Consider the following 144,179-nt stretch of genomic DNA (forward strand, 5'->3'; position numbering starts at 1 on the left):
AACAATTATTCAAATGTTTGATTAATTATTCATCGGAGACGCCGTCAATTATTCATTTCAGTGAGCGATAAGGCGCCTTTTTTCATCTTGGAGTAAAAAGTTTTCTTGAGGGATCTATCAGCATCCCAATCAGAACCATTTTATTTGTGGAGTACAGTAAATGTGCTGGATTTGTTTTGGTGGCCCTTATGCAGAAACTGTGACGGGATCAGACAGTTAGACGGCGCGCATTATGTATTCTGTATGTGCAAACGCCTCTTTGTGTCTGCTTCCAACATGATTGGATCTTTCCTGTGATTGTTTAGCCAAAGAACCAGCCACTTACTTTGATTCAAGCTCAGCCAAGGCAGATGATGTTCAGTCTTATTAGTTATTGTTTTTATTGCTTTTAAATCACAGAGTAACAGAGCAGCAACCTCCAGTGCTTTGGTCATCTTCTGCGACAAAAACTAAAACTTTAACTTCAGTTTTTAACAAGTAGACCTTTTGTCTACTCCAACGGATCTGAATGAACTCATTTTTTGGAAACCCAATCCACAAATGAGTTCTTTTGTAATATATTTATTGTGTTTTATATATATAAAACATAGAGGATAAAAGTTCAGTCAGCCCCACAAACAATCAACACTCAAGGTATAAAGTAAAGTTAAATTAAATAAAATTCAGCTAAAAAGACATTTTAAAAAAACAATAAAATATCAAATAAGAAATCAATTAAAAAAGAGGGAAAAAGATAAATACATGTGTAAATATAAAAGTTACATCTTTTAGTTATAGTCAACTGTTAAACAGGTAAAAATACATTACTACTAATGATAAAAATACTAATTATAATAATAATGTTAAATTTACGTCCATCTATTTGCAGATTCAACTGGATTTTGTTGTGGAACATAAATCCAAAATATTTTTGGAAAACCTGCTTTTTCTCTGATTTTTTAAAATTATTTTTATGTAAAACATTTGAAAGGAAAAGCAATTTGGAGATGAAATACTTTTTTCCTCTGTCGTGTTAATGCATTTTAAAGTATACTTTGTGTTTAACGATTAAAATAACCAGTTATTGTCACTTCTGGATGTCAAATACTCATAAATTGTAGCTTTTTGCAGGCAGCTCATTTTTACTGCTGGTTTCCGTCTTCGCTGAACTTTTTATTCTTATTGTATTTTAACCAAACAGTAATTTTGACAAATATTGATATTCATTATGTTATATTTTCCAGATTGCTTAATACCTAAAACATTCTTATCTTCTTACTAATTTGACAAAACTTCATATTTTTAATAGTTGTCATTGATTTAGTATCTGTTGCAAACAGAGAATCCAGCTCACTCCCGCTTCATTCCTACTTGCTAACTCTGCTGCCTCTCATGACACGTCAGCCATTTATCAGAACGCTTTTTGTTAAGTTCTGTAATATTTCATTTCCTGATGTCTTTTCAACAGTGTTGCTAATGATTCATGTTCATCTTTTCGAGTCTAAAGCGACTAACGGACCAAATTGCAAAAAGATTAAAGGGAAACAATTATGCAAAATTCATTCGTTTTGCACTTTTCTGCTTTTCCATCTGGGTTTCTACTGCTAATTAAAAAAAGATCAAGCGTTAAAAAATAAGTTAGTGTTTTGGTTTTTTTGGTGTCTGGAAAAGTCGTCCGGAAAGAATTGACAAAAATCAGCAGACGCAACCCGTTGTCTAGCAACCCCAGAAGCAAGAGTTCCACACGTTACCTAGCAACCCCGGTAGAGTTCCGCCCGTTACTTAGCAACCCAAGCTGGGCTCCAACACATTTGATGAGCTGGTTTTACCGCTGTACAATGGCTGCTGGAAAAAGTGTAAAAGTGTTTTGTCGTTGACTTAGAATCCAGAAACCACTTGCTGAATTCTTGTCGGTTGTGCAGGAGGCTCCACTTCTGCTTTTCAAAGATGTACTGCTGTATAATTGTGCATCTGTTTTCAGCCATATTCCCGTCCGAGTGTAAACGTTGCAGCAGATTACTTGGATTTGAAGTGACAAGACGCCCTAAAACAGCTCAAAATAGGCTGGAATCTCATTATCTAAGAATGATTTTGTGCAAAACATTTAATAAACATGTTTTGTTTATTAAAACATGTTTTAATAAACATGTTATTCAAGGAAGCATAATGTCACCTTTACGTAATTGTGAAATACAAGCCAGAGAATGATGAACAATTGCAACAGGAATCATTTATTTTGGGATATTAGCTACGACCTCCACGTAACTAAACAAGCGTTTGAATTTGATGGTTATTTTCTGAATGTTGATTGATCGTACTACAAGAGATGACAAGAATAACTCAAACATCTGGATCTGAGGTACTCACAATGAAAGAAGTATTATAAAAGTGAGTTTTATTCCGTCGAGTTTCCTACCCTGATGCTTTTAGAAACCACAAACCATCTTACAGGAAAGAAACAACATCGTATGTTTGTCTGTTTTACAAGAGCCTCGGTTGGATAAGTGGTCATTTGTAGAAGCCTCAGCTCAGTTTTCAGCTAACAAGAACAACATGAAAATCAATATTATTTTGCAGTGATCATTTGTTTCTGCAGCGTTCTTGTTCTCCTGGCGAGCTTTCTTCCCCAACTGAGTGAGATCAAACCTGCTCAGAGGAGAGAGCCTCCCTCTGCCTCTCTCTCTCGCTGGTGGCGAATGTAAACCAGATTCATTTTGCATGTTTTCACAGAGTCCAGCCTTCGCCTCTCGTTCTTTAATTGTCCGTCATTCTCTGGTGTTTTTGTGGCGTGGCCATCACAGAGCCGAGCCCCGCCGAGAGACGCCGAGTTTTGATGTCGAGGAGTTCCAAACAAGAGCGAGGAGGAGATGCGATCCGTCTGAACAACAACCGTTACTTTAATTAAAAAAAAAAAAAAAAAAAGTTGCTTTCAGGGCTGAAACACACAAACTGTTTGCTGAGGGTTTAACGCTCGAGAGGCTGAGCTGCAGCCGCTTGACAGCTGCTTTGAATCGTAGGAGTAGATTTTCAAACTGTCCCTCCCTGCCGGTTTTATCTGCGGTCAGATCGGCAGCGTTTGGCTTCTACATCACAAAAAGTCGTGATAATTGGTATTTACTCCGTGAAAACTTTCAGTCCTTATAACTTCTCCTATTCCCAGAACCAAACGATAAAGTGTAGAAACTGAAAAGTCTGCTGTTCTACATGTGAACTGAATACATGTGATTGGAATAGGCCGACGTTTAATCTCCCTTAGAGCTTTTTTAATTTGAATTTGATTTGCAAATTAAATCATAATTTGACTTTTTGCAAATATCTTCAAATAACTGATTTGATTTTTGTTTTTAGATGTTTTATATTGTTAATTATGGGCTTGGGTATTTACCGTTTATCATTTATTACGATACATTTCTTTTCATGATAGAAATTTTGATTTATCATTGTGATAAATTGAAATTATTGACTTTTAAGCTATCTGTGTTAACAGTTTTACTGTCTCCTCCACAATTGGTTCCATGGTTTATATTATTAATTATAGGGGTGATTATTTATCGTTTATCATTTATCGCGATAAAGTTTTGTCATGACAGAAATTTGGATTTATCATAGTCACAATAAATTTAAATTAATGACGCTTAAACTATCTGTTAGTCGTTCAATGTTTTATAAAAATTATAGGAATGGTCATTTATCGTATCGTTTATCATTTATCGTGATAAATTCCTTGTCATTGGATGAATTCTAATTAATGATGTTTAAATTGTTCATATTGTCTGGATTATTTACTGTTTTCTCCACAGTTTGTTTATTGAGAATATCTATAAATATTAATAAAATAGAAAAAATGATTAAAATAAGTTACGTTGTGTAGCTTAGTGACATAAATCACATTTTTAATGTGACTTGTGACCTAAAGAAGCACATTACAACTGGGAATGTTTCTATTTGTGTTTATTGGCAATAACATCCACACACTTATCCAAATAAATCAGTAATAAATAGTTTTTTATGATAATTTTTACAGTGTTCACAATACTACTGCAAAATATGATAATAAAACATCAAGTTCATATCACCCACCACTAGTTAATTAATATATTTGTTTTAATAAGTTATCTTTAAATAGTTTATGGTTAATTTTGTTGCTGATTTATTGATCTTGTACCTTTTAAAGTTCTTGATGTAGCATTAAAAGTTCCTATAGAAATGAGCTTTGACTTTATCTTTGCTTAAAAACTACAATTTTTATTTGTATTATCAACTTTTAAACAAATCTGAGCAGTGTTCAGGAGAACCGGCGCGTCAAAACAACAAATCAAACTAAATATTTAGTTTTTACTCAGTTTAGTGCTAAATAAATGTGAATTAGTCGTGAAACCTGGTGGTATTGATTGATTTATTGACATTGACTTGATTACTTTAACTTTGTTCATGTTGAATTCAACATCTTTTAGTATTAGTTAAAAAACTGAGTGTACACAAATGATTCTGAAAATCTATTATTTTGTTTTTTAATCGATTTTAAAAGATTAAACAAGAACTGAACTGTAAAAAGAAAGTGAAGTTCATGCAGTTTTCAGTTTTCTTTTGAAACTGTTCAATAATTTCCTGTAATGTTTTATAAAATTTGTCAATAATTATTCTGACTTCTTGTAGATTAAACCACAAATTCACTCACCTTTAAGTGGTTTTCAGTAAATTATACAACTTCCTGTATAATTTGAGCGTAAAGCTGCAGGAATGTTTTCAATTTTTACGTTTCCATTTTGGCTCCATAATTTAGATTCACGTAAAAGTCGGTTAGTTTAATTCACTTCATGTAAAGTGATAAAACGTACTGCTTTCTCTGACTTTATATTCTGGAATATAATCAAAATTTATTGACTGTAGAATTAAAATGAGGAATTTGCAGCATTCGGTTGAGATAATTTCCTGTAATATTCGATTTTTATTGTTTTTATAGTTCACTGTTTGTTGCTTAAGCTCAATTTTACTAACTTTATGGTGACATTAATATGTTAGGAAAAGGTTTGCAGCAAATGAAGGAATTCAAAGTTGTTGTTTGGTAAATGACGATAAAATTATCCTCTGTATTTACTTATAAAGTCGCTTAAAATGAATAATTATACATAAGTAAGAGGTTTACATTTATCTGCAGAGTTACTGAAAATGTGTAATCAATTAAAAGGTTTTAATTATGCATCATAAAAACTAAATCCAGGATTTACAAACTGAAAATTGAGGAAATAATTTATTACTTCAGTTTTATTCTTTGTAATTGTGCAAATCAAAAACTATTCACTTTTTGTAGAGTTGTTTATTTTAAGGTTTTGTTCTAAATAAACAGAAATGTACCTGAAATATGTTCATATTGTTGACCTTAATTACTGTAAAGTCTCTTTAGGAAGAGAAAAAGGTGAATCAAACGTAACTTTTGACACATTTTTTCTTGATGTCATGACCCAGAAGGTCCTGACCTCAGCTGACCTACTGATCAGATCCCATCTGGGCTGAAGCACAGACTCCGCTCTGTGAATTTGGAGAAGCTGAATCATTGTTTTGCTTGGAATCGGATCAGATTGGAGAGCGAAGCATTGGCTCATGTGTGTTTAAACGAATCTGGAAGCCAGAAACATTTTCCCGTCTAAATCCTGATCCAGGATTAAAATGTATCTGGACAAAACGTTGATGCTCAGCCTCAGGTGAGTGGAAATATTTTACATTTCTGAGGATTTTTTTTATTCAAAATCCTTTTCTCCGTCTCGCAACAGGTTTGGAAAAAGCGTCTGATTTCTCCTGACAGGACGGAGCCTGAATTCATGGCTGGATGCTCTGCGTCGTCACGTGACTCTCAGATCTAAATTAGGCCAATAATCAGGGACGCCTGGCGGCTGAGCTGCTGGATGCACAACGTGTAGAACCCAGCTCAGACCCCGAGGCTCGCTCTGCATCAGCATCTTCTCTCTGGGTCCGAATCCAGAGCGGTTCCAGGTCAAACCGGGGCAAGAAATGGGTGAAATTTGAGGAATCCAAGCTGTTTGCAGCAGGTGCTGCGACGCGGCTCGTCATTTAAATCCTGAAGCTGCGTCTCGTTCTGAGTTGCCGACTCGCTCCGTGGCGGAGCAGCAGCTGTGTAACACGAGCTCGCAAACAGAAGCTGCAACTCCACCGAAAAGACAGCGAAGCATCCCTGCTGCCTCTCTGCAGCGCCGCCTGTAAGGTTCAACGCTGCGGAGGAAAAAAACACAAAACACGAGAGGCAGAAACACGCAGAGGAAATTTACAGGATCCAAGTAAAAAAAGCCATTTTTAAGGTTTCAGGTTTTATTCAGAGGAAAAAGACAAGAAATCATCTTTCTTTTTTTGCAGATATAAAACAAAATGTGAATGTTTTATTAAAATGAACAAAGTCAACAAATCCCCTGATTTACAGCCATATATTCATTAAGCACAAGGTGCCCTATAGGTCACACAGCCACTGTAATCCGTTTTCACGGTGAATATGTGGCCCCACAGAGGAGGCCACTCCAGCCTCTGTGTGTGGGTGTGTGTGGGTGTGTGTGTGTGTGTGCTTGGTTTACATGCGCGCTCCGTGGCAGTAAATTACGCATGACGATAATTCAGCCAGGACAGACGCTCCTCCTCTTCATCCTCTTTGTTTTGGATGAAAACATTTAAAAAGGAAAAAGAAGAAAATTTCAAATAAAATCCAAACTTACCCAAAACACTGAGGATGCAAATCCTTCTGAGTCTCCTGCTGTAGAGGAAATATTCAAATGATGCATTCAGGGTATTTTTAGTTTGGTGAAATCAAACCCCAGCAGGAAAAAAAAATACATCCAAGTAAATAAATAAATGTTGCAGCTTGCAAATTGCTCTGAATGACAAAAAAAGCATAAATTATAATTACTAATACATAAATAAATGTCACATCTCATCTTTGCTTTTTTTTTAAAATAAATAAAAAAGAAGTCAATTTCAGTGACACCACTCCTCTAAAAGATCAAATAAATACATAAAAGTCGCTGAATTGATTTTCTTTTTTTAAATCCAAATATTATTTATTTCTGGTTGGGGGGCAGAAGGTGGCCTCTGCTGCCCCGTCGCCCCTCCCCTTATTTGAGCCTCTGCTCACACCTACAGACAAAGAAAAAAAGGCAGAAACACATTAAACTAATTCATTAATTCATTTAATAAATCAATAAAATAAACTAAATGAAGATTCCCTCCTTTTGGAGACACACTTCCTCTTAATTGTAAAATATTTTAAAAAGTTAAATCAGAATAAATTCTCCCTTTTTTTTCGTTTTCAGGGTCGATCTGCTTGGTTCCTCCTTTTGATTGATGATTTAATTAGCCATACAGTGGCGAGCTGCAGGAGGACAGGACACAATAACGCTTTATTTACAGAACCAATCAGGACGCCGCAAAGGTGGAGCCTGCGCCGCGCTCTGCGCCGCGCTCTGCGCCGCTCCGCTCTGCGCCTTATTCACTCACACCAGCACCAACACGCTCCATTTCCACATTTCACCCACTTTTTACACAGTTTCTCAAATTCCTCCGCATTAATTGCGTCAAGAAATCAATAAAGTTTGCACAGGTTCTGGTTGAATTTCTGCATGAGGTAAAATACCTGGAGGCACCTGGACGCACCTGGCATCCAGGTGACGCAACGCAGGTGCGCTGATACGTAAATAAACATTTTAAATAAATTAAAATACACAGAATGCATATTTGTAATAATAATAAAAAAAGATCCTTACGCGAGTCGAGCCGCTTCCCGTCTGATTCTGCAAAAATAAAGAGCCGCATTTCTTCTGCCGAAGCCGAGAAAACAAGAAAGAACGGAGAGGAGGAGGAGAGAGGGAGAGAGAAAGGAGAGCAAGAAGGAAAAAAAAAACAACAACTTCAACCCAGAAGATGCTCACGTTTGACTCTCCTCAATTATCCCCTCCCGTGAAGATAGGTGGCGTGCGTTTCAGGGGGCTTCTCCTTCTTCCTCCTCTGTGTTCCGCACGGCAGAGAAAAGGAGGTGGAAGGAGAGGAGAGAGAAAAAAATGTCATTAGAAGAGGCGTAACACGTCAGTCCCTACCCAGGTTTGTTTCCTGGAGTGGGTGTAAGACATCAGTTGTAAACCTGCCCTAGCAGGAATAGCGGTCCCTCCCTCCTCCCAACTATTTCTGAGGCTTTTATTTCTAAGGCTTTATTATTATCACCGGTGGAAAAGGATCCGCTCGCCATCATCCCTCCTCGGCTGCTCCCATCTGAGAGCCGCGTCTTTACCGCCTCCATTTAATAAAAACAAGCAGGTAGGTGCGACTTTCTTTCTTGTTTTTTTTTTATTTATTATTATTTAATTGATTTTTTTTATTTTTATGCCAGTTTTTTTTTTCTCCGGATTTTCTTTGGATTTGAACTTTGCGCGCGTCCGCGTAAAACTTGGAGCTGAACTTCGGCTTACCTGCGCAGGTGGAAGGAAGGAAAGGTGCGCTGCTGGTTCACCTTTCCTTATTTATTCCAACAAAGGAAGAGGATGAAGAGGAGGATGAAGAGGAGGCGTCCCGGCTTGGATCTGACAGTCCGGGGAAGCGAGCTCTCTCTCCGGACACGGAGCCGCTCTCGATCCCGGTTCTTCCAGCTCCGCGTTCTCATCGGAACCAACATCATGTGTGAATATCCGGGCGAACCGAGCCGACAGAAATCCCGCTCAGCTTTAATTTCTGTTTTATTTCTTTGATTGGAACAAACGTCGAAAATGTCTAAAGACGCCCAGCGCGAAATCTAGAAGCCAGCGGCTCAGATTTGGTGTTAAAAAGAAAGTTTGGATCAGAACGAAAATGAGTTTATTTTAGCTTTAATGTGTTCCGATCCGGGTTCGAGGTTCGGGACATTTGGAGCTGAATAAAGCGCGTTTCTCCTCAGTTTGCTCTCATTTCTGCTGTTTTCGCGTTAATTGTTCGGCGCTGAGGCTCAGATCCGGGTTTTTAGGTCAAAATCGCGTCTTTATTTCACTATTTTTGTCTCGTTTGAACATTTATTCCCGGTGTTTTAATTATCAGCAGGAGTTTGGATTCACTTTATTTTGTATTTTACCAGGTTGGTGTTACTTTTTAAAAATAAAATACTTTTTTTTTTAAATCCAAGAATGAAGAGGATTGTAGTTTTTAAAAATGATTTGATTAAATTTCCTGGTGATAAAAAAGTAAAGTTGGATGAAAGTGAAGATTTCCGTTTTTCAATTTTCCCCAAAAATGTCCCTTCTGACGCTCCGTGTCTGTTGTTTCCCTGCAGATATCACGCAGAAAAATCAAGGGATCGAGTCCATGCGAGCTGCCATCTGATCCCCCCTACCTCCTCCACCACTTTCCACACACACACACACACACACACACCCCTACACGCCCACGCACACACACACACACACACACCTATCAATGAAGCAGGAGATCATGGCGGATGGCCCCAGGTGTAAGAGGCGAAAACAAGCCAATCCGAGGCGGAAAAACGGTAAGGAGATCCCGGGGAGAGCGTGTGTTGTCCGTGGGGTGTGGGGTTGAGGGGAGCCGGAGCTGTGGATGTTGTGTCCGGGGTTGGAGGCGTCCGCGGCGGCTCCGGGTGGAGCGGGAGTCCGCTGCGGGCTGCTGGAGGTTCCCATGAAGGGCTCCGTTATCCGGGCTGCTGTCCCGCTTCTGTCTGCAGCTGAAAAAATCAACAAGAATTAGAAAAGTGACATTTTATGACGTTTTTTCGAAATCGTGTCAGAGCTGAAATAATCCACAAAGCGTCACTTTATTTTAATTAATATTATTGTTTTTATTATCCACATTTTGAAGCGTTTTTCCGTTTGAAATGTGCAGGAATAAACGCTGACATTCCCAGTCCCGTTCCTCCTCAGCGTCCCACGATTTATTATTATTATTATTGTTATTATTAGTACTATTATTATTTCATTGAATTAAATTCCTGCCCGCACTGGTTATTTATCCAGATCAGATTTCATCTATTGATTTCCAACAATCAATAGCAGAAACATTTTGCTCCACAGCTGATTTATTGGATTTATTCATATATTTTTGTGCTGAATTTAAACCTGCTTTCTTTCTTTTTTACTTATTATAATTATTATTGAAATGCAAATTTTAAAATGTCCAAACTGAAGAAGCTGTAGAGATGCGGCTCAGAGTGTCAGGAGTTTTTAATCCAACGATTTCTTTAAAAAAAAATTTTAAAAAAGCAGTTTTGTTCTCCTCCTTCTTCCCCCCTTTTGGGAATGCAGCGGCTCACTGAGGCTTGGCCCCTCTCTCCTCGTCCTCCCTCTCTTCCCCTCTTCCTGCCTGGATGGAGGGACGGCTGAGACCCTCACTGCTTCATTTCTAATCTGAAATCCACAAACCAAATCGCCTCATTTCACCAAACGCCTCTCAGATCATTTGAGTCCAATAAATCATCCCAGATTATTTGATTTCTCCAAACTTTGCTTGTTTTGTTGCTCGAAAAGAAAAAGAAGAACAGAAGAGGCTCTTCGCCTTTTCCTGGTGCGAAACTTGATCCGAGCAGCGTGAAGTTGTTTGAGAGTTTGGCCCCCGCCAGGTGTTGCCTGTCACATCCAGCTGTGAGCGGCCAACGGGAACACACACACACACACACACGTACACACACACCTGGGATTGTTTTTTTCTCGCTCAAGCAGCACGAGCATCAAACAGCAACATGTAAGGAGGAAAATGACAGAATATGTGCGTTGGTGTGTTTCTCCCGTGACTCCGGAGCGTTGGGAACGCTCACCGATTACATAACCTGAAGCAGCAGGAATCTGCAGGAATATTTAAAAACCCGTCGCTTTTTAAAAGTTTACACCTTTCCTTTAAACTCCTGCCTCCATCACGCAGGGAGAAAAAGAGGAGAAAATAGGAGGGGAAGGAGGAGGAGGGCTGCGTTTCGCAGGGCGCTCGCGGACAATTGATTGTCAGCGGTAATGTGTTTCATTTACATGTTTATACCGTCAATAGTGGCGGGGGGTTGTCCGGGCTGCCATTCCCACACGGGGCTGCACCCCAGCAGGAAGCTGCTGGATTCCTGTGGAAGGAAATCTGGGATTATTTACTCTGAGGAAGACATGAAAGTTGTTGTACTGAAGTCACATTTAGGGAGATTTTATCCTGTGATGGATAAAAATGTGAGAGTTTCAGAATCACTTTGTGCTTTTAAAAGCGGAGCAGACTGTGGGGCCGATTGTTGGCCATTCGGACCTGGTTTCTCTCCTTTCTTGACACATTTTTCTGGTTACCATCGGTGCGTTGTGACGGTTGCCCGTCCTCCTGCCTGTGTGCAGATATTTGTGTGCCTGCCGGCCTCTGAATACACACTCGCAGGAGGCACCGGCGGCCCCGGACCCCCTGACACCGCGGCTCTCTTTGGAATGCCTTAGGTACGATTTCACTTTCGCTCACATCAATGCTGACCTGAATGCCTTTCATATCTGATCCGCCGTGTCTCTCCTGGTAAACATCCCCCCGGGGGGAGAACAAAGAAGAAGAGAGAAAAAAAGGAGCCTCCTCTTCTTCTTCTTCCTTCTTCTTCTTCTCCTTAATCACAATTCAGCCCCTCTCGCCGCCAGCAGCAGGGCTACACATTTGCATTCAGCATCAGAAAAGGGCCCGAGATGAAAAGAGGAGGGGGAGGAGGGAAGAAGAAGAGGAAGAGAAAAATGGAGGCAGAAAGTGGTGGGTGGGTGCTGGAGAGGAATAACCAGGGTGTTTGTGGTTGTTTGTTGCTCGTCCCCTGGTTACAAGCCTTTTATAGCCTCCGTACTCCAGCAGGGACCCCCGGCCCCTCCTGACACGCAGATAGTGTTACGAGATGGCATGCCCACACTATTCACGGACGCTCAGGAAAAAAAAGAAATCAAAAGAAATCCTGGTTTGAGCAGATAAGGAGAGCAGGTGTCTTGTCTGGACGAACATTGAGACGTTCCCAGCCGTCATGTGACACCGTTTCTCACCCACAACTTTCTTTTTAGGGATTATAGGAACACCTTCCCTCCCCTCCTGGCAGGATTTAGGCAGATTTACTTCAGCAAACACCTTTGGACACTGTGGGATGAAAAAAAAAAAAAGTAGGAGTCTGTTTGCAAAAGGGGCCTTTTGTTCGGAGCGGTTCGGAATAAAGCCTTACCAGGCAGCCGTGATGTTAACCCCTGCTGTGGTTGTGTGGAGGCAGAGAGGGGGGAGCGAGCGCAGCGGCGGCGTTTTCCTCCTGAACTTGTGTGAGACTCCAGACTCTGCAGGATGAGTCGGAGAAAAGGCCCACATCTCTTCATGCCTTCTCGCTTCTCTTGTTTTTCCCCAGAAAAACAAGCAAACACAGAAATTGAAACTTCACTGGTCTGGCAAATAACTGCATGCATTCAGACTTTTTTTCCACTCCTTACCCCTAAGCCAGCATGTTTTATGCATTGCGTAGGAGGAGGATGCATCTTCTAAAAAATATATATATATATTTCTAAAAAAATGCCTCATTTGAGTCGTTCTGGAGTGAAAATGTAAAGTCTTTATTTGGCCTCGTCCTGCTGTTTGCACTTATTCCGCCGCGTCTCGCCTGTTTTTTTTCTTCTCCGACATTTTCCTCGACTTTCCTCGAGTCTGGGCGCGACAGGCGACAGGTTGCTGAGCAGGTGTAAACTAGCGTTCAGATTTCATAATTAAATGTTGATGACGGTGAAAAACAACTTTACAAACACCTTCTTGTTCCCAACAATGCTACATGTGCGCTCGCTCGGATAGCAGCTGTTCCGCCAAAACCAAGCGGTTGTATTTGTGTTTCATTTGGAGAACGGCTCTGATTTATCTCCGAAGCATCGATCCCAACCTGTCAGGTCCAGCTTTTTAACAAGCCGGATTATGGAGCAACAAAAGCCTAAATGTAGATTAAATGAAAAGAACAAACACATCACAGCTGGTCCGTGCTTGTGTGAACGCTTTTTGTGTGTAAAAGTGTGTGTGTGTCGTGTTGGCCATTAAAATAATTTTCCCATTTTTCTCCGTTTCTGCGCGGCAGCTGCTTTCGGAGATGACACCTTTGTGCAAACAAGTGTTGAAAGCAGCCTCCAGTTTTTCCTCGCTCTGATGTTCTCTCTCTCTCTCTCTCTCTCTCTCTTACTCACACATGCACACGCATTTAGGGAAATTCACACACTCCTTGATGTACGCCGGATTGTCAGAAGAGCTCTCCTGGCAAGGTCAGGGCCGCGTGGAGGAATCAATAGCAGATCGGCAGATTAAGGCTGGGTGACATGTGGAAATCTGGGCCGACTCGCCCACCTTTAATTCCACATAATAGAACATGCTATTTGATCAGCGCTCACTTTCCAACTGCACTTCATTATTCAGGAGGTTTCCTGCTTCCTGTACCACCTAAGTGACTCCTTTTTGCTCCTTTTCCCGTCTTTAACGAGGCTTCGTCTGGCTCTCCCCGGTGCTCCCAAATTCTTATCTCGATTTAATTGCAGCCGATCGCCAGGCGAGATTAGGCCCCAAAATTAGGTCGTTTTGCGGTTGCACGGATTTCGCTCGCTTCCCGCTTTCATCTCGCCGCTGATCAAGCACCTTGGTAAGCGGAGGCTGCAGCCGAGCGAGGGGAGCGGTCAGCGGCCTGCTTGTTATTCCGACGTTCTGTTTAACCTTTTGGCAAGAGTGAGTCAAGGAGAGCTGAGACATCTTCCCCTTTAAATGTCATCCTGCTGCAGTCGGTGGACATGTGTAGCCCAAGTCGAGCCCCTGTTAATGGGTTCTGACTGCAGAGGGGACCCCCCCTCCTCTCCAGAACGCTTCATGTCCCGCCGCTTGTCAGACGGGAATGTCAAACAAACACCTCTTCAGGTAGCGGGGGATAATCACACCGACAGCGCTGTCCTCTGCCTTTCCGACACGCACAAGGTTGGAGTCTGACAGAGTTTGGGTTTGTGTTTGTGTGGCCGGCGGAAAACCAACGCCGCCGCCATCGAGGCCGCGCTTGTTCTTCGCCGGGTATTTCCTGACCTAGAAACGGTTTCAGGAAACAGAAGACATGAGTTGAAGCTTGTGACTCAGCCCTGACACGCAGCTTTGTCTCCAGTTAGGTCATGGCTTTATGACTTTGTATCACTTTCCTCTCCTTTTTGCTAAAACTGCAGCGGCTGAAGCCTTTCTGCTGCCGTCCTGCCAGCCAGGCCAGTCATCTAACAAGTCAGCCCAGCCTAATTACTTCTCCCCCACCCAGGGGAAGCTACTTCCTTATCGCTCGGCTGTCTTGCTCCAGCATTCCTGAGATAAATTCCCCTCCACTTTGTTATTCTTACTACTTAGGGGTATTGGAATTAGCATGGCCATCAAAGCAGACCTTGTACTCTGCCGTTTTTTTCTCACGGCCTTATCGGCGGTCATACATTACAGCCGGGCGTGGAGACGCAGAGGTGAACGACGACATGAGAAGGCTGCGGCGTGATGAAGCGGCGTAGCGGATTGGTCAAAGCGTTCAGGTAGCAGCTGCTTGCATCACCGCTGGAGCAACAAACCAGCCACTTCCTTCCTTCCAGAATGTTACCAACACAGTTTATACCTCAGCGCCGAGCTTATAAACTGGCAATCACGGTATCCCTAATGTTATTACGCTTCATAATTAGTTACAGCAACACTCATTCGGCGACTGGTGGAAAGGAGTATTCCTTAGTAATTAAGGTAATGAAATATTCATTTGTGCTACCTTTTCAGCAGTCTCACAAATGAGCCAGTCGTGCTTAATGTCCGCCCTGCCTCTGATTTTATTATGATGGCAGAATGGCACATCTGCAATTAGCAGGCGCTGACAGTCAGGCGGCGAGCTTTCCCTCCTCTTTGCCCCGTTTATTGTTACCTTTATCTCGCCATCTTCTCCTTTACCTTTCGCAAAATCAACCTGACGCCGCCGACCGGCGCGCCGCCCTCCTGGTGGTTTGCATCAAATCAGAGCTTCAGTCGAGCTTCAAGTGGAAATTAGCAGGAAGAGGAGAGAGGAGGGAGGGGAAGTGAACCACAGATGCAAAAACAACAAATCTTCACAAGTATTTTCCTCCTGGTTCCTCCTGCAACACCTGAAATAAGACAAAACTAACTTACAAGAAAGATATAGGAGCTTGTTTTAAGTCAATAATTCCTTAATGTTGATTAAAACAACATTATTTCACTCATATCATCAAAATGAAGGATTTATTGACTCAAACCAAGCTCCTATATCTTTCAATTAAAGTTACTTGTAAGTTAGATTTTTTATTTCAAGGCCACGAAGATATTTGCACCAGAAATTAGACTAAATATTTGTGGTAATGTTCTTGATATTCACCTTAAAAGTGTTTGTTTGGATTTTATCTCCTCCATATGAGGATGAGGTCACCTGACAGCTGAGGTTTTCTGTTCATACTTGTCATAATCTTGAAAAAATAAGTTGTTTCTAAGTGCTGGTGCTTTAGATTGTTCCGTCCATCCAGGAAACAAATCTCAGCATAAGCAGCTCCCTCTCAGCCCAGGATCATCTGAGGTCAACCTGTTTGGGTTAAGTGGTGATAAATCCCCTTTAATTAACTCAACATGTTATTTTTTCACCAGGTAATTGAAACACGTTAGAGGAGATAGTTTAGATTTGATCACCTCCCACCAACCTTCCCTCAAGGACAAGAAACTTGACCTTTTTTAAAGAAAATATTATTATGAACTAGTTATTTTGATGCTCTGGATGGTGGAGATTAATTGATTAATATTCTGCAGGTTTTGTTGTTGGATTATTGAGATTTTTTTGAATGGTTGATGATGATTCGGTCCAGATTAGTGCTGCTAATCTGCTCTTTTTGTGATGAAACTTTCAGTGGCTGCTCCAGTTCTGCTGTTTTACGTCATGAAGCCCCTTCCTCACCGCCACTCTGCGTTTTAGAAACAACACCAGTGTTTTTATGATGCTTCCATCCATTTCTTGTCACTTTTACATCTCTTTTGTGTCTCAGTCTTCCCTCCCCACCTTTATGGTCTCTCCTGGTTTGAGGTAAAAACGGTGACGGCGGCGTTTTCGTTAAGCCGAGAACAAAGGCTCGGAGACGCCGGGGCCAAATTCATTGTCCCTCGCCCGTTTTGGCCCCCGCCGCAGGATTTACTGCTCTGTTTTCCTCCAGCTAATGTCCAAAAGAGGAGCTTTTTCCTCTTAGATGCACCTCAGGTTGAGGTAGAAGAACATGACTGAGCTGCAGAAGTGAGTGTCCATGTGACGAAACGGAGCAAACAGGGAGTGTGTGTGAGTGTGTGTGAGTGTGGGCCGTTGGAGTCGTCCTGCATGGTCTCTGGGCAAACTGAAAGCAGCGCTCAGTGGGATTAGGGGCTGAGTGCTGCTGGGGGTGGTGAAGGGCGGAGGGACGTGAACACAAGGGGATTCTGGGAGCTGTTTTTGTGTCTTGCAGCAAGCTTTTTCTCAGTAGCACTTGTACAACCTCAACTTTTTGCAGCAGAGTCGAAGGAAATCCCGCCTCTGCTGACGACGAACGCTGCGACTCACGTTTAAGTAAAAGCAAAGTTTCAGAGAACGAGGAGCAATAAACGCAGTCGAAGCGCCTTCATTGAACGCAATGATATTTTCACGAGCGCATAAAGATTATGAGTCCATCCCGGTAGCACCCATCTGTGCTTTCACTCACAACTATACGCTCTGTAGTTAAAATGGAGGCTGAGTAAAGACACTAGATGACTTTCATTTGGTTTAATAGTTTGTTAAGGTCAAACAATCGACGCCTCCAGGCTTTTGTGTGAAAATCTGCGCCTGCGTCTTTGGCGATTAACTGGTTAACTAAATGAAACAATTTGTCAGAAAGCAAACTCTGTTAAAAAACCTTTCTGCTGCTTTCTCTCTCTTTTTTTCGTGCAAAACAATTACAAAAAATTACAGTAGATAAAAAGTGAACGGCGCCAGTATTTATGCAATCAACATAACGAAGAAACAAAACAATTTAATGTGGAAAAATCATCATTCATCTGCATTATAATTGCTTCTCTTTCACATCTACGGGGACGGTTAATTAAAATTGTGATTAAATGCGCCTGCACTGCCTAAGATGTCTTCCCCCTAAACAGGTGCTACAGAATTTAAAAGTAAAGAGAGAAAGCTAATTAGCATTGGAAATTGAGAAATTGCCTGCAAGAATCGGTGTTAATTTCACTCACTGATGAGGTAATTTATAAAAGGAGGGGTTGGGGGGAGACGGTGCAACGCGAGAGATTGCAACCCCCCGTCTCCACCTCCGCAGCTCTGCTGTGCCAGCATGCAGGTGAAGATGTTGGCGAAACATTGAGGCTGCTTTGTATTCTGCAGGAGTTAGCATCGCTTTTGGATGCTAAATAATGACACGAATTTACTCGTTTTAATCAAGAGGCGAAAACGGAGAGCGCGGCTTCAAACTTCACAGAAAGAGTTTGCCATTATGGTTGCAGTCTCGTTGTTTGTGTTTTACACTCAAAAGGGTGAAACGCCTCCCCAGCAATTTTATTCAGGTCTTCCAATAGCAGCTGGATTTGTCTTGACTTATGTCCGAAGGACATATTGTCCAGTTGGCGACCAACGTTGCAACATTTGTTGTTACATTTTCATCTGCTGTGGTGAAAACCTGTTCCCCTCCTCGCCTGTGGGGGCGCTGCACCAAGAATCACTGAAGGAAACGACACAAAAACATCTGAAGAAGACACTTCCCTCTTCACAAAATGAAACCAAAAATGTAGTAGCATCAGATTTTAGTAAAAGACTCCCAACTATTTCTCCTGCTAACGTTAGACTCACGTGTTTGTTTTGGTTCTATTTACCCAGAATGCCCTGCTTTTATGAGCAGCCTCTGGTCTGTTCTGTTCAACCAAACAGAGACTTTAGCGTATCGGTGGACCAGAGTCCGGTTGGTCGTTCACATCTCCCCAAATGAACCAGTTGTAGGCAAACGAACTGGAGTTTGATTAAAGTGGACTGGCGTGAATTCAGCCTTTGTTGGTCTGGAGACCAAACGTTTCCCCAGAAAGTGGATCCAAGAGGAGGTGGGCCGGGTGAGGAGAGAGAGAGAGAGAGAGAGAGAGAGAGAAAACGGGCTGGAGGTCATTAGGTTCTGCTGCAGTGGAGCTGAAGCATCAGTCGGCATGAAAAAGGCAGAAAGAAAAGCCAATTTGCTGAGACATACTCTGTCGACCTTTCATCATAACTGGGGCCTTTTTCTCCCAGTTTAAGTCCAGTGAGCACAAACCTCCTCTTCACTTTTTAACAATCACCTCAAAGCTCAGGGACGTTTCCTCAGCTGCTGTGTGACACATGCTGCTCCTCTGAACCCAGATCCTAACTGCAAACTCCAAACATTCATGTCAGGAAAAACCTGCATTTTATTATTTTATCAGGTTTTCAGTGGAAGCCTTGTTGTAACCGAGCTGCTTGTTGCTCAGCGAAGTGTAAAGAATAAGATGTAGGATTGATTCTTTGCTTTTTCATCTCTTCATGGCTCCTTGTTGGTTACAACCCAGCAGAACTGAAACAGAGACATCCAGCCAGGAATCGTTCACCAACATTCCTGTTTGACCCACTTATAGACGCATCTGTTCTGATTCTGAGACGACAATTAGGGCTTCTGTAATGTCAAAATGTCAAAATTCTCTCAAAGTTTTGACATTAGTTGCAGAATTTTTCCCTTTTTTCCTTCAAATTTTGACTTTAATCTCATGCATTCGAGCTTAATCTCAGAATTTTGATTATAATTGCAGAATTTTGACTCTTTCTGTAGAATTTTGACTTTAATCTCAGAATTATGAGTTTTTTTCAGAGAATCAGAATTGTTTAAATTGTTTACTTGGATTTTAATAGGCAGAATTTGAATTCTCAGATTAAAGAGATTTTTTTTCAGTGGCTCTAATCTTCTGTAGATTATTTAATCAACTTCAGATGGTGACCAGCTTTGAAAGTTTGTTTAAATATGAAACTATTTGCATTGACACAAACTCCCTGAGGCTCAGAAGGTGTGTTTATCACAAGAACAAAAAAACCGTCCTCTTTTCTTGTTCCTTCTTGTGTGTTTTAAAGAAAGAGTTGACTTTTTTCTCCTGATGGAAATGAAATCTGTGTTTATCCGCCTTTCAGAGAGGGTTGTTTACGGTGATGTCAAGGTGGCAGGGGTAGAGGGGATTTCTACGACTTCAAAAACAAGAAACAAGAAGGGAAAAAAGCTTCCCTAAAGCCTTTCGGGAGAGACTCACACGACAAGCCCGAGGGAGGGGGGAGAAAACAATTGCTAATATTAGGAAAGGAGAGAGGGGGTGGAGAACACACACACTTTGACACACACAAACAAACAAAAACCTTGAGTTTGTTTATGTGCTCATAATGCGAGTCTGTGCGCCCCGGTGAAGCGGCGCAAATGGGAGAAGTATGCGTGGGTTCCTCAGGTAACAGGATTACGTGGGCACATAATTGATCCATTTGGGGGAAAAATGACAGGGCTCTAAAGAGGCCCCGGCTTTGGAAATGGGAGTTTATGAAACAGGCATTCGTAAATTCAAAGGAATCAATATGTCAATTTTATTACATCTCCGGGGCCAGATGGGCATTAAAGGCACGGCTCATCCCTCTGCCTCCACCTCGCTCTCCCTGCTCTGTCATCCCGTCCTTCCTCTTTTTCTTCTTCTGCTGCTATTTCTCTTCCTCTATCTGCAAATATGGAGCAAAGGTTTATTGCCCCTTTCTCTTCCTCTGTTTTATTGTCTCGCTTGTCGACGAGCGGCACAAACAACTCCTCCCTGGGTCAAACAGAACTTTATTTCCACCCAAAATCTTTTCAACTGGACTCCATATTGGATTTACTGACCCGACCCTCAACTGCATTTAGATACACCAAGTTAAATCTGCTTGTGTCGATCAGGATCTCACCAATATTTAGTGAGTTTTTTGCTACCTTAGACGTATTTGCAGCATTTTTTCCTTCTAAAATCGAAGGGAAAGTTGTGGAAAAGGAATTGGCAACACTGGAACTTAAGCAGCTCCATTTTATTACCCACCATATCAATCAACTTGTCATCAGGTAAAACTGAGGCTGCAGTCGCTTAAACACAACGTTTCAACATTTTATCTGCAAAGAATTTGCGAAAAATTATGTGGAAATGTGTTGATTTTGCGTCTATTGATTCCAGGGACTGACTAGTGCATGAAATAGTAAGTTTAAAAGTTTAAAAAGTAAACAAGCCAAACTTTGAAATATTCAAAGCAGAAGTCAGATATGATTTGGAGCTAGCTAACTGGTTAGCTTCCTTCAACCAGAAATGGAAACTTAAAGCTGATAAAACCATAAAAACCAGCGACTCAAACAACAAAAATAGTTCTGTAACCATTTCTGTTGGTCACATATGTAAGAAATGATCTTTCAGTTACAATTTCTAAAGATAATTGGAGTCAATGAGTTTAGTTTTTGGGGTTGATTTGAAAAAACAAACTAAACATTTTGAGTTTTGGAAGAAACAGAGGAAAGACGACGAAAACATTTTCATTTACAGGTATTGATGGTAAAACTGAACTATTATTATTATTAATAACTATTAATAATATTAAAATGTAATATTTCATAATGAGTTAGTGTATTAATATTTTATTTGAGATTTACCAACAAAATAATCAAATTTTTACTTTTATTATTTAACTAAAACTCAAAGAAAGTGTGGATTTTGATTGTCGAAAACATTCATTATGAGTTATTGTATTGATATTTAATGTGAGCTTTAGAAAAGGAATAGTGGATGTTTTACCTGCTTGGTTAAAAATCAAACTTTTTAGATGATAGCTTCTGCATAATTTCTGTGTTTTTAACTGAAACCTACAGAATAATGTTGATTTTGACGATTATTATGAGCAGATGAAGGTTAAAACTCTTTTCACAGTGAGTTGGAGATTCAAACACAAAATAGTATTCATAAATTTGAGCTTTTTCGTCGATAGCTTTTTCATAATTACTACCAAACTGGCAGAAAATGTTGATTTTGATGATTAAAATATACAGATAATTGTGTTTTATCAGAAAACTTTCATTACATGTCACAGTTTCAGTATTTAATTTCAGTTTTCGTTCGCTGTGGTTGTGTTTAGGAACATGTTTTATCAGTTTTACTCTCTTCTTGTCTCAGTCTTACAATCTCACAGCTGAGTTTGTCATCAAGGTCTCCTCTGTCGGCCAAAGGTCCTTGGTGGCCATTTTGTTGGCGAGATTTTGTATCTGTTTGCGTCTCCACGTGGGTGTGTGCAGAAAAAGAAGCGGTGTGTGTGTGTGTGTGTGTGTGTGTGTGGCGCTTTGAGGTATCAAATATCCCTGCCCGGGCGAAGGCATCAGCTGAAATACGTTCGTCAATGCAGTTGTTGACTCAACAGTATTATTCTTTAAGAAAAAGCCGTTTAGAAAGCGGCGGCTCAATAAACAATCAGAAAACAGAGAGTGGGTGTGTTTGTGGGGGGGCAGATTAGGCATTCTGCGTTTCCCCCCCCCTGCTAAAATATTCACTTTCCATTTAAATACAACAGCATCCCAGGCAAGATTTAATTACCACCCCGCACTATAATGCAAATGAATAATGCAGCAAAGACTGATGCAAACGGATAGAAATATGAAAAAGCTCGGTACGTTGAGAGGGAAAAGGTTAAAAAAAATAAAAACGGCAGCTTGATGCTCAGTAGTTAGCTGGATTTAAGGGAGAAGAAGAAGAAAAAAGGAGGGAGGCACAATTATGAGGCCCAGCTTCCAGCCGCTCGCCAGGATTTTCCTTCTCCCATTCCACTAGTTCATTTCAGAGTAAGTAAATAATAAGAAGTTGGTGATGCTTGCATTTTTAATTCCACCCCCTCCTCCCTCTCGCTGCACTTTCTCTATTTTTCCTCCTTGTTCAGTTCACTGACTGACATCTGCTATCAATGCTAAGCAGGTGTTCCCGTGCAAACAGACGTGCCCCTGTTTGTGTTTCGCCGTCCCCGCCACCGCGCGCCCAAATGAGCAACGTGATTAAGAATCCTGTAAATTTTTGAAAGGAAACGGATGGCTGCCCGGCTAGAACGTAATTACACCGCCGCCGACATCCGCAGCTCACCGCTGCAGCAGCCAGAGCCAAGGCAACAGCAGAGAATTAATAATATATTATGGCATCTTCCCTTGTAATTCATAAATGAAATAAAACCAAGGAGCTGCTGATAAGTTTTTATTCTTCCTCTAGACGATCAAACTCCACAAATCTGCAGCTTTTTCAGCTCATTTCAGAAATCTGAAATGTTTTTACTCATTATCTGATTTCACTCACATTTGCAATGGACTATTAGCTCTCAAGTGGCTGCAAACTTCCTCCCTTTGAACTTCAAAGGCGCTTTAAGTTTTGGGTTTATTTTATCTGGAGAGGTGAATCCTAGAGGTGCTCGCGGTTTTATTATTTTTAAGGGAAATATGTGAATGCTGTGGAGGGAAGTGTGTGTGCAGATGGAAACCTCTGGGGATCTGAAACGAGGTGAAGGGAGCGTAGCGTGACACGGAGGCCAACTAAAAACGCTCTGACCAGAACCACTCTGACAGGATCTTCTCCGTTTTTTCCTCATGTGAGGGATCAGAGCAGCAGGTACAACCCAATCTGGACCTGATAGAGCCATCCGCACACGGAAACATTTTCAGAGTTAAGCCACTTCTCACCCAATTTATACCCAGTCCAAGCACCTTGGCGCGGTTTTCCTCCCACAGCAGCTATTGATAGCGGCTGACAGACATTGTTTGGCCAGTGAAAGGTGCGCCTCCCCTAAATGCTGGCTTGCAGAAGGGAGGCAACACTCCTCTCCTGTCCCCTTTAATCAGAGCCAGAGTTGGTTGCATCCTCCCATTCGGGATACACGATAATTACCCTTCTCCGTGAACGCCGGGACTTCACTTTGAGCCGGGGGAGGGATGAACGCTGACAATTATATTAGGCATGTGTGTGTTTGCTTCCTCCTGCCTCGTAGCTACCTTTCCCCCCTCCTCTCTCTCCTCCGTGGACTTTTGCAGCTCATGATGATGCGAAATAATAAGGTGCAGTTATGAGCGCGGCTCCCGGCTGCAGCAGGACAAACATTGGTTCTGTCTGTTTGCCGTTGCTGTGAAGAAGCGCTCAGGCCCGACATCACTGGGCTACTTTATTTTATTTTTTCTCCTGCGTGCGGCGCTCAGTGGGAAGAACAAGGCTCTGACACAGCCGGGGTGACGGAGTTCAGGTTTGTTTGGGAGAACAATGTGAACATTTTTACATAAATGCTCCGACCCTGACTGTAAGTGGTTGTGTCAAACAGCCAAGCACAAGGTCATAAATGAGCTTTTATCATCAAATAGTCTGGTCTACATGGAGCGAACACAGTGGAGCAGGAAACATGACCTGATCTTGATTGATTTCTGATACATTTCAGGTGATAATTGGCAAAAAATCTGAGGAAAAGAAAATCTTAGCATGTATTATTGGTCTAATTTCTAGTGTGGATATCTTGAAATAAGACAAAACTAACTTTTCAGTAAGATATAAGAGTTTGATTTAAGTCAGTATTTCTTTAATATTGATTTTAGGAAAAGTACAAGTTCCACCAACAGCTTTTTCACTTACAACCATGTTCTCTACCACATGGCAGTATATATATTTTTTATCAATATCCAATAATTATTGGCTTAAAACAAGCTCCTATATCTTACTTGTAAGTTATTTTTGTCTCATTTCAAGTGTACTAAGATATTTGCAATTTTTGTATTTAGTTTTTGCAGTGAATCTCCTATTTTCCTCGTCATTTTCATCTGAAATGCTTTATGAAGTCTGGAAAACCTTTTATCGTTAAAAGGTTAACACATCCAGGCTCCTTGGATTAAAGTTTCTATGAAATTGTAGCTGGTCTGAAACTTTTGCACATAAAGAATCAACAGGTTTCAGTTTTACAATCAGGTTTACAACTGCAGACCAGTTGTAAACCATTAGCAAAAGCTAATGCTAACACGCTAACCAACACGCACCAAATTAGTTTTGATATTATAATTTACATGTTCCATAATTCGCTTAGATTATTGTAGGTAAATAAACCTACTGGGGAAGAAAAGAGAATGTGTGGACAGGAAACAGAACTGCTGTCTTCACACACTTCAAAATAAAAGCAAAACTTCAACAAGGATGTAAAACTTTAAACAGCAAAGTAAATTAGAGATTTAGAATTGATCCAGAAAAATAATTTTAGGAGAAGCTAAGTGCGCTAAACGTTTTCAAAGTTAGCAAAAGCGCTAAGTGGCTAAAGAAAAAATTAGCTCCACTAATAATCAACAATGTTTCAGATGACCATCAAGTTTTTCGCAAGTAAAATTTGAAGACTTGGATCTGGTCTAAAAGCATAAACAGCAAACCAGAAAGACAAAACTGGACCAGTTTTCCAAATAAAATGACAATAATTAAAACATTTTCTGGAAAATGTCCACTTTGAAGCTAAATTTCTCATCTCCACATATATTTTATTCTGAATTTCTGGTCCTAAAACGTTAAATTTTCCAGTATCAGACTTCGGAGAAAACCTGCACTGCAAAAAACCAAAACCTTACCAAGTATTTTTGGCCTACTTTTGATTTAAGACAAAACTAACTTACAAGTAACTTTTCAGCGAGATACTGGAGCTTGTTTTAAGTCAATAATCCTTAATATCGATTTTAAAAAGTTCTAGTTCAACTGGCTGATAGAAGACATTTTTCCCATGATATAGGTGAAATAATCTGCCAATAGAAATAGAACTTTTTCATCAATATTAATGAATTATTGACTTAAAACAAGCTGCTGTATCTCGCTGAAAGGTTATCTTCTAGTTAGTTTTTGTCTTTGAATTTCAGGTTACATTTTAAGCAGAAACCCTGAATAAAACAGGGGAAAGCAGCAGATTAAATCACGTCTTGGTGAAGGTGAGAGACAGAACATTAAGGTTTTACGGCGTAGTTTGGTATCATGGATGTTTTCCTTTGTATCGTGTGATAAATGTGCCGTAGAATAGTGCCTGCTTCCTGCTGTAGAAGCCATTAGTGCACTTTATGGCTGTGTTGTAGCCTGTAGTGCTCACGCTGTTGACTGTTGAGTCTGGTTAACGTGTGCGACAGCTGTGTTAATGAATGAATAGGACACGCTGCTGCCTCTCGCCGCGCCGGGACTCATACAGTAGCGCACAGAGAGCTGTTGTAGCCTATAGAAACGGCGGTATAATAGTCTGAGCTGTGTTCCAGGAGGAGGAAGACAGCGCAACTCTGTAGCGGTCGTCATCGCGCGCAGACGTGGCCGTCCTCCTCCAGCTGCTGCTGGGAGATGATTCGGGTCAGCGCGGGCCGCTCGGAGGGGAGGGTGGCGAATCAAGGGGGCGATTGTGTCTGGTGCCAGTCAGTCGTAATTAAGAGCAGGATCAGGGGGTGGACATGCACACGCACACACCAGGACTGGCGAATAAAAATCACGTAAACACACACATTCACGTAGACATAAACAGGGACGACCACGCTTAAGCCTCCATAGAGAGCAGCTCACCTGAACATAATGGCTGCGAGGGGCAGCAGGGGATGCAAATGAGGCCGGAGGTTAGCGTGGGAAAAATGGAGCGGGGTAGCCTGGGACTAGGTGATCCTGCGGGCAGGGGGCCGGCCTCAGGAGGGCCCTTTGTTTCCAGCCTCCGTTTAAAAATACCCAACGTACACCTCCTCCTCCTCCTCCTCCTCCTTCATCCCCCTCTCCTCTATCACCTCCCCTGCCCTCCCAGCCCAGGCCAAGCCGCAGAGAAAAGCAGAGATATATGGTTTGTTTAACAAAGAGAGAGGTGTGTGTGTTTTGGTGTGTGTGTTCGCTTTGTTTTTGGGTTTTTTTACCATCTGAAGAGACAAATCTGGTTTAAGAGATCTACATCTCAGTCTTTGCTAATTCTTAGCAGGTGTTAAATTGGCAAAGAAATGTAATAATTTAGCTTTGAATTTCGACAAAGTACAGATTGAGTTCAGTATGTACATACTGGGAACCATCCGGATCCTAAACTGGGTGAAAATATTTCTTACATTGAGTTTATTTTTACAGAAACGTCTTTATGATCAGTGTCAGGGTCCAGCCTTGAGGATCTCCTTGTGGTCAATAATGCAAAATGTTCTATATCAAAGCAGATGTTTTGATTTGAAACCTTTTTGGAGCTGAACGATTTTGAAAAACAAGATTTTTTATGACTCACATAGTTAATATATAACCTGATATCCTCATATTATATATTAAATGTGGTGTTTAGATAGATGTTCTATATGTTAGGTGTTCTAATAGAAAGGATTAGAAAATGAGTGTTAATAATCTGTTGATGATGTGGATCTACAAGAAGCTCTAACATCTAATGAATCAGTAATAATCATAACGATCGATAGTGATAATTGTTTTGTTCTGATTTCCAGTTCCAAAGCTTTAACAGAAATATCTAAAGCTGTAGCAATTTCTCAAATGATTAGATTATTAAAATTCCTCGAGGTAAATTAAATTGAATTAATGTTTTATTATTTAGTGCACCGTGTTCCAGCCGGAAGATTGTTGATGTCGCGCAGCGCTCCCACTTCCGGTTTTGAGTTCGACGAATGCTAACAGCTAGCAGCATATCGTCAGTTTTTAAGTTCTGTCCTGGTTGATTTAATTGATTATTGATAATGGTTGGGGTTTTATCGTTTTTCGGGGGATCAATAATCATTCTTTAAATCGCGGCGGGTGTTTGGACTCAGGTGGAGCCGATAGTCTGAACTATCAGACCAGCTGCTTAGCTTAAGGTTAGCTTTACAGGAAAAACACATTTTATACCTGCGGTAACGTTTCTGCGTTATTACAGAAACCATTCTGGGTCTTATTAGTTAGAATTAGCAGCATTTCACTGGATAATTCATAGGTTTTATAAATATAAATTCATAAAAGACGTTACATTTCTCTTTTCGGTTAAAGCAGATGTGTTTGTGTGTGACGAAGGTATGAAAAACTAAATGACTGGGAAAGGTCAGAGTTCAACTATTAAATTAGTTCATTAGTAGATGAAAACATAAACTCAAAAGTGAAGTAAAGACATTTTTTAGAAGTGTCTAAGTTAGCCTACTTTATTATTAAATAATTAATATATTTTCATATTTTTGTACAGTTTTTGTCCAGGTTAACTTAAAAATTTAGCTGTTAATATTAAGGCTGTATTTACCAATATTTTACTTTATCAGTTCTTTACTCAATTTCTCATTTAATCATCAGAATAATCCATAAGTTACTTGATTACTAAAGTAATAGTTTACTGTTTCCCTTCTTCTTTTCAGAACTTGTATATTCCTGTAATTAATTACTAAATATGTAGATAATATTATTATATTTTATGTTTACCGTCTAAACTTCTTCTACTAATCTGGTTTTACCAGGAGAAAATCACAGCAATAAAAATGAGTTTATTTTAATTATTATTATTATTTTTCACTCCAATTCAAAGGTTTTAGTACTTTTTTTACCAAACAATAGGCAGAAGTCTCTTCTTGTTTTCATGAGTTGTGTTTTTATTCAAACTATCCAAATGGGCTGTTATTCAATATGCTGATGATGTTATGATATTTCATGTTAAATTAAGAGTATTTGTTGAAAGTGTATCCTTCAAACTCGTGTGGATAATTTGTTGGTCAGCTGTTTAAACACCTTTCCAACCTAAAAGTCTTAAATCAAGCTCTTCATGTTCTAACTGGGTTCTTTTCTTCTTTTTCCCGGTTCCTCTCCTCCGGCTGCCGGCGCCTCTTCACTCCAAAGCAGGTAAGCACTTAACCTCCGCCTCTTCCTGCACGCTGTAGTGTGTAAACATCACCTGCGTTGCCTCCTTACATGCACAACTCATCATCAGCAGGGTGGCGTACATTCAAACCTGATGAAAGCTACAAACGTTGCTTTGTGAACAACACATTCTCATAAATATTCAGGGAGTTGGAGCTGTAAAAGTGTGTGTGAGGGGGAGAAACCCGCCGATCGAGATGTTGAGAGGCGGTGTAAGTGTTGCAACCTGTTTCTGATTCCCCACCACTGCAATACCTCTTTCTTAATTATTATTTATCAGCATTACCTCCAGTCTGCCTCGCCTCCTCAGATGGGCGGTTTTCCTCAGCTTTCACTCATCAAAGTTTAATCCAAGCCCATGTTTAAAGCTTTTTCAAATAAAGCACACTTAAAAAATTTAGATGCAAATTATTCTGCATTATTCATGCCTCCTCCCAGTCCTTGTAGATTTAAACATTTCCGAGGCCACCTTGATTCGAGTAATTACCTAGGCTACAGCCAGCTCCGTCATGAATAAGGTATTTCCTACAAGCAAGAGTACGCGCCTGATGAGCTTTTAAAGTGGCTGTACACCGGACTTGTGTATTGCTTCTTACGCATGAGTGACTGGAACATGCACCGCAATCGCTCTCAGGTGGAGCGGAGCGGAGGCAGTGGGAGTGACAGGCAGCACTCTGCAGGTCTCTGCTGTCTGCTCAGTCGGCTGCCCTCAGGCTGCAGGAGGTGAGCTCACTGGATGAAAAGAAGTAAATCAAGACGTTTAGGTTACATTAAGATTTTCCGTTTGGATTTGTTGTGTCGCCAAAACTGGCTAGCGCACAAACTTTATCAAATCAAAAATGCAAAAACCTTAATGGAATCTTTATCGATGAAAAACCGGACGTTTGTTGTTTTCTGTTTTGTTGGTCAAATTTTCTACTATTCTTGACTTGTGGACCGGGGCCGATCAGAATCTTTTCAAGGGCCACGAATGGGCCCCGAGCCACACTTTGGACACCCCTGCTTTAATTTAAATTCTGTTAAAAACTATGCGACCTTTCAGGCTTAAACAAATTAATGTTCTTTTAGAGAAAATACTGACAATTCTTTTGATCTTCCTGACTTGATATTGCAGAAATTTGGTTAAATGTTACCTTATTATTTTTTATCTTGAGAAATGTTTCATCTTGAACATTTCTCTATGTTTTACATTTATTTATTTGCAAAATCAGCCCCACATTTAGTGTTTTATACCGTAAAGCTTTATCTATTATCTAATTAATTTTAAAAAAGGAACTTCAAACATTTAAATGGTTCAAAAATCTAAATATTTTGTATCAAACTAATCTAATTCAAGTGAAATCTTTATTTATTGTACAATAACGTCAATGTGAATTCCTTTCTAAGGTCAAAATAGTCGCACTGATTTGCTAAACTACCTGAATCTCACCGTCTTGTTTCTCCTCCTTCAGCGTTTTGAGTCTTTATCCTCTTCACTTTTCTAAAGCGTTTCAGATTTGAGCATCTTAATGCTCACCTTTAAGCCGGCGGCTTTGAAATCTTTCTCTTTTCATCCACACTTTACCTTGAAAATCCTTGTGAATCACACCTGGCTTTGTTGGGCAAACAGCCGCTCTGCCTCGTTCCTCCAGTCGGCTCTGAGCGTTTTTATTCAGCCGCGTTTCACTAAACGACTTCTGCATGAAGCAGGGAAATGAGCATCAGGTGATAATTAGATTCTCAAATTTATTCATAGCATTTTAGGAGTGAAACTTCCTCCTGTCCACTCTGCTACCTTCATAGAAAAACCTCGTTTTTGCGTCGTGTTGTACCTCTAAGTGCCGACTCCATAGAGGGCTTGAAATGCAACCTCACCTTCAGTCAGGACAAAACCGAGGAGTATTGATTCCCAGATCAAAGCTGCCACATCTTACCCTCCACGTCCTTCCAGTTATATCACATGTTTTGTTTAAACATCAGAAATTATCTGGAGAGCGACCCTGAGTGCAAGAAGGGGAGTGTGTTTCTGCAGGAACGGGGAACAAAGCGAGGCTCAGATGAGAGAGAAATAATGCAGCTGTGGCCTACAAGCAGGGGGAGGAAAAACAAAGTAGTTGACTCGGCGACTCCATCATCTTTACTACCCAGCAGAAGAATTAATATTTAAACATTCTAATAATGTAGCTCGCCTTGCATGCACTTTTAAGCAAAGCAACAATATTTTTCACCTGGGGTAACACAATGATTTTTCTTCCTGCTGTGCACAATTTCCCTTTCTGATGATCTCCTCCAAGCCTCCCACCTCCACGCTGCAGCCCGGCGCCGTGCGTTCCCCCCCAAACCCGTTTTGTGATTTCCACCTTATTTTTCACCCCACAAGAAAAGAAAAGAAGAAGCAAGAACAAAATATTCATAGAGATAAATATTGAAATGAATTATCCCTGTATATGAGCAGAGGCCATGGCTGTAGGAATGCACAATGTGTTCCCTCGAGGGGCAAGCAGTGATTCATAAAATCGAACCTGTTTGAAGGAGGTGTGAGGGGAGGGGAGGGAGGCAGCAGAGGACAAACTTCAGATTTTTCAGATGCTTTGTTTATTTTACCGCATCTGCTGCGGAGATACTGCAACCTTTTCCCATTTTCATTCTATAAACTTGTTTTATTTTGTCGCTACATGGTAATTTAACAGGAAAACGACTCCCATTGTTTATTTTCCTTCCCCTGCCATACCTTTACATGTCAGTTTAGATGGAACGAAATATTTTTGACAGGTTTATATTCTTACTAATCCTTCTTTTATAAAAGCAAAGCAATAAATAGTTGATTTCATCAGTCAGGATGTAAATTAATAATAAAAATATTGTTTCTTTTACTCATTCTGATGCATTTCAGCACTTTTAAGCAGTTTTAGCTCAGATATTTCACTTTTGGTAGATATTTATCTCGATTAGCTTGAGTATAATCCTCAAAAGAATAAATCAAACAGCATTTTTGTTATATTCTTAAAAGCTTATATTATATATTAAACTGTAACATAACCAAGCTTTTGATCTAAAATGGGTTTGACTCAATTCTATTAAATTTTACACATTGTTTTCTCATTTATGTGGTAAAGTTTGCACAAACAAAATGCTTTGGGTATTTGGAAGCTAGTTAGCTTAGCTAATTTTTTGGATTGGTGTGTTTTAGCCAAATACTCCAACTCAAGTTTTTACCTCAATTTTTTGGTTTTACTTTTAATTATGTAGGAATTAAAATATATTTTTAACATTCTTGATCATTTTTAGCTTAGCTTTGACTCAAGTTAGCTTAGCATGCTAGCTATGTTAGTTTAGCTAGTTTTAGCTGGATTAGCTAGACTGACTTGAGTCAAATATTTTAAGTAAATCTCACTAATATTAAAAAAACCTCTTTTTTATTAAATAGTTTTATTATTTAGCTTAAATGTACTAGAATATTTTGTTGTTCTAAATGTAGAAAGTAGAAAATCAATATTTTAAAACTGACTAAATGATTATTGTATTGTAAATGATTATTATAATTACTGTTCTGTTAAATCTGAGAAGAGTTTTTTAGATCAAATAATAGATTAAAATAGTCTAATTTAGCCAATAAGCTTTGTCAAAAGGTAATTTTAGCTGTAATTTATGATCAAATGATTTTTAAAAATGGTTTTGTGTGTACTTTGATTCATTAATGATCTTAGTGTAAAAAATAAAACGCTCTTCTCTGCTCACATTACATTTTTGCATCCTGTTAATCATCTGCAGATGTGCGAGAAAACAACAATAAAAGGAAAAGAAAACAAACAACGCTTGCTATTAGCCTGAAAGGTGGAGGTAACTGCTGGCTCCCAGGGGAAAAATCCCCACAAATATGCTATGAAAAGCAGGAGAATTATCCAACCTGTTCTTCCAGGCGCTCGGGTTAGTTTACAGTGTGTGTGTTTGTTCAGCAGGCGTCTGTGAATTCACCCTGTCAAAGCAAATGCATTACAGATGCCTAAAGGTTTTGTAATTGATCATGAAAATGAATTGCCAAGTGAGCAGGGCTAAATTGAATGACATAAACAAGAGTTATGCATCAGGCCTCGCTGCCTGGTTTTGTTTATGTGTATCTGAGCGCTGAAGGCTGCGATACGGAGGTGATGTGGATGCTCATCTTTTAGCAGATCACAATGCCACTCAGTTATAAACCTGCACACAAGAGCGGGCTTTCTTAAAAGATCATGTCGTAAGCTGATTTCGACATCTTATGCAAGGTGCCTTGCTGGGGAAAGAATAGTTTGTCTGGTGCCTTGGGGCAGAGATTAAAGTCGACGCTAAGGTGTAGAGGCACCTTTGTGTGTGTTAAGACTCCTTTCCTTTGATACATGCTGTAACTGAGTGAAATCCTACAAGCTCACCGCTAAACGTTGCAGAACGAGGATAAAGCCCTTCCCAGCCTTTCTCACAGGTTTCAGGGTTTTGGTGGCGGATGATAGCGCGGTATCAGATGTGAGTTTTAATGAACAAGCGGACCGAACCAGAGGGTGAGAACAGCTAAAAGCAAAGTGAAACAAAGTTCATCAGGAATTAGAGGAGAAGTGAATAGGAGATTTGAATTATCTCTGGTTTCAGAATGAGTTTGTCTCGTCTCCTGGAGCCACTGTGTCTTTAAAAAAACGTAGGGACCATTTAATAAAACCCAAATCAGCTCCAGACAGATGGAGAGATGAGTTTGGGAATGATTCTTTCAACATGTTCTAAGAGTGAATCAGCTATAAAACAACCGTGTAAACTTTTAAATCAGGTAATTTGCTCTTATGCGGTTTCTCAGGACAATGGTACCATTGAGGTGTGGGATTATATGAGTGTGGGTGTTTTTTATGTAAACCCCATGGGACCACCCCTTGCTTCTTTTCCCCTCTCTCCCTGGAATAACGGCGGCCAGGAATCACCTTTTTAAACCGTAATTGATTTCCCCAAACAGAGGCCTGCGCTGCCATCCGGCATTAAAACCCCGGAGACAGGCCTGGTGTCGGATTGGCCTGCCGCTCTGAATTTGTCTCCCTTTTGCCGTCGTCCCGGGACATCAGCGCAGGACTGTCAAGAATTCAGTCTAGACTGGGGTCAGGGGATTTAGCATGTTGAAGGTTGGAGCAGATGACTTTCACCAATTAGCTTAAATCCCCGGCTAATTTAAGGTACCGCTCTGGTCATATCAGCTCCTGCAGTGTTAAGTAATTTGTTATTTTGATGCACATGCTCAGTAGAGACCCCGACCACATGGGCTTTGATTGTTTTGGCATTCATGCCCCTCTTTCAGTATAATCTTTACCTTTCAGCTTCACATAGCACTGATAATTTAACATTAATAACTATTGAGCTGATTAAAAATGATTGGAAATATGTTTTCTAAGTTAGTGGATTTGGGTCTTTGGAAGCAAACATTCAGGCTAATTCAGTTTTTGGGACATTGTTGAGTTAAAATTTATGATTTTACTCGTAAATTTGGACAAAATTTAGGACTTCATTTAGTTTGTAAAAACGTATTGGGTCTTATTGGGTTAATTGGTTCAGTTGTGTTGGTAAAAATCGGGGAAAATCTCTTGTTTTAGCATTTGAATTTGGCTAATGTTTTGGCTAACTGGAATAATGGGTTAATGTTGGTCTAAAATTTGTGAATTTAGTTTTAAATTTGGACAAAATACAAAACTTTATTTACTTTTTAAAAACGTATCACTTACTGGGCTAAGACAAATTGCGTTTGTAAGAATCAGAAGAAGTATCTTGTCTTAGCATTTGCACTTGGCTAATGTTTTGCTAAGGTTTTGGCTAACTAGGATGACGGGTAAATGTTGACCCATAATTTGTGGATTTAGTCTTAAATTTGGACATTTGACTTACTGGGCTAATTGGACGCTTTGTGTGGGTAAAAATCAGAGGAAATATCTCGTTTTAGCACTTCAATTTGGCTAATGTTTTAGCTAATGACCCAAATTTAGCCTAAAATTGGTGAATTTATCAAAACCTTTACATTTAGTAAAAAAATTAAGTTTGGTTTGATAACTTTGTGAACTATTTTGCAAATCTTAACCAATCCTTTTGCAAAAAGAAGAGTGAAAACAGCTATAAATTGCTTCATTTGCTGTATTGCAAACATGAACATTTTAGCTAGCTGGGCTCACTGATTAAACAAATTTAAACAAAATAAGCGTTATAGTTTGGTCAACCAAATGGACTGGTCTTCAAAAGTTCTTTTGCAAAAATGAAGCTAGAATTATCTGGCCTTAAATGTTACATTTTACCAATAGCAATGGAGTTCCTTTGTGGTTTTGAACTGATGTATAATCTAATGTGCTAGAGCTGCAGTTAGCATACTGTGAGCATGTTTCATGGCATCAAGTTGCATTTTGATTCCTTTAAGTCAAAGTAGTTTAAGAGCGTGCACAATGTTCCCGAGGAATGCAGCGAGACGGCGTGCAGCTATTTTCAGTCGCCCTGCTGCAAACGTGTCCGGACGCCCATCTGGTCCGAATCAATCAGATCCCGTCCCCATGCCAGAGGTCTCCACAGGTCCCCAGCTGTAATAATACGTCCCGGCTTCGTAAAGAGCTCACCTCGGACTTCGGGTCACTCTCGACATAGATGACCCCACACCTGGGGGAAAAGCGGACCCAGACGAGAACTTACGTTAAAGAACAAATCCTCTCCTAACCAGTTGAACAAGCAAACCCCGACAGTTTGGTCTCGCTCAGTTTGCCAGGAAGCTAAAAATAAAACCTGTTTGATGTTGAAACTAGATCAATGCATCAGCTGGCCTCAAGAAACTGCAATCTCCTCCTCAGTCTGGCTCCCAGTCTTGAGCCATGATAGTGAGGCTGTGGCTCTTTTTCTTAGAATAACACAAACCAGAATCTTCGGATTTATTTTGGCTCCGAAACTGGCCGCATTTTATGCACAAAAATATCGACCCAAACTACCACCTTTGCAGACTTGGCTTTGAAAGTCCAAATTCTGCTTCCAGGGTTGTTTCGAAGCTGGCTTTACCTCTTGTGACCAGAAGGTTGGCTTGCTCTTTTGGCCGTCAGCGGTCTCAACCACAGGGCAGCGACCCGGTTGCTCTTTTTTAGAGGTGTTGGAGGCGCAAGCGCAGGTTATTGGGTCTTTTTATTTTCCTTCCTCCTCTGTGAGTGCAGAAGGAGAAGAAGAAGAAGAAGAAGGAGGAGGAGGGAGGGAGGGAACATTCTGCATGACAATACCTACATCTGTCTGCCGTTTTGTTCTTTGTCATATTGGGGGCTGTCTTTGTGGCAGAGCGCTGTCGTGGTAACAGGAGGTTAGAGGTACGGGGTGGTGGAGGAGGGAGACTTGTGACTCAAACGCCCCTGTGACACGGCTTTTGTTGTGCTTCAATATTTGATCCTCTTAGCAGTTTGCCATGCCTCCGCCCCTTTAGTGCCCTCCACCACCACTCTTACTACTATTAGCACACTTTCACTCACTGTTTGTCCACCTTTGGGCCTTCATTCTGTCTCAACCAGGAGCATTCCTTCAACTTTCACCTTCAATGCCTTCAAACTGGGTAAGACGCAGGGAAAGTTTTGCCTTTTCCCTCATTCCTGCCCTCTTCTCACACTTTCAGGAGAAACAAAGTTGAGGCAGCCGGCCTCTGGAGAGACCATTACAGGCACTTTATTGTTTCAAAGCTGAGGTCATCCTTCTGCTCGGTGTAGTCGAAACAAAGGCCAAGGGTTTATTGCGGGCTCAACTGTGTGAAAGGAAACACACTTCAACATTGTTTGATTATACGGAGATAGTGGTACAGTCCACAGGACCGTTTACCACAAGATATTGTGGTTTTGTTTTCATTTCAGGGAAAGGTATAAAATTTGACTCTAGATATTCCAAGGTTTCACTCCCAAATTCTCCTTAAAATTGCTCCAAAAAGATCTGAAAGTAAGTAGGGACCCTGTCATTTTGTGCACAATGCCCGCAAGTGCCTCATCCGAGGTGTCGAGCGTGACAGTTTGCTCGTACAGGGATGTCATTCCCTGTTTTTCCCGACATGTTGATGGGCGTCGGAGGCAGCGAGGAGGAAAAAAGGAGGGTGAAGGGCAGCGGTTGTCAAAAAATCAGGCAGGAGTACTCGTCAAGGTTTCAATCTCTGTTTATTTGTAGTTTCTGACGTGAAAATTCGTGACCTCCATCGAACCCTTTATCTGCTCCCACCACCGTAAAACGTAACGGCATCAGAATCGGTAGTAAAGGCTCGTCAGACTCCATTGCAGTGGTCACAATGTCAGCCCCTTTTGTTTTTGATGCGGTGACCTTGATAATTGTGACGGTAATTACAATAAGTGGCCATTATATTTCAAGGTGCAGCGACCTTCATTATCCAAATCAATTTGAGTCACTATCAATTTGATAATACTCTAAATGCGTGGCTGCATGGAAGATGCACACTCGGCACGGCTGTCGTCTGCCGTATAATGGAATGCTATTATTGAGATTGAGCCGCCCTCCTCCCTCAGCCGCGGCAGCAATCAATATTAACAGCTTGTAAAAAGTACGGCAAAAGATTGCCCCCCTCCCCTCTATAAATGGAAAGAAATGCTTAAACAGAGTGCAGCAGGCAGGACTACAAGCTCCAGGTGGATATTTCAAGTTGTACTCTTTGCTTTGAGTTGTTTACGGTGGCTAATAGTGCATACAGTCTAAAATGTTTAAATTGGCACTTGTTTTAAAATAATTAGCAGCAGAGAACTCTCTTGGCGTCTTCTGGAGGCTAAAGCTAACGGCTAGTCCAAGAGCGGTGAAGGCCAAAGCAGGTTTGGATGTCGTGCGTCACTAATAATCTTCCTGTGTGAAACTTTTCTGCTTTCATTTCTATGCTAATATTTGTCAGCCTCTTGAGAACGACAGCCCAAAGCTAAGACGATGACGGTTAATGAGAGAGCGTTCGCATAAACTGGTGCAATATTTTAGAAATTTGAAGTTGTTTGACGACGGTGGAAGTTCAGTTTGGTGGTGACTGCAGAGAAATGTGGTTCTCAATTTGGTTCCAGTGAACTCTGGTGCCTTTGGCAACACCAAAAGCAAGAAGTGGACTACATCACAGAGCATTCTGGGTAAAAACATCCAAAACAAACGCAAGAGTCTAGTGCTAGCGGGAGAAATGGCTCATGAGGTTTAGTCAATGACTAACCACTAAAATGTGACGCTACTCCATTTTCGTTTGCGTTTCCTGAAGAAGGAAGTTGTGCTTTTGTGTTGCTTCCTTCAGTGGTTGTTGGTGCAACTTTGGTCCCCAATCGTAAGAAGCCTAAACACCCTCAGATGGATTCCTGCTCCAACACAACTGAATCAAATGACTGGATTACATCTTCAGGATGGCAAAAGTCATTGACATTAGATCTTGAGGACAAGGGTTGTAGATGCAGTGGTAGTCTGACTGAAGCATGTTTAGATCCTTCAATCAGCTACCAGACTTTGAAATGGTGACGTTGCATCCTGCAGTGACCTGTAAAAACACAAACTGTCAGTCAACTGAGAAACTTTTGCTTTACTTTATGAATATGTGTAGCTGCTTTTCCTACACTTGCACATTTGTTCACCTTTTCACAGACAAGAGGCGACTCCCAGGAGTAAATGTTAGGGAGAAGTGAGTTGCTGAGATGGGAAATGCTCACTTCAGCTTCACTCTGGAGGTTTGCCAGGCCTTGCAGGGCTTGGGGAGATCTGTATTCATGGGTTTAACTGCGTCGGGGGAATAAAAGCAGCTGGGGGGAAGGAGGGGAACTTGGCTCGTGTTGGTGATCCACCTGGATTTTTGTGACCTCGGCTTGAAAAGGAGCAGGCTCCCTGGCGAAGGCGTATCTCCTGTCTGTGTAGAGCCAAGCCATGGCGCAGCCCTGACAGATTAGGGTGCTTTACAAGCCTCTTTATGCTGCAGGAAAACACACACCGAGTGAGGGGCTGTTAAATCGTGCACCTGTATTGCACTGCAGGGAAAAGAAAAAAAAAATAGTGCAAACCCGGCACTTCTCCTGGCCTTGTCCGGCAGCAACGTTCGGAGCTTCTTAATAAAAACCAGACAATTGTTTGGCAGGTCTTTTGATGTATGTGCCTATTCATTGTGTATCCTCCCTCCTATCTGACAATACATGGGAGAGATTGTTTTCTTGGAACAGACCTCCCTGTTCCCTACATCTTCCAGCTGAAGGATGATTCTTGAGGCCTGATTTACCGTCCGGGTATTGAGTGAGCTGCAGATATAATTAATGGCAACCCTGATTGTCCGTTTAAAGGATCTGGTTGCAAAGCAGGTTAGCAGGTGAAGCATTTAGCATGCAGCGAGTTTGTTTTGGTGTGCATTATTTAGGATTACAAGCAGCAGAGCAGCTCATAAAAAACAACAATTATTTCTGTGACCTCATTGTCATCCGCTGGAAAAAAAAAAGTGTAATTAGCGCATGTTTACAAGCCTGGCACACCTGCAGCTCATCTTTCGCTGTAATGTTTGCCTTGAAGAAGCCAGGCGGCTGCCAGCCACTGTCACCGGCTGCCACTGAGACGGCAGACAAGAGAAAAAGGGAAAACAGAGCGAGGGGTGAAGTAGAAGAAGAACTGTGTGTGCCATTCTTCCAGAAATCTGACTGGCTTAATGTGCATGTGAAGAAATGGGCTTTTACATGGGTGTACAATAGAGACTACATTACTGACACAGTAGCCTCATTATATCCCCGACGCCTACCTTCTGCCCCGCACTGGTTTACTCACTCCTAGCTCTTATTGTTGGGGTATAATGGCGCTCGGGCATTTCTGAAATTCCCTCATTATTCAGCTTATTAAGGCTGCACCAACTCGATAATCGCGCCGCGTTACGTGTCAAAGGGGGTGGCGGGTGCGGGGGGCCGGCGAGGGTGCTGATTTGCCGCATTTTGTAAGGCAAAGACGAGGCGGCGAGCTCCATCCTCCACGCGTGCGGCGCAGGCGGGGAGGAAACTGTAAACACAGGCGAGACGGAGCACACCTGAGAGGACACACACACTTTGCAGGAATGTTTGATTTTACCGTTTATGACCTGAAAACATGCAGAAAGTTTCTCACTGCACAACCTTCAGGTGGTCAAAGCTTGTTGCTCAACATTTGTTTTACAAATTATACTGTAAAACAACAAATTTTACCACATATTGCTGGTCTAGTGCATGCTTTAAATGAGACATATGAGCTTTTTCTAAGTCAATAATTCCCTAATATTGATTAGAAAAACTGCTAGGCAGATTGTTTCACTTATAATGTCACATTTTTACTGTTTCCTTCAATATTAATGAATTATTGTCCTTTGTCTTGCAGAAAAGTTACTTGTAATTTTGTTTTGTCTTATTTCAAGTGTGCTAATTTATTTGCACTAGAAATTGGACCTTGGTAAGATTTTGTGTTTTTGGAGTGATCAGAGCTTTTCAATACATTTTCAAGTGAAATAATCAGCCAGTAGAACTAATAATAACGATTAAAGAGGACAAGTTTACCCTGAAACGTCAACAAATTTAGAGTAAACACAAAATCTAACCAACTGTTTTTGGTTTAATATCTGATTAAAACTGAAATAAGACAAAAGTAACTTTTCAGCAACTATAGGAACTTTTTGAAGGAAATACTCCTTGAAAATAGATAAAAGTCATTGTTCATTGGCAGATTGCTTCACTTAGAACAAGCTCCTAATTCTTGCTGAAAAGTTTTTCTCTTGTACTAAAATAATTACACGAGAAAATATACAAAAATACTTGGTCAGATTTAAAGGTTTTAACCACTTTTTGTTTGTCTATCAGCAAACTTTATGCTCCAAAAAGCCCTGCTAGATGTATCGAGAGCCACTAGTCGTATAAAAAAATACTTGTTTACATCTTAAAATCTAAAACTGTAGGTGCACTGATTGCAGTTTTCCAATTTTGGTCAATTTGATTGTGTAAACGTTGTTAAATACAAAGTCACTGCAGACGCCTGTCAGTCAGTTTCTCCCTCACAGCTGATTTTCAGATCTTTGTGTTTGTGGATAAGATCAATTTTTCATCCAACTTTCAGCCAAAATGAAAGGAATCAGAGCCGATTTATAGGAATAAAAAGAGCCACAGGTTACGCAGCAGTAAAATCTTATCAAACGTATTAAAGTTGTTGGTTTCTGCTGTGAATAGTTGCACCAGGCTCAGCGAATGTCTCTGTAAGATAGAGCAGACACCCACCAGAACTGTTTACCCAGAAGCTTTTCCAGCTTTTGAGGCCTCCGAATCAGAAAATGGGTCACAAAGAAACAATTGCAAACAGTCACACAAAGAATATTTCCTCCCTCTCTTCCTCGCTCTCTCTTTCTGTCTTTAATTATTGCACATAAGCTCTCTCTCTTTTTTTGAAGAATATTCAGGGATGCCAAGAAAACGTGGCCGCCCAGGGCTGGTCGAAGCAGCATTCTGCTCTGACATGTTGTCACATAGAGAAGAAGGGGGAGGGGTGCAGAGAAATCAATTGGCAATTAAATGATACACCTTGTGTGGATGACAAGAAGCATTTGGCTGCACAGGAAGAAGTGGGTAGCGAGGGGCTTTGTAATGAAGGCCTAATGACTATTCATAAGCGATTTTCAGTCCGCCGATCCACTCGACTGGGAAGCTTCTGCCCCGGAGAGTCGGCGCTGTCACTTTCCCTCACCTCACAACGGCGCCGCGATCGACGGTGTGGGATGCGAGCGAGAAATTACCCGGAAATGTGCCGCGGGCCCGTCTCGGGTCACATGCAGGCGGAGGATGATGGGTGTCGCGGATCGGGGGGACACGCATCTGGCGCAGTGGGGGAAAGAAAAATCCAAAAAACTCACGTTTCCGTGTTTTTGTTCTTGGTTTGGGTTTGAATCCAGCAGATTTTGAGTGACACGGCAGTCAAAGTTCAAATCGCTGCCAAGGTTGATATAGAAAGAGTAATGATTAGATTAAACTGTTAAAGATAAGCACACACAAATGTTTTCTAGATCAAATGTAATCTGTAAGTTTAGCAGTAAAGATCTGCCATCTTTTAATCTAAAAGAGATATTAGCAAAATCTGCCTGCTGCTAACTATATATATATATAAAGTTTAAATTAAAAAACATTTAAATTAAACAAAAATAATTCTGACATTAAAAGCTTTACCGTAACAACTTTTTGTGCAGTGTTTCTCAAAGTGGGGGGCGCGGCCATCTTTGGGGCCACAATGGGATCCTAAGGGGGCCTCGGAAAGAAAGAAAAAAAAAATTCAAAAATATTTTTTTAAAATCTCAGCTTTTGAATTATAATGTGATTTAAAAATAATGTATTGAAATTCTCATATTTCTGATTTGTCAAGCTTCTCTAGCTAGCATAGCAAGCGCAAAATGGAAATGTTTTTCACAATAAAAAGACCAAACCAACCATAAAAACTAAAATAAGAAGGTGTGAGGCAGCATTTATGCTAAAAAAAATTAATAAATACTAAATATTCATTATAAAGGTTTGGAAAAAGTTGTAAAGTGTCACCAAATGCTCCCACATTTGAGTCACGTAGCGTTAGCTAAAAGCGCTACATATAGGGAAATGAATAATAAACAGAGAAGAAATTGTGACATTAAAAATAAATGATTGTTAGGTTTTAAAGTCTAAGTCCAGGTACTTTCAGATTTATGAACTCAATATGTGACAAGTTTAAGGAGCTAGCTTACGACCTTTAGCTCAGTCACTTCCTGCTATCCAGGATCCTGATTTGTAGCTCCATCCGCTATGCAAACACGCTGCTATCTGTCTCTTATCGCCTCTGCGTCTCACCTTATCTAAGGTAAATACAATAATGTGCTTATTAGGCTCTGCTTCATGGCTACTTGGCAGCGTGTTTGCTCAGTAATGAGAGCTTGTCAGAGCAGAGAGGGGGAGCCTGTGTGTGAGGTGAAAACCCAGATACTCCTGCTGCTCTGCGGTGCAGTAATTGAATAAATCCTCGCTACCTGAGCAAGTCCGTGTGTCCCCTTTCCTTCATCCGGTGTCTGCTGCACGTGGCGCGCCGCCAAGCAGCTATTACATAATTAATCTGCATTGATCATCTGAATGTGGCCGGAGCTGATTGATGCACGGGTTCACCAGACAATGAGGTGGCTTTTCGAACTCGGGTTACGAGTTGAGCGCCTAAATCGGGGGAAGCTCAGAAGAATCGCCGCGGTCCCGGCTGGACTCCTCTGTAGGGAATAGTAAAAAGAAAAATGCAGCTTTTCTGCATCTATTTTCTTCTTATAAATTGTCTCAAGACCTAAAACTAGGCCAGGTTTCCTCTCTTTATTTTCAGCTTTCACCACGTGCAGTAAAAGCTCAAAAATGGCAATGTATATTGTCTCGTAACCTTTTATCGCTCTTTTATTAGAATAATTTACTGGTTTGGGGAGTTGGACGTTTCCTCTCGGTGTCAACCTGCGAGTTACTGAGTGAATCGCAGCTCAAATAGTGCTTGGCAAAGCAAATCCAGCGCAAGGCGAGGGGACTTCATCAGCAGAAACCAGTCTGAGCTGCGTTCACCGCTGCAAAGTTTAAACTGCAACTTAAAGGAGACGGCTTGTGGTAGATTTAGTGCAGATTTGGAAGTGAAAGAAACAAAAAATGGAAACAAAATTAAGATTTTAGTTGAATTGGACATCTTATTTGGCCCAAACCTTCTTTTCTTTTAGTGTTTTCAAAACCAGTAAGGCACAATTTTACTTTTTTCACTTAATTAAAAGAAGATAGAACTGACTATTCCTTAAAAACGTATCGTTTTCAGCACAATAAATATTCTAGAGCACAATTGTGTCAAATTATCTTTTTAGAAGGTAGGAAAGCATCAGAATCAGGCCGTATTAGCTGATGATCCAAATTCCTGCTAGCAGGAAGTTGGAAACAGTTTCTTTTTAAAGCAACAAAGACAGAAGGGAGTGTTACAGTTTGTGAAATCGAGTAAAATGAGACTTCTTGCTGATCGGCGTGTAAAACTGGAAGAGGGAAACTGGGACCCTAACAACAATCTAACGAGGCTGTTTTTGCATTTTAATGAGCTCCAAAGCGTTAAAACTCAGCTTGTTAAACAGGAAGTGGATCTTTGGTGACTTGGACCCTGAACTTGACCCTTAACCTTCTGTGTTCAGGTTACTGGAGGTTTTCAAAAAATATATATCCACAATTTTTACTCAAGATGTTTCTGAGAATAAAGACGACTTGGGGTATTATTGACAATCTGCACATTTTGCAGAAGTTTTTAGCCTAAACTCGTTATTTACTAGCTAACCATAATGAATTACGGATGTTCAAAGTGGGGAGTGAGGGCCATTTGTGGTCCCTGGACTGATTTTTTGCGGCCCTGACCACAATTCAAGAATAAGTGAGGAAAAAATCTACGTAAGAAAAGTTGAATGCAACAGGAAGTGATCATCTTATCCAAGCTTTCTAGTTGATTTATTTTAACTTATTTAAATTACACTTTGGTCAAAAATTAAAACTATAGTTTTATTCAGTTAAGCCCATAATAATGAGCTAATTGGATGCTTTTTATTTAACTTAATAAGTTTTTGATCTACAGTCCTGTTTCTACAAATAAATCTGATAATTTGTCTAATTAAAATAATTTATGCTTAATTTATTGTCAAGTAGGTTAAAAAAAAGATATTTTTTTGCCCGTTTTTATCCTAAAACTTAAAATTGAATAAAACCAAAACATTTTTGAGTTATTGTTTTTAAAACAGCTGCTGCTTCTGCTTTAACTGCGACTGAAATGAGCTTTTCAGCAGGTATAACATCATTAGATTCAGGCTAAATTAGCCTCTTTATCCGACTCTTCTTGCAGGACGTTGATATTCTCACTTGGTTTAACAAAATTAGCCTCAGCTACAGTCCAAACTGACCTGATAAAAGGCGGATTTTCTTGCCAGAGAGAGACGGCTTACCTCTCCACTCTCACGGGCTGAGCCGGGGTCAGCGCGTCGACAGCCGCCGTCGTAGCTGAGTACTTTTAATTGAAGTAGCAGCACCGTCATTAACATTGCTATCATTATTACAGAGCGAGTGCTTCGGATGATACTTTTGTCCCCAGTCGCTGCCGCCGCCGCCCCCACCCCAGACACCCGCACATCATTATGCAGTGGCATCTATCAGATACAGGCTTAATTAGGGCCTGTACAGCACATTAAGCAAGGGGAGTAGCCAAGCTCAAATATTTATAAGGTTGAGTATATTTATGATCTGTGTCATAATCCCTTATTGGAAGATTTTTACAAAGCAGAGCCATTTCTCGTCACTGAGCCCCTCCCTTCCCTTTCGCCTTTCTTACAATTAACACCCGGCACATGTGAAGCTGAATGCATTTACGGCACGGCGAGGATCCCGTACACGAGAAAATAACTCAACTTCTGCCCCGAAATCCTTGAACCAAACAAAATAGTTACATTTTTACAAAATTGTAAACTTTTCAGAAGATTTTATTTAAAAATGTTCCGCCTGTTTACACCTTTAAATAAACTTACCTGTTGGCTTTAAAAAGACGAGTTCAGAGGCTTTTATTTTCTTAATTTCCCCCCTCCTGTGAGTCAGGAGGTTAACACTCGTACTATTTTTAGATCCAAGTGGCGGTGAATGGCTCTCCTCCTCATGATAACTCCTCTCGCCTCTTTTTGTTCAGCCAAAAGTATCGTCGCTGTCGTCAAGAGCCCTTCCCTCTTTACTATCACTCTTCCCTTTTCTTAACTCTCGCCTTGGGAGAAACCACAAGGGTCATGTTTATTTCAAACACAAAAAACACACGCCTGTCCTTGTCCTCTCCTCCCTCATGTGGGGAGGAGGAGAGGCAGGTAAGAGCGGGTTGCAATTAGAGGGTCTATGCTCGACTTGTTTCCTCTCTTCAGTGGCTGCTGGTGGGGGGTGAAGATGGTTTAATGAGCTAAGATTTCACAGAAATGTGTTTTTCTTAATTAATCCTCAACAATCTAAATGCAGGATGTTCTTAAATCTGGGGAAAGAAATGGCTTCCAGGCTTTTGTTTTGAAAGGAAAACATTTTGACGCGTTAGCATTCATACATTATCATTAGAAAGTTAAGATTCTTGAAATTTCAAAGATTTAAAATAAATCTTACATCCATAATTCAACATAATCTGCTGCTAAAAATCTCTCAGAAAATTGTCATGGTTCTTTCCGTCAGCATGATATTTCCTGTAAAAACGTGAAAACATTTTGTTTAAATGTAGGTTAAAAAAACACTCAACGTTGAAGCTTTGATTTAGGCAGAAACTGGAGGTTCTGATTACTTTAAACCTCCAACATCTGGTTTGTTGAAACTCAACCAAAATGGCAACTTGAGTCTAAAACGTCCCACTTCCTGGTTGCTGCAACGTTCAGCTGCCTGAGTTTGTTGTAAGTCTCTTGGAGAAAGATGTTTGGATCAAATGCTGTTGTTCTATTTCTGAAAAAGTTCTTACATATAACTTTTCATGACCAACTTTTAAAGTACGGTTTGTGCATGGATTTTGGTCTAATTAAAGTTTGTAGCAGTGATATAATGGTGACTTATTCACCACCAAACCTTCGAGTTTGTACATTGGACTCCTTATTTTTTAACGAGGGAAAGGAACCACAAAATTTCATTACTCCTTTCTGCTGCTCCAGTACTCTTAGTTCTTGCTGCTTATTGAAATCAGGGGTCAAACGTTCGTTCCTCTGTGTGTAGCGGAGTTCGGGTCACGTTGTGTGGGCTGCAGCGCTGCTTTAGGACCAGTCGTAGTTGGAGTACTTTAGGAGGGGGAGTTTTATGTTGTTTTGCCATATGTTTGCCAGAAAAATGTGTCAGAGTGAGAACGATGGAGGAAGGGAGGCGAGTGTCGAGTCATGTTTTGATTTCAGCTGATGTTGGGACCTTGAGAATGATGTCAGGCTGTAACGGCTTATGAAGGAGGAAACACTGGTGAACCAAAAAGGGAACATAGTAGAAAAATTCACATTTCACACATTTTTGTGCTTCCATTTGGGTCTAAAAACAGCACAGACATTTTTTTTTTTATTTTGTCAATTAATGTCAGTTAATGTTTCTTAAGCCCGTTACCTAGCAACCCCAGCAGAATGACAAAATGTTTGGTCAGCTGGTTTTACTGCTGTACAATGGCTGCTGGAAAGGATAACTATTTTGTTGTCGACTTCCCATCCAGAAACCACTTGCTGCATTCTTGTTGGTTGTGGAGGAGGCTCCACTTGTGCTATTCAAAGACATTCAGTTGAATAATTGCACATATTTTTTTTAGTTGTTTTCATGTGCAAGTGAAAAAATCGAGTGGGGAGCTTATTTGAATTTAAAGTGACAGCGCATTCTGAAAGAAACGCAAAAGAGGCAATTTTATTATCTAAAATGTATTAGATTTATTTAGCCCATAGCATAAGCTGTTCAAAGATCCCTAATTTAATTACTGTAGTGTTGTACCAAAAAATATTTTTACTTTTAAATAAAGAAAACTCCAATTGGAGTATTATAAATTCACATCACAGTTTTAATAAGCTGTGATGTGAATCGTCATCAGTAGGTGGCAGTATAGGCAGCAAGGTTGTCACTAATCTAAAAAAATGTTAAATGAATAAAAAAATTTAGACTCAAACTGTTATGCAAGCTGATCAAATGCGGTAAATTCTCTTTTTCAGAAATGTTTTCATGCAAAACGTACAAAAAAACAGTTTTAAATTATTTTGTGACTCAAACTTTGTCAAATTCAATTGATCTCAGAAACCTACAAAAACAATCTGACCTTCTCCAAACTAGAAACAAAATTTTAATGCCTCTCTGAATCCCAGGATGTAAAAATGGTTGCAAAATGTGCTAAAATCAAACTTTAAGCGCCTCAGTTCTCGCCACAGGTCATCGTAATGATGTCCGATTATTTTCCGGACTCCACATTAAGGCGGAAAGCCAACAGGCATCACTGTGGGAGAGGCCCAGCTGCTCCTCCGGCCTCCTCCTCCTTGCGAGCGTAGGAAGGAAAACAGCGCGGCGAGCCTTTGGCCAGGTGGTTGGTGGTGGGGTCCTGCCTTTTATTGATTTTTGTTACTTTTCTGACAAACATCCTCGTCTCTGTTTGGCCACCGAGCAGCGTGGGGTGTGTGGAGTTTCAAGGAAAGAAGCGTAGCCTGGCCTGGAAAACCTTTGCCTCCTCTCTGTTCTCTGCTCTCCCGCTGGAAAGCTAACACATTATTATGCGTTTTGCTTTATTTTACTGCATCGATCTGAGGTAATTTAAAGGTTCTGCAGGGACTGGTACCTGTTTACCTCCCTCAGACAGCTCAGTCTGTGTCTGTGTGTTAAAACAGCAGGACCTCTGCTACATTCAGGGTCTATTTATCCCAGAGGGAAATTTAAGTGTCAGCAAGAAGGAGGGACGCAATAAATACATGTTATGTTGCTGAAATGGAGAAGATCCGAGCTGTAAGTTTCCCCGTTAAGGCTCATTTGCTTCGGTATGAACTTTTTTTTAAAACACGGTTTGTCAGGTAGCGGCGGAGGACGGGGTGGGAGGTGGGGGGATTTCTGCTCCCAGTGTCATATCCGCTCAGGAGCCGCCGCTTCAGGAAAAGCCACCAAGGTGTCCGATCGCTCACGGTTCCAGCCCTTCAACCTGTCAGACACACTTTTGTGATGCCAAATCCCTCTATTCAATTTTTCTCCTCTTCGCCACAAATATATTTTCCCCCGCCTTTTATCAAGGACGAACCTGAACACACACACATCCAGGAGTGAGAGGAATCTCCAGGGCCTGTCATCTTCCATTTACGTTTTTGCCATTTAGCCGCCGCTCTTATCCGGGGTGACTCGCAAAGAGCGGAGCGGCGGCGGGCTGAACCCGAGGATGTAGGTGAGGAAATGTGAGGATATTTTCCTGCGTTTTAGCTTCCCTAAAGGTGACAGGAAGTACAACTCACCTCCTGTCCTCACACCTGTTTTAATCTTTCATGAGGCCGTTTGGATTAGCTTGCCAGAAAAAGGGAGACAAGCAGGGAGTAGACTAAGACTCTCCACCTGGCGGTTTGAATTATTCAGGCCTGCAGGAAGCGGATCGCAGGTTTAAAGGCCAGAACGGCTTCATCATGCCCGAGCCAAACTGTGCATCCGTTATTTTCCTCTACCTGACAGAGATTTGTTTTCAAAATGCCCAAGTTTTCCCTCTTTGACCCTACAAAAAAATTAAATCTGGTATATTTTATCATGATTTTATGAGATGTACAACATAGAAGAAGAAAAATTGTGAAGAGAAATAAATGTTTCACGTTTTAACGCTTGAACCTGCATATAGCTGGTTGGAGTTGATAGGAAGTTAGTTTGAGGTAAATCTAGAACAGTTTTGCAGTAAAATCTGTTTGCACCACGCAAGTGTGACCCAAACAGCAAACAAGTCTAGTTTTTGCAACTTCCATATGTGATGCTAAATTGGATTCAGTCACCTTCAGTCAGACCTTTCATGCTTTTACAACATTAATTGTGCTTCCATCAATTTTTTACAGGCATTTTGTTGTAGAAAATGCTGATTGAAATTTGAAATAATGTCCCCAATTACGCTGAGTTGAGGTCTTTTTTGTTTGTTTGTTTTTCCAACCAATAGTTATTGTGCTAAAGGGGAAATGGAAACATTTTTGACTTGGCAAACATTCCCAACCGCTGGTCCTGGATCTGTGCCTTACCAGAGGCACAAAACCCAGAAAAGGTCCAATTTTCTGAGATGTTGGTCCGTGTTAGTTTGCTAATTTTACTTCTGGTTTATTACATCATGCATAATGTCAATATCTGGCAAAATTACGCTTTGGTGGATTCGCTCCAAAGCAGTAAATGAAAACATGGCTAATTTGCATTTTCAAAATTTGCTGAAATGTAGCTTTGACATGAGATATTCACCATAAAAATCCGTGTAGTAAATCCTGACATACAAAATACTTTGTCTTGCTTTGAACTGGTGGTGATGCTATTAGCTCCTGTTGCTCAAAAGCTTTAAAATCGATCCTGTGTGTCGTAGAAAACTTCCAAAAGTTGCAGGACACCAACCTCCAGGGACTGAAATTTAAATCAAAGCATATTCTTGAGTTAAAATGGCCCAGTCAAAGTCCTGAAAGCTGATGTTCACAGACAATCTGGATCACATAAAATTACATAAAATACATTGAAGTTTCTGTGAGACACAAAGTGAAATCTAATGTCTTTACCTGCAAAATCTTCTGTTTTTATTGGAGCTCTAATTGTCTCCATCTCCTATTGACTGCTTTATTCATCTGCTGTTCCACATAATGAGAGATAAGTCGCTCCACACCGTTGAGCACCTTCCTCGTTTGTCTTGTATGCTAACACACATGCACCCGCCTCCTCCTCCTCTTCGTTTTCCTGCAACACAAACAGCTTTGGGCCTTGGGCCTACTGTATGAGCACTCTTATCTGCAACGCGCAGACTTTGCATTATGCCTTCAACAAGCCGGTGTCTCCTTGACGCCGCCGCCGCCACGCCGCCAAGCCGCTCTCAGGTTCCTAAACTGACGTTAATTTAGCATCGCTAATCAAATAGGACGGTGTCTTTTTCTAAATAAATCACCAAATTCGCTCGGTGTCAGAGGTCCTTTTCCACACTGGCAATATTGTCTGTGTTTTTTTGCCTTTTAATTTGATTCTCATGTATACTATGAATATCCCCACACTGTGCATAATGTAATTAAGCATGACCAATGCTATGTGGGCAGCAGTCCCAGAACCAGTCAGTTAACTAACCCAACACATAAAACCTGAAGAAACGCCCCAACAAGCTTGCAAAATTCAACTGAAAAGGTAGCGCTGTGGCTTGGATTTCTGGCAAACATATTTATTCACATCTAAACTCAGTTTGTTCTTTTTCTGTTTAGCTAGAAAGGAACATAAAGTTCAAAGATTACAGGAGAAATGTCTCCTCTTGCTCAAGACAAGAAAAAGGGAACAAAGCTAAAGTTCATCCTAAGAGTAGGAGTGTGTGTTTCTGTCTGTCTGGGGGAAAAGTGAAGTCCTGACAACTGCTTCCTGTTGCAAGGATGTGATGAGCAGAGATCCTCGATCCTCTGTCCGTGTGGTGTGGTAATATCTTGGAAGTCATGGTTGTAAGTTTAATTATGTGTTCAGGCTCCTGGAGCATTTTAATCTGCAGGGTTTGGTCTTTTTTCCAAATGGTTTTCTAACTGGGAGAACCATGAGAGTCACTGGGTAGCAACTCCAGGAATCCCAGAAGGAAACAGCTGCATGGACAGCCTGTTGGGGTGTGTGTGTGTGTGTGTGTGTGCATATTTCCAGCATGTGTTTTCCCAAAGCTTCTGTGTGATTATGTGTTCTTATGTTTCTGGGCCACATGTGCTTGGAAAAAAATAAAATATCCCAGGCATCTAAGTGTTTAAGACCCAGGTGTTTGGGCTCGTTTGGGATGGGAGGCAGGAAATGCAGGCAGGTGTAGAGGTGGCAGGGATCCTGTAATACTTCATGTCAAATTCCTTTATGTTCCAAAAATCAAATTCCCAGAGCTCTCAGTTCATTTTAGCCTGTTAAAAATATACAAAAGTACTTACGGATGGATGGAGGGATCAGTGGCTGGATGTCAAAAGGAATTAAGTCTGGAAATATAAATATTTTTCCCAACTCTTACTCTTTTTTTCTGTCCTGATCCAGACCTGGAAAACATTCCCTACTTTCCCAGACATCTCAGCGTCGGGTCAGAACCCTGTGATGGGAACATGTGTCTAGTGTTAGGAGGACAATCTTCCTCTTCTCCTCCTCCTCACCCGCTCATCCTTGTCAGCTGTTGTTCTGTCATTCCAAACGGGAATCTCGGCAGAGTGTAATTTCTTGGACGTTCTGACAGCAGCTCAGGATAAAGCGCCGCTCTCTTCCCGGGTGATTGGAGGGAATTGCTTCTCCGGGTGACAAATGATTAGCTGTTATCTGGGACGGGATTTGATTCCTGCGAGAAAGTCAGCCGGCCGTGCTCGGCTTGAGCTGACTCAGGTATGGTGTGTTTGCAGGAAATGAAGTCGGTACAATACCTAATCCGCTCAGTCAGGGGCAGATTAGGGCATTCTTTGATTGGAGATGTTGCGCAGGGACAGGTGTCTTTATGCACCTTGGACTCATTCTCTGCTTGCCCACTTTTGAGTAGCTGTCCACAACCATCAAGGATATCGATAGAGAGGAAATATGCTTCTTCCTAATAAAGAGAAGTGACTCAGGAGGATTTTGACACATTAACCACTGAGTTGACTTCAAGCCCTTGTCCGTCTAATGGCTCCTTGGCATCCAGGGTTGCAGCTGGAGGCCAAATTGTGGCACTGACAGCAAGGTGGGTGAAGCAACTCAGGGAGAGAGGAGTGAAGGTGTTGCAGTCTGATTGGTTGGTCTCTGCGGTGCGACAGGCCACTGATTGTCACACAGGGAACACATGTTTCCCAAATGGGAAAATGTGTAGACACTGGCCCTCCCTTTGGACCTCGTCTTGCCCTGAACAGATAAGAGAATTTGAGAGTTAGAGTTGCATTAGAGGAGAGAGAAAAATGTCTGTCGCAGGGGTAAATAAGTTCTCCCCATGCCAACGGATCCCCACGGGATCAATTAGCTGCCCATTACCATAGATACAGAGAGTTTCTTACGCAACGGCTTTGCTTCGAAATTCGAGCAAAGGGAGGATGGAGACTACAGGAGGGGGAGAATGTTTAAGGATCTTGTCAAACTTCACCTCTGGCCTGAACGAGCGTTAGCTCGCAGGAGGCTTGGGCAAGTCGTCCAGGGTCAGGAAAACAACATGAAAACGTCTCTGTCAGCCACTCTGTTTTCATTACCTGAAACAACAAACAGCACAGGGAAAAAGAAGGGGTGAGGAAGGAAAGAGAGAGTGCTCCCCTGGGGCGCCATTTACTTCCTGTGCAGATGAGAAGATCCTGAGATTGGGTTGTCCTTTTTTCTCACACCTAGTCGTCTCTGCTGTGACATTTTAGCAATGCAAGAAGCTTAATCTCTTTACCTCGGCGTTAACGGTTGCTTTGAAGTGCTTGCACTGGAGATCAACTCCACCAAGGTTAGAGGTTCAATTCCCCCTTCCAGCGCTCCTGTCAGGCTGGTCCAACTCCTGCTGAGTTCAGCCAAGCTAGAAATGTATGCAGTGAGAGGTCTTTGGATAAAAATGCCCACCAACTGGCTCATGCTATGTTAACTACACTTGAGGGAATTGTCCTGTAATAACATCCACCCACTGAGGTTCTGCTTGAGTCCCTCTTTCCTCCAACCACAAGGAAGAGGGCATTGTTCGTCAGCCCCGCCCTGCCCAGCCTGAGCCGCTGATATTTTAACTAAGGTGATGATAGCCTTGGTTGTTTTCCTCTGAAGGGGGCGTTCTCCTTTCCCACCCCCAACCCTGTCTTCTGCTACCTCTCAAGTCTGTGGGAGCTCGACTTTTTCAACTTCTTCCTCATGATTTACGACCTCTCCATCAGATACATCCCCTGGGTCCCTCTCCGGCTCTGCCACAGCAACTCCTGACTAAAATGGATTAGGTGCAGTTATCCGCAAATGGATCCTTCACCACCTCTGCCCTAGTGAAGGTCTGATTGCAAAAGGTGGAGTGGGCCTAAGTGCCTCGCTCTGATCCGCGGCGTCTCTGTTTGCCAGCCGTAATTACCTGTTTTGAATAAGCTAATAGCCATAGGAAACCCGTTTGCCGGGGATAAAAGGGACAGTATCTGGTGTTCAAAGTGATCAGAGGGTTTTAACCACACCAGGGTGGGTGCGTATGTGTGTGGGAGGGGGTACTTTCCTTCATGCACTCTCAAAAGAGAAGGGAAAAAGTTTCCTTATCAGGTATGTACTTAAAAGAATCCCACCGCTGGAAGCGCACTGTCTTGAGGGGGGAAAGCGGAGAGAAAGATGAAAGGCTTTTGTTAAAAGTGACGCTTGGCCCAGGTTTCCTGTGCCTTTGCCTAGACTCCCCTGTCGCTCCCCGCCTGAACGCTCGGCTCTCTTCCTCCCACTTTTGCCTTCTCTGACTCGCAAAGCTGTCTTTGAGGGGGAAAAGTAAACCCTTCTTGCCGCCTGCCGGTGTTAGATTAAATACCGAGATGGCGACAGGAAAAAGGCAGGGAGGAAAAACAAAAAAAGAAAGTGCCTGCCTGCTTAGTGGGCTGGCGGACCGACCGACCGACCGACTGGCTGGCTCGCTCACCGGTCTGGGATGAGGGATGTTGGAGCAGAGCTATCAGGTTGGCGACGGAAACTGCCAGTTAGTCAGCAAGACTCCCAAACATGCCGCCGCAGGTTTTCTGATGACATGTCAATCTGTCTCAGGGTTGATCTAAAGCAGAAAACTCATCTCTTTTCCTCCTTATCTGTGTTGTATTGAGTGCATTTCTCACAGCTGTCTCTTTGTTACACTTTACAAGAAAAATACAAATGATAGGACTTCTGGGGACGGTGAGAATTGCAGACCCAAGAGATCCATCCATGAAGACGGGGCCTAAACTATTTTTTCTTTCTGTCACGTCATAAGCACAAACATTAGAGTATTTTATTAGGATGTAGGTGGTTTTCAAAGTGTTTTAAATCATGCATTTCTGCTGATCACTCTTTCATAAAGCCAACATTTGCAGCCATTAGATGTCAACACATTTTGTAGCTTTACCTCTATGCATTCATCCCCCTTTTCTCTGATATGTTCAATAAACTTTAATGGTCACAGACCACTAGTGAGTGATTTAATCTCACCAAGACATGACCACCCACCTAAACATTTCTTCTGCTAGTACTGACTCATTGGGTTGAATGGAAAACGGAAAACATTTGCTCAAATTTTTGTTGATTTGTTGTAAATTCCATGAAATAAACATGAAAAATCAGCAGGTATCCATATTTTTACGAGGCATTGTTTCAGGAAGCAACCCTGTAAAATGTCTTGGCCTATCTCTCTGTTTTCCTGCTCTGTCTCTGCCCTGCCAGCCTGACTAATCAGGACTGCAAGAAAAATGCTAATGGCTTTCAAGCAGTGACAGTGCCCTGGCAGGTTTGTAAGCGCTCCACGAGGGAGAGGGAAGAAAAAAAAAAACAAGAAGCAGCCGCGGCTATGCATCCAAGAAATGAGACTCAATAAACACAATAATGTGTTTAACTTGTAAACTAGCGCGGGTGACAGATTACGGGCGGTCCAGCAGTGTGGCGAAGCGCCGACATCTCAGCCGTTCACCTTTTGCCTCTACATCTGTCCTGCTAATGGGCTCCACTTCTCTGCCAGTGCAATGGAAACCCAGCGCCGCACAAGAAAAAAAAATCCTCAGGCGAAGCTCTCATTCTATTTCCCAATTAGACGAGAGGGCATGATTAGTTTATTAGCAGTAGCAAAAGCTCCGGCGAACGTGTTTGTGGATTCTTAGCCGTTAATGAGCAAATTCAAACCCTATTGAACGGACGCCTGTGGGAGGGGGGAGGTTATTCGCGTGCGTACTCGGCTAATAATAGCATCCCAAAGACAAAAGATGGAGGAAATAGCATTATAGGAAGGGGGGGGTCAGAACAATGAAAGCCTACCGGCACTCTTAATGGCATGCTCTTTCATTTTGAAAATTGTTTCCCTTTTGGAATTGCTTGGCATCCTCTCCTTAAGGGTTTGGCAGAGTGGATATACACACATACTCAATTTTCACAACCAGTCATAGTAACACCAGGGTGCAGACGCAGGAGCCGTGGTTCCACCTGTGGGAAGTGAACTCCAGTGCAACCCCCTCTTTGTTTTCCCTCTGCCTTGGCAGGCTTAACCACCTCCTTTACAAGCCAGGTAAATTGTTCATTAGGGCCGAGGTAAACTGGCAGTGGGAGTTTGTTTTTTTCTTCTCCTTCCTAGAAGAAGTGCGAAGAACAAACAAGTCAGAGCATTTGTTCAACGGTGTAATCTACACATCAATTATCCTGCTGAGCTAATTAGCACCTCTGCATACCCCAGGTACCTGAGCACTCACACATGCTCGACTCTTTCAAGCCACTGATCAAAAAAATAAAAAAAATGGAAGGGGAGAGGATTGACAGAAACACGGGGAGGCAGAACCCAAGGGTAGGTAGGGGAAAGCCTTAGATCAAAATTTCCTTTTTACTCACAGTACGAGGCGGAGTGTGTGTATCGGTGTGTGTGTTCGTGCTCATGTTGAGCTGAGCGGCTCAATTATGTAAGCCTATGTATACAGTCTTTTGCAAGAGAATTTTATTTAGATTTTACGCGATTTGTCAAAATCGTACACTTCATAGACCCAACTTTTGCAATGACAGCTCCATTCTGTTGTTTTTCCTCTCCAATTCTTCTCTGCAATATAGCCTGCTTGTCAAGCTTTGCCTCAGTTTAATTAGATTTAGTTATGGACTTTGACTAGGCCACTCTATCTAAGATCTTTGATTATATCTCTTGCTATATTTTTAGAGTCAGAAAGAAACGTTGAGAGGAATTTCTTCCACGAATGCTCCGTACTTTAGCTTCCCTGCAGCCACTGCCATGTTTTACCATGACAATGGTTCTTTTGGGGGCTTGTTTTGGAGTATAGCACATTTTCCCACATGTTGATGTGTCTCCTACGTGGCTCATGGCGAACTTCTTTCAAATTTCTGCCATTCCTCCACGAAGGCCATGATCACAGAGATCATCTTGCTTCTTATTGTGGAAAGTATAGTGTTACAAGGTGATTTTAAGTAGCAAAAGTGTTGTCAATTAGGATGTTAAAGGCTAAACTACAATTTGAACCACTGAGGTTGCTCTGTTGGACTTTAAAGTGAAGGTCTTAGCATGCTTATTAAGGTGTAGAGGATGCGTAAAAAGCCCCAGGTATCCTCATCCTCCACCTCCACTCCTGCTCTGACTCTCAACTCCCTCCCTGTAATTAAAAGTGTAGCATCTCCCACCTGCGGCGAGACAAGAAAGACAGGTGCAACGTGAAAGAAATAAAAAATAAAAACTGAAAGGCAACAGGAACAAAAAGAGAGAATCAAAACGCCTCGGTCTGCTCCTGTTTACTCCCTCCCACGTCATGTATAAGTCATGGGCTCTGGGGCCTCCGACTGCAGAGCTGCCTCTTCCTGCCGTTTACAGAGATCGAGAAAGAGGTTAAGTTGTGTCATCTCGCTGCTGTCTTACACCTGGCGTACCTTGCCGCTGGCTGGGTCTAACAAGCACACATACACACTGATGTTTTTGTAAATAAGATGTTGTACACAAGCTCATTCAGCAACTAGTTGGACATAAGAACAGGGTGCATTCACACCAAACGGTTTAATCAAACTCTAGAGAGTTTGGTTTGTTTGGGGAGGTGTGAATGCGTTACCGAACTCTGATCTGGACCAAAAAAAGCTGACCTAGAAACCTAGGGGTCAGTTCGGATGACCAAAAGGATTTGGTTTGTTTGAGTGCAGTGTGAAAGTGAACCAAACCAGATAAAAATGTAACAAATGTTGCAACTTTGGTCCCCAATCGAACCGAGTCCACCAGTCTATCAGGTGTGAAAACATAAAAAGCTTTTATTTCAGGCATCTGTAGCTTCTTGTGTTGTTAATAAAGGTGTGGGATGCTATATCAATCAGTATTCCCAAGTCTTGTTCTTAAATTTATCAGTCTACCACTTGTGACTTTAAGGACTTAGAGAAGATGTACAAACCTAACATGCAACCTTTATTACTAAAAAGAGAGTTGCCTTATTAGTGGGAGCGCTAAAGGGAAATGCTACACAGTGCACATTGTTTCATAATTGGTGGTTTTGATGTAGTTTTGGTCCAGTGTTGAGCATGATTGAAAAGGACAGCACTGACTTCCTTTGGAGCACACCAGATACCACTTTGTGGTTTGGCCTTAACACCATAGAACAAAAGGGTCACGTAAGAAGAGTTAGTGGCTGAATACCCACCCACTCAACCCTGGTTGTTTAGTACAAACAGACAAAGTATCACTTTGAATCTAGTGGCGATTGTAGAACAGGTTCAAGGGGGTGTTTGGTACTAAAAAGCAACTAAGGTGGATTTCTTAGATCATTCTCCAAGAGAGGGAAATTAAGGAGCTTCCAAAAGATGGTTTGAGACACTTGGGGCGTTGCTGTGACAATAAGCTTTGGCCTCTCTGTCTTCCAGCCTCCAAACTCCCCCTCCTCTGGTTGGCTGGTGGCTAATTGGGAAGTTGGTAACAGTGTCAGGGAGAGTTGTCTCTCTCCAGAGGGCTCTCCCTCTTCATCTCCCGAGTGTGTGTGTGCGTTTGTGTGTGTGATTTGTAGACCGGGAAGGCCGGTTAGCTGGTTCCCTGCTGGTGAGGAGCTATACAAAGACACAAACACACACACAATTCCCCATTTCCTGGTGCCTGTTTGATACCTGGTGGGGATGCCATTCAGGTGACAAAGATCCGCTGTGTGTGTGTGTGTGTCTGCAGGGGTAACAGATGTGATTTTACAATCTCATTAACATGTGAATGAGGCCCCGGGCCCCCAGATTGGCTCAGACCACAGAAGAAGGATTCAGCTCTTCTCATCACCCTCCTGTGCCCCTCACCTGGACCCCCCACCCTTCCTGTTCATCCTGTCTGATCTCTTTAGTCCATCTGAGGTCCTGGGTTGGTTCCCCCTCCTTAAAACACACAGATCGACCTTTAAACAGCTGGTGACCGGCAGACTTTTATAACAGCACAAGGTCCCATTCTCTGGTGTTTTTGTTGTCATTTAGTATTCCTGTTTTTTAACCAAAAGTAATGTCACTCTTGGACTCTGCTGTTGAGGAGTTTGGAGAGTGAGAAGTGGTTGTTTTAGCTCTCAGGTGCTGTTTTGCTGAGATAAACGTGACCATGGCCCCGTCACTGTGGACAAGAATGCAAAACAACCTTGGCCAGATCAAACCGGTTGTTTTCTCAGCTATCTGGCGTCCCACTCAATAGTTTGTGCCTCTTGGAACATAAAGAAAGGTTAAAGAGCTTTGGATGACTGCGCGTAACCTCTATGACGTTCTTTTACCAGCTGCAAACGGTGTTCAAAGTGTATTTTGTTGGATCTTTTTCTGCAGCCACTGAGGAGCTTTTTTGTTTCTCAAATAGATGCATTACGTCTTATTCTCTCCCCTCCCGTGAAGGAAATCAGCATCAAAAGCTTCTGTTAGCTGGTAATTACAGCTCAGGTTCTGCTTAGCCGTTATTAGCAAAAAAAAGTACAGTAATCTGGCCTGGCAGTGCAATATGTTACCGTCGCTTTTTTAATTAATCTTACAGGCAGCGTAATAAATTTACAATATCAGATTCGGGGAATACTGTATATAGATTTATTAAAGCTTTTAATCAGTTCTGGCAAAATTAATTTTGCAATGATTGCTTACATTTGAATTTGCATATACTTAGTGCGAGTAATTTATTTTTATAGATTCCTTTTTTATTAAATCGAGGCACACGGGGGCCGTCAGAGATGAAAAATTGCTGGATTTTGCTTCTCTTTGCTGGAAGGAAGACAATTTTTCTTATCGGTGCAAGCTAAGGTGTTTCACCACCTGGCTCCAAAGTTTGTTTCTGGTACTGTCGTGTTTAGCTGGATTACAACTTCTGGGATTGGTTTGTGGTCGTTTCGACTGCCCAGTACCACTTAGCAAATGATTAAAACTTTGGGCTGGCTGTCCTAATTTAACATCAGTTTCTTTTTTTTCTGAAAGTCTCTGTACAATCCAATGCATTGTTACCAGCATTGGTTTGCTAATTTTCATTATTTAGCTCTGAATAAAAAAAATAAAGTCAGAAAAATAAATTTCAGTCCATAAATGAGTATAACTAGATCCAGTGCAAAAAGTAATATTCTGTAACAGTCACTTATGTAGCATAACTTCAGCTTAGGGAGCACAATAACGCTAATGTTAGCATGCTAGCAGTAATTTAACATCCCAAAAGTTATTGTAGCATGCTAACTGAAACATTATCACTCTGAAGGTTATTTTAATGTTGTTTCCTAACAGTGATTTTAGCATATTAACATTTTGACAAAAGTGATTTTACCATTCTAATATTTTTATTTTAGCACCTTAACATGCTAACACTATTTTCTTACAAAGCTAATAGTGTTTTTTTTATCATGCTAATGCTGATCTCAACACCGATTTGCCATGTACTCGACGATTACAGTGTTTTAAAAGTAATTCTTGGCATGCTAGCTAAATTTAGCACTTTTAAAAAATGTTTTGATCATAATCTTGTTATGCTAACAATAGCTTGTTTTAATATATCAAGAATGAATAGCACAGTAACTGTATGTTGTTCGTTGACAGCATATTTGGGTTTATTAAAAGTAATTTTATATTCTATCTAAAATTATTAGTCCTTTCACAGTAAGTTCAACATGCTAACTGTAACTTTAGCATGCTAACATGTTAATATTTTGACTCGATAGACATTTCAGTAGACTCAGTTTTGAAAACAGTAAGAATGTGTTATGAAATGCAACAAAACATATTTTTAGTGTATTAGTTCTCCATGAATTATTCATTTGTGAAGATTAACATCACTACAGATTAAATGGAAAAAATGTCATTAGCAAATTTGTATTCAGCTCATAAAATTTTATGCAGGTGCTAAAAAGAAAGTATATTTATTAGAACGTGTTTTAGCCCAAAACAACCCAGCACTTCCTTTTACCTAATTAAAAGATGAAGTACTGCTTTGTGTTTGAAACACAGAGAGCTAAGCCTGTCTAATACTATTGAGTAGAGTAATTAAAGAGTAAAGAACATAATAATTTTTGTACCTTTTACCGATGTACCAGCCTCATTTCTAAAAACATCAGGACTACAAGCTGATTTTCGAGCATTTTTGTTGTTATTAGCTCCCATCTTTTCCTGTGATCAAAGCAGATCTTCCCCTGCACCACCTTCCTTTTTATCTGTGTGCTCTCCTCCCTTGTAAACACACAGTTAGGTTAGGTACAACACATCACAGACAGAGACAGACGTCCACTCCCACTCACACCGGATCGGTGTAGCACTTCCAAGGCAGATAGGAGTGATTCATAAACAGATGAACCCGAAGCAGATGTGTTATCGCGGTGGCTCAGAGGGCTCACAGGGCCGTCACACTCACACACATAAAGTGGGGTTTCTATAATAGTCCGAGCTGATAATACCCCACCTCAAAAACCTGACTACAAGTCAGCAGATTCCACCACCTGAGTGTGTGCTCCTATTAATAAAAGTCCTCCACATGCCATGTTATCATGTTGCTGCTGTCGGTGTGGGGCGTGGACGCCGTGGCATTGAGCCACCGTGTCCCTCTGAGACAGAGGAGGAGATGAAGAGAAGCGATTTAGATAACACACAAACACACACTGTTCCTTATTATTGGAGAGAGCCGACCACAGGAGAACGCCGGGTCGTCCGGAGATAGGCCTGGATATTTTCCCCTCCTCTCCAGGGAGGAATCCATGAACGAAGTCAGACATCTTGATGAAAATATTCAACGATATAAACATAAAACGGGTTCAAGTTGTGACTTGAGGCTAGTATTTGGTCTTAAAACCAATTATGTATTGTTTTGTTTTTAAAACCTCTCATTTTAATACATTTTGTATTCATAAGTAAGCAAATTCAGATATCTTTACTGCCGTTTTAGCAGAAACAAAATTTCTTATTTCTGTTTTGCCTCTTAGTTCTTATTTCTAACATACCAACAAGACTTTTTAAATAGTTAAACTATCAAATTGTAATGTTTGAGCATTAAAGGTATATTGTTGTTTTGTTTTTTTGGTATTTAAAGATGTTAACAGTAATTATTTAGGATTTGAACTGATTTGATTAACATTAACTGTAAAATGGTAATAGTTGTTTTATTATCCAGATTGTAATTTGTATTTCTTTAGAGCCGTAACAGTAATATTAGCATGTCGATTGCAATTTTAAAATATTAGCAGTGATGTTAGCATGCTAATTGTAATTTTAGAGCAGTTTTCTGCTGTAATTTTAACAAGCTAGTTGTATATTTTAAGAAATTTTAACACACTTATTACATTTTAGAGCCCTGACAGATACTTTTTCATTTTAAATTACATTTTATTATTTAGCATTGTGACAATAACATTAGCATGCTAACAGTCACGTCATTTGCTAATGCCAGTTTTAGCTCACACTGATTTTAACAGTATTTGTGAAGTCCAATGGAAAATATTATTCATTTTAGACAGAAAAACATTTAAAAAGCAGTAGATTTTACTCTAAATTACCTCTACAACTTTAGCTGACAGTTCATGCTAATGCTGCTTCTAGGATGATGTTTCATTTTAGTGTAAACAGTCTCTTTATGTGTGCTAAAACGGTCCACAGCTAAAGCTTGTTGAAAATATTCAAAGCCTAATCACTTCCCTGATTATAGGCCACCTGATCAGTTACTTAAGATGCTAATTATGACACTAAAAGCAGTCATGCAATGTTTTATTTTGAAAATCTTGCCTTTTAATGCTTTCATATTCAGCTTTAACACATAAACACGTGTCTTGACTCGAAATCGATTGCACACATCTGTTTTATTAGCTGTGTTTCTACACTATTAACCTGCAGGTGCCTCTTCTCCCCTTACAATCTCCGTTTACACGCACATTGAGAAACAAAGTCCCGCAGATTTCACGTACTTTAAAGCACTTGCTGCTCTCATTCGCAGCAGAAAAAATCGGGCTTTTTTATAAAGGAGGGGAAATTAGTGATGGTCTCCCTTTTATGTGCACGTGAAGAAGCCCCCACTTCGCCTGGCGACGACTCCAAAACTGGAAGCGGTTCATCCAGCAAACGTTTCTTTTTAATTCTTTCGGTGTGTGTGTGCGTGTGTGTGTGTTTGGTTAGTTACAGTAATTACGGCCCAATAACTGACAGCCAAAACCAAGCAGGAGAAAGTAGAAGGGGGCTGTATTTTCCTCAGCCTCGCTGCTGAACATCTGCTGAGAGATTTGCATATTAATTAACCCATATTAACTCTAATTATTCTGGGAAATTATCAAATAAATTAAATTTTCTAATTTTAACCAGTTTTTTTCCTCTCCCTTCTTCCCGTTTCTTGACGTGTGCAACATCCGGAAGCTCACCTGAGTCGGGATAAAAGATATAAGCTCTGTAAGCCTTTCTGTTCTCCTTCCTCCCACTCTCCTCTCCTGGCCTGGGAGTCCTGGGGGCAGCCAGGGGAAGCTTTTGTGTGTCTTTTTTATTCTTTTTCTTTGGCTTGTGTGACAGGGGAGGTGGGAGGAGGGTCTACTTGGAACATTTGTTGGAGGGAGGAACATGTGTGAACTGGGAGGAGGAGGCGGAGGGGACGGGGCACAGATGGTGAATCCGTGCAGGACCCGTCGAAGGTGGGACCTCTGAGCTTCCCCTCCCCTCCCCAGCCTGTTGCCTGGGCCTCCTCTGCAAATAAATGGCACATTAATTGAATTAGTCAGTGCTGCAGTGAAGGTCTCCTTATAGGCGAGAAGCAGGAGAAACCGGACAGCATGATGCAAAACAGAAAATATATCTGGTTTTTATTGTTTTTCTTCTGGATATCTGGTGTTTGTTTACAAAAAACTTCTGCTAAGACACAATTTTTCTTTTTAAAATCCCCAAAATCTAAGCATTTATGTAAGTTTCCAACCATAAAGATTTAAATGTAATCCTGGCTTTAATGTATTCTGACCTGGGAGAAAAATAAAATAAAATTAAGAGGTTAAACAGACTTTTAAAAATGACATTTCTCTCTACAGACTTCAAGGATTTTTAGTGTTTTCAGGTCAAAACTGAAACCAAATAATGTAAAAAAAAATAAAATGAAAAGATAAAGACACTACACATAAAACATATAACAAAATAAAAAAACTACAATATGAAAATATATAAGAATAAATAAAATATCAGTCTGAATTAATGGAAAATGTAAGATCAAATAAAATATTACAGGAAAAAAGATTAGAAATATTAAGTTGTAGTAAAAAAAAGAAAAACTACGTGAGTAAATTTTTTTAATAAATATTAAAAATAAATAAAAATAGTCAGAGAACACTTCAAAAATAAAAAAAATATTTTTTAGAAAGTTATGGAAGTATAAAAAAACGCTCAAGTTTACCTGAACTTTTATTTTTCTGAATCAAAAATATGTTTTTATTAATGTAATTCAACTTTGTTTTTTATGTTTTTTGCTTCCAACAAGCTTTAAAAAGCTTTTATTCTCTGAATTTACGTTTTGGTGGATGAAAACTTTTTGTTTTTCCTGAAGGAAAGTGAAATCGTTTGCTTGTTCTGGGTGTAATAAAGGTTAAACACATCTGTTAAACACCCAAATTGTAAGAAACTTCTATCTGTCAAACAAACACTTACTCACTTCACTCCCCCGACTCTGCAGACACACACACACACACACACACACCCAGGTTGCGTTTACACTTCACTGAGTTTTCACCATTCATCGTCTCCCTCATGTCGCCCCTTCCCCTCCGCCTCCCCTCACTCTCGCTGTCTCTTTTCAGAGCTTTTGTTTGCCCTCTGCCACCGTCCTTTCACCGACTTGGCCCCGATTTGCCCCTTGTGCTCGATCACGCCATTATACTGAGACAAGATAGCACAAAATATCCAAACATGTCTGCTTTTCTTTTGTCTGGACTCGGCTCACGTCACCGGGCAGCTTTTTTCTTTTTTATATATATATTATTCTTACTGGTTTGGCCAGTTTAGAAAAAAAACAGGATGAAGGTTGTCTGAAAGTGTAAAAATGTGGAGGAAAGCTGCTGCCCTCGGTCGGTGTGAGGTTTCTATCAGAGTTACCCGAGGAAGTGCTTAAACTGTTGCAGACGCGAACAATGGCAGACAAAAGGTCATCATGAGAATCCGCTACCGCCGGCCGTAGCCACGAGGCAGCGACCCTGCTTCCACCTTAATGCCCTCCCACACACACACTCGGCTCCCGCTCTAACGGAGCGCTCCCGCATCCCCGTCTCTCCCTCGCAGCCATCCAGGTGATCCGCTTGGCTCACATTCATGAGACAGGGAGCGAGCGCGAGCAGTTATCGTCCAATAGGGAGAATGTCCCGGCTCATTATCGGCGTAGGAGGCCGAGCGTGTCACCTGGAGCTAAGCCTCGACACTTGACTTTAAAAAAGAGGGAAAAAAGTCAGCCGGGGTGAGCGCGAGAGCGCCAACGTGGGTGTTAGTCATTCTCCCTGCAGCGATCACCTCCACAGAGCTCTGTTTCTCTCTGGCTCTGACACTCGAGCAGGAAGGCCTTTTAACACAGCCTCCTGTGGCTTCTGGTTTAGCTACTTGGGGATTGTTAAATAAATCTGATTATATCTGTTAGTTTGGTGAAATGATTTTCCCCAGCACCCTGCAGGTGAAACACAGCTGAGCTGAGGTTTTTTAGGCTGAAATCTGTTTTATTTCAAGTCTTGGCTGGTGTAACACGTCCATTCCTCCTGCTACCATAAGATTTAGGAGTAAAGTAGCAGCAAATCAAATGCCTTGTAGTGACTAATCATCACCACGTTTCCAAATGTATGGATACCGAGAGTTTGTGCTGCTCTAAAGTTTAATGTAAATGTGAAAAAAGCTTTCTGGATCAGATTTTAAGGATGCTTTAATGCTCATTTTTAACTTGATTCGCCATTGCAGCTAAAACACCCTGATATCAAACTGGATAATGCTCAAAATCCGCCATCTTGGACTCCACTGGCCTTAGTTAACAGTTTAAATTTTACAGGTCAATCAGAAAAAGATTGGGAAGGGTTTTCTTGAGGAAACCTCATCCCTACTGTCTTACACGGTGGCGGCGGGCTCATGATTTATGTTTGTTTTGTAGGGATTTGGTTGACCATGTGAGTCCATCGTGTCCGCCGCCTGACGGGCTATAAAAGAAAAAATCAAGGTGTTCCAATGGCCTAATCAAAGTCCAGACCTCAGAGTGATTGAAATGCTGTTGCATCAGTCGGTCTTTGCATCAGTCGGAGTTATTACTGCTAATGGTGGATTGTTGGGTGTTCAGTCCTGGATTGACAGTCGTAGAAACCTTGATGCCAAACCTTCAGCTGGAAATGCAAGAAGTACCAGAATTGGTCACTGTTTATTCCTCGAATTACTTTTACTCTGAATGCTTCCAACCATTTAGCCGCAGTTGATTATAACTCCACCATTGACAGCATGTTTTTTTGCTGTCAAACCCTTCATAAACACAATTATTTTAGACCTGAGGTTTGTTACATTAATTCCCCCTGCGTCTTTGTCATAGCTGAACTGTCTGTGCCGTTCTACCAAGTCTCTCCAGTCAGATTCCCTTCCAACTACCCTAATCGATACAAAATATTAGCCCTGGCTGTGTTCCCTTTCTCCACTAAATGACAGAATAATACCACGTTATGTCAGATACTCTAAAAGCATGTCATTTTAATTATCTGCAAAGCTCAACTCGAAGGAAAGAAACAGGTAGCAGAAGAAAAAACGAGCGTCATCCATAATTTGCCTTTGTCAAGGATGACACTTAAGGTAAGAAAAGGACAGAAGAGGCATTTTGAGGAGTAAACATTATCTCCTTTTTGTCTTCTTCTCTCCCAAAAGACACAAAAGGCTGATTAAGACCGATGTTCGGGGGAGATGAAAAAGCTGCCTGCGAAATATTAGTAGGTTAGAATTACTTTGTTGCGTGACACAATACCAATAGATGCTTGGCGCTCGCAGAGGGAGCGGCTCCTGTCAGCGGTGGCACCTCAACAATGGGCAGCTTTCTCCGTGTTAAGACTACGCGTTTGACTTGACGAGCGCCCCGCTGTCATTTTGCCTTCTTGGAGGTGCGCGTTGACAGCTGACGTTCGGAGAAGATTTTGCGTTCAGACAGTTCAGCGCCACCCCCGTTTTGCTCGGAAGCAGCATATAACGCTGGAAACTTGGGACAAAAATATCTAAAAGTCCTGAGAAGTTAGTTGGATCGGCAAGGGCAGCGTTCCCCTCATTCCTTATGTGGGAAGTCAGGAACGGTGCACTTTGCTGTGTCTGGATGTGTGCGGAAACAAAAAGAAGCTCCCTCACTCCTTTTATTGGGGAAGAATGGGCCCTTTAAAACCTGTCCAGCCTTAGATAATTTCATTCAGCCGGCCCCTGCTCCGCCGTCATTGAATCTGCATCCAGGGATCAGGTTCACAGGGATGGGTTGATAGCTTCCCAAGCCTCTCCGCCTTTTGTTCTAGCAGCAACCCCCCTCTTTCCTCTGGAAGCTGGGAGGGAGGGATACAGAGCTACAGAGCTGATGGCACAGACATGGTTGAGAATGGTTTGAAAATTTGTAAGGATGCAAAACTTTAAAATAACAGGAGAAAACCTTTGATGAAACATCCGAACAGGTACAGAGCTGTTTGGTGGATGTGGACCACCCAGGAACTCCCAGCATCTCCAGCCTGGGTTGCCTTTTTTGTCATCCGTAAGGAGCATTACTGAGTCTGAACTTGCCTAAACCCTTGTGATCACACCTCTTGAAAAGGTTTTGTTTCCTCCGCCGATTGGTATTCGAGGCAGGTCACCGCTCTCCCACCCTCCTGCTCCTCCTCCTCCCTCCTCGCTCCCCCGTCTGAAAGCCCCGTTTTCATTTTAATTTGCACCTGTTGTGCAGTTGTTCGCTGGAGGCAAGTGCAGACCGGTCAGTCGCAGGGAGACGTGTTAGGAGGAGCGGTGGGGAGGCTTATCTTTTCATATGCAAGATGTTTTCAGAAATGTCATGTGTGGACATCGTTTGGTTGGCACTCTTATTTTGAAACGACCCAAGAGCTCCTACTTTTGCATAAAGACACTTTAATCAGCCTTGTTGTCCTAAAAAGGCCACAAAGTTCACTGTCCTGCGTAGTTATTCTGTAGTATTAACTCTATGTGAATGAATTGATTGCAGCAGAATTTTGAAGCTCTGCCAACAAGGTGTGTCTCAGTGCGATGCCATGAGCTCCTGGCTCGCCTCGTGCTGCATCTGCGCCGCTCCAATAAGCCCACCGACGTCCGTTTTCTGCAGTGATTTACGCCGAGGCGTGTATGCGCTGAAGAACAGCCGTTGGTGGTGACAAATTTGCGCGAGAGCCGCCTTTGATTGAGTTCACAGCCCTTATTTACAGGCTGTCTATTTTAAGAAAGCCGGGCATATGTCAGGGACCTGTGTGGAAACAGCCATGTGTGTGTTGTGTTTATGATCAAAAAGCATTTAGATTTACAGTACAATATGAAAGAATCGAAATGACTATAAGTTAAGCCCGTTGTGGTACCGTATCTACTATGTGGAGCATCTAAAGCCCGGGTGGTATGTTTCAGAGCCGAGCCGTTCTGAAAGGTGCAGCTCAGCGGCATCTGAGGCATGTGAGCAGGACTGAAAATTAGCGGCTATTTTGGCCCGCATCTCCTGGACAGCTGTCTGCCCACCGCTGCGGTTCAGCTACAAATTCCAGTCGCAGATGCTGTAATTGGGTTGTAAACCCCCCAGCCGAAGTCCAAATAAGTTTCCAGTACTGACCGGCTTTTCTCTGTCCACTCTCTCTTTCTTGTTTGCAGCTCTTAACTATGAGAATGTGGTGGAGACGGGCTCAGAGACGGAGGAGGAGGACAAGCTGCCCGTGTCCGAGGAAGACCCCCTGATCAACGGCACGGGCAGCCCAGCAAGCCTCACCAACCCCGAGGTGTCGCCGCGCGCCGACAGCCACGGCCTGCTGACCAAGGACGAAGAGGACGACGAGATGCGGGACAGCGGCGTGGAGCACATCTGGCCTGACAACGACATCCTGAGTGCCTCGGTCGATGGTACTGGTGAGTGTCTGAAGCCTCAACTCTGAAATCTGCAACTCATGTTGCACATGGTTTCATTTATACCATATGTGTTTGTTTGAAAATCAATTTTAAGAGCTTGGTTGATGATAGATGGTAAACAAGGTGGATTTGATGAAGAAAACAGGTGCATGGTGAGCTTCTGTAGAGTCCATTGCGCGGCGCACTGTCCCTGATGAGACAGGTGGAACGTCTAAGATATTCCACAAAACTAATTCTTTCTTTTGCTTTTCTTAGTTTCAAACCAGATGTTTGAGGTTCAGGTGAGCTTCCAATCCCCTAAAACTAGCCCTTAAGCTGAATCTTGGGCGCTTTGTGTGCACATCCTGCCACTTGTGGAACTTATCTTATGCCATAAACCCCACCCATCTGGTGCTGGTGTAGACTCAAGCAAACGGCACGGAGCGTTTTGCAAACAGCGATCAAAGCCAGGTCTGACGGCGACGCCCCCCTCCATCTCGGCAGACAGACGTGATAAACAGTTTCTCCACAAGCGGCGGCGGACCATTTGGTTAGCGCTTAGAGAAAAGACCCCGCTCTGAGCCAAACAGCAGAAAATATTTACAGTAATGTAGGAGCGGGGATAAAACAATGCAGGAAGGAGTCAAATCTGCAGATTCTGCAGGAGATGCAAGACATTAAAGGTTGGCAGGTGATACCTCCCCAAACCTGACTGAGTGATGGTCTTTTGTTGAGCAGCTCCCATTTCAGGGGGTGCCAGTCACGGATGCTTGAAAGATAAATACTTTTAATTAGGGGGCAGGGTATAATCATTAAAGGAAGGCAGACTGCTGCAAAAAAAGGTCATTAACAATCTTAAATGAAATTTTTATTTTTATGATAGCCATTTACATGTATAATAAGAGTCAATGATTCTTGGAAGCATGTGACAGGAACAGAGTATGGCGAGAAGTCATGTAAGACAGCCCATCTAAATGAGCCGGGCCTCGCTATTCATTTCTGCTAATGAACTGGCTGTGCACGGTGCCGAAAAACGGGGGAACATTCACCAGTCTTAAATTTTAATACGGAGGGTGTAGGTGGGGGGTGGAGTTGCGCATTTATTAGGGACGGAAGAAAGAAAAACTTCTTCTAAATAACGCTTTGTGTTGGCTCCTTAAGGGGTGGAAGAAAGAGGAGACGGTTTGGTAAATAAATCAAGATAAAGGATAAACAAGCTGTCATTGCATACGGTAATTGTTTATTTGATAAAGACCTGCGGTGCCATAATGTCTGTAATTCAACTATGTTGCAATTTCCAGATAATCTGCTTCTTGTGTGATAAACTGGCTGACATATTTCGGAGAGCAAGTCAAGTTCATTAGAGCGTTTGGGAGTCTCTTTCCCAATCTTGCGGCTGCTGTGTTTCCCAGCCGGACTTTTTTCTTTTTTCTTCCTCCACGGTGCCTTAGTGTCTACAGTGATACCTCAGCACATAGCTCGGGCCTGAGATAAGTCGGCACCCTCCCTCCTTGCTTCACGATTCTGCTGTCATTCCCCTATCAGGAGTTGTTCTACAGGTCTCCGAGTAAGACAGAGTGTAGAGGATAGAGACGTTTGTTGGGTCTCTGAGGGTCTGCTTTCAGGTGAAACCTTCCTGACATATTCTTTGAGCTTCTGGTGAAAGAAGACGATAAAGACAGCAAAGTAAAGTTTATCAGGATCTCTCTCTGATTGCAGGGTACAATCTTACGCCTGGCGTTGTCCTTGACATTCCTCAATCCCACAGCGAAGCTGGACGCAATGTGCTGGAAAGCATGACATCATTATCACTGACAGACGTTCTCAAATAAATCACCTGCTCTTTTCTAGCTGTTCTCCAGAAGGTCAGGAAGATTTCTGCCTGTTTGGCTGGTTGTTTTCTGGAAGAGGGCATGTTCTGTTCCCACAAAAGGTGCATCCCTTCCTGATTCAACAAAAATATTCCTGTGCCTAGCTTTTCTTCTCATTTTCTCCTGCTACAACTAGCAGGGAAGCTGATTGAAATGGATGTACAATTCTGGAGGAAAGATGTGTTGAATGGCTCAGTTAACGCCTACATTTCAGTGTCCAGATGTGAAATACTTTCAGCTGTTTATTTGAAAAAAGAAAAACACAAATTGAAATAGAAACTCTGTCCTTTTCCCTTAAGTAATTATTCTAGTTTGGGGTGGTCTGTAAAATTGTACAGAAATTTACCTAAATTTGAGTTGGCAACGTGACAAGACCTGGACAGTAAACTGATATGGATACCTCTGTAAGGCATTTCACAATAGACGTACTGTTTTAGACGTCAATCCACCCCGCCAAGAGTTAGATTCCCTGTTATTTGCTTTTTAAAACATAGAATATAACCTGCAGTTCAACAACCATTTACTCAAACCTGACAGATTCAGGATACCCAAGGCTAAAATGCACTAAAGTCAGGGGGGTAGACTTTAAAAGATCCTGCGACTGCATGGACTGGCCGTAAAAATAGGAATGTTTTGAAAATAAACACCATCAGAGCCGCTATGAAAATAGGTGGAATTACAGTCGGGCCCCACTGAGGTAGTCTGGGCTCCTCCTGAGCCCCTTCAGACCCCGACATCACTCTTCAAGGAGGTGTCTGGAGTCGCCTGTGATTTACTGCTGACAAAATACCACCAAAAATGCTTCCCAGAGACACAACATGCGCATATATTCGGCATAGATGTGGAAATTCTGGCTTCTTTTTGCAGTTCCTGGTGATTCCACCACAATGACACTGAATCCAGCCCACAGATCTGTGCCTGTGTGTGTGTATGCCACAGCCTGAGAGGTGTGCGCGGTGTTAGCCTACCTCCTACTGGAAGCAGCCGCTCTCAGACAACCGCAGATAACCAAAAGTTTTCCAAGGTAAACAGAGGGAGAGTGAAGGGCCAGTTAATCCCACCGGTCATCCCTCCGCGTCAGCCCGAAAGCATGCAGGCAAATTTGATTACCCAAAGCAAACACAGTGCCTATGAGGACGCGGAAATGCGGGGGAGTTCTTGCCCCTGTTGGGAGGTTTTCATACATGCAGATATCTGATACCTGTGGGGTTATTTTAATCTGCTTTGACTGCCTTTATTTATGTGTTTAGTTTCCCATACATGTACAGGAAGGGAAAAAAGACAGCAAGAAGTTACCCTACCCATCTGAAGAGTCTGTCATTATTCTGTAAACCCTTCGACCGGGATATTTATCATCCCACCACCGAAGCCAGGCCTCTAATTCCAAGCAAACCCTGGAATTGCAAGCTCCACAAACTATCAAGCCCCATTGTTTTCGGCTGAAAATAAAAATTCCTGCTGTTTCTGGCCTTTGTGTGCAGTAATGTAAGCAGGACGACATTATTATCAACATGCACTCCCACAACCCTTTCCTGTATTATCCCCGTCAGGTTCCTCCGATCTCCAGAAACGGATGCATTAGTATGGATATGAAACTTGCCCTTGTGCTTGAGCAGCACATGTTCTCGGAAGCACCTTGATTTGATTTGCACCAGCAGGGCGGGAAGGAGGGACCGGCGACTTCTTAGGCTGATTGTCCGCCCGGTGTCCTCATGTGGAGGAAAAATTTGTCAAGAGAGGGTTTGTTTATGAGCCTCTCTCAATCCGCTGTTTATTTACAGCTGCCTCACCTGTGCCAGGACAATATGAGTCTGTCTGCACGGGCATGCTGCCATTACCCTGATTAGGCCTGCTCCGTGTGGCCTCACAGGCACAAAAACACAGATTTCTAGAGGTTTGCTCTTTAATTATGACCTAGCGATGGATCAAAAAGGTTGTCTGGTTGTCTTTCTGTCTCTTTATGGTCAAAAACTCACGTCCTCCTTCTGTATCATGCATGTAAAAGTTAGAATTAAAGGCCTCGCCTGCCCATTTTGTTGCTTGAAAACACCGACTCCTTCGCCCCGCCCACTTGAGGTCTACCCTGAACCGATGAGGTTATTTCTGCCGCCGAGAAATGTTCCTGCAGCTACAACTACTCATTTGTGGTCGAGGGTTTGTATTCTTTTTAGTTCCAGGAGCGAGGCACCGACTCTCTGCCGGGGCTTTGCGGCGAATCACAAAAATGCGAGCGCGTTTCACAATGGCTCGGATAGAGAGGCATCCACCACGTGACGGGCGATAAAGCAGGCGTGATCGTGCATGCAGAGGACTGCAGCGGCGTCACAGCCGGGGAGTAATAAGCTCAGCCGGCGTGTTGGCTGGAGCTCTGTGATTGCTCAGGTGGATGTGCTCCGTGTTGTATTTAATCGCCGTGTTTGGCGACTGAAGCTTCCTTCGCCTCCCCTGCTGCTTGTTGTCATGTTAAAGGTAAATAAGTCAATGTCTGGCCCCGTTGATAGCATTCATTAGGCATGCTGAACAAAGCAGCGGCACGCTGCGATGCACAGCGGTGCTTTTATTGCTTTCTCCATACCTTCTTCTTCTTCCTAAAGGCCTCGTTGTCAGCATCACTCACCCTCCCTACCTATTCTGTCTCTTCTGTGTTTGCAGATGAAATAAAAGATGATTTTGATGCCCTGGGGCCAGAAGCCACCTTACAGGCAGTTGGAAACGGTACAGGTGAGTTAAGACCTCCTGTCTTTGGCCTCTGATCTTCTCTCACTGATATGTTGGGTCAATCAGGACTAATCAAACGTGAAAAACAATTAAGTGTTGCTGCACAAAAGTGTTTTGTTAACTTGAAGCATAAAATGTTCAATTTCTACAATCTTTTGATACATTTTCTGAAATCCCTACCTTTCAGTTATACAACGTTCACACCAGTCCTGTTTAGTCCACTTTCATCAAACTCCAGCTTGTTTGGCTAGAAAGTTTGGTTCATTTGGGGAGGCGGAACAAAAAATGACCTCAGGTCCGCCTACAAACCTCTGTCTCGGTTCAGTTGAAGGGAAGTCTGGTTCGGTTTGAAAGTAACCGCTCCAAAAGCAGGAAGTGTACTACAGTGCAGGGAATTCTGGGTAAATTCAACCAAAACAAACATATTAGCCTAGCGCTAACAAGAGCAATGCCAGTTGTAGAAGTCATTCAACCGCTAAAATCTGACGCTACTCCATTTTTGTTTCCATTTTGTGAAGAAGGAAGTTTGCCTCAGTGTCTTCAGGGGTTTGTGTGTTGTTTCCTTCAGTAGTTCTTGGTGCAGCGCCCCCACAGGCCAGGAGGGGAACAGGTTTTTCAGTTAGTTTGGATTGTTTGACACAGTGCAGTGTGAAAGTGAACCGCACAGTAGCAAATATTGCAACTTTGATCGCCAATTGAACCGAGTCTACCGAACTTTCAGGTGTGAACACACCCGAAGTCTAACATTAGGTTAAATTTGGACAAGTCAAACAAAGAAAAGACCACCAAAAACAAGACTGTGTCAACCAACCAGAACTAAGAAATATTTATCGAATGCTAGTCGCTGAGCCGTAGCGCAGCAGAGAGGGACGTAGCCAAACGTCACCATCCTATAATAGAAAACAAGACGTCAGACGTTGTGCCACCCACAGGCCGGTCATGTCTTAACGTTGGCCCCTGAAAAACAGAAAAAACAAACCACTAATTAAACAGTGTTTGTTCTGGTGAAGCTGAACCCGAGCTGCCATGTCGCGTTCCGAGGTGTGGGGCTGATTTGCCGCCACGCGCCCCTCCGTTCCATGATTTCATCCGGGCCACCTCAACAGTTGGCCTGGACCGCTGCTCTGCTGAACCGAATTCACCCCACAGAACGCCACGCAGGCCCGCCTCAAAGCCTTAACTTCAGCTTTGATTACTCTCCGCTCGTTGTGGTGTTTTCTCTTCTCTCTCCCGCTCCAAATGCTGCAAATGTTTTCCATTTCAACCGCTTTAAAGGAGTTTTTCTTCTCTGGAAACGATGCAGTCGGAGCTCTCCGCCACTGGATCACATGTGATTCTGTTTAAAGGCATGAGCAGTTCGATCACGTCGCAGTGCCAAAGCACACTCTGATCCAGGTGATTTCCTGCGCTGCTGGAATAAAGGTTTCTCCCCTTATGTATTCCATCCAAACGCAATACGTGGCGTTTGCTCTTAGATTGGATTGAATGATCAATCGTCAACGCAACAATCTCAATTAGCTCAGCAGAATGCTGTAAATCCTGCCGTCACACGTCTCCAAAGTGATCCATTGGCACCGGTGACATTTCAGTGCCATTTTTGACATCCAAATATCTACTACCTTGACCTTTTGCAAATTGGCTGCCGAACAAACCGCTCTTTAAACCTCACCTTGGCTTGCGGTTTAAAAGCCTCATTAACAGGGGAGGACGCCTGATGAGACGCCAAAGCGGAAAAAAGAAAGTCTGCAGGTTGCAAACGTCGAATGTTTGTGTGTTTCTGAAAGTCAGCTCGACTAATGAAGGCTGCCGTTTCCCTTTCTGCTCAGGTTTTTGGGTTTTTTGTTTGTTTGCAGCTATCTCCAGGCTGCAGCTTAAGAGTTTCCCTGAAGAGAGGGGACTGGGAAATAATTTCACATTGTGTGGCCTCAGCACTTTGGCTGGCTTAAGACACGTTGGGCTCAGCCATGGCAGAGCGTGTCTCTTTTCTTCTCCTTTCGTGCTCCGGCTTGTGGTTTGGCCTCGGTAATCTGTTCGACACAGAACCAACAAAAGCCACGGCCTCTTGATTGACCTTTTATGTGAAAGCTGATAGAAAGAAACGTGGCACTGCTGCTGATTAAGCCGTGATTGTGTATATATGTGAGGTTATACGTGAATGAGGGTGCTGTTTTTTTATTTTCCTGACATGAAAATCTGATTTTCTGTCTGAGGTAAATTAGGTCAGTGAAGTTTTCTCCTCAGCAGCTCATAGTGGCACATTTATCTCTGATTTTTGCCCGGATTAAGTTACAGTTCTTGTTTTAGCAGACATGGCATGACAAGCAAACCCGGTAATTTAGATATATCCCCCCCAAAGCACTGCTGCAATGTTTCAGGGTGGCTATCTTCATCGCATTTCCTCCCCAATGTTCCCAATATTCTCCTGTAAGACATTTCTCTGAGGAGGAAAAAAAAAGTGAATTCGATTTATCTCACCGCCTCTCCTTCATCTTCCTCCTTCCTGTCTGCAGTCAAAAGCATGGATTGCACTTCAGAGCTGGAGGACTTCTTCGCCAAGCGAAAGCTGGACGACGGCGACAGCCACGTGGTGAGCATCGCCGAGTACCTGCAGCGCGGCGACACCGCCATCATTTACCCAGAAGCCCCGGAGGAGCTGAGCCGGCTGGGAACGCCGGAGGCAACGGGACCCGAGGAAAACGGTACGACTCCGGTCAAACATCCGAAATATGGTCACTTCTGCATCACTTTGGACATTTAAACTCTAAATATGTCATGGAAAAATATTTCTGAGCATGTTTATTCATTTTATTTTTATATTTAAGTTGATAACTTTATAAAACCTTCTCTCAGAACAATTTGGAGTATTTTTACTAATGTTTATTACAAAAAATATTTTAAAAAACATTTTCTTTTCTACTTAACTTTAATAATGATCTGAATTAATATCAGGATGGAAGATTTACTGGATTATTAAAGGTTTTAATTGAAAAAAAACTTATATTTTGTCCAAAAACAGTAAAGTATATACATTTAACGTGTTTTATACTTTAGCAATTTGCAATGCTCATCCTTAGATGTGTCTTTCATTAAAACACCTATCAAGAGGTTAATAGTTATTCCAGACGAAAATAACAATCTTTAAGCAGGTAATGAAAAAATTAAGTTTATGTTTCTGTATTAAAATGTTCTTTTTAATGGATCTAATGTAATATTGTAGTTTTAAATGTTGCGTTCTCGTCAACTGTAAGTAGAAAATCGTCATATTTAACAGAAATAAAGGCTTGAAAACATAATATGTAAATTATTTAACATTTTAGTAATATAAGTGTAAATGTAAAGCATGTTTAAAATATAGTTCAGTCTTTCAAGCTTCAACATTTCCGTATTTACTCGGTTTTGTTTTGAAAAGCTGCAGCTGCGAAACCCCAGAATCAGCGTTTTATCGTTTAAAACCTCCCGAAACGAAGCGTTTCGGTAATCCGTGAGAAAGCGTGAATCCCGCGGTAACAGATTGTCTGGCTGGAATCTGTGGAAAAGCGAGCAGCGGCTCTTCCCGCTGACACGAGCGGGCAGCTGTTGGTCCCACAGATTCGCCGGATGCCTGGGTGTTTACCTACAGCCTCACAGCAACAGCTGGGCAGCCTCTTGAAATCAGATAGCAGCACCTCTGAGGCGGGATTTGAACGCCTCGGTGATTCATGCGGCAGACATCTTGTGGCAGGAGGGGTGGATGGAGAATGTCAGTTTATGGGCGGGTTGGTCATAAAGGAAAGGAGGGTGAAGTCCAGCCGATGCAGGGCCGACCCAAGGCTTTTTGGGGGCTGCGGCAGATTTTCATTTGTGGGCCCCAAACCGACAGGTCCTCACCAAACGCCTCAGCACTCCTGTTCTAGTCAAAGTGTGTAACAAACCATCATTTGTAATTAACTCCCATCATACTGGTGTTGATATGAATATTGATTTTTAATCTTCAGGTGTAACAAACCAAAACAATGTTATTTTGAAATCAGCCTTTTTAGTTTCAGTATTTGTTTTAGTTTTAATATATTTCTCCAACAGTGTAGCAATTATAAAAATAAGAATAACATTTATATTATTCAATGTTGTTTAAAAAAATATATAGACATGTTACATCACAATGTGACATTAAATGTTTGACAAGAAAAACTGCTTGCCGACGATGACTACCATTGGTTGCAGCTGTCTCGTTGTCAACATGATGCGCTAAATATTAAATGTACAAATGATATATAAAAGAAAAAGTGAAACAGTGTTTTCCTATTAATTGTCAACACTAAGACCAAGATGTCACATGTTACAGGTCAGTAAAGTTTTAATTAAAAACAAAAATATGCTATGCTAGCTTGACTTTGACAAACTCAATATGCTACAGAACAGTCACACAACAAATGTCAAGCCTGAAAACATAACACTAACAGGCTAAATATTCTGTTCTTTGTGTGTTAATTTGAATGTAATTTCTGCTCTGGCAGCTAGTGGAGCTGTTGTCAGCCAGTTGCTATGGCAACGGGTCTGTGTGTAGCATAAAAGAGCAAGAGAAAAAAGTGGTTTTGAGTTGTTCTTCACCGTTTTTTCTGCATTATTTTCCCTTAGCTGTGGCGCACAGCATTAATTAATAATACCTTCATCTCCTGGGCTCCTGAATTACATCCTGAACAGAACCAGTTCCCATTGGGACCCCAAAGGTTTTGACTTTAAAACACAATGAGACATGTTGTTGTTTTTGTGGCGTTTTGTTTTATTAAACCATGAAGTTGTACTGGGATTCCTACTACATAGTGAGACTTGATCAGGAAATGACTATTAATCACATTTGACCGATTTTAAGACATTTAAAGTTTTATTATTAGTTAAAATTTGCATTTCTAGAGGTTTTGAGCATTTCTAACATCTATTTTGATACAATATTTCTAAAAACTCACCAAATATTTTGAAAAGGAGCCCAGATTTTAACAACCCGGTCAAAAGGAACAGATTCTTTTTGTCTGTAAGTCTAGATTTTTGCTCTTGGGGGCCCCCTGATGGTGTGGAGGTGCTAAGCAGTTGCTCAGCTCACATATTCCTTGGGCCAGCTCTGAGCGGATGCTGTCCTTGGAGCAGATAGCACTGTGGGCACGCTGCCCATTAGCTGCCATTGATCCTCTGACCTTTTGGCCTGCCTCACCCCCCCTGCTGTCTCTCTTACAGACCTGCCACCTGGAACGCCAGATGCCTTCGCCCAACTGTTGACCTGCCCCTACTGCGACCGGGGCTACAAGCGTTTGACTTCACTCAAGGAGCACATCAAGTACCGCCATGAGAAGAACGAGGAGAACTTCGCCTGCCCCCTGTGCAACTACACGTTCGCCTACCGCACTCAGCTGGAGCGGCATATGGCCACACACAAGCCCGCCAGGGATCAGGTGAGGCGGAGCTTCCTCCATTTTGCCTGTTTCATTTCATCCCCATCGCGCCCCGATCATTTTTTTTCTGATTGGCAATCATTATTAATTTTTCATGGCATTTTGAAGATGCAGATCCTTTAATGGTAATAACTTTAATTGAGGCCCTAAATGGTTTTTTGATGGCCCTCTCTGATATGATTTTCCAGCCTCGTGTTCACGATCGAATGATTGTGTTAATTTCCAATTTGGAAATTTTTATCAGCTCCTTAACTTCGCTCCACTCCTGGCCTTTAATGCTGCTGTGCTGCGGGGCGGCGGGGTATTGGGGGGCTCTCCATCACTCAGCCCCCTCCCTCTACTTCTAATTTCATGCACCGCATAAACATCTGTGTACGCTCGGATCTTCTGCCGCGATTTATGTCGCGCGCGGCCGGGATGTGACGCGGATCCGCTGGAAGTTAGCATGAATCACCTTAAAGTCGAGCATCCGGCAGCCACGGATGTTTAACTCCACTTTCTGCACATTGGCAGTAATTATAAGTTTGGAAATTAGAGCCGTAAATCTGAGAGCAGATGAAGACTGGAGGAGAGAGGGAGGGAGAGAGAGAATTTACAGGGTATCCATCCATCCATCCATCCATCCATCCATCCATCCATCCATCCATCCATCCACCTCAGAAATATTTTCTTCAGCTTCATTCCAAATGTTTGTTTTTATAAATTACATAAAGTCCTGCCGTCTCTGTAAAAATTTGTGAAAGTTGTTTTTAAAAACCCTTATAAACTCTGTTCAGAGTCGTCCCTCTTTAAACCAATCAGAGAGTCCGTCCTGTGGGCTGATTTTCCCCTGAGCGTGGTCTGCCAGGCAGGAGACAACGCTGTTGCTCTACCAGATCATGCGGCGTACCGCGCTGCGTTGCGGTCGTCATGGCGCCCTCTGAAGCGAGGACGATGTGCTCAGGCTGTTTGATCCAAACGCTTTCACCTGACCCACCAGCTGGGTGTGAGCAGATGGGCCGGGCCGGGCCGCGCTCCGGTCAGCAGCCTGAACAAAACCCAACCATTATTTATCCGCCAGACGATTTCACAATGTCTTCTTTAGGTCCTTTCTTCCTGCTGCTGCTCGTTCTCATTACAAGCTGATTAGTCAAGACACAAGCAACACGCATGTGTATTAAATGTACATTTGGTAATTAACAGCCAAACTGAGGAGGAGTGATTCAGATTTACATAAAGAATTACGTCCTGATAGGTAAACAGGCGCTGCGACGCGCCGTCTTCTGTGTTTACAAGCACTAATACTCCTCCTTCTCTTAACCAATTAGCTAGAATATGACTAATTAGCGCTTATACATATGCAAACATCCAGTCTCCGCCCACCAGCAGCCTGACGGTGCAATTGTGTCCTATTAGCAGCAGATGAAACTTTACCGGGTAGGGCTCCTCTGGGGGGGGCCAAGCAGCTGTTGCTGTTTGTTTATGCAGCATGTGGCCCCCACCCCGCTGGATCTCTGAAGGTTTGGACCCACCAGGTCCTCCCAGTGTCCCGCCATCTGTTTCCCCAGGAATGTGGGCAGCGTCGGTGGCGTTGTCTCACTCGGAAATTAATTCTGTTTGGTTCTATAAAGCGTTACCTTTGAATCAAGTTCCCACAAGCCGACCCAATTACTGCGAGCGTACAGGTGATACTTTCTGAGCTGATTAGGCCAAAATTAATGAAAAACTAGATCAGATCGGCGCTCCTAATGAAGGCTCTAAAAAAGCCTCTTTTCATTTATTCTGTTTTCTGGGCTGCCAGATTGTAAAGGCAGTCCTCCTTTTGGCCGAGCGTCCAGGAAATTAAGAGGTATGCGATTCTCTCCGCTATCGCCGAGGTGGGAACAGGAAGCCAAGACGCCTCGTCGGCCGGTTGTCATGCCGACCAATTGTGAATATTTGCTGAACTGTCACCCTCGCCATGTTTGTGCATCTTCTTTTCTTTAAAAGAATGAAATAAAATATTGTGTTTAAAATTGTTCCTCTGGCTGTCTTTCCGCGCAGCACCAACTGCTCAACCAAGCAGCCGGAAACCGCAAGTTTAAATGCACGGAGTGCGGCAAGGCCTTCAAGTACAAACACCATCTGAAGGAGCACCTCCGGATTCACAGCGGTGAGATTTACACACCACACGACTTTAGGTCCGATTGATTTGTTCATCTTAAGTATTGGGACCAAATATCTAAAGAAAATATGAATAAATCACAGAAAGTGTCCATTTTATTGAAGATATTTAGGGAAACAGCTTCTAGCAGCAGCAGGAATTTGTGGTATTGTGCAATCTTTGGTTCTTTGTACATTGACAGGATATTAAATATGTTCTCAGATGCCAAAATATCTCCAATTGATTAATATTTTCTGAATGTTTTACTGGAAAAAAACTGCAGCAAAACCATAAAGTGGGATTTAAAAGATGCATCAACTTCCAAAAAGCAACTCTGTTAAGATTTCTGCCATGAACGAAAAATAAAAATCCAACAGGAAGTCATAATTATGAGTCTTAAAGTCACAATTACGAGAATAAAAGTCAGGAGTAGGACTTTAGAACGTGTAAATAGGACTTTTATTCTCGTAAATATGATTAAAACTCATAATTAGAACTCAAATTTATGACTTCCTGTTTTGTTTTTAATTTTTAATGGCAGAAATGGACTTCCATAGTTCTTGACTGAAACAGAGTGAAAAAGCTGCCAAAATCCAAATAAAATCTCCAAAAAACCTGCTGGCCACTTGTTAATTTTTTGACTGTGTAATTCATTGGTCAACTATTGGGACCAAATATCCAAAGAAAATCTAAATCACTCTCTTGGATATTTAGGAAAAAACAAAGGACACCAAAAGTATTGGCCAAACTTTATTTGTTCAGCACTTTAGCATTTTTGCTAAGTTTGAGAACATTTAGTCTTCACTAGATTAAAATGTCCAGATAAAAAGCTGCCAAAATCTAAAGAAAACCTTCAAAAAGCCTTAAGAAGTGATGAAAAGTCTGTTTTCTGAAAGACAAGTCTTCTCTAAATGTTCCTGTTTGTCATTTCAGGTGAAAAACCCTACGAGTGTCCCAACTGCAAGAAGCGCTTCTCCCACTCGGGCTCCTACAGCTCCCACATCAGCAGCAAGAAGTGCATCGGTCTGATCGCCGTCAACGGCCGCATGCGCACCAACCTGAAGGCGGGCTCTTCCCCCACCTCCGCCTCCGCCTCACCCACCAACACTGCCATCACCCAGCTGCGCCAGAAGATCGAGAACGGCAAGTCGCTGGGCCTCGCCGATCACGGGAGCCACATGAGCATCAAAACGGAGCCGCTAGACTTCAACGACTACAAGCTGATGATGGCTTCCCACGGGTTCGGCGCTCCTGTTCCGTTTATGAACGGAGGGATGGGAGGGAACAGTCCGCTGGGCGTCAACCACCACAACTCGACGGCGCAGAGCCCTCTGCAGCATCTGAGCATGGCCAGCCTGGAGTCGCAGTTTGGCGGCTACCCAGGTCAGTTGGTGAACAACCTTAGCGAGGTGCAGAAGGTCCTCCAGATCGTGGACAACACTGTGTGCAGGCAGAAAATGGACTGCAAGCCAGAGGAGCTCTCCAAGCTCAAGGCCTACATGAAGGAGCTGGGAAACCAGATGGAGGAGCAGAAGCAGGGGTTGACGTCGCCAGGGGGGCCTCAGGTTGGTCTTCCATTGGTCAATCACAACGGCGCCACCAAAAGCATCATCGACTACACATTAGAGAAAGTGAACGAAGCCAAAGCCTGCCTCCAGAGCTTGACGACAGACTCAAAGAGACAGATTAGCAATATCAAACGAGAGAAATCCAACCACATGCTCGAAGGAGGTGTGGAGGAGAAGGTGCCGGAAAACATGTTTACACCATATGCTTGTCAGTATTGCAAAGAAACCTTCCCAGGGCCAATACCTTTGCACCAACATGAACGCTACCTGTGCAAAATGAACGAGGAGATCAAAGCTGTGCTGCAGCCCAGTGAGAATCTGATAGCTAACAAACCAGGGATATTCATGGAGAAGAACTCCCACTCCTCCATTTTGTCTGAGAAGGGACTCATCGGCCCCCTCCACCCCTACAGGGACCACATGTCTGTGCTGAAAGCTTACTTTGCCATGAACATGGAGCCCAACTCAGAGGAGCTGCTCAAAATTTCCATAGCAGTCGGCCTTCCTCAGGAATTTGTCAAGGAATGGTTTGAGCAGCGAAAGATGTACGAGTATAGCACTACCAGGACCCCACCACTAGAGCACAGGAACAACACGGAAATGGTTGTCGGAACAAATAACCACCAAACTCCTCCAAAAGACTCTTTGGCAGCTAGGTCGCCCATGTCTCTTATCAAGCCTGCCGACCGCATCACGTCCCCCTCCATCGCGGAGCTCCACAACAACGTCAGCAACTGTGACAACTCGCTTAGACATTTGAAGAACCACCAGTTCGGCAGCAACGGCAAGTCCGCCGGCGATAAGTTGGACCACTCACGCAGCAACACTCCGTCGCCTCTGAACCTGTCGTCCACATCTTCCAAAAACTCCCACAGCAGCTCCTACACTCCAAACAGCCTGACGTCGGAGGACCTGCAAGCCGAGCCGCTCGACCTCTCTCTGCCCAGACTCATGAAGGAACCCAAGCACGCACTGACCATCAAGAGCAGGCCGAAGGTCAACAGCATCACCATCGACCACAGCAGCATCCCGTCTCCCCGAGAGCACTTTGAAGAGCCACTGAACTTGGCCTATCTTAAGAAGGACTTCTCAGGCTCAACCAGCAATGGGAACCTTGAAAAAAGCACTAGCCCCATCTTTGGCATTAATCCGTTTGCTGCCAAACCTTTGTATACGTCACTTCCACCACAGAGCGCTTTCCCCCCGGCCACATTCATGCCTCCCATGCAGGCCAGCATACCGGGTCTCAGGCCATACCCGGGCATGGATCAAATGGGCTTCCTACCGCACATGGCCTACACTTACGCAGCAGGGGCGGCTACCTTTGCCGAGATGCAGCAGAGGAGAAAGTACCAGCGAAAACCGGGTTTCCAGGTAAATGAGCCACCTGTGATTTTCGTGAAAAGCCCCAGGCTCTCTTAGACTCTCTGAAATGTGCTGAACTAATTTCTGTGCTAATTAAAAGAGTCAGGAGAGAGAAACGCTCACCTGAGGTAGGATGAACTGGCAAAGGCAACGGAGATAAACAGCTGGGACACCACCCTGAGGTGGGAGAGAACCGAGAAGTCATTAGCAGTGTAAAGGTTTATGATAATGACACGAGCAGGAGATTTTCTCTGAATCGTAGCAGTATTTTCCTTGCAGCCTGAAAAGAAAGGAGCATCAAATTTTATCGTCCAGAGCTGGGATATTTGTTATTAAATATGGGTGAAAGGCCTTTGTAAAAATGACAAAGGTGAAGCCCGGAGCAGTGCACTTCTCTAAAATCTCCTACTGCGGGTTTCGCCTGCATTTTAAAGCGAGCCAACGCCAAAATGAGCTTCTTCACTACATGTGGATTAATAATGCACAGTCTCCATGTTCATTACCAGCGAATGCTGAAGGCTGTTTAACATAGAGGGAACCATTTTGATGAAAAAAAGTATTAATAATGTTTCCTATTCTAAGTTATTAAATTAGATTTTAAAAATACAGCTACAGGCGTTTAGTTCAAATTGATTGCAGAGTGATAGTGGTCCGTTCTTAAAACACGGTCCTCACATTATCACACACATATTCATTAAAGCAGGCTTTGGTGACTCAATATTGGCCATTAAGGTGCACCTTCTGATTATAATCATTATATGAGCTTGCAATTTCAAGAATGGCTCACCGCGTCTCCTCTAATGTTGTAATATTGTTCTCCATTAATTTAAATTTAAGAGTAATCTTCATTATAAAAGGGGACGGTTCTAAAGGAATGTGCAGAATTAACACGAGTTCAAAATTAGCCTGGGCTAGCTGCGCTTCATAATGAGGAAGCTGTCAGTTATAAATGGGAGATATTATTCCAGAGCTGAAAGTTTTATAAGAAATAAACGCTGCTGGGTGCTGGTAATCAAAAATGCATGAACTTGTAGCATTGTGTGGAGTTTAGGGCTTTATAAATGGTGTCACAGATAATTTTTTTATTGCCATTCAGCAGCAGATTGCAAAATAAAATATTTACATCTAAAGTATCTCTGATTTCTTTAGCTCGTCTTTTTTCTTTTTGTTTCCTTGGCACTAAATGTATGCCCTGCGACAGACTGGCAACCTGTCCGGGGTGTACCCCGCCTCTCGCCCGGAACGTAGCTGGAGATAGGCACCAGCAACCCTCCCGACCCCATTAGGGACTAGGGTGAACAGAAAATGGATGGATGGATGGATGGCACTAAATGTAGCAGTTTAGCTATGTGTCTGTTAGCTCCAATGTCAAATCGACAAGTTTAAAGCTGCTGAAAGAGACAAAAAACTCAAATTACCTCAGATTTAAAATCTTAATCAATTTACAATAGAATAATTTAACTCCTAAAGTACGTATTTATTTCATTTTCAGAGTTGTAAGAAAGTACATGTTTAGCAGTTAGCATATTAGCATGTTAGCATGTCTTTTATTCAAATCAAGAGTCTGCCCCTTTTTTATTATGTATTTATTTCATTTTAGTATTTTATGACAGTATGTTAAACAGATATATCTGTGTATGTGTGTGTGCTGATGGATCATTTTAAGTGGATTCATCAAATTAGCAGTTAGTACATTGTTAGCAGTTAGCATGTTAGCAAAGATGTGTTTCTGTTTAACTTCTCAAACAAGATATTAGGTTAATTATGTGAATACTCAGTATTATATTGCACTATTTATATATATATAGCATATATGTAATATGTTGGCTATAATAATACTTCTATTAAAAAACTTTACAGTTTTGGTTGTTTTAACTTATTTTGGGACTTACATTGTCACAGATAACATTAACTTAAATAAATTATAGCTCCTAAAACCCATATTTTCTACTTTTGAAATAGAACTACACGCACATTAAAAGTCAATCTATATTTTCTTTTTTTTTTTTTTTGGTTAATAATACAAGTTAAGCAGCCAGAATTTTTTACTTTAAACTGGTCAAAGCTTCTGCTCCCACAATGTAATAAAAACTCACATTTTTATTCCATTTAACGTTCATTATATTCATTTTAAATCATGTATTTGCAAAAGTCCAGTAAAACAATTTGTCTTCATAAACATGAGGTATTCACTTGTACATTGTGTTATATTATATTAGCTTCCATTTGAGCAAACTAGTTACAAGAAAATATTAAACATTTTAACTTCTAAAATAAATCTGCAATAAAAATATATTTATTCTGAAAAATGCCCTTGTTATATAAGCATTTCTAGTCTTTTATATAAATGTTTTATTATTTTATAGGTTGTCAGATTAGCATAAAACAGCTAACTAAAACTTCCTGATGAATAATTATTTCAACAGTGTATTTAAAATCAATTAGCTACTTTATAATCATGACGTTTGGTGTTTATTTAAATTAGCAATAGCATTATGTTTAAAAATTATAATTCCATCAACTCTTTTCCAAGATGTCTTATTTTTTTTAAGACTTTATGTTATTAAAAAGATATTTTGTTGGTTTTTTGTTTTTTTTACCCTTGATCAAAGTAGTAGCTTTAGCAGTTAGCATCGATTAGCAAATGTTGCTAATTCTTTAGAACAAGAAAATCACAGTAACTAAACTAGATGGATAATTAGCTGAATTCAACATTGTTGCCTTTAAAATTGACCAGTTTAAAATTGACCTTGAACTTTTCAACGTTTTTTTAAAAAGATGCTTTATCAGCTTAGCAAAGCTAACAGTTAGCATATTAGTAATTTATTTTACTCTGAGAGCTACAGTTTATAAAATAATTGGAAAATTTGATTACATTCAGCTTTTCCATATTCATAATTTAGCAACACAAAAAATAAAATGTCTAATATATAAAGTGGGTTTTGACTGATCATATTAGCATGATTAGCAGTTAGCATTTTTCAGTTAAACATCAGCATCACATTTATTTTTAATACAATTAGCTGCTTAATTGAGATTGTTGGAGTGATTTTTGACTGTTTGGTGTTTTGTCACATTTAGCACTTAGCTCATTAGCACGTATGTTTTGTTGTTTGGTTTAGCTACATTGTATAATTTAAATTTTTAGCACATTTACCTTCCATCTACACATTGCAATTGAATATATTTTGACAAAACAAACATTTAGCATGTAAACAGATACATTTTTTTAGCTACAGCTCCTGAAATAAATGACAGCTCCAGTTTTCTCACTTTTAGTTAAAACCATTTTTAAGCGTTTGAGGGTTTGTGAGGTGCTGCGTTGCTTATTACTTCTCGCCTTTTGTCTCTCTGTTCTTGTCTCTAAGGGGGACCTGCTTGACGGTACACCAGATTACTTGTCAGGGCTGGACGACATGACAGACCCCGACTCCTGTCTGTCGCGGAAGAAGATTAAGAAGACCGAAAGTGGTATGTACGCGTGTGACTTGTGCGACAAAACATTCCAGAAGAGCAGTTCCCTTCTAAGACACAAATATGAACACACAGGTATATACTGTTCTAGACCCTTATTTTAAACCCCATGCTTTTTTATTTTATGTTTTCAATGTTTGTGTTGCCAAATCCTACAAGTATATATTTATATATTTTGTTTTATTTCCCTTTTTCCTCCTTTTTTTCCTTCTCTGTTCAATCCTTAAGTTGTATATGTAACCCAACACCTAACTTGCTTCTTCATTGACAGGGATGTGATGTCTTAAAACTTTGTGTTCCTTTTTGCAATTAAATTAATGCAGGAAGCCAAAGAAGAGGGAGCAAATCATATCATGTTAAAACTATTTTGTTATCTTAAAAGACATTAATTTACCTAGATATATAATTATTTATTGGTATTAAACCATATCAACCAAACTGCAGGAGCTTCCTGATGAGATACAGAGACCTGCTTTCACCAAGTTGCATCATTTATTTTATCCAGTATCAGCAGCTCAGACTTTCTCAAAGCTTTATGGAGCCGACTAGTTATCGGCTCGGACATGAAAAGGCACAGAGGGTCCATTTTGGTTCTGAATTCTTTTAGGTTCCTGTTGAACCGGCAGCTAGAAATTCAGCAACTAGTGGAAGCAAAGGGTTTAATTACATGTGGTGTTCCTCAAGGCTGTGATCTCGGGACACTAATATTCAATTTATCTTTGTTTTTCCAACTAAACAAAGATAAATTGATGTTAAAATTGTGGAACATCTCTTGTTTACATTTGGTGTTCCTCAAGGCTGTGTTCTTGGGACACTTTTATTGAATTGATGTATATAATATGAATAATACTATATAAAAAACTGAATAGAATAGAAATATCCTATATTGTGGGAAAATGTATGCATAATAGCATCAACGATGCATGTAGGTCCAGAAAACAAAATCAAAAAGTGTTAAAAACATATATTAAAAAAACAAGAATAATTAACAATAATATAACATACAAGATAAAGTAAAATGTATGCATTTTTTCTGGACTATTAATTAAAAAATTTAAAAATAAAGGACTTCTCTTGTAATATCAGGAAACAGCTGTTAGTAACAGAAAAATAACTGTAATCTTGGCATTTAGTACTAATTATACTGTAACTTTATGACCTTAGACAAAGATTTTATATAGAGTATATGGAGACTTATTCATATATTCTTCCATAAAAGTGCAAAACAGCTGAAACACTGAGTTCCTATAAACCAAGACTGTTTAGATTTGCCTTTGTTTAATAATAAGTGGAACACTGACCAACATATTTGATGTGTGTTGATGATTTTTACAATGTCTGTTTACAAAATGTAAAAATATCTGTTACAGGTTTTCACAGTTGTTGACTTTCTGATGTTTTTATGTTTTATGTTGTTGGAAAGTAGCTTAAAGCTAAATGGAGCATCTGTTACTGATGAACTAAGAAAATGAAAAAGACATTTACTATTTAAAAATGAAAAACAGGAAGGATCTCTTGTAACTCTCCTTTGTGCATCCAGGATGCAGCAGTTTGTTAGCTTAAATAAATTCGTTTTTTTTGCTTTGTTGTGATTTGTTTGAGTTGTTTTTTGCGATTCCGGCGCCTCGCTCACGTCCCGCTTTCTGTTTCTGCGTCTCCGCAGGCAAGCGGCCGCACCAGTGCCAGATCTGCAAGAAAGCCTTCAAACACAAACACCATCTCATCGAGCACTCGCGGCTGCACTCCGGAGAGAAGCCGTACCAGTGCGACAAATGCGGGAAGCGCTTCTCGCACTCGGGCTCCTACTCGCAGCACATGAACCACCGCTACTCCTACTGCAAGCGGGAGGCCGAGGAGCGGGAGGCGGCGGAGAGGGAGGCCCGGGAGAAGGGCCACCTGGAGCCCACCGAGCTGCTGATGAGCAGGGCGTACTTGCAGGGCATGACTCCTCAGGGCTACCCAGCGGAGCACGAGGCCATCCTGAGGCACGACGGCGTGAACGGAGGGATCAGGGCGGAGGGGCGGAAGGAGGTAGACGGAACGTACGCGAAGATAGGACGGAGGGACGAGTTCGAGGAGGAGGAGGAGGAGAGCAAGAGCATGGACACGGACCCGGACACGTTGAGGGACGAGGAGGAGAACGGGGAGCACTCGATGGACGACAGCTCGCTGGACGGCAAAACGGAAACCAAATCGGATCACGAGGACGCCATGGAGGACGGCATGTAACGGACGGTTTTCAGGAAGCTTCCCATCTTACAGTTTTCAGTTTGTCTTTCGGTTCGGTATTCTCACCTGCTCGGTTTAAAACGCCGCCGCCGCGTTTTAAGCTGCACGTGCCTGAAGCTTCCGGGAAGCTCTCTTTGGGACGACGTCTGCTGAAGTGGGACGCAGGACTCAAAAATCAATGGCGGGTTTGTGAAATAAGCTGCATTATGCAAACCGAACAACGAATAAATGAATAAAAATGTACAGTACTAAGGCCTAAATCAACGTGTGGTGCTAACCTCCTGTGTTCCATAGTATTTATAGCACAACTAGTGACTTGTACAAATTGCACTCCGCTTCTATAATCATGAACAAAAATAATAAAAAGTATTGCCTATGTATATATTTATACAGTGTTGGAAAAGCAGTATTACCTGTACTGCAGTCCTTCAGTATTACCACCTACCTGCGTTTTTCGGTGTCGTCTTTATTTCTCCAAACATCTCCAGCCGCACTGTTTTAGGCCTCTTGAATTGAATCAAATGAAGGAATTTAAACTGTGTTTTGTTTTTTTTTAAAGAAGATTTAAAGAGACTTTCGTTTTAAGGGAAAATTACACTTTATGGACGGGATAAAAAGAAGAAAACGATGAAGGACGAAGCCTTTGTAAGGTGTTTTTTGATAAGAAAAAAGAAGCCTTATATGCAAACCTTTTAACCTGTGTGTTTTTCTGCAAGTGCCACCCTCGTATTGTGTAAAAGGACGGTTCGGTTTCTTATTTTTTGTTTTGTTCTTCTTCACCAGCTTCAGTATTATGATGAGATGGTTCACCGTTGTTCTCCGAAGCACCTGTGTCAGTATTAAAGACGTATAGGCAGCCGTTTTCCTTTAGTTTACATTATGTTGTGCAATGTTTTCTCAGCTCTTTTCTTTTTAAACTCTCTCAGTATTACAACCAAACCGTTTTTTTCTTTTATTTTGATTATTTATGTGGCCCATTTTATATTTCCTAATTTTATTTATTTCATACTGTTGTGTACAGTACTATAGTTCTTCAATATATAGATATATTTTAGTAAAAAGGAACATGTTGTCGATCATAGGGGCAAATTTTACGTAAAAAAAGAGCATTTATTGTGTTTTGAAACATTGTGAAGTTTTAATCTTATTTTATTTGTTTTTCTTTTACTTTCCAGTTACTGGAAGAAAAAATCCAAAATTTGGGAACTTTTATACAATTGTGAAAACACTGTATTTTCGACTGAAAAAAAATTCCACTTTCTTCATCTTTGTTTTCTTTTTTTAAGCTGAAAAAACAATGAAGAGGGACTGTTAAATACTATGTATGATATGATGACTGAAGAAGAAATCTTTCCTGAAATGTCTTTGTAAAAGTATTATGAATTCTTAATTTGTAATTTTCTCTTGAAGATGACCCTGCTCGAATAAAAAGTAGCCAAATTACAGAGTACCGAACCCTTCAGCGCTTCGTTTTTCCTCACTTGCAGCATCTTCCTGCTCTCATATCCACATTATTCCAGAGCTGCAGTGGATAAAGCGTCTGCTGCTCATTATTATGCTAATTAGATACAGTTTCGGTGCTCATTTTCAGGCGGATCAAAGCGAATTGACCTCGGTGCTGCGGCTTACGTCTCATTTAGATGAAGCTAAACATAGTTTCCAGATTTTTCCACCTGTTTATGCTTTAAACAATAATAATCAACAAGTTTTTAATAATTTATATGTTTCCCCGTCAGTAGGATCCTGGTGAGACGAAATGAATGCAAACGTCTTAATCCGCTGCAGAAAATAGTGCCTCGTTAAAGCTTCTATTTCCAGAACATTTTACATTCCAGGTGTTGCAAAATTAGTTTGCGATTCATAATTTGTCTTAAATAATAAAAATGGAGTAACTTAAAAAAAATGTACGTTTCACTTATTTTCATATTGTAAAAAGAACTATTACAAAATGTCTATTTAGAGAAAATTTTATTTTTGGTGTCAAGAATCTTTTTAATCTTTTTTTTTGGCGAAAATTATTTTCTAAGTTCAAAATTTAAAATGTAGCCCAAATACTTTACTTTAAAAAAAAATTATTTTTCTATTTTAATTTTTAAAATTGGGTCAACTTCAGTTAATTTTATTTTGTGAAGGATTTCTTTTTGCCAAAAAATGTTATAATTTTCCTTGAAACAGAAAAAATTTACATTTAAAAAGAAGTGATGATAAATGTTTTACTTATTTTGATTTTTTAAAGCTACTATATCTACATGTTTAAATGTATTGAGAATGTTTGTTTTCTATTGGGAACAAATTTTGGTGCATTTATTTCACCAATTACAAGAAATTATGAATAAACCAAGAACAGAAAATCAATTTAAAAATATTTCTTTTTAGACATTGTTTAAAGCACATCTTTAAATTCAAAGATACACTTTGTGTTGATCATCTTTTTTTTTGGAAAGTCACAATTAATTGTTTTTTGTTAATGTAAACATAGTTTTATTTGACTATATTTAGGTGGTAAATCTTAATATCTTAGTCCAAGCATTGTGCCAACACACACATGCAGAAAACCTTTTACTTTATGTTAATAAACAAGTTGACTTTAGTAATTAAAGAAAATTAGACCTTATTTTATTTCTACACAAACCTAATGACCAAAATCTTGCAAATCTGCTCAGAAAGTCTGTTTAGTTCTCATGAAATCCTCATCATTCAGCAAAATGAAATAATAATAATAATAATATAGTATATGTATGTACTTTGAGGCTAAACTTAGCATTTTGTCACAGTGGAATCATTAAACATTCTCAGATGAGATTATTCCTCAATCTTTGTTTTTGGAATTAGTTAAAACTCTTGTGATGCTTTTAAATTTTATTAGAAAGAACTTTTGCTTTGGTCCGCCTTTCCCACTACCTGGATCTATGTTGGTTTTAGAGACTTGGCGGCGGATCGGAAGTGACTTCATGGCGAACCGGAAGTGATTTTGTTCTGCCGTCAGCTGAAGCAACAGAGCTAAATTAGCTTTAAACTACTTCTTGTTGCTTGTGTGAGTATTTCCTATGGGTTGACTTTGAATGTCATAAGCAATGACAGGAATTGTTTGGTTCGTTCCACCTCTAAATGAACTTTTATCTCATAAAATGCTACTAGTTTCATGGGTTAATCTGTACATTAGCCGCTACTTAGCACAAGTAGCTGCTAACGCTAGCTCTTGTTGTTTGCGCAGTGGTCGTTCATACTTTTGTTTATTATACTGTAAAGTTTTCAAGGAGTAATCTATTTGCTTTATAGTTTGTTGGTTAAAACAAGCATAATTGGTGAGGACACTTTAGAGGTTTAATACACTAAATATAGCAATTTAGTTTTTACTTTGTTTACAGTTTAACTGCCATGCACCAGTCAATAACATAACAAAAACAAAAACAACAACTAATTTATGTTCTTTTTAGAAACGTTCGTTTTTATCCAGAAGCAAAACCAGACGGGTTTTTCCTGAAATATAAAGTTTCTCAACCTTATATTTGACTTTACATCAACCTAAACAGAACATCTGTTAAATTTGTGTGTGAATCCAACAAAACAGGAGATTTTATAGAGTTTTTACTTTCAGCTTTTATTGTTCATCATTGGTTCCAAACGGTCAGAGGTGATAATTCAGGTATCTGATTCTACAGAGGAGTGCCTCGTTTTGCGAATCTCCTCCTGAAACGCTCCCCTGCTGATGGCAGGTGGATTCCAGCTGAGAGGTCCTCTCCGGTGGAGGAGATGCCCGTCTCCATCAGCCACTCGAGCCGCGCTCTGCGGAGCGAAAGCAACTTCAAAAGGCAGAGATGAAAGCGCCAAAGGTTGCGCGATGCCAAAAGACCAGAACACGCTCTGCATATTCTGATTTTCCTATCGATCGTCCTGCCGTTGGATCATTTGTGATAAAAGCAGGGAAGGGGGTGTCTTAAATGATTAGCTGATGAATTTGATGATGCGCTGTGAACAATTAGAAATGCAAAGAAAAAGAAGAGAGAGTGGGAGCTCGTGTAGAGATGGGCAAAGAGGGAATCCTCTGGAGTACATCGCTATCATTAGGGGAGAAATTTCAACCTTCCTCTGCTTTTACATTTTACATCTGTTAGATTCCGACTCTCTGACTTCACAGGCAACTAATAGGGAGGTCAAAGGTGGGAGATGGATGTGATGAAACATTCCTGCAACCCCAGAGTGGTGGAGAGGCTGAATTAGGAAACGGGGAGAGGAAATTTACATTCATTAGACCGCGCGGCGTAGAGGGAGAAGCAGGGAAAAAAAGGTGTGGAAGAAAGAGACTTTTTCATGCAAAACATTTCTGAAGGTTCTCAGATGGAGAAAGGTGGACCGGTCCCTCTGGGTTTGGAGGGGGGGAAGGTACCGTCTCAAGTGGACGGTCAAAGTATCCCAGCGTCTTGGACCGGAGACGGAAAGACGAATAATGACTTGAACTGCAGTGATGGAGGGAATGCTTCACTCTGGGAAAGTTTTCATTACTATCATTACATTCAATACAAACATGGAGAAGGAAACCATACGTACGGACGGACGGACTGACTGATGGTTGGTTGGTTGGTTGGACGTGAGTTAAGTCCAGTCTTGTGTTTCTGTCTGGGACTGAGTCCTCAGAGGACATCTTGACGTCCTGCAGGGTGTCTGCCGCTTGGCTCCGCCCCCTCTCCGCTCTCATCCTCCATCTTGCCCGGCCCTCTCTGATGCTGATTGGCCGTGATGTGCGGCGGCGCTGGGAGCTCGTAGAACATGCAAAAGGCAGGAAAAACAACAAGCAGGAGTGTAGTAGTAATTCATACCAGAGTCATGCCGCCATATGCCCCGTCCAGATTGGTGGTGTGTTTTAGACAGCTGAGCTCTGATGATTCACTGCCGAGCCGCGCTTAGACCAAAGCTAAGTGTACGTTTTGCCTCAGGCTACTCTGCTGCCTCCACTGATTATCTAAGCAGTGAAACCGACCCGCTTTAAAAACACTCATCTGTCAGTTTCTTACTCATCTTTTCCAGCTTTGGTTTTTCACCTGCATCCCTTCGTCCTCAAAAGGAGAAAAATCCACATTTCTGCTCATTTATTGGGAAAAAGGAGAAGTGTTGCAGAATGGAAAAATGGAGGAAGTTCAGCTACAGACTGAAAAAAGAAGGAAAAGTAAGAGCATGACAGAACACGACGGAAGCCAACGTATGAAAATAGGTTTGAGGTTTTGTTGAGAAAAGATGTTTGTTTTTTTCCATCTTAAAGTCAGGGTGGGCTCTGCTGGAGAACAGATTAGTGCCTGAAATAAAAAAACAGCTTTGAATCGGATGAAGAAAGGACCAGGCGGCACAGAAAAGAGAAAACAACCAGGTACCTTCAACCAATAAAGCTCAAATACCCTCCAGAAGGTGTTCAGATTTGGAGAAGCTTCTTTAGCTGGAAGCTCAAATAACACCTGACCTTTGACCCCATGTCCCAGTGGAATTGAAAAGGAGGAATGATGGATGCAGATCGGGACCTATCAGGAAATATAAGCCACCTCTTCCATCAATCATAACAGGCTAAGATCATATCCCCTACTCCAACATCTCTCTGCCTGACAGAGTGGCAAAAGCAAATGAAGTGAATTTGATTAGCATCTCAAATAACATCTGAACTTTGACCCAGAGGAGTCGGAAAAGGAGGAATCTTGGATGTAGAACAGGACCAACCAGAAAGTTCAACCCATCTCTTCCATCAATCATAACGGATGAGGATAATATACCCTACCCCAACATCTCTATTTAAACAGTTTTCACCAACAACTGCCCAGATTTTGAGCAAGTAGCATCTCATACAGTCATACAGCAATTATCTTCAGTCAGAGGCCTCTTCAGAGTGCAAGACTGACTGCTACAGGAGAGCATCACCATTCACTGAAGTTACGACATTTTATTTCCCCTTTACAGCCATGTGGGTCAGTTAGTTGAATAAAGAAGAAGAGGAAGGATTTAATGAAAAGCTGGTTCCTGATTAAAGCTAAGAGCTTTTAGGTGTTAGCATCAGGTTTATGTGGGGTCTTTGTTTTCCCATCAGATGGGTGTGAACAAGGAGAAAGCAGAGGAGACTCTCACTTTCGACCTCATTAAATTATTCACGTGTGCAGGCCGGTCCATTGGCGGGGGGGCTGGTGAAGGACGAGGCTGGGCGAAGAGCGGAGGAGGCAGAGATCGCTCTCGTCTGACCTGGCACTGGCTGGGAGAAAGTTCAATGACACGCAAGGAGGAAGAAAGTGCAACTGACCAGCAGGGATTAGCCAATCAGAGCGTCAGAAGAGCAGCCAGCTGTTGGTTCTGGCTGGACTGGAAAGAGGCTCGGAGCAGGTGGTGCAGCCCGGTGCCAGCGGTGCTACAGAGGGCAAGGAGAGCACCATAAAATACACTTAAAGTGGGTGTTTTACTGCTACACTCTTACACTCAAGCATTGTTTCTAGATTTTTAGCGTATCTTATAGAGATTTGAGGTGCTTGATGGTGAAGAGGAACAAAAAGAGCCGGCGTCGTCGACCCTCTGGGTTCTGTAAAGGCCTCAGAGGATTGTTGGAGAACATTGGACAACCTGGAGGTCAAGGAGCGATGCAGATGGGTCAGGGAGGAAGTTGTAGCTGCAGCGATCCCAGTGGTGGGCACCGCTAGCTAAAACGTTAGCCTCACTAACCCTTAAGCAATAATCAGAAACATTAGTTCTGGCAACAGTAACATGCTAGACTAACATGGTATGTAGAAGCTAAGGCTAAATCGCTACAACAACACAATATTTAGCAGAAGGCATTGCTTAAGTGCTATACCAACATGGTATTTAGCGGGAGCTAATGCTAATTGATAATACCAACAAGGTGTTGAACACAAGCTAATGCTAAATTGCTACACCAAGATAGTATTTACCAGAAGCTAATGCTAGATAATAATACTAACATGGTATTTAGCAGAAGATAATGCTAAAGCACTATGCTAACATGCTATTTAGAGGGAGCTAATGCTAAATAATAATACCAACACTGTATTTAGCAAAAGCTAATTCTAAAGCAGTATGCTAACATGGTATTTAGCAGAAGCTAATGCTAAAATGCTACCCCAACACAATATTTAGCCAAAGCTAATGCTAAAGCTCGTATCTCCACTGAGTTAGTGGAGAGGCTAAACTGAGCTTGAAACTTTAATCTGCAAAGATTTTTCTCAAATCATGAAAACCATAAATTATTTTCCTCCTTCCTTCTCAGTTTTGTGCCACTTCTCTCACATGAAGTCCTAATTAAAACCTTGCAGTTTGTGTTTGTAAGGTTTTAGCGGCGCGCCTTGCCAGGGAACATCTCTAAAGAAAGTACCTGCTGGTTCTCCAACATGGCTCAGGCCTCTTTCACAGATTGTTTCCTACATTTTCCCTGTAAGCAGGATTTCTGGAGGCGAGACGGTGTGAGAAACGTCTCCGTCTCCTCCCGGGAATACGGCAGCTGCACAGCACCACAAAGACAACAATGCACTCCCTGTCGAAGGGGGAACGAAGGCGGGGGCTTGCTACACCTTGGTGGTGTTGGACAGCTCTGTAAGCACCCCCGCGTGGATTTTTATTAATTTACATTTATGGTTTTATGAGCTTGCTGTCACTGAAACACCCCGTTTGGCAGCAGCTAACCGGACTCCTGCTGAGATCTGGGACTCTGCTGCTGGAAATATCCTCCCAAAGGGAAGTTTAGCTGTTCACTGAGAAAAGTGACAAACAGGAAGCTAGAAAAAAGGTCAAAGAAAAGCTGGTTTTCCTTTAAAACGAGATGCTTTCCTAGAAAAAGGAAGAAGAAGAAGAAGCCACCTGCTAGCCTCTTTGTCTACACTAATCATCTCTTATTCATGTTGTGAACTGGGAGGCACCTCCATGTGGGAAACTTTAACTTATGGAGTAAAAGGAATAAGCTGAATGTACCACTCCATACCAGTAGGTGGCGGTAATGGTTAACTTTGTTTCCCCTCCAAGCGCCAATAAAACTAAAGAGGAAGAAGAGGAGGAAGGAGAGTCATGTTGAATTTCTGTGTTTCTGGTGAGAACACGTTTCACATCATAACGTTTTGCTCTGAAGTGATCGTTAAACTGCCTTTAAATACCGGAAGCCTCGGTACTTCACTGAAGCTAGCGAGTAGCTAGCGGAATGTGTGAAGCGGCAGCCTTCAAAATAAGAGCTTTTTTGTTCTCCTCAAACTTAACTCCGTCTGGCCCTTAACCAACCATTCAGTGAGCAATAAATTCATAATTAGTTGTTATTTTGCAGTAGTTGATAAAGGTGAAAGGTGGTTCAGTGTAACATTCCTTCACAAACATCGGTTTATTGTTTTAGTAAAGTAGCATGATAGACTTCTGGTAAAATGCCAAACCTGCTGGAACAAGATCCCGTTTCACTCTTTAATTTTTCTCTATACTTTGGAGGTAAAGTAGTGGATAAATACACAACTTTTGTGTGATTAAAAGATTTTAGTTCGTATTTTTCTACCCCTAAAACCGGAAGTGTTTGCCATCGTGGCTCAGCCAGTCGATCTGTAATTTTTATTTTAATTTTTCTAAAATTAAATTTAAATTATTTTTTTTTATTATGTAGTCGTTTATTTTTCAAATGTTATTAAAATATTGAAATAATTGTTGTAATGGTTTATTTTTTCTAAAAAAAAATAAAGTTTTCAAAATTGTTTTTATTCAATTTTTTAAAATTATGTTTCTAAATATTTAGTTTAACTTTTGTTAATGTATCCAATTATTTTTAAAAAGCAGAGATTCATTATAATTTTGTACTTTCAGATGGGAGATGAGCAGCCTGTCAAGAGATCCAGCTGAGTCGGGTAAGGAGAAATCTTCCACTGTTACAATAAGAATAGTAATAGATTTTATTTATATCTCTAGATCTCAAAGGGCTACAAAAATAAAATGATTAAATAAGAGGAAAAAAATGGCTAAAGAAACGTTTTAATATATATGTTTTTAATTTTAATTAAAGGATATAAAGATCTTTTCATCCCAGAAGTTGAAATCAAATCTTTCCTGGTTTTTCGATCAGGTAGTGTTACTACAATTATTTCTACTTACTAAATACCAGAATAATCGTTCAGAAGTTTCCTCTGCATTTGGTTTAACTTTGGTCAGATGCGTCTACATGTTCCTTGCGTCTGTTTCGTGAAGCGCACCAGTCCCTCCTGCAGTCTGCGAGTAAATGTCTCCCACGTCTATGAATATGAAAGTTTTTCTCTCTAACTGCATTTGCAGACTGTTTTGCTGCTTTTGGAGGAACATCTTGTTCCTTTGATTGGCTGTCGGATCAGAAGTTTCTGGAATTGTTCGATTAAAGCGGCAGCCAACGCGTCACGTGTCCCACTGCACTCAAAAGAAACGATCTGTCCGTCTGTCCGGCTCTCGTCTCCCCTTCAAGGGAAGAGTGATTATGTGTTTTGCCAATGCGTTTGTGGAAATCTTTTGATATGCACAAACACAGATCCTGATGCAGCGGCGGCGGCGTTTTCCTGGCTGACGGCTGATTAGGATGCCGGCTCATGGCTGGATGTGCGAGGCACCAGCTGGGTGCAGGGAACATCGCTCATTACACGTTTTCTAGAGAGTGGAGGGCTGACTCAGAGCTGCTCAGCATGCCGGTGGAGGTGTAATCATATCATTCTGAATCAGCGGTCAGTTAGCTGGCTGGAGTCTGATTAAAGCCCGGCCAAAGACGGAGCGACACGTCGAGAAAACCGTCACTAACCGTCAAGGTGCGACGCTCAGAGAGCCTCAGAGATCTGCAGCTCCTGCTAAATGAGCGCTTCTTCTGCATGCATGTTTTATGAAGCTGGTGGATGGCTGCCTGGGCGTTCCCATCGCTGAGATCGCCACTGTCCTCTTGATTTAATTAGACACTGGCCCCCACGATTTTCGACAAGGAAATATCTGCTCTAATTAAGCGGCGTACTTCACCAGAGGAAGAACAGGCTGGCTTTAATGTGCTCATAAAAAATCCATGATGTCTTGCCCTTTGCCCCTCTTCTCTGGGGCGCTTTAGCTGCTCCAGTCAGAAACCAAAACCAGTTTTATTCTGCCTCGGTGGAGAAAAGTTTGAAGAAACATGGCTGCCGTTAGACTCCTGGTGAAGAGGTGGAGAAATCCAACGTTTACTCTGAGAATATTTATTTAGATGAGAAAAAAATCAACTTTATTACATAAGAAAAACACTAAATACTAAATTACTCATTCAAAAGTAAGAGAACTGATTATTTCTAGTCATTTTTAGGTCATTCGTTACTTTCTCTTTCCTTCAGGTAAAAATATGTGACACCTGAATTAACCTCTGCTATCAAACCTCCCCCGTCCTACCATCACAAACGTAACAAAGCTCGGACTTTAATGCGACGTTTTCACTGAGCTGTTTGATGTTTCTGTTACAAGAATCGTCACAAAATCAGAACAAGATGAATATTTCATAGGGAACTGAAAACTGAGGCGTATGGAAGGCCAAGAGGGACAAAATTACATAAATGTCATGAAATAAATACATGTCACATTAAATAACATACATTTTAAAAAAATTTGTCAAAGAAAATTATTTAAAATGCATAAAATTGTTGGACTGTATTTAGTTTGAAATGTATGGAAGAATATTGGGGCCACTAAAGGAAAAGAAAAGAAATTTTGTTTTCCTCAGAATCAGAAATGTTTAAATAGTTTGTGCACCATAAGACAAATCTATTCCTAAAACTCAATCTAGTACTAAAATAAATTTGTGACAGAGGGAATGAAGTTAAGATTTACGAATCCTATGACAAGAAAGAAACAGTTATGTGATGATTTATATATGGTAACAAAAAATTTAAATAACCAAGAATGTTTGTCTATTTATTAGGATTTTGACAAAATTGATACAGAATTAGAACTCAGCAAAAAATTTTTTAGAATTTGCAGATTAGAGTCAAAATTTTAAGGAAAAAAAGTCAAAATTCAGTTTTTATTCTTTGTGTGACTTTGTGGTCCTAATTTTCTTCCGCAGAAATTGGTAGGCGGAAATGATTATGTATTTTTTACTTTGTTTTGTGGATCACAGGCTGAAAAGTTTGTGAACCCCTGATGCAGTTCATCTTCTCATACCTACTTAAATACAGCAGACAATCTGAGTCCATTTCGCTATCATTTTAGCTTTTCCTTCCACTAAATCTTCCAGGAGTATGTTTAGCTACAATCTGATCTGCAGGATTCTTTACAGAGATTTATTTCACCTGGATCGGTGTGTTCTGTCAGAACCGGGCCTCTCTGTGGTTTTCCGCAGAGCTAATAACGGCCCGTTTCCCATGGAAACGGATAATTACTCCACCTCTGCAGTCCAACAGGAACTGAACGTATGTAATTTCTTAAAGGAAGCATTTCCCTCTGTAGCCTGCAGGGATTAGGCCCTAATGACACAAGTTAATTATATTAAGAGTAATTTTCAAAAACAGTTCATGAACTGCAAATTATACTTAAATTTGCTCCTTAATGCTCTTAACTGTAATTAAATTGCCTAATATCTTAAGAAAATGAACATGTGGGACAGGAGTAATGGTGGACGGGAACTTTTAGGGGTTCTGTGGGTAATGGCGGATAAAATTGGGAATATTCAGTTGCAGATAGATGTTGGGTTCGGATCTCTGGGTTGCAGAAACACTTTGCTGAGCGCCGCCTGTCCGCCGCCATTTTGTCTCAGAGTTTGTAGCTTTTGTAATCAGGCGAATTTCTAACTTTTCATCGGCTTTCAGAGCGAAGGCCAGCAGGTTTTCACTGGAAGGTGGAAAAAATCTGCAGAGTTTAGGTTGGTGTTGTGTTTCTACAGATCAAAAAGTATTATTCAATCAGCGCCGCTACGTTGTTGGCCCTCTTACAGGAGCTTTTTTTAATTTTTTTTTTTTTTACCTCTGAGAGACTTTTGGAGGCTTTCCGAGTCATGCCATTTGTGCAACTCTGCATATTAATTCTTGTTGGAAATTCACATTTCTGGGACTGTCTGTTCTGTTTGTGCACAAGAAAAAAAAACACACACACACACACACATGGATGGACTCTGCATCCTCCATCTCCGCCGTGAAGCCAGACCCCCCTCGGCTTTTCTCACTCGGAACCGAGTCCAAGTTTGCACAGGAAGGCAGGGGGAAGGGGAGCGCCGTGTCAACCCGTGTGGGTGTTTTTCTTCTCTTCCTCGTACAAAAAACCGACTCCTGATTACCCAGATCCAAACCACCTTCTGACGCTGAGCTCTGATTGGCTCTGGGAACCAGGAAGAGCGGCTGCCAAGTATCAATTTAAAGGATGCACAGAGTCTGAAGACTTCAGTGTAAACTATGGCAGCCCGGAAGGGGAAACCTCAAAACGAGGAGTCAGAGTTTAAAAATCTGTATGACGCTGCAGAAAAAACTATGTGAAAACAGATTTAAAATAAACATCAACAATGACTGATAAAACGGCAAGAAAATTCACTGGAAGGAAAAAGTCAGTTTTTCACAAGGTGGGAAAATATTGTTTCCAGATTTGAAATTTCTGAATTTGATTTTTCTTTCTGTCCATGACTCTGTCCGTCTGTCCTTCCTTCCATCCATCCATCCATCCATCCATCCATCCATCCATCCATCCATCCATCCTTCCTTTCCTCTTTGTGAACTTTACTAATGAAACTTGAATTTGGAAACTTAAAAGTTTCAAACTTGAGAGAAAACTTAGATTAAAAAACGGATGCATGTGGGACGCTATGGAAAGAAAAGACGACATCATTAGGATGACGGGACCGGCGCCCGCAGTTTGAACCTCCCTCTTGCTGAAGCAGCTTCTCAAGTTTGATGGTTGGAGATAAAACTTGATGTTAAACAATAATCAGTTAAAACCGATCGCTATGGCGTCTAATTAAATCCCAAATTAAGTGAGAAATGTTCAGATTTAATGATTAAACTGTTCAGTGCAGTAAAATCTGCTGGTATTTCAGAAGACGTCTCATCTTCCTCATAAACCTCCTGGCCAGAATAAAACCACGCAGAGAAACTCCTGCGTCTTCCTCTCTACCTCCACTCTTCAGTCACGTCCAGTTCCTGTGAGGACCGCCGTGTTCTTGGCGTCGTCCTGCGCGTCTCATTCAGGCCCGCGTGTTGTTTGGGCAGCTTGGAGCAGTTTGCAGCTCACTGGTGTAAATTCGTGTGTGTTGCAGCAGCCGCAGCGATCAGGGGGGTCCAGCCGGCCTGCGAGACGCGAGAGTGCGGCGTCCCCGGGACGACCGAGGTGCCACCTTCCAAGAGGGAGGCCATGTTAGATCAAGACGTCCACGCAAAGCGCAGCATACTGTAAAAAGTGTGGATACCACCATAAAAATGTGTATATTTATTATTGGATTTCCTATTTGAATATCAGGATCACGGCCCGTTTTCAAGATGGCCGCCGTTTTGGGGTATTTTAAGCAAATTCCCGTTTTCAAGACAGCCGCCGTTTTGGGGTATTTTAAGCAAATTTGTCACATCAAATGTTTTAATCCAACTTTAAAGTTATAATATGTTGCTAAATCAGAAACTGAAGGACATGAAGATGTTTGACATGAGACTGAGAGTTGTCTTAATGGTTAGCATCTGCTAATTTCTTATTGTGCTTAGCGTTAGCTACTGTTAAATGTTTGTTTTGCGTTAGCTTCCACTAATGTTTTATTGTGTTTAGCGGTTTCAAAATTGCTTCTGCTTTTTTCTTTGTGCTCAATGTTGGCTTCTGCTAATATTTCTTTATCAGTTTAGTGTTAGCTTTTGCTAATTTGTGTTTAGCTTTCATTAATTTTGTGTTTAGTGGTTTAGCATTAGCTTCTGTTAGGTTAAGCAGCTTAACGTTATTCTTGTTTTGTACATTGTGGTTACTGGACCTAACTTGAGACAGTCATCTTAGTCGTTAGTGTTGGCTTCTGCAAATTTTTTACAGTGTTTAGCATTAGCTTCTGCTATTTTTAGGTGCTTAACATTATTTTCTGCTAATATTTAAATGTGCTTAGTGGTTTAACCTTACACTTATTTTTTTTTATAAGCTTTGCGGGTTTAATGTTTGCATCGCTAACATTTGGCTATTGAACCCAACGTTTTGGTTAGCTGTGGCTAATAATCATAGCAGATTTTAGTGAAAATATATATTCTCCATTACAACCAAAGGAAACACAAGAACAAATAACTTCTATGATTGAAAATATGTAAGATTTGGCACCAAACTTGTTTAACTGGTAATTTTAGTGCAAAAATAACTTTCCATGACAACCATGGCGGCCATCTTGAAAAATGAAAAATTATGAGGAAACATGGTGCCTATTGTTCAAATTGTGTATAATTTGACACCAAAAGTAAATATTGACAAATGTAGAGCAAAAAGATTTTTTTCCCTGATGACTATCTTGAAAAATGGTCGCCATCTTGAATTTTTCAGTGGCTAGCCGGTTTTTTCAAAAGAAGCCAGCTCCTGTGAACATTTAATTCTGCATATGAAAGATTTAGCGTAAATATTCAATGATCTGCTGCGGTCCGGGGAAGTTTGTGGGAGAAGTTGCCTCGGCCTCATTTGCATGATGTCACCAAGCATCAATCTGCTGTCGGTGCCAATGAGTGTAATGGCATGAAGGCTTTAATTAGACTCCAGCGTCAGGGTCTGGGGACGAGGCGGGTCACTGGCTGAAGTGGGTCAGGTACGAAGCGAGTGATGCGACCGGATAGCGGACTCGTCCAGGACGGCGGTCGCCACGGGGCAAACATCACAGCAAGTCAGGGTGATGGCGGCTGAAGGAACTGAGCTGCGGCTTGTAGCTCCTGTTGAGTCAGAGGTAAGCTAGTTCCTCTGCAGCGCCCAAACATGGAGACAGATGGAGATATGTTGGACCGGAGCTGTTGCTTTTTTTGGTTGAAATCATTTCTATTGAAAATGTCTTTTTATTCCAAAGAGTGGTAGTCGTAGATCCCAAAGCATCACACATCCTCCACCGTGCTTAGCAACAGGGTCCTTGGTGTTTGAGGTGTTTCCTGGTTTGACGCTCCTGAACTGAATGAATCTCATGGCGTCCTGGACCTGGGAGGCCAGGGGTGTCTTTTATGTTTTGAGGAGGCGTTTGAAAGAAGTTTAGATTAAGAAAAACTAATTTTGGTTGCTTTTTATGTAGTGGTATCGGACATACGTCCATCAGATTGTCTGTCCATCAGTCCGTCCATCAAACTGTCCATCTGTCCTTTTGTCTTTCCATCCATCTGTCCTTATTGTCTAAAAATGTTCAGGTTGCCAATCATTGTGGCATCTGTTTGTGTTTGGTGTATTCAGATGCAGCAATACGTGGAGGAGGGGTCGACTCTGCTGTAAGAGATCCAGGTTGTTTCTAATCTGGTTTAGTTTCCTGAAGACCTTCATGGTTAAATAATCTTTTCATCGGGTCTGGTGATGAGTTGAAGAGGACAAACTTTTTCTGCGAGTTCAGTCCAAAACTGCAGCGCTGCAAGTTTAACGGCGTGATGCAAGTCGCTGCTGCGTCTCCTCGGATTAAACGGGGCATGTGTCGCCACGGGGCAGCAGCCAATCAGAGGAGATCAGCGTGACGCACAGCTGAGATGAGGAAGTTTTGCTTCTTCTTTTAGAAAAACTTGACCTGCATCCATTCCTGAAGCTTAGCAGAGTAAATAGAAGGTGTGTAAGAATAATCTTAAAAATAGGCGTCATGCTTTTTATTGTGCTCCATCACCGGAGTCGTCACAAACACAAAGAGCAACCACCAAGCTGCAACAACAGCAACTTGAAAAGGTTTTGGCTCATCCTGCCGTTTCTGAAGGCCGAAGCCAGAAAGAGTTTAGGATTCCAGTCAGAGTTGAGTGATGATTAAACTGCTGCGCCTGATTCTTCTATCATCTGTCTCCCGGCGCCTTTAATATGCAAATCGTAGGTATGCAAAGCTCTGATGCTTTTATTTAAAAGACATGTCCTCGGGCGATAGCAGTGGGCTTCCAGGGAGAGCCGTGTTTTGGTATGAAATAAATAGTTGTTAAGGAGATCACACAAGTTTGTATCTTGAAAGATGAAAAGCTAATTGACATGAATAATTTATTTGTATTGCAGTATCTTAAATATCGGGAATAACGCTTGATAAATATAAGTTGAGTTCAAACACGGGGCCCTTCCAACCGTTCAGAGGGAATAAAATCTCAGAAAAGCAGTCATCTCTTAAACTCATAATGGCTTTTGTCCTAAGGTCACTGCAGTGCAATTATCAGATATTAGCAGAATACTCAAAGGTATTAAGAATAATGATCCGAATGTGAATCATTATGTTGCTTCTGAGGTCGGGGATCGAGGGATTGGGGAGGAGAGCAAAGAGATGAAACTCTGACTTGGGATGTCGTCAGGTACAAAACCCAGAAAGGAAAACATCCAACGCTGAAAGGAACAATTTATCAGGCTTTCCTGATTTAAGGATGTTAAACATCTCACCTAATTATAATGTTTATCCAGAAAAGTTACTTTTAAGGTTACTGAAGTGCGCTAAATGCTTTTAAAATTAGCAGAAGTGCTAAACTAAAAATTCGGTCCGGTCTTTGTGTCTATCTTTAACTAATAACAAAATAATGCCAAAACCTAATCGTAACTCTATGTATAAAGTTTTATACAGCAGTAAGCCCTCAAGATTTAACATTTGTTGACATCAAAGTTACTTCTGTGTTTTTTAAAGGTGGGCAAAAGGCAACAAATTCCCAATTTAAATGCTCATTTAGCATGTTTTTCATTTCTCAAGACAAAAAGGTTGGACTGTGACTTTAAATGTAGCAGAAGAGTCATGGCATTTATTTTCCATCTCGGCTGAAACCGGAGAAGCCTTCTGATCCTGTTTTTATTTTTCCAGCTCTGCTGTGGTCAGCTTTTGTTTGCCTCTGTGGTTTTGTATATTTTAACTCATGTCTGAAAATGAATATGTTGATGGTTTTTTTTGGTGTCAAAAGGAGCATCAGACACTTTAAATCATGCTCAGCGTGAAAGCACCTTTTCTTCGCCGCTAACATTTCTAGGTTTTGGCTTGAGAGATGTTTTATGTTTTACAAACAAAGCAGCAGAATGTGTTGAGTCGATCCAATCACTCCCTTCTCTGTGACCGACTGACATTTTTCCCTAAACGACGAAGCCCGCCCACAGGGTCCTCCGCCCAGGCTGAAAGGGAGCGCTCAAAGGGTTTTAAAATTGCAGTTTGACCCCAGCATGCACACTCTGAGTTCAATCCTACTGCATATTTCTGCTGGCATAGTTAGCATTCACAAGTACTCTGATTGGAGAGAACCCACAATGCCCTCTGTTGTTGTTGTGAACTTTTGACTGCGTGGGCCGGGCCTCCACGGCAGCGGGCCGCGCTGAGGAGTCGGCAGCGAGGTGGAATACTTGACATTTCTCCATGATGACAGCCTCGTTACTACTCCTGATGCCGGAGCGTGCATCTTTCACCGCCCCGATCTCCTGTGGCAACGCAGAATCCGATTTGGATGACGAATCCTTTCCGGCGCCGTCTGTTTCCTGCAGACTCCACCCCGTGTTCTCAAATTAAAGCTGGAGATGAGCTGTTTGACACAAGACGGGCGTGAATCGAAAGTTTTTCCTTTTAAGTTTCTGCAAGTGGTGCATGAGCAGAACCCTTCGTGTTCCTGATGTTCTGATTAGTGACCTGGAGTCCTTCCTCAGATGAACCCGGAGTCCAAAGCAGGCCAACAAAGCTCTTATTCAGAGTGCCTGACATTTAGCAGAAATCATCTGAAAGTAAAATTCAGCCGATGAGATTCGTACTAATGTGTGGTAACAGCTGCACCTGCTAATAGCTGCTGCTTTTATTAATAAAACGGCTACAAAACATTAAACATTTTTCACTTTAAAACCACAAATTATTAGGCCAGTTTTCCTCAAACACATTTTTCAGCTCTGCTCACATAAAGGACAGCACATTAAACAATATTTCATGTTTAAAACATTGTTTTGTTTTATAGCCACAGACTAATTTGCAAACTTAGTTCTTGGTTGGACCTTTTTGAAAAGACAGAGAAGTTAAAATTAAGATTCCCCTCTTTTGAATTTCTCTGAATATAAACAAAAAAACATGAAAATGCATAATAGATAAAACTAATTCTCCACAGGTTCTAACAGAGTTTTGGTTAGTCGTCGTTTCACGTCACTGCTTTATGACGAACCGTAAAAAACAAACCTCATTGTCCTGTGTCGGCCATTTTGTATCCATCAGTTGAGGTAAATGCTGCATTCCAGTTACATTGGAAGTGGGAACTCTGATCAGACGTTCTAGAACTCTGCTTCGGTTGCTAGGTAACGGGTGGAACTCCCCTGGGGTTGCTAGGTAACGGGTGGAACTCCCCTGGGGTTGCTAGGTAACAGCGCAGAGCCTGTCGAATGTGACTCAACAGTTGGGAGGTTTTTGAAACTTTAGATACCAAAATATATTAATAAATTATTTTTTTTATATAAATGCTTGGACTGTTTTTAGAAGCAGTAGAGACCGAAATGGAAATATAAAAACGTACAAAATGTTAATTTTGCATAATATTTCGCCTTTAAGCTTTACTTTCCATAAGCAAACACCATTTTAAATGGTTCAGATTAGACTTGCTACACGTAACATTTATTTTAGACTCTTACATGTCTAGTCAGCACATCTTCCTACATTTGTTGAGGAGAGCGGCCATATTGAAACACAAAATCGCAAATATCTTAGTACATTTGAAATAAGACAAAATTAACGTACAAGTAATTTTTCAGCAACTTTTAGGAGTTTGTTTTCAGTAAAAAATTGTTTAATATACAGTAAAAGGTGCTCCCTCCTGCAGCAAAACAGTAAGGTCCGTTTATCAGTTAACCATCAAAATAATTGCATACAACTTTCTTATCCAGGAAAACATCCCACTGCTGATCATAAAACCTGATGCTACCGAGGTGTCCCAGTTAAAGCCACACATGTAACATGAAGAAGCATATGTAACCTCACATCTGCTCTGGACCAAGCAGAAAGTATTAAAGGAGACGAGTCTTTGAATAGAGAAATACATTCTTATTGTTGAACTGAAGCGCTGACAATGAGCCCCCTCGCTCCTCGTTGAGCCGCGCAGAGGCCGACTTGTTCATCCCTTGTTATGCCGCTAATGTGCATGATTTAAGGGGGAATTATGCACATCTCAATGTGCCTATAAATGACATTATTCATGCACAGGTGCTGCACTAAGCAGCTCCTGAATGATAATTAAGATAATCTTTCTTTCTTTCTTTCCGCTCGCTGGATCTCTTTTTCTCACGGATCCACTTTGTTGGAGCGATATCTCCTGTGTCAATACCTCGCCAGACTGCAGCCCCCTTCTCCCCTCAGCCATTGTCTGATCCTTATTCAGCACTAAAACCCGCACTAACAAGTGAGACCACGTCTATGTTCCTCCCCGGAGCCTGATGGTATTTCTGAGAAATAACGTGCCAAGTTGAATTAAAGTGAGAGAATTAAAATAAAAAGAATAAAAAAAAAAAGTTTAAGCGAGGCAGAAACTTGGCAGCGGCGTTCCCGAGGGAATTCACCGCGCAATGAATTTCTCAAACGAGGATATGAAGACATTGATGTTGAGCACTTTGCATATGATAAGCTCTTCCTCCATAAAGAGGAATGATTAGTTTAGTAAATGTTGCTGAGGAAAATGTGTCCTGGATAATAAAATGTGGATGAATTTCGTCGTCGTTGGGAGGAAGTTGTGATTTCTCGTTGAATCCAGCGAAGCCAAACTTTCCTTGTATCTCCACAGTAAGAGGACACATGATTCCCATTTCTCCTGATGTGTTTGGACAGTAGCAGGTCGCGGCGTGCCAAGTCGCAGTCTCTAAATGCATCAACACAGAGCCGGACTTAGTGAATCCAGCTTGGTTTGTGTTATTGAGGAACCTGAGGCTGTTTGGGGGCTGGAGCCTTTCTCCTCTGCGGTAAACAGTGAGCGATGAATATCAAGAGGAGACCCAGCTGTATTGTTTTAGCACGGCCGCTTGTTTACACCAACTCTTCTCTTTTTTGGTGTGCGTATGACTCGTTTTGTTTGTGTTTTCTGATTTTCGTGTTGTGTTACATGTCGGAGAACTCCCCCCAACCTTCGGCTCGCTCTGGCGGAGGAAGCCGCTCGGTGTCTCTGCGGCGGACAGCTGGGTTTCATTTACCCGACTCTTGCCACACCCTTTCACTTCAAATAAACACACCGAGGATGTAGGACAGCAAACACAGAGGAGGGAAAGCTGTAAATAATTTACGTCCCTCTTTCTGTCATCAAGGAGGCTTCTTGCTTTAAGTGGCCGCGAACGTGATCAAAGGAACAGTGGAAAAATATTTAAAATGCCTTAAATAATATCATCAAATGAATAAAATGAGATAAAAATATCTTTTTCCTAAGGTTTTTCTACAGGACTCTGGTTGTAGCAAGTTTGGCCGCAATGACAAATTTTTCTGGATGATAAATTGTCCCAGAAGTTATTGTGATAAATGATAATATCGTTGTTTTGATACCAATTTCAGGTAATATAATGGCATAGTAATGCAGGAACACATTCTCAAGAATGAATAAACTTTAAATTCATATAACACTGTAACTGGAAGACATCTTAAATATCCAAAATAAATAAACTAAACAATAAAAACGACAACAACAAAAAAAAGAAGTCCAAAGCACCAAGCGGAAGATTTTTATCATCTGTTTTTTGGTAGGAAGAGAGAAAAGACAAAAACTGCAAATCATCCAAATGGAAATTATTGAACTGCTTTAATTTATCATGCAGTTAATTGATTCATTGTTTGTTGCAACAGACCTAGTTGTGGCTCTGCTTCACCATTTATGTACTGATTTGGTCACAAACAGATTTCTTCTGTTTTTGTTTTGTTTTATGACAGCTATGCTAACTTTGACATCAAACTTCAAGTTCCTCTGTATGTTAGACATGCAGAATCAAGAAATGACTCAAACTGGAACCAAACTGGCAACAGGATGTAGACAAATAGGTATCAAACACCAACATATCTAAAGAAATTCAGCAACAGATAAAACACAAAGTTAGCTAAAAGGTTAGTTGTGCGAACCATAAACATTGGAGCTACATCAACATGGTATTTAGTGGAAGCTAGTGCTATTGCGCTGCTACATCATAGTACTGTATGTGTAACTACTTGAAGTATTATTAACAGTCAATAACCAAAACTTCAACACAGAACTTTATTTAACTGAAACTGAAAACTATTCTGCAAATCAGAGTGGGTCAAAATTTTTGCCACTTTTAAAAAAAATTGGGTGGCAAATGTTTGCAATTAATCAAAAAAGCGTCTAAAGAAACCCCTCATATTTAGTTTGGACGTCTTTTAACCAAATGAACCTCACATATAAGCAATAATTTGAGGTGGAGGCTGTAATTTGATAATTCATCATTTTTGTGTTGCAGCGTTCAGCAAAGGAGGAAAGTTTCCTCCAACCACTAAAGAGAGGGGAAAAAAATCACATTTTGAGAAGTGAAGCGAGAGACACTCCACCCCTTTGATTCTCTCAGAAGTTTAAATTATGAGGCTTTTGCAAGCGAGGCCTGGCCACAGATGGATGTTTGCCAGTTGTGTGCAAAAAACTCAGGACATAAATTAGAAAGACGCGCTTTGCTGTGGAGCCGACCGTCACTGCGACAGTCGTCGTGTCCTCCCAGAATAAATGACAAAATAGGTTGCCTGACGCCCGTATTGGCAGGAGAAACGTATTTTTCACTACCTTCTCATGTGACAGTGTTGCTGGTTGTTTTCTTTAATTGCTCTGGAAGGTTTTTTATGCATAATAAGAAAATCTTGCTCCACTGCAGTCAGAAACAGCAGAATAAGCCTGCTGTAAAACCCAGATTTCCCCTGGAAATGACACTGAATCATATATATCATAGCCGTGGCTCCTGGCTACAACGCGTCCTCGAATGTCTTTAATAAGGATGAGGATGTAAAGGGAGGGTGCAGCTCCAGTTTTAAAGTAGAAATAACCCGCTTGACTCCCAGAAAAGGTTAGCTTTAAACACATCGCATTAATCTCTGCTGCACGTTTATGGAGCTGAGTGAGTTATGTGAGGCGTTATGAAGCAAAATATGAAAAAGCAATTAGAGAAATGGAGAAAAGTCCACAGATATAAAACAATCTTCACCCAGTGTTTTCATAGATTGATGATAAACAATCAGCTTAATCTAAATGTGATAAAGGAATGACGTAAATCAATAATAAACTGCTGATTTCACCCTGCTGTGCATGTGTGATTACAATGATGGCGGCTGCAGAAATTGCAGCTTTTTACCGATGACGGGCAAGCCGAAAGCGCCGTCGCTGAATAGTCACAGGTGTTACGTTGTTTGAATGGAGCAGAAATACCCGGAGTGGTTTTTATTTATATTTTTTGATCCCCAGCGCGCAGAAGGAGAGCGAACACGAGCCTCTGTTAGATTGAAACGCCGTTTTATGGGACCATTAGCGGATTGGAGATTTAGTTACACCAACATTTTATGCAGGGAGATGCAATCTGATTGGCTGAGACGGAGGTGAAGATCTGTGCTGCGACTGTTGTTTGGGAACATCACCGGAGCTGTAGGCCAGTAAAACACAGAGCCATATTAACGAAGGTTCTCACAAACATAGCTTTCCAGTAAAGTCATGTTGAACAAAGTGGAATTCAGGTTATAATAGGTGTGCAAATTATAAAAGAGGGCAGAAGCATTTACTGGGGATTTTATCTCCTAATCAACACATTGTGAAAAGCAAGTCAGATCTACATGAATTAGTTCTGCAACACAAAGGACGATATGCTACCTTTTTGTATGCTTTATACTGGAAAGTCTGTTGGAAAAACCTGATTTTATGCAAGAACATTAATAATAGTGCCGAATCTGATGTAATCTTGGTTTAATTGCATCATTTAGATTGTTTAAAAAATAGTCATGAAGAATATAATTCCATCTAAATCATCAACAGAGATTATTGTAGTATAGAGGTACAAATTTTAAGTGAATACCAGGATAAAATGACCCAGATTTGTGACTTGACTTGAACTTTTACACCAATGTCTTAGGACTTGAAACTGTTTTCTTGAAAAGACTTGATATTTTACCCAAAATCTAAAGTTTAAAAAGTGAGCTCTTGCATTTTTCACTGAATGTTTATTCTGGAAAATTACAGTTTAAGTCTTATCCTGTTGATATCCTAATAAGTATCTCAAAGTAGTCTTGTTGGTACCCTGGATGTACTCCCATTGGTACTCTTTAATTACCCTGATAGTACCCCTTTAGTGGCATGCGAATACCTTTTACATGGCACTTAAAGGTATTTAAGTGCCGAGGTGTCACCTCAATACTTGCAAGGTGCCACATTGTAAGTACCAAAGTACCAAGATACCCTTGGTACTTACTAGGTGTAGGTACACCGTTTGTACCTTTTTATAATTTGGGAGTTAAATGACAATAATTTTCAATTTTTTAAAGAAAATGCTTAAACATTACCTCTTGGTACAAGCTAATATTTGGGTTATGGCATCTAGTTCTGCCCAACAGTAGTGTTCCTCCAAGAAGGTACAGAATTGAACCGTCTTCTCTGGGTGTAATTTAATCAGCTGTACCATAAAGGCCTCAACATCCTCACAGCATTTCAATGCCACTACCATGTTTGGCCTTAAAGATGGTGTTGATTATTGTTTTGGTCTGATCTGACCAATGCCCCTTGGTTGTCCTTGTATGTTTTTGGCATTAAATAAACAGCTAAAATTAGATGTACAAACTCATTGAGAGGAATTTTTCTCTTGCTACATCTCTGCCTTTTGTCTTTCACCATGTTGTAAAGCTTTGATGCCACATGGAGAGTTGAAGTGTCTCGTACCTGGCTCTGCACTGAGAGAGGCGTATTCATCTGAGAGTATGTTCATATCACTTTCAATACCCCCCTCTCTAAGATCATACACAACAGGATCAGGCAAACACTGGAAGGGAAATGTTTTGGAGGGGGGTTTGAACATCTTTCTTCCTTCTGCTCTTTGGAAAGTGTACAGGATGTGCCTGATGTTTCCTTGGCAAAGGAAAAGGTAAAAATAGAGAAGATTCATCTGGTTTGAGTTCAGCAGCACCACATTACTTTAGGGGTGGTTTCTTCCCTGATCTCTCTCTCTCCTTTTTTTTATTTTATGCTGAGCCATCCCGTCTTCTTTTGTGATTTGAAGCTCAAACGGACCAGGAAATGCAAATAATCCCGGTTCTGAAGGCGTCCAGCGACGTGACTGTTGGGACGGTGCGGGGGAGGCCGGCTGGCTCGCCACATTAAAGCCAAGAGTTTGAGCGAGAGATGAGTGGAGACTGGGTTAAGTTAAGTGAAAGGGTAGGACTTCAAAGGCCGTTAGGTTTTCCTGCCATATTAAGAGTGACGAGACGTGTCTTTTATTAATAGCATTCGCCAGAGTTTCTGCTCTCAGCCGGTTTCATTGTTCCACAATCACGGCAGTGTAGAGACGGGATGAGAGGAGTCTTCAAAGCTGCACAGCAAATTACACCTTGATTACAAGAGGAGGGAGTCTGTTGAAGGATTTACTGCCTGTGGTTGTTTGACATCTTTTGTTTTAATCTAATTTAAAACTCTTTACCACCTTGATAAAAGCGCCATGCTCACATTTTCCACTACATCTGGCATTCTTAAAAAGAATAAAAAATCATTGGCTTGGAGACGTCTGCATTTTAACCCAAACTGTTTTTTTTATTTTTTACTATTTAACTGGTGGTCTGGAAAGTGTGGAATTTGATTAAAGTGTGTTCCAGGTCTGGATCAGTGTTGAAAAATTTTATTTCTAGAATTAAATCTGATGTTTTAATGGTCCGTCCTTCATCGGCCTGTCCATCCAACCAATTGATTGTCCGTCTGTCCAACCAATTGTTCATCCAACCAACAGTCTCTCTCTCTGTTCATCCATCCATCCTCAGTCTCTCCATGGTCTCCCACTCATTCAGTTGTCCGTCTCTCTACCCGTCCACCAATCCAGCCTGGTTTTTCAAGTTTTCTTGTAAATCCTGACCTGAAATATTTTCCGTTAATTTAGGGTGGCTTTTCTTGGGCAATGCTTATTTGATATATAGATATTGCATGATATAATAAATACAATAATAAAAGAAACAGAAATGAGTCTTTTTTATTCTTAGAAATGAATGAATACACAAGATCCAGCTATCCTGGGTCTCCACCTTTGCGAAGAAGAAGTTGTTTGGACCGGACATTTTGAAGTGACTTGGAGAAAAGCAAGTTCACATCCGACAGTACTTTTACTCTGAAAAACCTAAATTATCAGTACCGTCTGCTCAACCCTTCGTTTATTCTAAATGATTTTCTATCAGTATGGAGGGATCTTCTTGGCACAAGTTTGACTGCTCCTCCTGAAACTCAATTACCGCCGCAGTTTTCTGGCCTCATTCATATCGGCTGTGGTACAGAGCGCCATCAGACACTATTTCTGATTTGCATATTACAATGCGAGCACTGCCCATCATCCCTTCTCCTCATTAAACGTCGGGCATCTCGTCGTCTTTTTTGTCTGTTTTCATAAAAAAAATGAAAAAAGAAATCTTGATTTAGCCGCTTTAATTCTCCTCTGCGGACTTGTTTACATGATTGGCTTTTTTCCCCCTTTCCCATAAATCCTTGTCAATCTAAAGCCACTCTCGCGCGTTATCAAGCGAAGAGAAACAAAAAGACGCCACAGTAAACATTCTATAATTGACTGTTTATGAGCGCGATCATCAGTTAGGGTGGGATTTTAGGGCCGTAATCTGCTTTTTCCTTCTTCTTCTTTCTTTGCCATTCAACCAAAAATGGACACGAGAGTTAATGCGTCCCTCCAACCTCTGAGCCATTTACACTCGCTGAATGTACTTGTAATGATTAAGTTTGAAAAGAGACATTTTTTATCATCGGCCAACACGAGAGTTGGCAATCTTAAGACCTTCAACTAGAAATAATTAGGATGTATTTGAATGCTGAGTGCGCCGAGACAAGAGTTAAGCTTGTTAACGAATGTGGTGGCAATTAAATGCGTCGTCCAGCCTCAATTCTGCTGTTTATTTTTCTCTTTTTTTATCACCTGAAAATTGATTATAATTCTCACCATAAAGTTTGAAATTCCACGCCAGCGGATAATTGAAAATGCAAGTGACAGAGTATTGTGTTTGTAAGGGTTTTAGTTCCCACGTGAAACCGGAGCTGGTTAAAATTAGTCCATGTGGCTCGTCTGTTTTAATTTCTCCACAGTTTAATGGTAAAAATCAGGTCAACCTTTAAGATTTATGAGCAGTGGAGGGGAAAAAAATGAATTAATGGTATGCTATTTTTATTCAGTCAGCCGTCTGTTAATTTGATATGACCTTAGTCAAAGGCGGCGGAATAACAAACTCTACTTACTTCTTCTTAAGAGCAAACCCCTGGTCTCCCATGTTGTTTTGCTGAGGATCTGAGAAGCGAAGGGCCCGCTGCCAGCCGCCGTTTCTTTAACTCTTATCTGCAAAACTCAACAAACGGGCTTCTTTTAGGACATCAGTGGCGCCGGGAAACGAACACCCTTTCATCTATTTACACAGCGTATTGTTTCAATTAGGCGTTTTCTTTATTAATTCAGCTTTGAAATAAGGAAAAAGGAGTTGTTCAAGTGGCATTTAAACGCATTCAGAAAATAAATCCTGACAGCCGAATGCGGCGGTTCATCATCCGATGGAGGACATAAAGTTTGCGGCGTCGCCTCCGGGTGTCTTTGTCCTCGAGTCAAAGCAGAGGTGCTTCACCTCTCTTTTTTTCCCACCTTTCTTCCTCACTCATGAGATCTCAGTGTGACTCGCCTCATGACAGCGTCTAAAACTTCACTGCCATGGGGGGACGGGGACTCACAGGCCCCCATTGAAGCATCCCTGCAGGGGTTTTCTTCACACAGGGGCTAAAGGGGAGGGGGTGAAGGTGAAAGTTTGGCACCGAGCGACGGATCCCCCAACAAGAGGAGGCCTTTGTTGCCAGGTTGCTCATGCTCAGCAACGTGGAAGAGCCAGGTGGCCTCTGACCTGACCTCTACTCTGAGAGGACCGGTGGGCAGAGAGGCTGAAATAAAATAAAAAATGAAAGGAAGAGGCAACTTTGGTTGGAGGGGGCGCGTGTGAAACAAAGTGCTCAGAAATAGGTCAACCAGTATCTCATTTTTCTTGCGAGGCCTGTAATCACCCGTGACGAGCTCACAGAGGAACAGGCTCTTCAGTAAGGGTTGAGGACTCATGACGCTGACTGACGGATCCCAACCACCCGCCTCCTGACAGAGAGAAACCTGGGAGATCTTAACTCTTTGTTTTTCATATTTGCTAGACTTACCTGAGTTGGCATGTTAGCTCACAATGTTTTGGTGTCTGAATTATGAGAAAATGTTTTGCCTTTAGAGACCAAACAGTTGTTCATTTATATACATCAACCACATGAAGACAGTTGTCTTGGTGCAGATGCAAGTTAACCAAAGGTTCCTGATTTTAGTTTAGCTAATGTAGGGCTAACTAAGATTACCTAAGCTATAATAAAGTAGGGGCATGTAGGTTAGCATTAGCAAAACTAAGATATGCTAAAGTATACATAACTATGGAAACCAATGAGTTTATATACTTTGTAGGAGACGATAAACTAAATAAATCCTAATGGTAAGCTAAGGTTAGCTACATTACAAAAAAATGCTTATTTAATCTTGGGTAAAGCGAAGAAATCTGTAAAGGTAGCTAAGTTAGCATACCTTCTTTAAAATAGGCTTAAGGTATGCTAAGCTAGCATAAATTCAGCTAAAGTAGTTGATACTAAGGAAGGACATGTGTGCCAAGAACTGAAAAATTTTAAAACTGGCAACTTTACAACCAAAGTATGCTTGGTTAAGCTAAGATTAGGTATATAAAACTATACTTGGGTGTGCAACAATGTAATAGATTAATTTAAGCTACATTATCCCTAAAATATACCATTTTTAGTTTTATTAGCTACACTAAAGATAGAATAAACAACAAAGAAAAACTAGGTAGCTTAAACTATAGTTGGGTCCAGTACTGCCGACTGACGGGGCCAAAAAAATAAAAATAAAAAGCAATAATAAAAGTACCAGTAATACAACCTCAGTTGTTTTTTCATTTATAGTTTAATATTTGATGCGAATTCGGCACCGGAAGTAGCATGTTTGGATTTTCACAATAGAAGTTGAGTTTCCGGATCGTTACCGGAAATGTTTGCAATAATACTGTTGGTAAATTTACATGTGAAAGAAATATGAAAGATTGTAATGTCCAGTTAACAACCCTATTTATCTATGTTTAAAACAAAACGGTAACAGATAGAAGTTGGAGTTTATGCAAAGATATTTATTTAACATCTTAGCATAACGATGTTAAGATCTTTATGCTAAGATGTTTAATTAACATCTTACTCTGACTTTAACTATAAATCAATCTGCTTTGTTACTGACTAATATTCACCAGCATTTAATCAGTGAAGAAAAATGTTCAGCAAGATATTCATATATCTAATTTTGTGTGTATTTTTTTTACCACAGAAGAAGAGTTGGAGTCAGGCGTTGCCCTAATCCTCCATTTACCTGTTAAAAAGGTAAGTGACACTGTTTAATGACATGCTAGTTAGCTTTAGCGCAGGGATTTCTCTCTTTCTTACTCTTTTTAACATTAAACAAACAACACTGAAATATTTATCACTGTCAGAAATTCAAACAAGCTTAATAATAATAATAATAATAAAAACATGTATTTTAATCTGTTAAGATGGACTAAACTGACCATCTATTATCAGTTTCCGTTTACTATTTTTCTCACATTGTGGCACAATTAGAGCTCTGTCATCATTTAGCTGATCACCTGTTGTATTAAAAGTATTCAGCCTCAATCATTTTGATGGTTAAATCATATTTTCTCCCAAACTGGAAACTTTTATTGGTCTCCGAAATGACAAAACTCATTTCCAATGGGAGAAAAATGGACAAAAAGTGTATAAAACTGTAGAAATATTCAGGTCACTGTATAAGGTGAGAAGGAAGCCTCAGCTACTTAGAAGAAATGTAGAAAGAAATAATCGCTCTTGTGCAGAATTGTTCCTACTGAATCCCTTTAAACTTTATAAAAATGTGCGTTGATCGCCATGGATACCAGGAAATTCATGGAGATCTCCAAAAACCCCCAACGTTGCTGTGAAGTAATTGTTGCGCTGATGATGAGTCTTCATCAGGAAGCCGTTCCAGATCTCGCTGCAGATTTAAACCTGATCTTGTTAAGCCACCAGAGTCTGAATCTCGCCCCTCGGTGGCCAAAGCATCCCCTGCTTCTAATGAGGCGTGCACGGCCCCCTGGGTAACGGCGGCGTCACGACGAACATACACTACACCTCAGACCTCCGACAATGAACCGTGTGGACCATAAAACCCAGTTTGCATTGGTAGTTTTGATCCCTTCCACTCTAAATGCCCATTTTAATATGCATTTTAGCCATTATGTCACTGCTAATAAGAAGCCTCTTTGAGAATGTGCCCATTGTTGAGCGAGTCTGTTAATTATGACGGCTCAAAGTGCTGCTGTATTCCACTGACTCTTCCTCATAAGAAGCCTGATTATTCATCACCATGATAAGAATTAATTTGCAGGAAATATTGCTCCTTTTCCCCTCTCATGCTTCAAATTTAAATGCTCCAAATTACACATTCAATCCATCTTTGTTTGTGGGTTCAACGCCGTTAAACAAGGCGGCACTTGGTGACTTTTATTGGACTCGAGCGACAAGTCGGTGTTAAATAAACATTTAATGTATCGAGGGACGTAAACAAATGATCCAGTAATTCATGTACCTTTCTTTATAAACAGTTTTTGTTTGATTTTGTTTTCATAGGAACCATTTATATATTCATTATATTAATAATACAGGAAATACAAGTTTGTATGGATTCCATTTACACCAGAAAAACAAAAAAGAAAAGAAAAAACAGGTAAAAGAGAAACAAATAATTAAATTTTCTTCACATGTAAGTTTTGCATCTTTAACAAGCAGATAAAATGAAGCTCAAACCATTTCTTTTGTTGGTTGTTTTTGCCACACTTGGATTATCCAAGATAAATGCAAGCAACAAATATCTATCAAAATACCATTTAGACGTCTGGGTGGCTCAACTGGTCAGTTTGTGGTTCTGATGATCCAACAGGAAGCGGGTCAGGAGGAGACGCGTCACAATCAGGGAAGCTACAATGCTGAAGGGGCTCAGAAACCCCTGCTGTTTGTATCCAGAGCATTTAATCAAACTGGCAATAGTTTGGAAACTGTATAGCTTAAACTTTCAATCCTGTCCGCAAACTTAATATTGTTGACAGTAGCTCCAAATTCGACTATAGACTCAGCAAGTAAAAGGATAAGATGAGCTTAAAGGGCTTTTTATAACCTTTCTATTCAGCCCAGAAGACAGTGTGAGTCACGCACCTGGCTGAAAATCTAAGGAGCTTTCAGGGCAGCATTTCGAATGAATTACCTTGCAGGTTTATTCCCTGTTATTGGCTGTATTATTGTGTTTAAATGTTCGCTGACGATGTGAATAACACGGGTGTCAGGTGATTGAAATAAAAACGCAGCAGGAAGGCTTTTGTCACTTAGACTCTACAGTTTAAGAAATATTAAAGAATGAGATGAACCAGTGTTCCTATCCTCCACTGTAAGCCCTACATTGTATTTATGTTTTTACAAATATGGTTAGTTTCTCTGTTCTGCAAATCAGATGTAGATTTTTTAAAATGTTAAAAATTGGCTCCAAATTAGGATAAAAAAAGCAATTTATTAATTTCATACATATTTGGTAATAAATTTTTATACTAAGGTTATATTTTCTTGGTAAATATAAGAGGTCACCTTAAAATATTCCCACTCAGAATAAATTTTGGAGACTTTAATTTAGATTTCAGCTACTTAATCCCAGATTTCTGCATCTTAACTCAGATACAGAAATTAATTTAAAGAAAAAAGTAGATGATTATGTGAAGTATAATTTCATTTCACTAAATTCAGAAAATAAATGGTGGAAAACAAACATTGTTCTCTGATCTTCCTCGGTTTGTCTTAGCTTAGCTTAGCTTAGCTTTACTTTGTTTTGTTTGACCAAAACTGCTGTGGTTCAGTCATTTTTCCTGAAATGTTTTTAACTTAACTTGCTGTAGTTTAACTTAACTATGCTAGCATAGTTTAGTGTATGCTAGCATAGTTTTGCTTAGCTGTATTTAGTTTAGTATACATTAACTCCTCTTAGATTAGATGCACAAGCTTAGCTCAGCGTACTTGAGCATAACTTGCTTTAGTTTAACCAACATTATGTAATCTCAGGTTAGCAATAGCTCAGTTTAGCAAACTTTAGTTTAGCCTTGTTTAATTTAACCTTCATTAGCGTGTCTTATGTTAGCATAGCTTTGTTAAACATGCCTGAAACTAGTTTAGATTCAGGCATGTCAAAGTTAGCATACATTCAATAAGTGTTTAGCACTTTAGTTTTTAGTTTAGCCTGCATTAGCTCTTCTCAGATTAGCTTGCACTAGCCTAGTTTAGCATACTTGAGCTAAGTTCATCACAACTTTCTATAGTTTAGTTTAGTCAACATTAGATAATCTTAGGTTAGCATTAGCTCAGCTTAGAAATCTTTAACTTAGCTTTGTTTAATTTATCCTTCATTAGCTCATCTTATGTTAGCATAGCCTAGTTAGACATGCCTGAAACTAGTTTAGTTTAGCTTCAAAGTTAGCATACATTCAATAAGTTTAGCATACTTTAGATTTTAGTTTAGCCTGCATTAGCTCTTCTTGCATTAGCTTGCACTAGTTTAGTTTAGCATACCTTGGTCTAGTTGAGTATTACTTATTAAAGTGTTGCTTAGTTCAGCCTATATTAGCTAATCTTAGTTTCTTGCCTTAGCTTATTGCAGTTTAGAATACCTTAGCTTTTAGTTTAGCTTACTTTCACATATCTTAGTTTGGTTTACCTTATCTGATGCTAATTTATCCCTAAAATGGAAAATGTAGAATATATATTCGAAAATGAAAAAAACTCAAGTAGATCTAATCATGTTTTTTTCACTTAACATTTAATTGAACTCTGTGTTAAGTCAGGTTAATCTAACTAGCAGCTATAAAAAAACAACTTCTAAACTTAATTTTAGAATTGTTTGGAAATGGTTTTCTAGAAAGGTCTCATGTTTTGTTTCCCATTGTCTTATTTCTATTCTATTATTAAAAACAGGCAAAGTAGATAGAAAAATCTTGAATATTCACAAAGACTGATTAACTATTGATTAAAACATTCTTTAAGTGATTAGAATAAAATCTCTGCTTGGGACAAAAACAAGTGAAATATTGTCTGACATCCAATTTAGCAAATAGTAGAAAGTCTAAAAACCGAGCAGTTTTTGTAAAGTATCTTTTCTAAAGAGAGTCACGTTGTTTCATTTTAGTGTGTTTTTCTATTTTCAGTAGAAGACAGTAGGTCAGTAGTCCAAGTAAATCATTATTGACATAATTTCTGTTTTTTATTCCTGCAGAAACGTAGAAGATGTGGAACAAGAGGAAGGAAAAAGTTTGACAGAGCAGCAGTAAGGTAGGAGCGTTTATTTCTGCTAGCTGCAGTGTTTCTGAAGCACGTTTGTTTGCATTTATGTGTGTGCGGTTGCGTTTACGTGGTAATACAACTGAGAATCATGTTGCAAGCTTTTTGCCCAGAGTGTTTCTGAGCTCATTTTCAAATGGTAATTTGCCTTATCCGAAGCAAACTCACTGACTGTAAGTAAGTGATTATTTGCATGACTGACAATCATTCGGCTCGCCTACGGTCTTTTTCCAAACTGCTCCAGTTTGTCCAGTCTTTTGAAAGAAATAAAAAACTCAGGGTGGGCCGGTTCTCTTTGAAACATCGTTTCATTTACCTTATCATTAGACACAAATATGGCATGGCTTAATAGCGGCAAAAAGAAAAGAAAAACATCAGTTTTGATGATGGCTTTGCAGGCAATAAAAAACCTTCTTTGTGATTGCTGGATAAAGAAGATGATTTTCAGCTGCTGCTTAGTCGTATTTTGGTTGAACTTCTCGGCTTTTGGGTCCGATCACCTCAGGTTTTGGGTTTTCATCAAAGCGCCAAGTTCCTGTGGTCCTGTTTAATTGGTAATTATCCAATTTGAGGCATCTCAACTGTTGGTAAAGTGCAGCAATGACACGGACCCACAGACAGCAGAACAATGTAGTGATTTAGTAGCCGCACTCCCCCTCAATCATGCTCAAATGTCAGCCACAGACTCATCAATGCCCCGAACCCTGAGCACTCCCCGGAGACGCACACTCAGCCCGCGTTGCTACACACCAGCGCCGCGTCAGAAAACGAAACAGGACCGTGTTGACTGGAGATGGGTTTTCCAGAACCACTTCACTCTGTTTCTGTCCAAATGAAGCAGAAATACAAATTTGATCCCACTTTATTTATATTAGTCAATGGAGTTTCTTTTTACAGCAGGTTATTGTCATAACTGTTCATTTACATGTGATTTTTTATTCACTTCTTTAATTTTACCTTCACCTGAACCTTAGTTTTAGTAACCAAAATAGATTCCCAGACATGAATTTATAGTTTAAAAGTGAGTCTTAGTTGAGATTTTCCAGATCTTACTATACATGTTGTGTTTTATGCAGTTTTATCTCCTAGCTTATACTAAATGACTAACAATTTTACCACATGTGCAACTCTTCTGCTTTACAATGATCCACAAAATGTGTCACCATTGGAATAGTTAAGTTAAAATAAACACCTATCTATTCACCCAAACACCTAATTAAGTAACCAACCAGCATTCTTTTTCTTTGCTTAACTTAACAGTTTGGTTTAATTTGTCTTAATTTAGCATGCTATATTTAACCTTAGCTTGTCTAATCTTGGTTTAACTGTTTAATTTACAATAGTTTCTTTGTTTGCCTTAATTTAACATTGATGTAGCTTGGTTTAACTTAGCTGACTTTAATGGATTGTGGCTTAATGTATTTTTGCTTAGTTTAACTCAATAGTGTGGATTAGCCTACATTAGCATAGCATGCTAAATTTAACCTGCTTTAAAATTCTGTAGCTTAGGTTAGCTTACCTCAGCCTGGTCTGGTGTAGGTAAGGTTAGTTTGTAATAATATCTTCACCTAGTTTAGCCCACCTTAGCTTACTTTAGCATACATTAGCTTAGTTTAGCATACATTAGCTTAGTTTAGCATGCCTTAGCTTAGTTTAACATGATAGCTTAACTTATTTTGGCTTAGTTTTGTTGTAGCTTAATTTAGCATACATTAGACAACTTTATTTTAGCCTAATGCAACATTTCATTAATCCTACATTAGCTTGTCTTTATCAAATGTAAAACTTGACACCAGTGATACTAAATTTATGAAAGTGACTGAAATCTTCTCTACACCGAACTAATGTACTTTTCTGTTACGTCTACAGAAAATAACAACCACCTGAGAATATTTGCTTCCTGATTAAAGGAAATTAGCTTTTAATTGCGAATTTCATATCAATATTTACAACAAATTACATTTAAAACAACTAAACATTTGTCCTTCTTGAAGAAGCTAAAATAAAAGATTAATGAAACCACGAGGATTATTTCAGGAGGAAAGCCAGCAGTGACGGTTCAATACTTGTCAATAACAATCCAGTAAAGGTTTCGCTTCGCTCTGACAAAACTGGGAGGCAGAGGAACAAAAGTCATGGAAGTCCTTCATTTGCCATGATCATCCATCAATCAGTATTTAGGACATTGACAAGTGCTAATTTAATAAGCAGTGACCTGGGCAGGCAGGAAGCCGCTCTGACAGACAATACAAACTCATTTATCACGGTGGAGCTCCGGCGCTGCTGGGCTGCGTGTGTCTCTGCGTTAGCTGAGGAGCAACGCGCTAACCGACAGCTTTGGGCTGAAACCAGGAGCCATTTCCAACCCGACCTTTCACCTTTTTATGCCTCCTGAAATTACTGAAATGTTCTTTTTATTTTTTAATAATTTGCCGTAACAGTTCAAGATCAATCTGACCAGATGAGATAAAATGAGGCTTTTTCACCACAATAATCACTAGCAAACACAGTGTCGGCAGCATCATGCTGTGGGGTTGTTTTGCCGTTAAACTGCTTTTGGAAGTTGAGTCCAGAAGCTTGATGTTGGTCTCCAAACAAGAAGAAGTGATCTGAGTCTCTGAAACTCAACACTGTGCTTTCTGTCAAAATTTCATGCCTCTATAAACTAATTTAAAGCACAAGTTAAGTATAATGGTGTTTATTTCTTCGAGTTTTCTAAATGTAAAAACCTTAAACCCGGCGCTATCGCCTGGAGGTTTCTCTGATGTTTGTTGTAAGCTAATTCAGGAAGCACGCCTCACCCCGTTTTGGCTCGGTTTCATAAGCTTGGGCCGTGTTTGCCCACATGCGGTAACATCATGTACCTCGCTGAGCCTCTCCTCGTCTCGCTGCCAAATTGCAATCAGTGGGCAGGCGTCCATTAGGCCACGCCGCAGCGCGCCGGCGCTGACTCACCGCAGCATTCGACTCCTGATGTGGATTTTAATGCGCGCTAATGATCTTTGTGTTTGTCTTCGTTGCTGCGCGTCGCTTTAAAGCGGCGGTGTCCTCTTCCAGTAGCGTCACCTGTGGAAGCGAGCGCGCTAATGAGGGCAGTGATGCTGCACAGGAATGAAATCACCAACCTGGCAACCCGGCCCATCCACACCACTACAACTAGATACTGAGAAGCTAAACTCCCTTTAAAACCGTTACTGGGACTTTTCAGGTAGTTTTAAAAGTGTTTTCTGGTTTTTATGAGTTAAATATTACGGTAATAGTTTTAGTGTTTTCATAGTTTGGTTCATTTTCTGCTGGTAAATTAAAAAGAACTCAATTATTTCCATTTGCATTATTTATAGTTTTTCTCTCTTTTGACCAAAAACTGGATGATTAAAATCTTCAGTTTGGTGTTTTCATCTCAACCAGCCCTTTTTTTGAAGAACAATTTTGTTTACAAATACTTTATATATAATTTTATTTGTTGTTTTGTTTATTTATTTTGGATATTTAATGCAATGTCTTCCAGTTCCAGTGTTAAATTTGATATTAATATATCAAATTTATTCATTTATTTACTTTTTATTCTTTAGGGCTGAGTCAATTAATCGTGATTAATTTACTATTGAAAGACTTGTCAACTAAATTAGTAATTAATTAATAATTATTTTGAACATACACTCAAAAAGATAGTTTGCTGAAGAAAAAAATCATAGAGCAGTAATTAAGCCAGAACTGTACAAAATAAATATAATTTAGCTTTTCAATACGTTTTATGCAAAACTTAGAAATTTGATTTTTTTAGTATATATTTACCTGCTTTAAATTTTTTTAATTAAATCAAATCATTTAAATCTTTTAATGAATTTCTAATATTGTATAAAAAAGCCTGAGTAGTTTAAGAATTTCTTTTGCAATGGTTGAAAAAATGTAATAAAATAAATAAAATAATACATTTAGTCAAGTTCTCAATACATTTAAAAAAGAAAATTTCAAATTCAAAAATACATTTATTAGAATAAATTAATTCAGTAGAAATAAATTACATTAAAATTATTTTAACTGTTTATGTAACTGAAATAAGTAGGAAATCAATTTGACATAATAAAATGTAACAGTTACAGCTTTATTTAATGTAATATAATTGTTTTTAGAGGAATCAACACTGTAAAACTTAAGAAAAGTGTTTCTATTTGACCGTTTTCTAGTTGACATGTTTCCTGGCACAAACCTACAAGGAAATTTTAAACAGTTCAGATATTCATAAAAACGCAACAATCTCATAAATAAACCAGGCTTTGGAGATGTCGTCTCTTTTCTCTGTGACGTTTATCATATTTAAAAAAAAGAGAGGCGGCCATTTTTATGAGCAGCATTTTCATGATGAACAGCGAAGGTTGAGGCCACTTTATCGCCGCCCTGCAGTCCAGTGGAAATCAATGAGAGTCTGATTAGAGCAGGCCAAAGAGGGACTCACCATTATTACCAATAAAGGGAATTAGATAAATGATTTTTTTTTTGTTAGGGGACTTCCAAACCTGCAGCTTGATCAAATTTAAGATGGAGTCATCAGTGAAATTGCTGTTGATTTATAAATAAGCTAATTGGTCCTTCCCTCCGCCGCCGCCTCGGTTTTCTGTCCTTCTGCGTTTTATTGCTTAGTCAAACCAACTGCTTCCATTTTTAAATTGCATATTGAGTGGGGATCTCAGCGGACCTGCCAGCTTCTCCTCTGTGTAGTTTCTGCTCTTTAATCTTTAAGGAACTCGCAGTAATGCACCTGAATCTTTGTCTTTAGCAGTTGTTGATTCCTTAAAATCAATGCAAATTAAGTTGAGAAAATGAGGCTTTATAATACCTAATCAGGTGGTTTTATTATTGGTGTGGAAAAACATCATCTGTGTCTAATTTAAAACAAAAAGTGTTGTCAGTTCTACATTTGATTCTAAAAAGTGGGAGAATACCTTTCAACACCTGTCAGTCAACGCAGCAGCCATTATGCAGTTTGTTATTCGTACCGTGGCGTTTTTCTCACCACAACGCGTCTCCACGCAGGTGATAATTTCATCTCCTTCACTCTGCTTCTTGATGTCCGTGTTGAATGAAACAGCATTTAAGAATCGAGTCCTTTTGTTCTCAGAAAGTTTAATCTCTCTCCATAAACGCCTCAGTTGTTAAAGGAAGTGAGAAGAACCTGGTTTCTATTAGCTGCACGTTGTTTCTGTTGAATAACAGTCAGAGTGGCGATAAAAGTGAACTTTTCCATAAAAATACAAGAGCTGCACCCAATATGACACATGATCAATATCAATAAATAATACATCTGATAGAATAATCACTGCACAGCATTCTGGGAGATGTAGGCAAGGCTTTAGCTGCTAAACCTTTCACAGCTAGCTAAGCAAGGTGGGTGGAATCGAGTAACTCACTCATTCTATGGTTACCTAGCAACTTACTCATTCTGTGGTTACCTAGCAACAACCTACTGAGTAATTTGCGCAGCAGCAGTTTCATGTTTCGCCTCAAAACTTCTAAAAAAAAAAAACAAGTTCAGAGAAAACTTTGGCTTAAACAGGAAAGGTCACAGCACCAGTTTGGAAGTATTTCAGACATTTAAAACTAATCAATAATTATCGATATTGACTGATATGAAATGGTTTCACTTTATTCATAGTTTTAGGGTTTAATATAAAGAAAAACAACATTTTTATTTCCAGTTTCCAGCCTAATGTGAAAAACATATGTAAATAAAAATGACTAATGTGGAAATTAAACGTAATTATTCCATGAAAAAAAGCTAAAATCTGCTTTTTTTTACATCTAATTTTAAAACTTCAGTTATGATTTTTAGTTTTTAAGCGCTCCTCTTTGCTGATATCCATAAACTTTACTTTGAAAGTCTCAAATCCTTAATTTGAGCCAGTTAAAGTTCATGATTACAGCAGGAGCAGCATGTTGAATGGACATGAGGTAACCAGGCTCCAGCTCAGCTGCAGAAAAGCGACGTGACTGGACAGATTTCAGTCGCCGCTCAGTGAGCCGAGCCAATCAGGACGTCGTCCAGCCCTGATGCACAACTTGGATTTAGTTCCTGAACCGCCTGGAAAGAAAGCAAACGTTCAATTGACCTTTTCAAACATAATCAGATTTAACAAAGCTTCTATTAGGCCGCTGTTATTGAGCGTCTAAAGGGAAACGCGCTGCTGTTGGAGAGAATCTGAGCATATAAACTGGTTCTACTGTTATTTTTATATTAAAATTGAAACTACTTTGTTTTAAGTTGTTAATCTGTGTTCAATAGGTTTGAAAATAGGTTTATTATTAGAAATAAATGTAATTTTACAGCATTTCCATTCAAGCTAACGGCTAAGTTATGTTGTAACGTGAGAACTTTGTTATATAGAATCACATTTAAATAAAATATATTGTGAAAATTTGAAGTTGTTTTATTTTTATTTAAGGAAAATCCGCTAATTCATAGACTTTTTTTGTAGATCAAATTTAAAATATTCAGAAGAAAATGAAGCTTAGGAAGCTGAAATAACACATTTTAAAAAGTAAAGAATATTCCCACATTTATTTCTTTTATTTAAGTACCAAATTTATTCTATTGAACATTATTAAACATTGGAAGTTTTCCAGTTTCAACAAACTTTAAAATAACTTTTGACATTAAAAATGGGTAAAACATGAAACATGATTCTATAAAATCATCATCTCAAAGCTGCAGTTAAACTTGTTGCTCAAGGGTTGTTTTCTACCACAGGTTTTCCTTCCACTGAACTTTCCATGGCAATGTTTGGATACAGCAATCTGAACAATCATAATGCAATTAGACCATGTATATGGAGAAAACAGCTATTCTGGATGAAACAATAATGCTTTTATTAGTTATTAAATAGTTTGAAAATTAAAATTTGTCTTTTTATTTATTGTCAGTCATTTTAAAAAACCTTTAAAATAAACTTCTGTTTATTTTAGACTTTTTTAAAACACTTTTTCCTTCCACTCAACTTACCATGAATATGCAAAAGTTTAAAATCTTTTTAAACTGAAAGCTGCAATAATTTAAATTACATTAAGATGTGAAATGTATCACTCTGTGTGTATTACTGTAAATATGCTAATTTACTGAGCTTTGCATGTAGGAGTTTTGCCATTTTTTCAGATTTATATGCATAAAAGTTGCATTATTGAACTAAACTATGAATTCCCAATTAAAGCTGGCAGTGGAAGTGTCTGCTGCCTCTTTACCGCTTTGTGAGGTGGAATAAATTGCCAGCAGGGCCGCTACCTGCTCCCTCTGGCTCGGTGTGTGTCTGTAGCAGCTGAGACCCCCTCCTGGTGTTGGTGAGTGTAAGTCACCTGGAAAGCCGTGTAGCGGCGGCAGCAGCGGGGCGCAGGCTGCAGGCGGAGGGGGGAGCTGCAGACCCACTCACACGGGATTACAGGTCGCTAACACCTGATGACACAAGCTGTTCCCACATCTCACACTCCTGGTTTCCTGAAGACTTAACTTCACACACACACACACACACACACACACACCCTCCTGAAGGCGTACATGCACACAAACTATGACTCAAGCGATAATTTAAATAAAAAGCAACTAATTTAAAGTAATTGACTAACTGGAGCAAAGACAAAGAAAGGGAATTTGCTGAAAAAAAGACATAAAAAGCATTATGTGCAATTCATATCAACATTGGAGGTTTTCCAGTTTGAACAGATGTAAAAATATATATTTTTTTAAAGTAGAAGTTGTCTTTTCTGTCTAAAGATCAGGAAACTGAAACTAAAACAATAACATTTCAAAATAAAATGCAATAAAACTTCTTTGAAACAGTTCAGAAAGAGTAATTATTCTAAATATGATGTAAAATAAATAAAGAACAATTATAGAATTAGGCTGAATAGATCTGCCTTTATATATTCTGAATGTTTTTTATTATTGGGACTGATACAGATGTAAACATCGGTTTGGTGCGTCTCCAAAAGCGGATTAAATAAAAGCTAACTCTAACGTTTTTGTTTAATTTCTGGAACTTGAATCTGTTTTGTTTTGCCTCAAATTTCCATTTGGCTGAAGAAACTAGTGGGGAAAAAAATTTAACAATGAAAATTACAAAATGGTAAGAGTTCTGAAGGAAAATAAATTACAGGATTTAAAAACATTAACGGCATGAAGTCACCTCCACGTACAGGTGTCAGTTGCAGGATGAATAATTTTCTCCTCTTTTTAAAGTGATTTAACATCCACTTGTACTCAGAGTGGTTATTACCTGCTAACTCGGACCCCTGCAGATACGACGTTTGAAAGACCACCGTGTCTCCAAGGCCTAATTAGAACTGAAAGTCGTTTAGAATCGCCAACCCTCACCTCAAGCCCAAACCGGTTCAAACGAAGCCATAACGTTTAATGGAGTGAGATACTGTGCTGGGTATAACTTTGCATTGACCTTAGGTAAATGAACATTATTGCAGGGGAACACCAGATTATGTGCGCTGAGTAAACTATTAAAAACGTGGGATTAGAGGATTTACGTTATCTGCTCCGGTGTGCTTGTCGTGTTTCCCTAACTCAGCATGTGGCCTGTAAACATCTCCATCCATCAGACGGAGAGGCTTTTTGTCGGGAAGATGGTTTGTTTCCGTGTTTAAGGAAGACATGAAACACTGTCCTTAACTTAATCACCACCTTGTTTCACTACATTTGCATATATTTACATATTAATTGGACCACCGATTAAAATTGGTTTTGTAATTTTAATTAAGTGTCCACAAAGGTATATGATTAGCACTGTTTAAAATACAGACTGACATAACTAGAAGCAAAAAAAAACAAAAATGGAGGATCTTGGCTGTGGATTTTTTTTCCTACCAAAGAGAAGAGGATTACTTTCAGGAAAAGCCTGATAGCCTTTAAAAAATAATAAAATCTGCTACATTAGGCCTCAGAAAAGGACTGATGGAAAGTATTTAGGATTATATTTTAATTTTCTTTCCAGAATACTTACAGTTAAAGCTGTTTATAATTATTTTATCTTCATTTGATCATAAATCAACTAATTTTTCTCCCATTTTTGTTCAATTAGGATTACACACGTTTTCATTTGATAAATACAAGAATATTGAGATTTTCTGTCAGTTTTTGTCTTTAAATACTAAATCTGAAAATTACAAAAGTGTGGAAAACATTAAAGCGGATATGAACTGAAGGGCCACTCTAGAGGAAGAAGCCATCAGTCCAAACACGACACAAAAAGTCAGATTATAGTTTAGAAATTAGTTCAGTTTAATTAGCAGTTTGGTTTACTTCACCTCAAATTAGCTTACTTTTGTTTGACTTTTTTAAAGAAAATTTTGTTCACCTTTGTCTAACAAAAAATTGTTTGAAGTGGTCCCACCTAGCATAGTTAGCTTAGATTTATTTAGCCTAACTTTTTTAGATTGTCTATCCTAGCTTAGTGTAGCTTGGTATACTTTAGCTTAAAATTTAGCAACTTTGATTATGCATTGCTTTAGTTTATTTAGGCTTAGTTTGGCATATCTTTTTTAAGCTACAGTATGTTAGTTTATTTACCATTGCTAGCTTAGATGGGTAGCTTGGTTTTGGTTTTTGTATCTTAGCTCGTCTTAACTTTTGTTAAAGTTAAGACAATTAACAAACTGAGCACAGTTTGTGATACTGTGCTCAGCTTGGTTTACATTAGCTTAATTTAGTTTTGTCAACCTTTAGCACCTGTTAGCTTAATGTAATTTGTTTTACTAGTTTAGCTTATTTTGTGTAGTTTTAGTTTGTGTATCTTTCAGCTTTTTAAAGTTTTATTGAATTATAATAGTTTATCTTTGTCTGACAATTTTATCTGCCTGGTCTGAAGTTAGCTTAGCCTACCTTAGCTTATCAATGGATTTTACAATTGTTTACCACCAGGTTTTTAAATGATAATTTTTTTTAGTTTATGATAAATTATTATAGTTTAACTGTGTCTGATTATTTTTAGCTAGCTTGTTTTAGCTTGTACCATCTTGGAGAAACTGCTTGGCTTGACTGCGCTAAGCTAGTTTAGCCTACCTTAGCTTATCATTGGATTCTATCACATTTAAAGTGTTTTCTTGCACCAGCTTCACAATAACAGCTTATAATGTGTGCTGAATAGAACATGTATAATGGGATGAAAGGTGTGGAATTCAGTTTTTAGCCATTATTCCTCCATCTTGATTTATTTATTTTCTTTTTTACATCCCTCATGTAGAAAAGCATCCTCAAAAACTAAGGGTTTTAAAGCTGTTGAGCAAAACTGCAATGATTCTTAGAAGCTTCTTAAGCTTTTTTTTTTCCTTTGCCCATTAAATATTAAGCTCCAACATGAAGTGGCTAATAACCTGTTAATCCTTTTGGAAAATTCATTTAGGAGCGCACCACAGAGGATAGTTTGGCTCCTATAAAACAACTCCAAGCTCACCTTGCCTGCATGTGTTTCTTGCATTCATGTGGCTTGATTTGACTGTGACTGCTCCTGCAGATGCCTGTGTGTGTGTGTGTGTGTGTGTGTCATTATGTAAAAAGTCCCACGTATGTGTGTGTTTTAAGTGTTTTTTTTCTTTTTTTGGGTTGTTGGGGGGGAATGGGGGGCGTGCTCGCACATAAAACACTGAGGTTGGAAACATTCTGATGTCAACAGCGAAGCAAGAAATAGAAAACACATTGAAATCTTTGGCACCCGTCAGGATAGCGCTCAGGAGCCAGCCGAAATCACCCCAGCATCGTGTGTGACAGGGTGCATTGTGGGATATCTCTTGATCCTCTGCATGAAAAAAAGCAATTCAGAGAGGTAAGATCCCGTCTTTGGACACCCATTCGGTGCAGGTTGTACCTATTAGGGCAGCTTAGTAACTCAAGAATCTGCAATTTAGGAGAAGAAGAAGAAAAAGAGGGGGGAAAGTTACCCAAAATACTTTTTGTGACATTTGGCAACTTGATTTTGCCTCCGGATTTAAAGCAAAAAGCAGAACGTTTGTACCAACCGAACTCCGAAAACAAAACCCAGGAAACTGTATCCTATCACTTAAATGGTTAAGTATTTTATGAGTAAAATGCTTCCAAATGCCTCCCAAAAACTCCGTCCAGACCACACCAAAGACGAAATGAGGTAATATTACGTTTCTGAAAAGTCCCCAGTATGATACCCCAACGCTGCAGCAGTAATTGCATCAGAAAAACGGTGCTGCCGTCTCTCTGTTACATGTCAGGCCGCTTGACTTGGCAAAAAGTGCCTCTCATTAAGAGAGTGGGAGAGAAAAGCTCTCAAATGTTTCCCAGCTGAAGCTTTGTGTACATGCAGGGGAGGGGAAAAGATGGCGGCCGGGCCGGATCATCAGAGATTATCCGGGTTCCTAGAGGTTCTGGAAATGGTAGAGAGTGGAAAAACAAGATGGAGGATTTCCAGCCGCTTTGTGCTAATTAATGTCCACAATGATTACCTTATTCATGGGAGAAACATTTTTTAAAATAAGAAATTGAAAGGCTCAGTTCTGATGCAACAACTGAGCGATTTTCACATCTAAAACTTTTCCTTCCACTAAACTTTTCAGTATTAGCTTGCCTGAAGCATCATGTGAACTACCAGCTTCTACTGAAATGATCTTTTGTTTTTTGCTTTGCCTGAGACAATCCACTGTCGCCATAGTGGTTTTTGTTGCCACACATTTTCCTTCCATTGAACCTTCTGGTATCAATGTGGCGACAGCGTCCTGTGAACTGCTAGCTTCTATGATAGTGACCTTTTGTGGTTTTTGTTTTCCTGCAATCCACTGACACCATATTTATTCCAGTGGCTTTTGCTACCATAGTTTTTCCTTCCACTTAACTTTCTGGTATTAGTTTAGCTACACCATCGTATGATCTGCCGGTTTCTGTGGCTGTGACCTTTTGTTGTGATGACATTTTGTGATCAATTTTGGTCTTATGTGAAATAATCCACTGTCTCCTCTGTGGCTTTTGTTGCCACATTTTTCCTTCCACTAAACTTTCCTGTTTTAGTTTATACATTTACAAATGCTACAGTTTTTTCTTCCACCCAACTTTCTGTTAACATGCTGAATTTTGGAAAACTTTTTGGTTTAAACCATAATCTTCAAAATAAAATTTTAAATTTATCACTTCAGTGTTTTGGTTTGTGAACTAAATTACTCAAAATAAAATTTAAATGCAAATATTAAAATCCGATTTTACATTTTTTTATGTAAATACTATTAAATAATTAAACTTTTTAACTGTTAAATGGTCTTTAAATCATTGAGGAAAAGTTTCTAAACTTTGGAGAAAATGTTGAACTTATTGCTTCACATTGTAGGTTTAAAAATAAAAAAATGCAGAAAAACAAACTAATAAAACCAGAATCCCATCCGTCCCTCATCTTCATCCGTTCATGTCCAAGCAGGAAATTCACGATGCGCTCGTCGTACAGGATGCTACCCGTTGCCGTGGAAGCGACGCACAAATCAGACGTCGTCACGCGCCGTCGGGCCACATCGGTGATGAACGCCGCCCTGTGAATCCGCGCCGTTATCGTAAATAAAACGCAGCGCAAACAGCAGCTTCTGCACATTAATGGAAGTTGTCAACATGAAAGAAGTGTTATGGAGCTGCTGCTGCTGCTGCTGCTGCCGCGTCTCCCTCCTTTCTCGTTCTCTTTCTCTTTCCTGATGCCTCGCCAAATACTTATCCGCTCTCTGGTGAGCGTTTAGCGTTAACTCGCGTCAGCTCCTGGGAATCGCACGGGGCGTAATGAAATTACCTCGGCACAAACAAATAGGGTCAAACTCTCAAGGTGACGAGCATTTAGGGCCGCTTCCTGCTAATTGCAGTGGATCTCTGAAGTGCACACTTCTTTCTTTCCTGAGACGTTTCTGAAGTTTTTCCACCATTTTGTTTTCACAAAGAAACAAGCTGGTTGTAAAAGTTTAGACGCCATGCATGCAACTTTAATAAAAAATGGTTTTACATGTTTAGTCTGTTACTAAATTTTAATGCTTCACCTCCTTTTTAAGCTGTTATTGTCATCTGAAAAATGCACCACAAAAACAACCAATCAGAGCCAGGAGGAGGGCCTTAGCGCTGTCAATCATCCTCATGTACTCCCTGCTAAATGTGAGAAACGACTCAGTGAGTGGAGCTAAAACTACCACCGTATTTTGGCTAAATATATTTATACTATAGATTATTTTACAGTTTTTACTCAATTACTGTTCCCACTATAATGTTTTTGAGTCTATGCTTCTGTTAACGATTAATTGGTTAATCAAATGTCAAAAAAAAATTGACACATTCTGGAGATTTTTCATTAAGCCATTTAACTCTTTTTTTTTTTAGACATTATTAGAAATACATTAACAGATACAGATAATTCAGATTTTTAAATAAGAAAAAAACATTTTATTTCCTAAAATGTAATAGCATCATTTTGAACTGTGTGAAGCTAAACCTACACAACTGGAAGAACTTTTATTAAACATATTTATAGACGAGTTTTTCATCTTAAATGCAAAATGTATCTATTTTTTTTAAAGGTTTCGGATTAATTACTGATCTGATTATGCTGTACTTTTTGAGTTTGTACTCCTGTTAATGATTAATCAGTCACTAAATTAGTTCATTCGAATCGATTAATCGCTGTTAATACGATTAATCGTATCATGTAGGATTTGTTTTATTATTAATAACCTGTTATTTTAGCATTTTTGTCTCCATATCTAGGGAAATGAGTGAGTATATCATCCAAACAAGCAGAATCACAGTAAACAACCTTTAATATTCGGCTGATAATTAGAGCGATTTCACGCCGGTTTGACATGAAAGTTGGGCTGCATGGTTTTCTACCTGTAGAGAGCGAACAGACGAGTCAATAATCCCCCCAGGCTGCGGCGCCGGCCTTCATCATAATGACATTCCTTTACCATAACAATGCTATCAGATGCATTTTCTGCGATTCGTCTCACCTGTGTTATCGCTGCCAGCAGAGCAAGAGATGCCATTACCTGCACAGCGCTCTGTAATTACGGAGCGTGCTCCTGTGGTAATTACTCCAGTTTACTGAATTATGAAGGTTGGGATGGAGGAGAGAAATATTCCTCTGAAGAGCTGAGGCTGTTTCTTGGCAGCGGTATTATCACATACACTCATCTGCCAGAGATTGTTGACAGAAAATATGCCCTATCAGCAGAAATAACCACTTTTCCCCGCTGCAGCCTCCCCCTCCTCTCCGCTCCGACCGTCTGACGAAAGACAAAAGCTCCCCAGTGAGAAATATCAATAAATCAGGCGAACCAACAAGAGCGGAGACCACCTATCTCGCCTGGTGTTTTCCTGTTTCCTCCGGCGGATACCAACGCGAGCTAATCTCCCTTTCAAGCAAACGGAGGCCGGATTACGGCCGCGAACGCGCTCGTAAATTTGGGATTTAGTCGGAGGTAAATTGGGATTGACGGAGGACGGCCCTCGTGTTCGGTAATCCCCTCTACACTGAAGAGGCTGCTGGAACGTCCAACTAGCCGGATCGAGGCGCTTATCTCCAGATTTTCGGCGCTGATTCACATCCCACTGCATGTTCTTCAAATGAGATGCAAGGAATGCTTTTTGTTTTCATCTTTTTTATGGGGAAGAATCCAACATTTTACTTACATTTACATAACTGTGGTTTAGAAAGGAGGCTCTGAAAGCTGTTCAAGAAAGACCAGTTATTGAAAACAGTTTTTTGCACAAATTTTACCAAGTATTTTGTCTAGTTTCTATTGCAAATATTTTATTCCATTTGAAATAAGACTAAATTAACTTACAAGTAAATTCACAGCTCAAGATAGGATCTGATTTGAAGTTATTCTGCTGGCGAATAATTTAATTTCTAGCAAAAATGTCGTGTTAAAAATAAAATAGTCTGTCAGTTCAACTCATACTTTATCATCAATACTAATTCTGGTAATATTATGAGTTTCTATTTTTCTTTTTGCAAACATTAACAAAAACTGCAGGTGTGTGTCTCTGTTTTTCATTCAATAGGTAGAAATTTAACTCAATTAAGAGTAGAAATACTTCATAATGAAATAATAAAGTAAAAGTACCCAAATTTAACTGCTAATAACTAGTAAAAACGTGCAAACGAACTCTAAAAGCTAGATAAACTATGATAATAACCCGTTTTGGTTTCCTGCCTTGCGTTTGGACAGTGGAGTGGACAGATTTGAACCTCCCTGTCCTCCTCCTGTTACCCCCTCCTGAGCCCGGCTCTGAGGCCGACTTTATCCTCCAGATTGCAGGTTTTTCTCCCGGCTTTCGCCCTCCTGGATCACAATGAGCTCCGCTTCCTGTTGGAAACGTCTCCGGGACTCAAACTGGCGACCGTCCAAGCAGCCAACTGTCCGGCTCCCCTCTGCTTGCTGACAGGTATCGACGCCGCCGATTGGGCAGATTAGGGCTGTTTGATTCCCTCCGCTGCCGTGGGGAATTTCCAGAAATAACCTCCGCCTAACAAAATAAAAACCCTCACCAAACGACACGGAGAAGAAAAGAACATGGACTAACTGGCAGTGAAGGCAATTTGTCGCTGGAGCTTGCTCCCCCTTCACTTCAGCACCATCCAGATTTCCCATAAGGAATATGCTCCGGTGTAATTCATCACCGGGCCCATACGGCAAACCGCTCGTTGTGGCGGTGAAATATGAGTCAGTGAGGAGAGGCATTTTCACACGGTAGCTCTGCTGAATGGGGTATTATTTTGGCAAGCTCCCACTAGATACTACAACACCTTTTCCTTTTTTTAATTTCCTTTCCTTCGCTACACGCTGTTCATCAAACGTCTCCAGACACAGGAGGCGCACAATAAACATCAACCGTCGAATTACAAGCTTTGATTTCCGGCGCATTACAGTGTCCCATAAAGAATAAAAATAAAAAAACAAATGCTGGGAGGAAAGCACAGCACTCCATCTTGTTATAATAACATGCCTGTTTATGAAGATGGAGGGTGACAAGAGCGTACCTGCCTGTGAGCGTGGGGCTGAGTGATAGGATTCATGCTCAGAAACGGGTTTAAACTCTCCTAATTAGCTGCGTCATCTGGAAAACTGCAAATATTTAAATTATTTCAGCTGAGCCCCTCAAAGGAGGCCTCGCTAACTTTAATTAAACGTTCTCTGATTATAGTTTTTCTTACAGTTTTGAAGATAAATGATAATAATTCCCTTTTGGAGATCAGTTCTTCAGGTATAAAATAGAGTTTAAATAGATCTACTTACAATTCTCCTCAGACATATTTAACTAATCCCAAAGGGAAATTGAATGTTGTATCTAATTTCCAAGTGTTGTACATAATAACGACCATAAACAGGAACGATGTGCTGTAGAGGCCAGTATTACAGACTTTGACTCTACATGACTCTGTTTAGTTTACCTAAGCTTGAATGAGCTTTTTCTGTGTAGTTTGCCTTATTTCATACTCAGTTTAGTCTTTTTTAGCTTAGCATAATGTGGTTTTGTTATTGTTATCTAAGCTAAGTTTACCTTAGCGTGCTTAAGCTAGGTTCTTTACTCTTTAGCTTACCATGACTCAGCTTTACGTAATCTTAGATTCACTTTCTTAGTTTAGTTTAGTTTGCTTAATTTTTGCTTTTTAAACTCAATTTAGTCTTTTTGGTTTTTTAGCTCAGTGTGGCTTTGTTCAGCTAACTTTAGATATTTAGTTTAATCTTCCCTAGCCTTTCATGGCTTCTTATATTTTTACTGCAGCTTATTTTGACTTAGTTTTGCAGTGTTATGTCCACTGTTTAGTCCACCTAAACGTTTGTTTTAGTTTACTTTTGTCCAGCTCAGTTAAGTTTAGCTGACCTAAGCTTTTTTTTTAACTTAGCTCAGTTTGGTTAGCCTTTTCTTGACGTAGCTTAGCAAGCCTTGGTTGAGATTGGTTTACTATATTTTGTGTCGATTAGCTTAGCTTCAGATTGCTTTTTAATTTGGCTAACCTTAGCTTGGTTTGTTAGAATAACTTAGTTTAGGCTACATTAGCTTAGCGTAGATCAGTTTAGTTCACCTAAAGCTACTTCATCTTCGGCTGGTTTGGCTTGGTTTTGGCCATTTTAGTTTAAAAGGCCTCAGTTTGCTTCAGTTTAGTTTACCCACTTACATATTTTCTTTTGATATGTGTTGTTTTTCAATGATTCAATAAATAATTTAAATTCTGACCAATTAAATGAATGAAACGTTTTAAATTTGTATTCTTTATTTGGATATAAATTGAAAGCCTGGTTTGTTTTTCCATTGTTGTAACCTCAGGAGAATTCAGGTTGGAGACTGTAGTTGGAATCTCAGCGCCAGAATAGTGCAACATTGCTATTTTGCACCAATAAAACCAAAAATATATTGCACTCATACTACTACTTGGGAGCAGGTGTCCGTTTCTCCATGCCTGCCCTCTTGACTTCATCAGAGGGAATTAAAATCAAACACCTCCCTGCGATGAGAAGGCTCTCCTCTTCCTCCGCTGAGCCATTTTTCTCTTAACGCTGCGAAGTTTAGGGGGTGGCGGTGGGCAAAGGGTGGGGGGAGCATTTAATGCACAGTAAACAACTAAAGCACTTCAAGCCTTTAAATCCTGACAGGAGAAGCGAAAGTCGGATAGAGTGAGCTGCAGAGCCAAGGGAGACTCTCTTCTCCCAGTGGGAGATGACAAATGCCATATGTCCTGAGCACAGCGCTTGTGTTAATCCTCTGCAGGTCCCGGCAGGCCCACATCCGACTCCGTGACCTCTGCACCCCTCCTTCACTCTCTCTGCTTCCACCACCGATCAGTAGGAAACAAACTCGGCCTTCAGATAAAACCAGAAATTAAACTGATCTTTGGTTACATTAATGAGTAATTGGCTAGGTTGAATTTTAGCCCCTGGAGCTAACAGTTTTCTGGAAACACTATTATTTATTCAATGTTTTTGCAATCATCAGGTCTTATTTATATTGTCTTTATAAGAAACACATTTCTATTTATGTTGTGTAAATCTGTCTTCCTTTAAGAACCCTTTGAACTGTTCATCAGACCTACTTCCAAAGAGATTCACTTCTTTGGTTTTTGGAGATACTTTGGTGTTTAATTGGTTCTTCTTAAGAGTTGCAAGTGAATCGGACGATTTCTAATGTACCTTGGAGTGTTTTTGCTTAACTTACAATTGGAAATTGATGGTTAATTTGGTCAATTTTGCCTCCAGATAAAGAAAATGACTTGACATTATAACGTACAGCAATGTGCTGCCATAGTGTTGCTTGTAGATGGTTTCAGTTGTTGCTGTGGCATTTGGGGGGAAACGTCCTCAGATTGAAATGAAGTGGGAAGGAAGAAATGAGACTTGACTTGTATTTGGTGGTCAAGACTTGAGTCTTGACTTGAAGCTGCCCTTCAAACACTTGAGTCTTGACTCACATTCGCCTACGGTGAGAACAAAACCTTCGTTTCTGAAGGAAAACTGTTTGTTCCTTCAGAAACTAACGAATGATTCTGATGTTCATGGTTTAGCCTCTGCAGATGTGGTGATACTGAAACAATGACTTCCTGGAAGGTGGGAGATCAGTTTTCACGATGTAAACGTTGGAACGGGATCAGTGGTGTTGTTGAGTTTACACGACCTGACGAGGTCGTTGAGCGTGAAATCCAAACGTCATTTCTTTGTTTCTCCGTGTGCGGTTTACTGTCATCACCTTCCTGGGAGCTGCAGCAGTTTGCTTCTCCATCACCTGAAGAGGTTTTAAATGGGCCCACCGCTTAGTTAGGATAAACTCCAGATCCGCAGGGTTAGACCTGACGGACAGATTGATGACTCCGGCGTGTTTGGGGTACGTTTGCCCGTCCTGTTGCAGTCATTATGACCCCGTTCTGATCCCTCTCTGAAGCCTGGAGGCCGTTGGGCCGTAATGATGCGGTTAAGGAATGAGTTTTCCTCAGTCGCCAGCTGAATCAGCGCCTTGCCTCCATCAGCGAACCGACTCTGCTTGCCGCAGTTCGTGATCACGTTGGATAAACTGAATTAGTGACTTCATTTCACTGCTTTTCCATCTGCGATTTTACAGTTTGTTACTGGGCTAAATTAACAAACCTAATGGATATTTACTCCAGATCAGGTGAGACAGCTGAAAAAAGAGGGTCGTATTTTACTTTCCCAGGCGCGTCGCCGTCTCCTTTGTGAAACCTGAATGGTAGAAATACAAAATGAGGTGAAAAATTTGTAATTAATCCGCTCTGGGTGACATCGGCGAGGCATTACCCAGCTCCGTTTGTCTGGCCAACATTAAGGGCCTAATTTTGAAAATCTAGCGTGCAGTCAATTTCCCAGGATGCCTGGAGGTGTGAGGGAGGGGGGTGAAAGGTAGGGGATGACAGGCGCAGGAGGGGCTAATTTCCCCCACCTTATTTACCCCTATGCATCATCCGGCTGCTCTCTCGCCTGATGCCAGTGACGGTGGGATTGAAATTAGAGCGACTGCGGCTGGCGTTGGGGGAATTTATGGTATTTGTGTGCAAGAATGCAGGGAAAACCTGGGGAAATACATCTTTTTAATAACAGTCAGTGAGGTTAATGCAGCTTACCTTGGAGTGCCGACAGGGAGGGTTATTTGACAGACGATGCAAAGCGGAGTTTACCTTCGCAGGAGCTCAGAAGAGGAGGGGAAAAAGGAAAGAGAGTGCTAATGCTATTGTACGCCTATAACCATCTGTCACAGCTAGCCTGGAGATGAGACCGAGATTAGGAGGAATAAACGTCGGGGCCTATAGAGCATCGGTGAAGCCTTCGGGGCAACAAGAGCAAAAACATGCCAAAAAAAAAAGGTGGATAAACGATCCGACAACTAAAACTCACAGGGGACGTTCTGATTCTGAGGCGATTACAGATCGTCACCCGACACGGGCGAAAAATGACGGGTAATATCCCCGCAACACTTGGAGGGGTCGCAGTGATGATGATGATGATGATAGCATCAGCGATGATGACGGCCTTCGCTTGGCTTCTTCCAACAGAAATGGAAAGGAAATGATGTCTTCTTCTTCTTCTTCTTCCTCCCCCTCTAAATGCTGAGGGCTTAAGGAAAGGCTCCTGAGGCGTCCACGGATCTGCCCTCCTCAAATTTACCGTGAAGGTTCTTACAGTCCCCGTTCAGGCAGGATATTCTCCTTTATTGCTTTTAGAAGACAAACCTCACTAAAGTCCAGTGGTGTTGCTTCTGGAAGAATAGTGAAAAGGCCACACCGAAAACCGCGTTGAGTTTAGGTGTTAGCAAACACAAATTTAAGACTTTTTAAGACCACCATGAATGCAATTTAAGATCTATATCACAACAGGAATGTACAAAAGAAAATCACAAATAAATAAATCATAGGGGTTGGCAATAGAAGTGAGAATACAACGATAAATCTACACTTACCCATAAATGAGGTGAAAAGCTAGCTTGCTTTACCCTAGCAAAGGTATATTAGCAGCTAGTTACCGATAGCCGCAAAAGTCACATTTAATCCAACACTTTCAAGGCTTCTGCAGGTTTTTAAAGATGTTTTAAGACCATTATGAATGGATTTTAAGGCACAAAAATGTGCAAAATAAAATCTCTAATAAATAATGAATGAATGAATGAATATACTTTATTAATCCCAGATGAAAATTCTAATAAGTATTTCTTCTAATTCATATTTTTTTGGACAGTCAGAACTGTGTAGGGTTTTAAAGAGTATAAAAGTAGATGTCACTGACAAAATAAACATTTGTTGTTTTGTTTGACACCAAACAGGATTGGTGTCAATTCTGATCAAAAGAAGGTGGGAGTGCTGGTTGACCTTTCATGACCTTTGGAAACATTTATTAATATATTTAAAATTTTGCGGCACAAACGTTTGACACAAAAAGTGGATGAAAACTTCACTCAGGTTGAATTCATTGGTGAAAAAACACAATCCAGATTTTTTTTTCTTCCCCTCAAAACCAAAAATTTGACGAATTGATTTAATGCCCAGCTGTAATTTAAAACACGACTTTCTGAACGTTTTTCCTCTCTGTCTGAAGACATTCGGCCGACCAACCTCACTCTGACCCTCCAACAGATGACGCATCCAGTCCTTTGGCTTCCATTGAGTCAGATTTGTGTCCACCGCCTGCAGGCTGGAGAAGTAAAAAACTTTAACAAGCAACAAAGCGCATCAACAGACAGCCAGGTGTTTGACATACATCACTTCCTGCGCACTATTCTTAATTTGTAGGTTGATTTTTGGAGATTTCCTGCTGCTCTAAGACTGAAAACGTGAATCTTTGCGAACCTTTTAGTATCAACCCTTGTGCTTACCACAGCACTGCCCTTCCTGTTGCCCTTGTCATACTGGTCCCAGTGCTGCAGGGTTGGATGCTGGTTGGACAGCTCGGGTCAAGGTCTCCCCTCCCCATCATCTGACCAACGGCGCTGTCACGGCAACCACCGGACCGCTGGCCGAGTCTGCGGGCTCCTCGTTTGAATTAACACACACACAGACACGCAGTGGGGTCTCCGCCCTGCTGCAGATTGACAGTAAGGTTTATTGCTGCTAATACTCCCAGCTGTAAAGGCAGAGCAGCGGCAGCATCCTAATGGGAAATGGACTCATTTCCTGACATGATGAGGGTGCGGCACACGCCCAAATTTGGTCAACGGGGGCGGATAATCTGATCGGCTTCCTCCTTGTTGAACCAAGCGATATAGTTCTCCAGTTTAAGCATTTTATGTGGGTTTTCTTCTAGTTTTGTAGCTTTTTATTCTCCAAACAGGCTGCAAACATTTTATTTAACCAGGAATTTAAGTTGTCAAATTGACTTGAAGTTGTTTTTTTTACTTTTTGGTTTCAGCGTTTTACAAATAAAAAGTTAAGAATCACGACTTGTTTCAGTTTCAGCTGGAAATCCTCAGTCTGATTGGATGGAGAGCATAGGTTTAAATCTGGACTTTGACTAGGCCGTTGTGCAGCAATGCACTTCAATGTTCTGTCATTGTCTGAATAATGAGATTCACTGAGACGAGGTCAGAGATTATGCTCAGATCGGAACGTTTTTTTAATATTTATTTAGTTCTGCAAGAAGTTGAAAATATTTGCACCAGGTGGTCAGATGAGAGTTGTAATCCGTTAAAGTAACAGATGTTGTTCTGAGTTTTCCATCACCTTTTAATAAAAAACTAAACAGTAAAAGACAGGAAATAGTTTATGGTGTCGCTGTGTTGCGCTGAAGCCATTAATCGGATCAATAGTGATTAATCAATTAATAAAATATTCATCAACTAATATAGCAAACGATTCATCATTAACTGGAGTATACAGACTCTGAAAAATATTATTTGCTGAAAAAAACATTCAGAGCAGATTTTAAGTGAAAGTGATAAATGTTGCTGGAGGATAAATTGTTCCAGAAGTTATTGCGATAAACGATAATATTGCTGTTTTAAGACCATTTCTCAGCTAATTTAATAACACATTCTCAAAGATCAATAAACTTTATATTTTAATGAACATTTAACACTGGAACTGGAAGACATTTTAAACAAAAAACAACTAATAAAATGAGTTATAATGTCTGCTAACAAAATTAGGCTGTTAACTGTTGTATTTTAGACAATAAAATGTTTTTTATTATTGAATTAATGTATAAAAAAGGCTTGGATGAAAAATGTGCAGACTTTTTTATCCGATTAATAATCAGAAAAATCCATTAATTGCTTACTCAAGTATTTGCTGAGTTGCAGCAGTTTTATTTCCAGTCAACTCCTGATTAATGTCTCTCTGCAGCTCCTCCAGAGCCTCTTGTATTCAATCAGAAGTGAGACAACACATGGTTTCTGTATTGGATTTTATTTAGAGGCATCAAAGTAAACGTAAATGCTCCACCCTGAGTTGATTTATCACATGAAATCCCAATAAAAGCGATTTAAAATCTCCTTTTGTGTTGACAGAAAGTTGTGTAAATTTCATTCAGAGCTCTCAGATTTCCTTTCTTTCATCTCTGTGTATTCAGTCGCGTGAGATTCGCTGC

General features: G+C 40.6%; 1 protein-coding gene and 2 long non-coding RNA genes across 10 annotated transcripts; 2 read left to right on the plus strand and 1 right to left on the minus strand.

Annotated features, from left to right (window-relative positions):
• Positions 1-2,189: 2,189 nt before the first annotated feature.
• Positions 2,190-15,134, minus strand: LOC114141175 (uncharacterized). 4 transcript variants are annotated; one of them, XR_003594791.1, is made up of 4 exons: positions 11,443-15,134; positions 10,971-11,056; positions 9,409-9,679; positions 2,190-7,983 (listed from the first exon to the last, which is right to left on the minus strand). It is a non-coding gene; the product is annotated as an uncharacterized LOC114141175 (long non-coding RNA). The 4 variants fall into 4 exon arrangements; XR_003594790.1 differs by having other exon boundaries at positions 10,981-11,056; positions 11,443-15,129; XR_003594792.1 differs by lacking the exon at positions 11,443-15,134 and adding an exon at positions 11,230-11,436.
• zeb2b (zinc finger E-box binding homeobox 2b) lies at positions 8,000-89,842 on the plus strand. 5 transcript variants are annotated; one of them, XM_028011648.1, is made up of 10 exons: positions 8,000-8,289; positions 9,272-9,487; positions 67,389-67,643; positions 72,146-72,214; positions 74,722-74,910; positions 77,420-77,634; positions 79,657-79,765; positions 80,690-82,698; positions 86,058-86,238; positions 87,827-89,842. In XM_028011648.1, exons 2-10 carry the CDS (start codon positions 9,415-9,417, stop codon positions 88,390-88,392), a joined length of 3,666 nt encoding a protein of 1,221 aa, XP_027867449.1. In that variant the 5' UTR covers positions 8,000-8,289; positions 9,272-9,414; the 3' UTR covers positions 88,393-89,842. The 5 variants fall into 5 exon arrangements, with proteins under 5 accessions (XP_027867449.1, XP_027867452.1, XP_027867451.1 ...); XM_028011651.1 differs by having other exon boundaries at positions 86,058-86,160; XM_028011650.1 differs by having other exon boundaries at positions 67,392-67,643.
• Positions 89,843-91,334: 1,492 nt separating this feature from the next.
• LOC114141033 (uncharacterized) lies at positions 91,335-121,116 on the plus strand. The gene is made up of 4 exons (XR_003594747.1): positions 91,335-91,426; positions 97,204-97,244; positions 117,046-117,098; positions 121,060-121,116. It is a non-coding gene; the product is annotated as an uncharacterized LOC114141033 (long non-coding RNA).
• Positions 121,117-144,179: the final 23,063 nt, after the last annotated feature.

This window comes from Xiphophorus couchianus, chromosome 24, assembly GCF_001444195.1.
Source record: "Xiphophorus couchianus chromosome 24, X_couchianus-1.0, whole genome shotgun sequence".
NCBI lineage: Eukaryota > Metazoa > Chordata > Actinopteri > Cyprinodontiformes > Poeciliidae > Xiphophorus > Xiphophorus couchianus.

What these genes read in the sequence shown, in the direction of transcription:
- zeb2b (XM_028011648.1), top strand. Translation starts at nt 9,415, where the DNA reads ATGAAGCAGGAGATCATGGCGGATGGCCCCAGGTGTAAGAGGCGAAAA. An exon ending in TGCCTCGGTCGATGGTACTG is followed by an intron (nt 67,644 to 72,145) that starts GTGAGTGTCTGA and finishes CTGTGTTTGCAG; the next exon opens with ATGAAATAAAAGATGATTTT. An exon ending in AGCGAAAACCGGGTTTCCAG is followed by an intron (nt 82,699 to 86,057) that starts GTAAATGAGCCA and finishes CTTGTCTCTAAG; the next exon opens with GGGGACCTGCTTGACGGTAC.